At 33.8% G+C, this 113,667-nt stretch overlaps 12 protein-coding genes, 1 long non-coding RNA gene and 2 other non-coding genes across 19 annotated transcripts in view; 7 read left to right on the top strand and 8 right to left on the bottom strand.

Moving 5' to 3' along the window:
* LOC145608481 (flavin-containing monooxygenase FMO GS-OX-like 5) overlaps positions 1–175 on the bottom strand; it is a 3,945-nt gene extending 3,770 nt beyond the window's left edge. Inside the window, exon 1 of the mRNA XM_081664096.1 lies at positions 1–175. This exon is cut by the window's left edge and continues 391 nt beyond it. The gene's annotated coding sequence lies outside the window, so the exon portion shown is untranslated.
* Positions 176–299: 124 nt separating this feature from the next.
* LOC145608479 (putative E3 ubiquitin-protein ligase ARI7) lies at positions 300–12,341 on the bottom strand. 2 transcript variants are annotated; one of them, XM_081664094.1, is made up of 15 exons: positions 11,869–12,341; positions 8,247–8,371; positions 7,916–8,021; positions 7,718–7,808; positions 6,458–6,630; positions 4,874–4,978; positions 4,411–4,499; positions 4,081–4,188; positions 3,844–3,934; positions 3,655–3,744; positions 3,311–3,358; positions 2,324–2,395; positions 2,027–2,126; positions 1,799–1,937; positions 300–1,223 (listed from the first exon to the last, which is right to left on the bottom strand). In XM_081664094.1, the coding sequence occupies exons 1-15, from the start codon at positions 12,037–12,039 to the stop codon at positions 956–958; spliced, it is 1,776 nt and encodes a 591-aa protein (XP_081520220.1). In that variant the 5' UTR covers positions 12,040–12,341; the 3' UTR covers positions 300–955. The 2 variants fall into 2 exon arrangements, with proteins under 2 accessions (XP_081520220.1, XP_081520221.1); XM_081664095.1 differs by lacking the exon at positions 11,869–12,341 and adding an exon at positions 10,692–10,932.
* Positions 12,342–17,487: 5,146 nt separating this feature from the next.
* Positions 17,488–23,707, top strand: LOC145606697 (inositol transporter 1-like). The gene is made up of 6 exons (XM_081662520.1): positions 17,488–17,853; positions 19,888–19,958; positions 20,265–20,600; positions 21,176–21,283; positions 21,375–21,557; positions 22,588–23,707. The coding sequence occupies exons 1-6, from the start codon at positions 17,712–17,714 to the stop codon at positions 23,251–23,253; spliced, it is 1,506 nt and encodes a 501-aa protein (XP_081518646.1). The 5' UTR covers positions 17,488–17,711; the 3' UTR covers positions 23,254–23,707.
* A 2,674-nt stretch (positions 23,708–26,381) lies between these two features.
* LOC145606747 (inositol transporter 1-like) lies at positions 26,382–32,802 on the top strand. The gene is made up of 6 exons (XM_081662570.1): positions 26,382–26,825; positions 27,772–27,842; positions 28,842–29,177; positions 31,223–31,330; positions 31,417–31,599; positions 31,983–32,802. The coding sequence occupies exons 1-6, from the start codon at positions 26,687–26,689 to the stop codon at positions 32,643–32,645; spliced, it is 1,500 nt and encodes a 499-aa protein (XP_081518696.1). The 5' UTR covers positions 26,382–26,686; the 3' UTR covers positions 32,646–32,802.
* A 23,167-nt stretch (positions 32,803–55,969) lies between these two features.
* LOC145606639 (uncharacterized) lies at positions 55,970–57,618 on the top strand. The gene is made up of 2 exons (XM_081662447.1): positions 55,970–56,530; positions 57,197–57,618. Exons 1-2 carry the CDS (start codon positions 56,050–56,052, stop codon positions 57,274–57,276), a joined length of 561 nt encoding a protein of 186 aa, XP_081518573.1. The 5' UTR covers positions 55,970–56,049; the 3' UTR covers positions 57,277–57,618.
* On the top strand, positions 57,344–59,222 carry LOC145606640 (uncharacterized). Of its 2 annotated transcripts, none has more exons than XR_014105408.1 (3): positions 57,344–57,482; positions 57,691–57,752; positions 58,012–59,222. It is a non-coding gene; the product is annotated as an uncharacterized LOC145606640 (long non-coding RNA). The 2 variants fall into 2 exon arrangements; XR_014105407.1 differs by having other exon boundaries at positions 58,201–59,222.
* Positions 59,223–59,671: 449 nt separating this feature from the next.
* LOC145606828 (protein DETOXIFICATION 35-like) lies at positions 59,672–64,057 on the bottom strand. The gene is made up of 7 exons (XM_081662667.1): positions 63,679–64,057; positions 61,777–62,402; positions 61,541–61,597; positions 61,139–61,377; positions 60,867–60,985; positions 60,691–60,777; positions 59,672–60,229 (listed from the first exon to the last, which is right to left on the bottom strand). Exons 1-7 carry the CDS (start codon positions 63,952–63,954, stop codon positions 60,152–60,154), a joined length of 1,482 nt encoding a protein of 493 aa, XP_081518793.1. The 5' UTR covers positions 63,955–64,057; the 3' UTR covers positions 59,672–60,151.
* Positions 64,058–66,506: 2,449 nt separating this feature from the next.
* On the bottom strand, positions 66,507–70,911 carry LOC145607778 (protein DETOXIFICATION 35-like). Of its 2 annotated transcripts, none has more exons than XM_081663369.1 (7): positions 70,584–70,706; positions 68,823–69,478; positions 68,609–68,665; positions 68,207–68,445; positions 67,936–68,054; positions 67,761–67,847; positions 66,507–67,068 (listed from the first exon to the last, which is right to left on the bottom strand). In XM_081663369.1, exons 2-7 carry the CDS (start codon positions 69,440–69,442, stop codon positions 66,991–66,993), a joined length of 1,200 nt encoding a protein of 399 aa, XP_081519495.1. In that variant the 5' UTR covers positions 69,443–69,478; positions 70,584–70,706; the 3' UTR covers positions 66,507–66,990. The 2 variants fall into 2 exon arrangements, with proteins under 2 accessions (XP_081519495.1, XP_081519494.1); XM_081663368.1 differs by having other exon boundaries at positions 66,559–67,068; positions 68,823–69,448; positions 70,584–70,911.
* Positions 66,684–66,755, top strand: TRNAQ-CUG (transfer RNA glutamine (anticodon CUG)). Its single transcript has one exon. It is a non-coding gene; the product is annotated as a tRNA-Gln (tRNA).
* Positions 70,912–72,501: 1,590 nt separating the features above from the next.
* Positions 72,502–72,573, top strand: TRNAQ-CUG (transfer RNA glutamine (anticodon CUG)). Its single transcript has one exon. It is a non-coding gene; the product is annotated as a tRNA-Gln (tRNA).
* A 626-nt stretch (positions 72,574–73,199) lies between these two features.
* LOC145607684 (putative glutathione peroxidase 2) lies at positions 73,200–77,494 on the bottom strand. The gene is made up of 6 exons (XM_081663277.1): positions 77,250–77,494; positions 76,562–76,638; positions 74,676–74,737; positions 74,464–74,582; positions 73,609–73,776; positions 73,200–73,499 (listed from the first exon to the last, which is right to left on the bottom strand). The coding sequence occupies exons 1-6, from the start codon at positions 77,388–77,390 to the stop codon at positions 73,467–73,469; spliced, it is 600 nt and encodes a 199-aa protein (XP_081519403.1). The 5' UTR covers positions 77,391–77,494; the 3' UTR covers positions 73,200–73,466.
* A 1,591-nt stretch (positions 77,495–79,085) lies between these two features.
* On the top strand, positions 79,086–93,286 carry LOC145608242 (isoleucine--tRNA ligase, cytoplasmic-like). The gene is made up of 27 exons (XM_081663852.1): positions 79,086–79,762; positions 79,989–80,054; positions 80,147–80,290; positions 80,388–80,611; positions 81,859–82,024; positions 82,109–82,222; positions 82,506–82,603; positions 83,230–83,308; positions 83,405–83,563; positions 84,802–84,885; positions 85,497–85,630; positions 86,435–86,594; positions 86,717–86,800; positions 86,923–87,135; positions 87,779–87,904; positions 88,926–89,063; positions 89,186–89,289; positions 89,375–89,438; positions 90,361–90,449; positions 90,564–90,705; positions 91,397–91,460; positions 91,543–91,610; positions 91,953–92,075; positions 92,248–92,313; positions 92,633–92,744; positions 92,826–92,917; positions 93,029–93,286. Exons 1-27 carry the CDS (start codon positions 79,229–79,231, stop codon positions 93,131–93,133), a joined length of 3,552 nt encoding a protein of 1,183 aa, XP_081519978.1. The 5' UTR covers positions 79,086–79,228; the 3' UTR covers positions 93,134–93,286.
* Positions 93,287–94,835: 1,549 nt separating this feature from the next.
* On the bottom strand, positions 94,836–101,288 carry LOC145608030 (N-glycosylase/DNA lyase OGG1-like). 2 transcript variants are annotated; one of them, XM_081663635.1, is made up of 5 exons: positions 101,026–101,288; positions 99,717–100,506; positions 98,679–98,889; positions 98,272–98,388; positions 95,455–95,546 (listed from the first exon to the last, which is right to left on the bottom strand). In XM_081663635.1, exons 2-4 carry the CDS (start codon positions 100,469–100,471, stop codon positions 98,320–98,322), a joined length of 1,035 nt encoding a protein of 344 aa, XP_081519761.1. In that variant the 5' UTR covers positions 100,472–100,506; positions 101,026–101,288; the 3' UTR covers positions 95,455–95,546; positions 98,272–98,319. The 2 variants fall into 2 exon arrangements, with proteins under 2 accessions (XP_081519760.1, XP_081519761.1); XM_081663634.1 differs by lacking the exon at positions 98,272–98,388 and having other exon boundaries at positions 94,836–95,546.
* Positions 101,289–102,278: 990 nt separating this feature from the next.
* Positions 102,279–105,524, bottom strand: LOC145608031 (NADH dehydrogenase [ubiquinone] iron-sulfur protein 5-B-like). Its single transcript, XM_081663636.1, has 2 exons — positions 105,318–105,524; positions 102,279–102,549 (listed from the first exon to the last, which is right to left on the bottom strand). The coding sequence occupies exons 1-2, from the start codon at positions 105,465–105,467 to the stop codon at positions 102,448–102,450; spliced, it is 252 nt and encodes an 83-aa protein (XP_081519762.1). The 5' UTR covers positions 105,468–105,524; the 3' UTR covers positions 102,279–102,447.
* A 2,101-nt stretch (positions 105,525–107,625) lies between these two features.
* On the bottom strand, positions 107,626–110,235 carry LOC145608132 (uncharacterized). The gene is made up of 5 exons (XM_081663731.1): positions 110,034–110,235; positions 108,548–108,662; positions 108,339–108,428; positions 108,131–108,229; positions 107,626–108,014 (listed from the first exon to the last, which is right to left on the bottom strand). The coding sequence occupies exons 1-5, from the start codon at positions 110,099–110,101 to the stop codon at positions 107,913–107,915; spliced, it is 474 nt and encodes a 157-aa protein (XP_081519857.1). The 5' UTR covers positions 110,102–110,235; the 3' UTR covers positions 107,626–107,912.
* Between the last annotated feature and the right edge of the window lie 3,432 nt (positions 110,236–113,667).

The raw sequence follows: 113,667 nt of genomic DNA on the forward strand, positions 1-113,667 counted from the left end.
GTTTAATTCTTTTCTTTTGACGAGGAGACGACTATGGCGCTAATATTTAATCTATATATTTGCTTAGACAAAACACAATGACAGAGCTGCACCAGCAAAAACATTAGTTTTCACACAATTTACTTCAAATTTTTATATCAGTAAACCTTTTGCCTTCTTTTAGGCAACTCTATTAAAAGGCTAATAATAGCAGAAAATACAAACTCGATAACGTTTTCAATTTTCTCAGGAAAATATTAGAAAAAAATACGAGTACACATAAAAAACAAAGACACTTCAGCAAATTCGACTACCACGTATACAAATTATACAATCAATTATGATAAAAGATGATAAAAATGAGGACAAATATCAGAAAAGTACCAATCTAACGCCATCACTGAGCAAAAGGCATTACAGCAGAAAAAAAAATAAATAAAATAAAATAAAATAAAATAAAATAATTTAGATATTGGCCTCCCATGAATCAGCTAAGCTATTTCGATCTTCAGCTTATCTGGGATTATGAAGGCACCCACGTTCATTTTAGAATTAACCAGAAATAAGAGCAAAACAACAGCAATAGTCAGCATTGATCAACAATCCCTGAACTCAAATTTCTAGACCATTAGCCAGAAAATCGGCATAAAGCAGTATGACACGAGTCAAGGCCAACCCATGAATACACCTAAGATTTTGTATGGCTACCTGTAGAATCCCCTCTAGTTGGTTAACATTGCGCTATAATTATGATTATGATATAATAATGATGCATCTATATCCGATGGACATCATCAATAAGATACTATTTACAAGTCTCTTCAATACATGCACAAATCAAGGGGAATGCTATTTTACACATCCAACATATCCAAGACAATGTAATGCCATCGGACACAGACTGCCTATCCAAAACTCACTGCCCATCCTGTGCACCTTCAAAACGGTAATCCAGATGATAATGGATTTCTTCTCTTTACCGAGGATTACGGCACATCTGACATAGAGTGGAGGAATCAGGATTTGCATAAGTACACCGTTCACAGTTCCAATGATTGAGATCGTCTATGCTTCTGGTACCAGTACGACTACTTCGTGAGGATGAAGATTTTGCTTTTCCCCCTTTCCCTTTGGCTCCAGCATTCTTCGAGCTAACTGATGCACTGGAAGCTGCTTGAGAATCAACTTCTGATAAACCATTTTCCAATGCCCTGACTAAATTCTCAAAGTATGAACGAGTAACCCTGTAGAAATTTGAGATTATATTAATAACAATTTCAGCTTTCAGAAAGGACTGTGGAATGCATAGAATGATATAACAATAGACATAGGTCAAACATATGATACAGGTGCAGGAAACTAATAGCAGAGCAACATAATCAGAAGCAATTATTATTTCTTCCTTTACAACTCTATGGGGTGACGGAATTGCATGCTACATAGAAAGAAATAAGGACCAAGTCTCAACTAGGTACCCCTTTGGTAAACATAGAAGTAGTCTAGAATAATGACTACTTCAGACCTCTATCATACAGTCATACACTATAACTCAGTCTCACTAGTGGGATTTTTCAAGAGCAGTGTCCACTAGGCCTAATTATCTGCAAGCCGCAAAAGACATAAACATCAATGAAGGTATTCCTCTATCCTCACTAACTGCTAATATCATAGTCAACGAGCAGTTTGCAATGGCAATGCTACAAGCAATACAGATACACCAGATTAAAATGACTTTGCAATTCATGATTATATCTATGTATCAGACAAGTCTTACAGAAGTACAAATCACAACCACTACAGCCTGATGCGAGATGGTTACCTGGTCAATCCAGCCAACTTTGGCCGAAATGTTTCGAAATCTGGTTGAGTTTCAACCTCACCATCGTCATTACCAAGGAAAACTAATAATTCCTTCTCCGCACATTGATGAAGCCTCTCAAGAGCAGCCTCAGCCTCACCTACAAGTAGCAAACATTAGGTGGAGCAGTCAGTCTTTTTAATTTCCCTTGAACAGCCAGTTCCACAATGCTTTAGGGTATTGTTTTACCTTGTGAATACTCAAACAGCTGCCTCTTTGCAGTTTCATGCTCAGGTAAATAATAACCATATGCATACGTCCATTTCAGCACTCGTCTACACTCAATAATCTGCATAAAACAAAATTGTAATTAAAACAACGAACAGGAAAAAGATGCTCAGATGCATCAATCATGACCAAGGGTGACAAGAACAAGAAGCTAGCACACCAATTGTACATCTCTCCTCCTTTTCTTTCCTATCACATTGCCTCTTTACAAAAGGTGTAAAAGGTGACAGGGAATGAAGTCATTATTCCATAATTTACCTGTTGCCAGGCCTCTATAATAAACTTGAGTTGCGACTCAGGTTCCTTCAGTTTGTCACTCAACTTCTCTAACTGCAAATAATTAGAAAAACCCAATGTCAGTGCAATACTATCAGTAAAGATACTGTCCAAGATCAGAATGATTTTAACCTGACTTAAGCTCAAGCTCATTTAGAAGACTAATAGATCCAGCACACAAAAAGGTAAGGGAGAATTTAGGAGCAACAGGAGACAATGACTCGAGAGAACAGAAACCTCTGTATTACACTAGTTCAAGAAACTAAAAACATATATAATCTTATCTGCTCTTCTTAACACAATGCACTAATAATTTCTTGGCTTTAACACAAACAAGCATCTTACAGAAAGATAGTTACTAGTACATAGAACTGACAAGGAGGTTTGATGTTGAGATATTAAAAGTCAAGTAGAAATTCAATTTACCACATGTGGATGTTGAGATATTAAAAGTCAAGTAGAAATCCAATTTACCACATGTGCCAAGAATATTTTCTAATAAGCCATAAGATTTCAAACTAATCAACAAGATAATCAGACCACAAAGATGATAAAAGAATATACCTTCAGTTTTTTTTTATATAGGAACTAGGCATAGCCAGGTAACAAATCTAAGGATAGGATTATCATTGGATATTGAATAGCTACAAGAATAGATAGGCAATTCCGGCATAGTATCAAATTATGAAACAAGTTAAAACAACAGCCAAGTAATACTCTCAATGTAAGATGTATCTAGCACTACATAACAATCAGAAGTAAAGCTATACGAATTAAGCAAGAAAAACAATCCACCTATTTTAGGCTACAATCAACCTTTCAATAGTTCAGGGGGGGAAAAAAAACAAAACAAAACAAAACAAAAAAACAAAAAAGGAAAACCATAATAGAGCGCATCAGGATCACAGGATGAGGTCAAAAACAATATTGCGTAAAATAGTAAATTACAATATAAAACTAAAATCTTACATGGACAGTTTCCATTTGGTGCAAATCAGCAATAGCTTTTTGCCTTGACTGCAACAAGAAACAAACATTCACCATTTACCCACCAATCAAAGTAATTAAGTACATAAGGGCACAAAGTAATTAATCAGTCTGCCAGTTAAAATGACAGCACAGACACATATATAAACAAAAATAGAGTACCAACAAGTTCAATTTAAGAACTTTAATAAAGCTTTGTTCTTCGAAAAGTATTGCAATGCAAAACCAGAGACATACATAGGGTACTAATTATACCACATAGACATTGTTCAAATATTCACTAAGTCAGAACCAACAAATGACCAGAAGATTCTAATACTGCTTACTGTTTGGTTGCTTGCCCATCGTTCATAATAATGTGTATATCTCTCCAGAGAATTCTTTGCCATTTCCCTCCTCTTTTCAGATTCATCATACTACAGAAACATGCAGGTGTATATGGAAATATCATTAACAGTACCATAGAAATAAATATAAAATCTTATAGCCAGTCGTATATCAGCAGGCTCCATTACCAATCCCTCTTGCTTTGCAGCTTCGTAACGGTTACATGCATAGAAACCACCCGTCCTTTCGCCATGATCAGACCAAGCACCAAGGCATAGCCTGAAAGGCAACACGATTCAGTCCAATAAACAATAGAAAAATAATGATCAATCAACCTCAACCAAAAAAAAAGCATTCAAAATAAAAACAGATGTGATTCCAGCACAAATTAGTGTTTACAATATCAACACTTAATTATTCTTTACCAGCAAAACTCAAACTTGCATGGTGGGGTGCAAGACATATGCATGCATCCCTGATTCTTCTCAATTGGACGCTTGCACTTCGGACAAGGCTTTGAATTAGCCAGAATCCTGAAAATATGAAGCATGCAAACACCACATCAATAGTCAATATGTGTAAGAGATGGAATGTATATGACATTTCCACCCTACCTTGTATCTTGTTCATTTGTTGGTCAATTAAGATTATAATAAACCATACAGAAGCAATGAATGAAAAAAAATTAGAGCTCAACAATATTGTCAGAACAGCAAGCACCAGAGACATTTAAAACCACCACAAAAGAGCCATACCAATTCATATTTTCAGATTCTGCACTATTCTTCAAAATCCACTTAGCCACAGTGCTACAATCCACCGGACGATGAGCTTCTTCTGTACACTGTAAATAATAGTCGCCAAATTCAAATTCCACTAAGAGAAACTTCGATTTAGGAAAATTAATAATTCTCCAAAATATTTTTAAAGCTTACAGTTGCAATTAAATCATTAAAAAAAATATTACAATAATAAGTTACAAACGTAAACAACAGATGCTTTCCACTCATTTTTCCTCGCCAAAGCATAACCAGTTGTCTGGACAGAGGCGTAACTTGTTCAATCTTAAATGAAATAGCTCATTCAGCATGGTAGTTCATGGTAACAGCAAAAAACACAACTATTAAGAACCAGTTTTTCCTTGTAATAGAGAACAGGACATCTTCCTTTCAGAAAGGGAGGGGGTAAAAGGCTGCAAATCATTCAGCTGAAACTTACATTCCAGCAAAACGCATGCGAACATAAGCATTTAACGTCATAAACGTTGCTTCCAAGTTCAAATTCTACTGCATTCTCACAATCTGGGGCAGGGCACCACTTGGTCTGCGGGAAATGAAAAAAGACATTATAAGAGAAGAAAGTGATGGCAAAGCAAGTAACTTATATGTTTGCACATTTAGACATCTAAGGCCAAAACAGCCAAGATAAAATATTCAATTACAATTTTATAGCAACAAGCCAGTAAAACGTAGCAATGAGAGTTATATTATGAACTTGATATACATAACGAAAAAAATGAAAAGACGCAAACATTGAGAGTATGCAAAATGGATATAAATCCAATTGCGAGATAGTAAAAACACATCTGACTACATCAGAAGCATTAGCACACACTTGTAATAAAGCTCACATAAAACTTTTTCACCGACACAGTTTTCCACCTTTAATTTCTTAACTCGTTACTAAGTACGACATAAGCTCTACACCCAACAATGAAAACCTATCCACAAATAAAATGGAAACTCGCAAAGTGTAGTCATATCCAGAAAAGGAAAGTGAGAACACAATGTGTGCCTAAATAAATGTCCACACGGCCATTCAGTCAAAGACAACCATGATTTTAAAGATCTGGCTAATTGGTCGATGCATCAGTTTTCCAACTGGCAGCAAGAGATGAAGAGCAAGTAGCAAATGACCAAGGTCAGTATGTGAGATATATCAATAAAAGGTTGATGCAGCTGATACGGCCAATATAAAAATCAAACAACACCAACCATGCCATTTAGACAACAAAACAAAGAGTATGCTTCAAAGTTTAGAGCCACTTTTTTTTATCAGATCGCAACTATGATCTAAGATAATTAATCTATCCCGCTTCTCAAGTCACTGTGATGCTGAAATTTTAGTTATTTATTTCTCAGGAGAGGTCAAAGATCTTCCAAAGAACAATCTAGCCCAAAAAGGAATTTAAACAAAGAAAGAATAAAGGTGTTGGAATATGGGTCCAAATAATTAAGTGAAGGAAATAATCTAATCCTCTTAAATGCATATGTTTCAAGAATAGAATGAAAGTATCTCCCAGTTACAACTTGTGTTATAAATTAGAGAGCATTTTTGCCACTCCATTGCAAGCTCATTCCAGGATAAAACTGGATAAGTACCATAAAGTACACATAAGCATGTTCACCACCAGACGTGACATTCATGCTCATAAGGTGAGCTAAAATAACATTCTAACAAAATCCAATAGCTTCAAGCAACACGAGAAGCACTAATAGCCTATAGCCCTATACAGGAAATCAATCCATTCAACTTCAAACAAAGCAGCAAAAACAACTGCAAAAGAGTCAACAAATTATACCACAATTCAAAAAATTTACTGTAAAGTGACACAAGTCAATTGAAAGATATCAATAGATCACTATATATTACCAAATTCAAAAATCCAAACATGAACAATAATGTGTGGCACAGGTAAAAGAAATCAAAAACCTTAACACAAATCTGAGCTCTCCCCACTCTCAAGAAGAAAATTTCATAGAATATTATAACCTGTAAGATCAACATATTAAAGAAACCCACCTTTTTCTTGTCCACAATGTAAGATCTAACAAAATAACGAGAATATTTCTCCCTATCTTCATCAGATGCCAATTTGTGGATCATATCATGACCAACTGCAGCACCACAACCTGGAGCCGGACATCTAAGCAACAAGCACCCTGGGCCATCATTAATGGATGTAGTAATATAACCTGCAAAACAAATCCAATTAGATACCAACATCCTCAGCAGAAAAGATGGAGATGCATAAAGACAAGCAATAATGATGATTAAATGCGCATTGACATGTAAAAAATTAATATATGTGCATTCATACAGGAGAGGGGTTGGATTTGTGTCGCACATACAATATACTCCAGCTTTTCAATTTGGGATGTGACAAAATGACTCAGCATAAGAGTCCAATAACACGCTTTCTACTTCGCATAATTCTACCACCATGCCTTTATTGCAACCATTCACGCACAGAGTTATGTTGCATAAACTCAAGAGTAAATCAAACCATTACAAATATTTACACATTTAGACTAAAACCACCACCTATAATTTTTACTCTTAGAGAGCAGACAAACTCTACAAAATTAAAGAGTATACAGTAGCAAAGTCTTCACTGAACAATCAATGAAGCAACATCACCACAATGCCTCCAAAAGTCCGAAAAAATTCTGCTAGGGCAGGGTATAGTGGCCGGAAAAATACAACCTTATCCCTACAGTAAGAGAAAGGCTTGTTCCCAATTGACCCTAGATCCAGTAAAGCTCTGTTCTCCTCACAAAATTTCCCATATTTCAGGTCAAAAAAAATTAATATAAGTTCAAATATAAGGGTTAATAAGTTCATATTAGATAAGATAAGGGTTAACAAGATTTAATAACACCTTATATAAGATCCAATAAGGTCTGGATGTCCGATAAGATAAGGGCTAACAAATTCATATAAGTTCAGATAACATAAGTTCAAGATTAAAATGATAAGATAAAAATATCACAAGTAGATACAGGTGTGAAGAGAACACTAGCTATATTGTTTAACCATTACTGAACAGTCGCTAAGAATGCAGAATTTATAAGGCCGTAATTATGTATCTGTTATCGCCTTATAGCAAAAGAATAGTGAGAGATAGATCCCGTTGGAAATGAACATGCATTTGAAAGATTACCATGTCAGTATGATTATGCAACATATCCAAACACTAACAGAAATACATATCATTCTAAGAGAACTTATTATAATCTATTTGAAGGATGATGGATAAGGATAAACCACACTAAATCCAACCTTTCCAGCAAGTTATACAATAGGGATGACCACAAACAGCTGATTGTATCTGATCACGAGGATAGGAGTCAAAACAGATTCCACAGGTCAACTGTCAAAACAACACACAATTAGAAAAAGGTCCAATCAGTATGAGAACATAACAAGCAAAAATGAATGCAAAAATTAAGGACCCATAGTTTCAGGTGCAGAGCTCACTTCATTAGCATTCGGAAACATAACTACAGGTTTGCTAAGTAGGCCAACCGACTTTCGAATCCTATCTTCGTCAGCAAACCATTGATCATGCAACTGACTAACATTCCTGAAAAGATAATACATTATATATTATAAACATAAAACAAGGATTAAATCATTAAATTAGTAATAGTAGCTCAGCATAAGGCAGTTCTCATCAATATAGTACAGAACTACAGATATACAAACACAAATGCTATACACAAAACACAGGAATAGTAAAGCTACACAAATAAGTAACAACCGGGAAAGGAAAAAAAAACAGTATAATAGCCAACTAGGAAGTTTGTACCATTTATAATGGCAAAGCAATATGCTTGCAGCAACTCTAGAAATGGATAGAACAGCAGAAACATGTGAAATACTCTCTTCTTGGCGCTGTCGAATATCATCCTCCCTCAAGACGGTATATGTTTTCTGGAATATAATTAAAATTTTATAAGAAAACTGCAAAGGGACATTAAAAATTCATAGGAAACTGCAACAACACAAAATTTAACAACACTTCATTTTCTTTTGAACAGCCTATACTTGCACATCATAGGTCATGAACCTCTCAAGGGTCGCAACTTATAAAATCATCTGAACGTGGGCCTACAACAACCAAACATTTACTCTGTAGCTTTAAAGCCCTTAGCCTTGAACAGAAAAGAAGATGACCTCTATTCGGCAAAAATACCAAAATCAAAGTGTTTAAACATAAAGAGAACATAGCACACAAATAATTGCTAGTGGCTACTACCTAAGAATTTAAGATGCACTCGGTATGTCATCAAGATATCCCTACATCTGGAAAAAATATAGGTATCCACAAAAAAGTATAGGTACTAGTCAAGCTCAGATCTTCCACTACCACACATCCTAATCCACAGTGGCATCATTCCCCCAGACTATATAGGATTGACAGTAACAGTCTCACTACAACTTCCATCCACCAGTTGACCTAGGGATCCCCAAAGACAGTGCATGTCCCAGATTCAATCTACAATACACTTAGACATCGTTACCAAGTGCCAACCAAATCTTTTGGATACATAAAAATACATTCTCCTCAATCTAAATAGAATAAAAGTACCCATAAATGCACAAATTAGATTTAGATTTAGATCTATTCACATAAATTTAGTCAAAGGTACTCACAATATGTATTGACTTGAGGTTATAGTTCACTCGTCTGAATGTTAAAGATTAGATACGCATATTTAATACCCGTGACTTCATCAATTCATCATAACTTAAGATAAAACTATGACTATAAGCATTATTTTTACATAATGACATTATTTAGTTTCCTTTTAAATCTCCTCCCTAGATTTAGAAAACAAGTAGGGTCAATTCTCTAGCCTCAAAACAGTAAATTTAAGCCACGTTAAAAAATTTCGTAATTGGTTGTGGAGGAACCATGGATAAAACATAGTAGATGGGATAGGAAGATTATGTCATGTTGACCGTTGATTAAATTGAGATGTTGTAGTTGTTAACGTGATGATTTCATTCTAACAGATAGTTGTGGGTTACTAGGCCTAGTGCTTGTAGGATAGTTTGTGTACCTTAAAAAATCTTAATTTACAATTATTGTATTTTGTAACAATCCTATACTTTATTTTTTTTACCATTGTTCAATTTATTTTTTTTTAAAACAATCCTAGTTTTTTATTTTCTCCAACTTTTTTCGACACCAAGTCATCAACTTAACAATTCAATCTTCAAGTCATTCCTAGAGATTGGGCAAGTCGAGAAATTCAAGAGGAGTTGAGCCTTGAGCTTTACTCATCTCATCACCATCCCTTGATTGTTCAGATTGGAACTTAAAATAATTTGTAACAACGTCGCGACGAGAACTAACCAGACTAACACCCTACAAAAATCCCCTACCCACCCACAATAATTTTAATGTTTACACTTCAGATAGTGGAGGTCTCAACAAACAGTTCACAAAACCTTTCAAGTTAATGTCATAATTTCATTATTACTTCTCCCTTTTCTCTTTCCAAATTCCATCCAAGCAATCCAGTAGTTTTCTCATTCCTAAGCTCCTAACATTTACTCTTTGTTTCCTATGTCCGTTACACCCACATTCCAATTTTTAAAATACAGTAAAAACCAGCTACTTTACAATTTTTTTCACAGCCAAGTTTGAAAATGAAGATTTTAATGAGACACAAGAAGCACAATTTTTCTACAGGAGCAAAAACTTCCAGGGTTTAAAAATAAAAAATAAAAAAAGAGAGAGCAGAAAACCCTCTGCAAAGTTATAAACCATAGGAATTATTTTCACATGACAAGCTATATAGAATCCTAGTCTCTTTATATAAAAATAACACAAAGATTCAGCAAGCGACTTTTTTGTAAAAAGAAGGGAGCATAAGCAATACTCAAAGATTTTATTCCCTTTTGGTTTTCAACCTGTTCCTCTCAAGGATCCGAATACCATACAATACCCACACAGCTTCCAAGTAATGATGTTACTCCACAATACAAACAATAGCCAACAATAGGAATTGAAACTCAACAGGACCACGTCACAGGAATGGCCTATAATTAACAGCCAAAATCCAGTGGGTTTAAAATATGATAGCAGTAAAATCATGGGGACAATGACAAGAAATCAACAATCAACTCAGTTAACAATATAGCAGATGCAAGGTAAGGGTCAGTAACCATGATAGCAAAGCCAGAATCACGATATGTACAACCCAATTACGATGCCAAAAATTAAAAAAATATACCAAAGTACCAGATCATCGAAGCAAATCATTTTTCCATAGGCACCAAATCTCCATGCCTTCACCCAGCACAAGTTGCTCTTCAATCTCAACCCAATAATCTCGATTTCATGTTGTGGACAAAGACAGCCACAACCAATCCTAAGCATGGAACCGCCTTCTTTATTCCATACATAAACTGAGCTTCATAAAGATCAAAAGGCAGCCTGGGAGCCTACATTGAATCATTCTATAGAAGACGCGATTATCCCTTTAACGTTACATCTCCTAGAAAATTTTAAGAAATGTGTTCTATTTAATTCCATCAAGCAGTGAAACCTCCAGCTGCCTGTCATATTATCCGCTCAGATACTTCTTTCTCTATACAATCACAGAATCACCAATTATACCAAATTTGGCAGCGTAACTTCTGCATATCCTCATTAATTCACATAAAAGACTCCCACGTGCAACGATAATCAAATGATTTGCTTCCTCTTTAAAGCAATTTTAAAAAACTTATCATTAAGACAAACTAATCATCAACAAGTTAGCATTTCTATAATAGATTGAAGATCACTTTAAATACCATCTGCAGCATAGAATCCAAATTTATGAAAACAAACTGCATTTTCACACCACAAGATTCATGTGAAAAAACCTCCACTTTCACTCTACAAACAGAACCAAAGAATCAACCAAAAATTCATAAAAAATATCTATTTTGCCTCAAAATCATGACATACAAACCTCTACTGTAGGGTCTGTAGCATACACCAATGAATACCATCAGACAAAACCATCCAAAATCAAACACCACCCAATTCAGTCAAAACCATCCAAAATCAAACACCAATCCAATTCAGACAAAATCATCCAAAATCAAACACCAATCCAATTCAGACAAAACCATCCAAAATCAAACACCAATCCAATTCAATAACAAAATCCTCAATGTCAATTAACCAGAAAACAACTCACAAATTACAGTAGTACAGTAGCATTCCCTCAACTGAAAAATCACTCAAACCAATATCACTTATCACCCACAAATGACAAACTACATTCTTTCAATTATAAAAAAAACATTCTTAGCATCATCAAAACTATAATTCACCTACTTTTACAGCAATCCATTAAACTAAAATTTTTTTAAAAAAAAATAAAAAAAAATGAAAAATTGAAATGCAGAGAGAGAAAGAATCAAACCTCGGACCCTTCGTCACTGGCATAACCATAGCCATATCCAGCATCATCATCTTCATCCTCGCCGCCGCCGATAGAATCACCTCCATCCATATCAGAATCACCACCACTGTAATAATAATCTTCAGCAGAATCTCCATCATAAACATCATGAATCTCCTCATCAGAATCCATTGCTAAAACCCTAACTCGTTTCACTCCAATTTATCGAATTCAGCGAAAGAGAGAGAAGAACAAAGGATTCTACAATCGATTAAAGCAAATGAAAAGAGATAAATAGAGGAAATGATGAATTGATGATGATGATCAGAGAAAAAATGGGGTTTTTGATGGAAAAACCTGAGAAATTGGGGGAATTTGGCTAGGGTTTATGAAAAATGAGAGATGAAATGTAGGAAAAATGCAATTTATGTAAAGTTGGGGAAATTAGAAAGGAAAGTTTAATAAGTTAGGGCGGTGGGATGAGAGAGAATAGAAAGGACTGTGTTGTAAACTAAAGGGGAGTTTACCGGAATAGCTGGGAGGATGATGATGATGTTGGTTTCATTTCCGACTTGACAATAATTGCAACACTTTGACTGACACATGTCAATGCACGATTTTTTAATATTTCGCACTCCGTATTACGGAGTACAGAGTAGTATTTTGTATGAATCCTTTTTTTCTTACTCCGTATCTTTTTTCCTATCTCTCCCATCTCTAAAAGTTACTACAATTTCATAATCTCTAAAAATTGCTACAAGTTCATTCTCTAAAAGATACGAAGTACGAGTACAATTTAATGAAAACTTTTTATTTATACGATTATATTAGTGAAAAGTATATATAGTCAAAAGCAAGTCGAATTGTTACAAATAATCTAAAACGAGTGTAATATGAATAGTAATGAATGAGGATTATTATAATTGGGTTGTTTAAGTAAGGTTTATGGATATAATAATGTTTGTATGGTCGAGTTATGGGTGTTAAGAGTTGGATTATGGTTTGTGTTGGTTTGAACTTTGAAGGATGTTTTGAATAATTAGAGGCGGGCAGCGGCAGATGAGTTGTTTATGTGAAGCACGTGTGATGAATTTAAAGTATCACATATCTTTTATGTCTATCCCAATTAATTATCATGTATCTTTTACACAATTGTCTTTTTTCACATTACCAAAAGTTAAAGTCTCACATCTTCTCTCAAACAATTAATATTTCCTCCAACACCTTCCATTTACATTTTCTACTCCATACAGTGTAATAGAATAGATTGAGTTTATGTTTACTTCACCTTATTTTTGTTAATTCTGAAATTATTTTTTATTGGATTTAAATTATTTTTGTTTAATTGAATTTTTTTATTGGACTAAAATTATTTTTACTAATTCTCTACTATATTTTTTCTTTACCGTTATTATTGATTCTTATTTAACTAAATTTGTTTTTATAGAAGTGGAATTCTTTTTACAGAACTGAATTTTTATACAAAATATTAACTTTTTAAGATGTGAGAACAAGGTCTAACAAACAACTTGTCACATAAAAAGTAATTGTGCTAAAATCTATATTACAGTTATTTAAACAAAAGTACGATGAATATTATGTTTACAAGTCTCTACAAATTCAAATTGCTCTTTAGTCAAATCATTTTATTAAAAGAAATGTAGGATTAGCAAGCGACCTTTAAGGCCCTGTTTACTTCACCTTAAAAAAAATATTTAGTAAAAAGAATTCCAGTTCATTAAATTAAATTCAGTTCAGTAAAAAAAAGTTTAGTTCAGCAAAAATAATTTCAGTTCAGTAAAAATTAGTAAACTTAAAGAAGAAATATAATAGAAAATCAGTAAAAAAAAAAAATTCAATTTAGCAAAAAAAAATTTCAGTTCAATAAAAATTAATTTCAGTTTGGTAAAAATTATTTAAGTTCAGCAAAATTATTTTAGTTTAGTAAAAACATTTTCAGTTCAACAAAAATAAGGTAAAGTGAACGGGGTCTAAGGCCCTGTTCTCTACCTTAAAAAAACTAACATTAAATAAAAATAATTTCAGTTCAGTAAAATTCAGTTTTCTAAAAGAAGAATTATAATAGAAAATCAGTAAAAATAATTTCAGTTCAGTAAAAATAACTTAATTTCAGAAAAATAATTTCAGTTCAGTAAAAATAATTTCAGTTTAGCAAAATTAAGGTGAAGAGAACGGGCCTAACACCTCATTCGTCAACACATTAATGGCCAATAAAATTATGAAATTTACCCAAAAATAAATAAATAAATACAATTACGCCATTGAGAAAAAGTAACCCAGTGGCTGGAGTGGAACTATTTGCTTGCTGAAGCTGTCAAATTCGAGGAGAAATTAGAAGAGTTTAAAAGCATCTGTGAGCCTTTGATTGCGCAGATGCACCAGCAGGAGGATGGTTCTACTAAGGCTAGCAGTGGTTGCTCCAAGATCGATATTATAAAACTCGATTAATTAGGGACTTAGGGTTTTTGAAATCAATTTAGTTTTTTCTTGGGTTAGATTTGAAACTCGGGCAAGAATAGGATGGTGTTTGTATAGAAGTACTCAAATAGGATGAAGGGGAAGGTGGTTACAAACTTACAACTACAGTTTGGTAGTCTCGGCAAATCATGCAGAAGCTTTAGCTTGTTTAATCATAATGCTCCTGAGATTTACTTTGGCACCTTTCCTCATTAATCTAACTCTCTCAATTTGGTAAAGCCTATATACTACGGGCCAGGGAAACTTTACAGGACATTCAACTGAGGAAATTCACAGCATGGGACAACTTTTTGAGCTTTGTACGATTTGTATGGTCATGGGGCCCGAGATATAAATAAGAAACAAATGAAGGATTACTTTATTTTCTTCTTCAATAACAAACCTTTAAACTCGAGTTGACTCATCAAACAAGAGAAACTATTAATACCCGTCGTTTTGTTAATTAATGATGTTTAAATAGTGCACCAAACAATAGAAAATGTACGCAAAATATTGTCATAAAATGATGATTCAAGGTCTAGAAAACCATGTGAGTGCAATCCCCACAAGTTCATGGGTTGCACCTTATTTCATGACTCGTGTTATACTACAATTTGTTGGAAGAAAAATGTCACTTTTCATTTTAGATGAATTGGCACAAAGTTGTAATTACTTGACAATAATGGCAACTGTCCAAACACAATTACTTGGTCTACTTCTATCTGAATTTTACTTTTTTTTCTTTAAAAATAATAATGTAAATTGTGACATTGTTTTACTAATTTTGTATCCTTTGTTTTGTCCAGCAACATGGCAACATATACTTTGATAAATTGACAATAATGATACACTTATAATATTGAAAAGAAATACATAAATACAAATTATTTCTTTTAAAAATTAAATATTTTTTAAAATAATATTACCCGTAACATCACAAATTTTGTTATAGCATAAATTGATAATAATGATACACTAATAATGTTGAAAAGAAATACGGAGTACATAATGTTATAGCAGTAGTTGTTTGATTCGTCGTCCATATTAGAAAGGTTTTTATTTAACCCTTAGAGGAAACACATTCATTTTTTTTTTTCAATTTTTTTATGGTAAGAGGACAATGATCAAACTTTAACTCGCTCGGTTTTGGGTTCTATTATTTGCGGGCTAGACAATTGAGAGTAGAGGGAAGGGTAAGGGAATCTCTACCCCCAAGTACCCCCACTTGGTTAGATTCGGACGCAAGACCTCTAGGATTTGAGGTAAGAGTTTTACCAAGTGAGCAACACATTCAAATTACTCGACTATAATGTCAATACAAAATTGCCATCCGATTTGATTACTGTAATGTCAATATGAAATTGCCACTCAATTTCCAAAATACACCTCTATGAGATCAATTGCATTAATAATCTAGATTACAGAATACTCCATATCAATTTGATGAATTCTACATTTCAACATGTACATAGTTATGTACTCCCTCCGTCCCCTTTTGATAGTCTCTTGTGGGCATTTTTTACGGGAATTAATAAACACAAATAAGAATAGTTAAAGTACATTGAAAAAGTAAATTGACATTGGGTATGCAAAAAAGTAGAGAGATTAAGTAATAAAAGTACATGGGAAAACAAAATTTACATGGGAAGTATAAATTTGCACAAGTATTGTTGCAGATTGGAGGGAAGTTTGGTAAAAAATTAATATTAATGGTTGTTGGAAAGCAAATGGGGTGAACATATTGGGACTAAAATTTGCCCATAAGGGACTATCAAAAGGGGACGGAAGGAGTATTTGGTATAATACGGAATCACAAATTCTTAAATGTGGCTGGTCACACCGTGTGGCCAATCATCATATGGGTTACCTCGTTAGTGTAAAAAAGGTTACTTGGTCAGTGTTAAAGGAGTTACTTTGTCAAATATTATAATATTAATTTGTCAGTGTTACAGGGGTTATTTGGTCAGTATTACAGAAGCTACTTGGTCAATATTACAGGGGGTTACATTGTTATTTTATAAGTGATCACGTGATGTGGTCAGCCACACAAGACATGATGATACGGAATACAAGTATTAGTATAAAGTTAATCTATCTATTAACCTATACTAAAAGCAAATCCTTCCATGACACTTGTCATTACGTTATGAAAAATTTTCACGCCCTTTTCGCTTCTTTTTTTTTTCTTTTTTTTTTTTTTTTTTTTTTGTTTTTTGCAAAATCTTTAAGTAAACTATTTATGCCTTATGTATTATCTTTCAAGTTTGACAACCATATTCCATATATACTCAAATGAAATATTTCTGAATATCTTTTATATACTTTAAATTCTGTAATATTATTGTCAAAAAAATTTAACAACCGCGCATTGCACGGGATTTTAACCTAAGGAGAATGGGCCGGGCTTTTTGGGTGATAAATTTGGCTTTTTCAAAAATGCCCTTCTCAATCTTTAAAATTACCTCAAAAATGCACAACTGCTTTTGGGAAAAAAAAACATAACTACTCTTTTACGTGAAACATGGAATTAAAATATAAAGTGACAGGGGGTTTAAAGCTAACCTTTTTTTTTTTTTTTTAAGTCATATCCATGATTTAGGCCTACCCATACCTGGTGCGAATTAATTCCACTTTGAAGGAGGGGTGGATGAGATTCGAACCCGTGACCTATGTGTCACGTTGACTCTGATACCATGTTAGTGGACCATCTCAACCAAAAGTTTAAGCTAATGGTTGAGTCCCAGGAATATGTTTTATACTCTATCAACTACTATATATTTTTGTAAAAAATTTATAGTTAGGTATATAATATTTCGAAAAAAAAGGATCGAGAAGATTTCTTATATTGCACACGCAATTTTGCGTGTGTCTCTTATCTTGTATATATAACTGCACAACATTCAACACACTTATCATTTATATGCAAATAGCTTTGATAAAATATTATACATAAACTGGCATTGGACATAAACGAACATCGATAATAATTCTTCTCAAAGGCTGGCTGTACCGCGCATCGTGCGCGCTGGAATCCCTAGTTTAAGGATAAAAGGCAACACATGCGTCACATTTTGTTTCTGTTACAACAACAAAGCCTCTCTCTCCCTCCTCACACTTGTCCTCCCATCAACGTTCAATATTCATATTCACAGTAAGCTAAAACCTTACGCCTCATTCATTTTCTTCTTAAATCAATTTATTTTTTCTGGGTTTAATATTCTTAGTCTTACATTCCTACTCAGTTTTCTGGGTTTTTTCAAAATCAATTTTTTTTTAGTGTAAATATTGTAAAAATCCCTCTTTTTGTAGAATTTTTTCCTGGGTTTGAATTATTTGATCATTATCTGGGTTTTCTTGTTTAAAATTTTGAAAAAAATTGGTAAATAATGGCACTAGATTCAATTCCTGGGAGTTCAGGGTACTTAGACTCGTTTCCAGAGAGAAGAATATCATATTTTGGTAATAAATATGTGTTGGCTTTAACTCTTACTGCTGGGATTGCTGGATTACTCTTTGGTTATGATACAGGTATAAAATAAAGCCCTAATTAAGTTAAATTAATCTGTATTAGTGTATTCATGGATTATTAGTCAATTTTTTACAAAAATAATAATAATAATTAGATGAGTATACTATGATGTAAATTATTAAGTGATTTTTTTTCCTAATTTTGAGGAAGTGATGGATAAAGTCATGGGATTTATTCCTAATTTTTTTTTCAAAAATAATTAATACAGTATAAAGAATGGTTTGTTACATTAAAGATAGAGTTGGACTAGGACTAAACTTTTTACTTGTATAAAAATAATACTTCACATTAATAAAAAGCCATTACATGTTAGAGAAAATTTGAATGCAGACAATACATAGCAAGTTGATTCATGGAAAAAAAAAAAACAATTTAGTTGTGATTGTTATTAATTAGGCTTAAGTTAGAAGTATTTAGCTGAAAGCCTGAAACTCAAGATTTTTTCCATGTCTATTTGGGAAATGATTTGTTTATTTTGGCAGTGTTAATTTTTTGAGCCTAAACTGCTAGTTAATTACAGAAATATGATTTTTTTTTTAAAAAAAAATTTAATATTTTAAGGGTCAGATATAATTTTAAAAAATTAATTAATTTAATTAAATTGATAAATTCCAATGTGAGGAAAAGACAATCAGCAAGAATTTTCTATGGTGTTGGATTAGCAACTAACAACCACTTAATTCTTTTTCTATGGTATAATGTATCGAATTCTCTGTTCCTTTTAAGGTGATCCATTTGACTTTTTACAATTTTCACACTAAAATATTATATGCAACTAAGTGCCAATGTGCCCTGACATAATCTTATGTCTTTTTGGTTTTAATCATTTGCTGCTTGTTTTATTTTAATTTAATTTAATTTTGAAACTGGCCAGGATCACCTGGAAAGCATGATTGATAGTGTACAATATTATTAAACAATGTTCAGTATGTTACATGTGTTGTGCAATTAAAATACTTGTATTTAAAATGGTGGATCTTTGTAGACATGTTTGATAGGTTGTTGTTGCAACTGTTTAGCCTGTATACTGGATAAAGACTACATGGCTGCCTTGAGTTACTTGGATGATTTTTGATTTTTCAATGCTAATTGGATAAATGGTCATTTTGCACTTTAATAACTCTATTTCAAAACAAATTAGATTCCCCCCAAAAAATTGAAGTTCTTCCTTTTTGTTAATCTTGGTGTTGTTTATGTTTGTGGTAATTGGAGCATGATAAGTGGCATAATGTAGCTAGTGTATAATTCATTGATATATGAATATCGTGACCCTAAGTTGTGTAAATGTTGAAAGTTTGTAAATGCCATAGTACATTGGCAAAGCATTATCTGTCATAGAAGTATCAATCTTATCTATGGTGGACTATATATGCTGGTTGGACTCTTGGAAGATATGCATTGCAAGCTAGTCAAAATTTGTAAAAGTCGTGTACTAACTACCCATGTCCAATACATGAGATGGGGTAGCTTAAATAGGTGAGCTAAGAGTAAATAAGTCCATGAATATTGCTTTTGGTCTACTTTGGCTATCCTATTGCGATATCTTTGAACTTGGGAGTTGCAACTGAAGAGGAATTTTGATGTAATATTATTGTATTGGTGTAGACGTGTTGTAGTACTTGGGTGGCAGGTTCAGCATTTAGAATATTGCTTGTTGAAGCAGTATCTGTATTTTAAATGATTCTATAGTTGTACGGAACAGAATGCCATTTGATTCTACTTTGAAGTTCAACGTATGGTTTGAATATTGTAAGAATATGATCTAACAGTTGTCTTCTAGTCATACTTCATCCTGTCAATAGATAAAAAAGGACTAGAAAAAAGGGTGATGCTTCATTGCTGATTCTTGAACTATTGAAGTATTGATGGCTTGCAGAAATCCATTGTATCCTTGTAATTACTGTTGGCTGTTGATCTTTTGCTCTTTTCTCTCTCTCACTCTCTCTGTGATTGGTGGAACTACACAGCATTCAGAGACAGTAGCTCTGCTCTTTCAGGTGAGTTAATGTAACGCAAACTTTTCTATAATGCAGGTGTGATATCAGGTGCACTCCTCTACATAAAAGATGATTTCCAAGAGGTCAAAGAAAGCAGTTTCTTGCAGGTACAATGATCATGAACCGTGTTTATTTTTGGAATAATAAAGGATGGAAATATTAAATTGTTACATATCCTCTTTAATTCTCTATATCTTTAATAAAAAATAAAAAAAATATACTGCATTTTGAAAATAACCTTGCTATTCTGTTGTGTTGGGGCTACAACCCCGCGACGCTTCTGGGGCTCTACATTGATTCAGCTAACAGTTGCTGTGCATCTTGCTAGATTCTCTTTAAGAAAAAATGCAGCAAGAGATACAGTGTATCAGATTTAATTTCATGTTCTAATCTCACCTTGTCCTCCTTGATAGGAAACAATTGTTAGCATGGCATTGGTCGGTGCAATGATTGGATCTGCTGGTGGTGGATGGTTAAATGATGTTTACGGACGTAAAAAAGCCACTCTTCTTGCTGATTTCGTCTTTACTGCTGGGGCCATTGTCATGGGTGTTGCTCCTGATCCATTTGTTCTTATTGTTGGACGGTTCTTGGTTGGATTGGGTGTTGGGTTGGCATCAGTGTGTGCTCCGGTATATATTGCAGAAGCTTCACCTACCGAAGTAAGAGGAGGACTTGTCAGCACTAACGTGCTAATGATAACTTTCGGACAGTTCCTTTCCTACTGTGTTAATCTTGCCTTTACTCAGGTCAGATAGACTTTACCCGTCTATTTCTTTATATGCTTCATGTGCCAAAGGATCTACTTTCATAATCCTAAATTTCATTTTATATGTTTATTTGGAGTGCTTTCACGGAAAGAAAGATTTCTGGTTATGCAGTTTGGACAGTGGCAGCAGTTGAGAGAAATGGAGCCCTGCATTTCATGTTTTTCAGATTGAGAAACATCAGCTATGGAAACTCCTTTCTCTTTCTGCCTAATTTTGATGTATTGTACTGTGTTTATCACGATTTGCTTTTATTAACTAGATTTCTAATTGTTTTCTTGGATGTGGCTGATGATCTGCTAGCTTAAAAAAATTCACAAATTCCTTAGATGAATATTTTTCTATATAAATGACAGTGACTGATTATTTTTTTTGGATAGTTGGCATTAAGGTAATTTATAAAATCTGTCTGATATAATGCAGCTTAAGCTCATTTGGTGTCAAGTCTTTCTTGTTGAGTTGTGTTGGAGCTTGGACTGAAGGTTTTTTGTAAATATATAATGGCATTGTAGGAATATTTTCCACAGATTTTTTTTTTATGTGTGTTTGTTGAGCAGGTGCCTGGAACCTGGCGTTGGATGCTTGGAGTATCGGGAGTGCCTGCTGTCTTGCAGTTCATCTTTATGCTTCTTTTACCAGAATCCCCCCGCTGGCTATATATGAAGGTCAGAAGCCTATTCAAATCATCTAAGCTATTCTTGATTTCTTGCTTTAACAACTTTGAGAACATTTAGATCAATATTTGTTATTTTGCAGAAAGATAGGGAGCAGGCCGCTGAGGTTCTCTCAAAGATTTATGACCCATTTAGGCTGGAAGATGAGCTTGATCTGCTTGCTGTTGCTGCTGAGGAGGAGCGCAAACAAAAAGCTGTCAGTATTATGGATGTGTTCCGAATCAAAGAAATTCGGCTTGCATTTCTTGCTGGTGGTGGGCTTCTGGTAAGTTCATATTCAACTGTTGAAGCTTGTTGCTTCCATTGTGCATTACTTGTTCTTGTGGGCCTGTGGCTCTTGTTAGTGATTTGCCCTTGCTGACTTGTTCTTCTGTGTGTGTTAATTAAATCTACTTTCCATCTTTATGTATACTCTCTGCATTCTAAAGGATGATTTCAAAAATTTTCTAGATATATCAACTTGCTAAGATACACATACTGTAAGTTGCTTTTCTACACAGATATTAGAGTAAGATGGCTGTATTGTAAACGAACTGTAAACTACTCCATGAGGCCATGATTGATTGAGAGTCACTCTTATTGTGCTAAAGTTGCCCCTTCTATTTTTTTTATGTTATCATGACATCGATTAAAAGTCATCGTAAGAACAAGTAATTGCCATTTTTTTTCTTTTTAAATTATTTCAGTCACCCCAAGATACTTATAACGTACATGGAGCACATATGATGTAACCTTGTAGTTCTTTACAGTTTGGATAATAGCTATGGTTCCCTTAGATTTGGACTTATTATTTTGAAATAGTGTCTTGATTCAACTATGGATTTTAATTCATAAGACATTGAAGGGCATCAGTGTTGTATGCAATGTGTTCAAAAAGAAGATTAAGGGCGTAAATTTGTAATTAGAATAGGAAATAAAGATGGATACTTAACTCAAGGTTCTTAAGTAACTGAAATTTCATAGTGAACATCCTTCTTGGAACTTTGGTTGCAATATACTATGGAATACTATATGCTGGCTTGAGAACAAGGTTTGGACTGAATGTGGGTTTCCATCTTACAACGGTCAGGTATTTTTCTCTTGAAGGTTTTTTGAAGTGTCCGTCTTATCATGAGAATTTATCTCTCGTGGTACAATTAAGAGCAGCTTGAGTTTCATAAAGCCTGTTAGAGATCATTAGCTCCGCCTCCTTTCCCATGATCAGCTGGTTTTTAGCAGCATGCCAGCATTTACCGATATCTTTTAAAAGCCCTTGTGCTTCGCTGAATCAATTTTTCTACGAACTTAATGTGCAGGCATTTCAGCAGTTTTCAGGAATTAACACTGTCATGTATTACAGTCCAACTATCGTCCAAATGGCTGGCTTTAGCTCCAATCAGTTAGCCCTCCTAATATCTCTTATTGTTGCTGCCATGAATGCCGCTGGAACTGTCTTGGGTATATACTTGATCGATCATATGGGCAGGCGTTCATTGGCCCTCTCAAGCCTTGCAGGTGTTTTCGTTTCTCTCATCCTCCTCTCTGTCTCTCTCCTCCTCGGCTCATCTGACACCTCAGGGTCTATCTACTCATGGCTTGCTGTCATAGGACTTGCCCTCTACATTGCCTTCTTTGCCCCAGGAATGGGGCCTGTACCATGGGCCATCAACTCTGAGATTTATCCCCAAGCATACCGAGGTTTATGTGGTGGAATGGGAGCCACTGTGTGCTGGATCACAAACCTTATTGTTTCTGAGTCATTTCTTTCGATTGCTGATGCTATTGGAACAGGTGGTACATTCTTGATAATAGCTGGCATTGTTGTGTTGGCGTTTCTGTTTGTCTGTACCTTTGTTCCTGAGACCAGAGCCTTGACTTTTGAGGAAGTGGATCAGATGTTTAAAGAGAGGGCTTATGGAAGTAGGGAAAATTCCCAGAGCCTTCTTGAACCTGGGAACGGGTTCGAAAATCAGCAAGCCTAAGATTAATGTATGTTGGTCGGCAGTTTGTCAATTCTATTTTGCTGAAAGAAGCATTCTTATCAGACTCAAGGTAGTTGGATATGGTTGCTTATAGTTTCTGGGGATTCTGAGTTGGTGGGTTGCAAGTTATTGCTCTTGTTAGGAGGCTTCTATGCCATTTGAAGGGCTATATATGTAAATTTTTATGTGAATAAATTAATTTGTGGTATGAATAGAAATATGTTATTTATTTTTGCATCTATGCTACATATTGGTTGAGAATTAGTAATTTGTTTTGGCCATGTATCCCTCTTGCCAGCAGGTAAGGATCGATTCTCGTTGCTCTCTAGCCCTTAGGCAATTGTTATTTTGTTTAGTGGAAAATAAAGGTAGTGTTTCTTTGGTTGATTGTAAATTTTATTAGTTGGTTGACTATAAATTTTCAAGTGGATTATAAAGATTATTCTTCGTAGTATCTCTCCTTATACTGAAATTTTAGAATTTGTTATATACATTCGGATATACGGTATATTCAGGTGTACAGAATAGGCTCTCCTGAAATTTGTGGTGACTAGGTACTAATTACCCAATAGGTTCCAATTTTGAATATTTGAGAATTTGATATAACGGGTTCCTAATCTTATTACTCGAAAGCAAAATTTGTGCCGGTTGTTCTTAACAAGTTCCAATATAATATAAAGCTAATATTTTACCCCTTTAAATCTCCCGCAAACTTGCAATTAGATATATATAAAACTTCGACTAAAGTAGGGACTTAAAAGCAATTGTTTCAACTTCAATTATATTTCTCCCATTTCATATTAGTTGACACGTTTCTTTATATACATTTGTCGATAAAGCACATGATTTAAACATTAACTAGTGTGTGGCCCGAGCGATGCCCCGGGTTGCTAGTTTGTGCTTGTTGGTTTCGAGTTTAAATCTTGATGTAAACATTTTTTAGTTGCCAACTCAATCATTACATATTGGAAACAAAGGGTATAATAAAACATCAATTTACGTATCTAAGTTAATTATAATTTTGTTGGATAAAAAAACACAATTAATAAATGGCTAAGATGGTAAGTATAGATATAGATATCTACAATTATACATAGATCAGAATTAGTATAACACATTTACACTAATCTAACATGATGTCACATGTATGTTTTTAAGTATATATCACAAAATGAAGTCAACGTAAATTATTATGTGAATAATGAGAAATTCTAAGACTCTAACCGTTAGGGGTATTGTTGTAATTTTACTATGTACCATTGCAATAATAATAAAAAAATATGAAAAGGCTGAAAAAAGGACAAGACATGACATTAAAGAAATCAAAAAGGGGGAAATGACAACTCCTTCCTCAAAAAATTTCATTTCACTCCCCCTCTCTAACATTTTCAAACTTCCTCTCTCTAACATTTTCAGTTTCTCTCTAAAATTAGAGAAATATCACCGACGACTTTCGATCTTTTTCTGGCCAAGATTAAAGCGAAAGTCCATATTATTACGGCCTACAGGTAACAACTCCTCAAATCAAACTTTGGTTTCAAGATCCAATTTAATTCCAAAATTTGGCAAAAATGATTTTGGACGTTGATTTAGGGTTCTTATTAAAAAGATGTACTGATATTATCATCAATACTCTAATTACAACATTGCTATTGAGTATTGACGAATTAACAAGTTCCCTGATGGTTTTTTTTCCAATCAAAGTTTATTGTACTTGGTATCGAAAAGAATACCATCAACGACAAATAGAAAAGAAGGAATATCATCAAGGATACCATCAAGGGCTATTGGTATCTAAAACAATACCATCAAGAGATATTGGAGTATACCATCAACTTATCAAGGGCTGTTGGTATGTACAAGGATACCAGCAACAAGTTCGTTATTCCATAATTTATATTATCCAATAAATTGAAATAAAAGTTAATATACTTTGTATCTAAAAGAATACCATCAACGACCGATAAATAGAAAAAAGGAAAACCATCAAGTATCATCAAGGGCTATTGGTATTTAAAACAATACCATCAAGAATTGTTGGAGAATACCATCAACTCATCAAGGGTTGTTGCCTTGTTGGTATTTTGGTATCTAAAAGAATACCATCAAGAAGTTCGTTGTTCCATGATTTACATTATCCAACAAATCAAAATCAAAGTTATCATACCTGGTATCTAAAAGAATACCATCAACGACAAATTGAAGAAAGGAATACCATCAAAGGTTGTTGGAGAATACCATCAAGGGTTATTGATATCTAAAACAATACCATCAAGAATTGTTGGAGAATACCATCAACTAATCAAGGGTTGTTGGTATCTAAAAGAATACCATCAAGAAGTTCGTTGTACCATGATTTATATTATCCAACAAATCGAATTCAAAGTTATTATACTTGGTATCTGAAAGAATACCATCATTGACAAATAGAAAAAAGGAATACTAACAAGGATTATTGGAGAATACCATCAAGGGTTAATGGTATCTAAAACAATAGAATAAAAAATTGTTGGAGAATACCATCAACTCATCAAGGTCTATTGGTATAAAAGAATACCATCAAGAAGTTCGTTGGTATCATACAACATATCATCAACAACAAAAGATAGAACAAGAACTAACATCACCAACAGTTAGTTTCCGCCATATTTTGGCGCCAAAATTTGTCACATGTTGAGAACTTTATTTGAGGAAATAGCAAAAAAAAAAAAAAAAAAAAGAACTCAATTTGCCAGAATTTCTTTTTTGAGAAATTGATTTTTGTTCTAACATGAACATAAAATTGAAAAGGACATTTTTGGCCTTGTTAGAGTCATACATGACTCTAACGGTTAGAGTCTTAGAATTTCTCGTGAATAATGCCTAACTCACAACGTACCAGCTAAACAACAAAGCGTATAATAGGTCGTAGGTTTGAATTCCTCTCTCCTATTTGTACTTTGTAATAGCCTTTCTACGATCAAATAAGTTGTAGGTGAGCCATAAGCCCCATTTTTTATTTTTTTTTTAATTTTCAACACTATGTTGAAAAATCTTTCAACTTTTTTAATTGTTTGGTGCACAACTTGAACTTTTAATATGGAAGTAAATAGGATTAGTGAGGTGGACTGATGTCTTGAAATTCAACTAAAAAGATCACATCGGCAATAATGTTGAGCTGGCACTTTTACTACTTCTGTTTTCTTCCTTCATTCCAACTCCCATATGTTCCAGAAACACTGTTTAATTTCATATTACATCCAAAAACATTTTCTGGGTTCTTCAAATTTCCTTTCTTTATGTTATCTTTTTTCATACATTGATCAAATAACCCCAATTCAATATCTGGGTAGTCCCAAAATTGGAAATTTTCTTCTTACATTGATTTTTTGATTTCTAAGTTTCTAAATTTGGTTCAATTTTGTGAATAAAAGTTGGTAAGAATTTAGTGCAGATGTTGGATTCTATACCTGGGAGTTCTGGGTATTTACAATCATTTCCTGAAAGAAGATTTACATATTTTAGTAATAAATATGTGTTGGGTTTGACTGTTGTTGCTGGAATTGGTGGTTTGCTCTTTGGATATGATACAGGTATTTGTTCTATTTTCTTCGCCTGAATTTCTCAATTTATTGTAATTTTGTAAATTGTAATTAGTTCTAATTTCTCAATTTATGTGATTTTAGTTCTTATTTAGGTCCTGAATTAAGATTCTGAAACTGAATTTTCTAATTTTAGTTCTAATTTATCTTGATTCTACTTAAGAAACAAAGTTTGCTTGAATTCACTGAATGCATTATGAACAAATACATGTATGATCAGTATGAAAACAAGAATACAGCCAAAATGCGTTGTGAGAAAACATGACTACTATGCATTCAATTAGTATTTCCAGGTCTTGGGTTTAATCTCAAAGGGACCTAATCTCTAAATGGCTGAAATGCTGAATCCCTTAGTGGGTGTATTTTTTACGTAATTTCCAGTATACACTCGGGTGTTATATCCTACATCCTCTCACTTAACTAACCTCACACAGTCACACTCAGATACTCTCATAGTCCCATGTACATAGGCGGCATAGCATGTGAGTTTAATAATGTGAGGGTGTGTAACATCCTGATGTTTTTGATGATGAAATATGTCTGAAAGTGAATATCTTAGTGAAGCTTTTGGATATGTATGTAATTCTTATCGGATTTGCTGGTTTGGCCTTTCTTTTATACTTGTACATATATTGTTTCTTACTTGGGTTTTTAGTGGAACCAGACTTCTATAGTTAATCTGAAGTTCCAGTCCATGTAAAAAGATTATTTTTAAAAACAATTTATGAGTAGGTTAGTCTTGATTTTGTAATTTGAGTGGTGGATTTTATGTAATAGAAGATTTTTCTAAGTTTCAATTATCGGAACTACGCTCATAGTTTTAGTGTATTTTCTTAGTAATTTTCTGTTTTACTTTTACCATCATAATTAGCTTCTGCTGTTTGTCTTCATTTTCTTTTCGGAAATCATATGTTCTTAAGGAGATCTCGAATTGCAGGTGTTATATCAGGGGCACTTTTGTACATCAAGGATGATTTCGAAGAAGTCAAAAACAGCAGTTTTTTGCAGGTATGAGCTACTGTACTGTATCCTAAACTCAATGACCAGGCTTGACTTAGGTGTTCATTCCTCTTTTCCGAGTTCTTCTCAGTCTACAATAAGCTATATAGCTATTATATGTTGGATTGAGAATCAAAACAGGAGCTCCTTTTTCCTTCCAATCTAGTGTGTTGGGCAACTTATTATTCTGTAGTTTTCTTCATATAGTGCAAACGAAGGGAGAGGACAGAAAAAAAAAAAAAGGGTGGGGGTTGGGGGGGAGTGCTTATCAATCATTAACATTCTAGTCCCACAAAAGAGATTGAATTTCTCAGTACCTTTTTCCCTCTGGTGACTGAAGCTATGGATAGCTTTCCAGCCATGGGTTATAGAGAAATTTGGAACATTTTCCAATGTCAGGCTCAATAGATGAACAGAAATTAGACAGAAACACATCCCAATAGACTACGGGGGGCTTTATTATAAATTACGGAGTAACTCTTGAAAGTAGCAGTTATATGCATGGTAGAGCACCTATCTAGTTAATTCCAAAGGAGTTAGGTTTTTGATCTAAACCTTATCTTGCCATAGGTAGGAGCCTCATCAGAAACTGTGGTCAGGAATGGTATGGTAGCAGTAAGAGATTCCTAGAAGACCTTACTGGTTAATTGTGTTACTTGTCTACTGTATAAACTGGTTTTAGTTTTGGTTTCAATCCCAAAGCAATTAATATAGGTGCGGATTAAATTGGTTGAGAAATTGGTTTGCCATGCAAAGTAATCCTTGCAATATGTGGGGGTTTGTAATGATGTATTAGATAAGCTTGGACAATTTATGTTGTATTGCATTTTTTTGTTCTGTATCCATGACGTAGAATTCGAAATTTTATTTTTGTTTATCTGTCACGCTGTTATTAGGAGAGTTATTAGATTTAAATGCCCCCTTGTTTCTTGTCTGTGTCCTTGATGGTATTGGCTTAATATTTTGAAGCTTTTGTACTCACAAAACTCAAATGGCTCTTATTGGCAGGAGACAATTGTCAGCATGGCCCAAGTAGGTGCAATAATTGGAGCTGTTTTTGGCGGATGGATAAATGACACCTTTGGACGCAAGAAAGCTACATTATTAGCTGATGTTATCTTCATGGCTGGTTCGTTTGTCATGGCTGCCGCTCCAAATCCTTATGTTCTTATTTTTGGACGTTTATTAGTTGGTTTGGGTGTTGGAGTGGCTTCTGTTACTGCTCCAGTTTATATTTCAGAAGCAGCCCCTACTGAAGTAAGAGGAGGACTTGTGAGTACAAATGTGCTCATGATTACTGGTGGACAGTTTCTTTCCTACCTCGTGAACCTTGGTTTTACAGAGGTCAGTTCAATCTTGCTCTGCTATTATGCCATTAGTTCTTCTCACTATAACAAGATCCTTGGCATCCTCAATTTGTATATTCTTTTGGATGAAAGTAGTGATACCTTCATTATATCAAATATATACTGGGTACTCTTGAGTAGAATACTAGAATCCATCCTTTTCTGACAATACACTAGATTAATTTTGCATATTTTGCATTCATGACTGTGCTTGGTGATTCTTCTTTTCTAACTTAATGGAAGAAAGTGCTTAGTGAAAGGGCATTCATATATTGTATGAGAAGGTTTCTCTCTCTATATATGCTTTTATAAGTACTTTGTTGGTGGGAAGACTGTGAATTGTGAGCCTCTGAGCAGTTGGGGAAAAAGCAGCATCAAGATAGAATAGAAGGCATGTTTCCGCAATAAGGATAGTTCCTTTAGGAAGCTCTCTTTTCATTCCTGTGAGTGTGCACTATATATTCAAAATGTATTTCTGTAATGCAGGATGCTTCTTTTCTGCTGAGTTGCTTGGTGCTGTTGTATCTGTCTCTAAATTCTAGCTAGTAAAAGTTCCATAACTCTTTCAAAATTTTCAAATACACTTTTGCCTGCAATTCCAATACTTTGCATTAGATTTAATCCATTTAGACTTGTGACTATCATTAGTTTCTTTAAAATTTGTGTCTTTTGATGGTTAATCCGGTATACACCTCCTAATTGGTGACTTTGTTGATCCTTGACGTATTGGAGACTTGGAGTCTACATATCTCTGAAGCATCAGCAAGTGGAATATATCGCACTCTGCATATCTGTCATGACTAATGATTTAGTAGTTACAAGAGAAGGAACAACTGATGGAGCTTTCAACTGTTAATGTCTCCTGGAAGTCTTTGCTATCAAAATTTCTAATAGAGCTACAACTCTTAGTAAAATTGCTCTCTTCAAAAAGGGTATATCTTTTAGTAACTACTTAATTAGACAGAGTAATATAGGTTTTTCAAAGTGCATTCTCTTATATCTTGTTTTGGTATATAATCAAACATAGATTTACCCAACCTGTAGTTAAGAAATACACAAAAATATACCTAACTATCAACTGTGTGCATTAAATGACATTGGAGCGCATCTTTGGCTATAGACTCAAACCAGAGATTTGATTAATGGAAGGTTATCAAATGATATTCCACCTCTGATATCAATTAATGCAGTTTTGACTTTAGTTCACATAGTTTATATTTCTTAGTTAGGTAAGTATATGTTAGACCACCTTATAGTAAGGATGTGATTATGAATACTATTTTTTTTTTTTTTTTTTTTTTTTTAAATTATAAGTTTATAACTGTTGTTATAAATTCATGTAATTTCTTATCACTGTTTTGTTATTACTTCCTCTTACTATACAGCGTACTGTACACTAAAAAACCTTATATGCCTGTAGCTTGTAAAGAGGCATGTGTATTTCTACAGTTTCAGATTTTTTATCATGAACTTGAATATGCTAATACTACTACTTTTAAGAAAATTTCTGCAAAATTCAGAACTATCCAGAATTGTTTTGCAAAGTTCAGAAAAGTTTTGGTAAATTAGCCAATTTCAGCTGAAGTAAACACACTTTAGAACAAAATAGCTTAGTAAACTGTGTGCCTTTCTTACTTACTGTGAAGTAAAAGATGGTGATTGTATTTCGAGACAAGTTCTCTAATGGAAATAAATTCTCCATCATTATAGGGGAAAGGCTGCATTCTTGCAATCCCCCCTTAACCTGCCTTGGGCTAATTGGATGTGTTGGGTCATTTTGATTGTGTGAATAGTGTTAAATTTTTCTTGATGTTAATTTTAATTGATTTTCTTGAGTCAAATATGACATTGGTAAACAATTATCTGCATATTGTGTCATGCATAATATCTTGTAAAGCAGGCTACATATGGCTTCGTCCACCTCTTCTTGGACATTAATCTTGTTGCTTTAAGTGACGTAAATTCATGTGAAATCTCAACATCCTGTTTCTTTTGGCTTTTTAGTTTTACATGAATGTATCTGATATGTAATATTCTGATCAGGTCCCTGGAACTTGGCGATGGATGCTTGGAGTATCAGCCGTGCCAGCTATTGTGCAGTTCATTGCTATGCTCTTTTTACCAGAGTCCCCACGCTGGCTTTACCTGAAGGTCATACTTCGTGGATGAAATGCTTTGCACTCAGTCTGTGCTTGTTCTGCTAAAGACTAATGGAATCTATATATCATGCATTTCAGGGTGAGAAAGCCAAGGCTGTTGCAGTGCTTTCAAATATTTATGACCCGTTTAGGTTGGAGGATGAGGTGGATGGCCTTGCTGCTGCTACAGAGGAAGAGCTTAGTAGAAAGAAAGCCAGTATCTGGGATGTTTTTGGGAATAAAGAAAGGAGACTGGCATTTTTTGTTGGAGGTGGTCTTCAGGTAAGCCTTCACTTAGTTTCAACTTTCAAAGAACATGATGATTGAATATTGCCTATACTGGTCTTTAGCACCATCACTGTACTTGTTAGTCGAAATCTAGCCTGATACAGTGCCTTTTGCTGTGTTGGACGATGTCTTTTATACATCAGTTTACCCAGCATCCTAAGATGCTAGTATATTACATTCTGCTTGGTATCCGTGATATAAGATAAATATTATTCACTTGAAATCAAAGACAATTTTCACATCGGAACCTTTCCTCTGCCTAGCCTGTACAAACTATATTAGCATCAAAATTTATACCTTGATTAGTGAATTGTTGCCATACTATCGGTAGGTGATACACTGATTTGATCTAATATCTGTATTTGACTTCTGTGCAGGCGTGTCAGCAGTTTGTTGGTATTAACACAGTTATGTACTACAGTCCAACAATAGTACAAATGGCTGGTTTCCGCTCTAACCAACTTGCTCTCCTTCTCTCCCTCATTGTTGCGGGCCTGAATGCTGCTGGAACAGTTGTGGGTATTTACCTCATTGATCACATGGGTCGTCGCCCATTAGCCATGATGAGCTTGGCAGGCGTGTTTGCATCCCTCTTGATCTTGGCTGTTTCTTTCTTTCTTCAATCCGCTGGGGCCCTTGCTGTTGTAGGGCTTGCCCTATATATTGTTTTCTTCTCTCCTGGGATGGGACCTGTTCCCTGGACAGTGAACTCTGAGATTTACCCGCAAGCTTATCGAGGCATCTGTGGGGGTATGGCGGCTACTGTTAACTGGGTTTCCAACGTGATTGTCTCGGAGTCCTTCCTTTCTATTGCTGATGCTGCAGGTACTGGTCCTACTTTCCTTATACTTGCTGGTATCTCTCTTCTTGCCTTTGTGTTCGTAGCAGTATGCCTTCCCGAAACAAAGGGGTTGGCATTCGAGGAAGTCGAGGAAATGTGGAAAGAAAGGGCTTGGGGACATTCATCTATTAACAAAAGCCTTCTTGAAGGTGGGAACAACCCTCAGAATGATGTAAAAAATGATGAAGAGCTGTCCTAGTTTCTACCCCCCAAGTTATGTAGTTACTTAGGACATTTTTTTTTTTGGATGATTATTTTCCCGATTAATGCCTTAATTAATCCGCAAATGTATTTATCGTTTGCATGTAAAATAACTGTGATATATTGCAATAAAAATGAAGTGGTCTTGGTTGAAATGGCTTGGAAATGTCTTCTCTGTTACATGGAGGGTGGCTATGGCTCTATGCAAAATCTAAGTGTGTATGTTTTTCGTATGTCGAGGGAAGGTAGATGGAACCTCGAGTACTAGTCTATAAATGTATACTAGATTCAACAACTTGCCACAAATCACAATCACTCGACTTAAAACCTATAATTTTCACCTTGTAAGAAGTGCAGTAAAATCCTAACTCAAACTATGTGTTGAATCTCTAACTCAACATTACAACACAACTCAAATGGTTGAGCACACAACAAAGTTATTGATTAATCGAACCCGACACAAAGCAAACATGTAGCAATCCAAACTTGCTTTAGTATCTTTCACATCATACAGCTGATACATAACATTTGGAATCATATTTTGGGAAAGAAATCCATGATTTTATGAAACTAACTAAAACTAGAGTACAGTTGATTGAGAAAACTGGACCGTTGTGTTGGGCTTAAGCCCATAAAATTTGCTTCTTATATACATGTGAAGTCTTTGACAATTTTTGTTCTTTCTTGACTAAATCAATTCTTTATAGCCCTTTTTTTTTTTTTTTTTTGAATGGAATAGGGAGGGGTGCTTTCATTAGATAATAATAGTCATTCGGCACTTACAATCATCCCTTAAGAGATCTAAATTCTCAATACAAGAATTAAATACCCCTAAACTAATGACATCGCTTCTGAACTGCTCCTGCCCCTCCTGGATAATTTTAGATGTCTTTGCATCATTCTTGACGGAGCTCTGTTGATGTATAGTCGCAAAAGAGATATAACTTGATTGATCATCAAGATCTGTAAATTTGTCAGACGAATCTTCTAAATCTGTACCCCTATACCAACAGATGCGCAATTCCACAAATTTACAAGACGAATCTTCTAAATTTGTATCCTTGCACACATTAAAACCAAACAACCACCCATTTCTTTCAAAGGTTTCATTTGCGTATAAAAATATATCAATTTCAAGAATATTTTCTCTTGTGCTAAAATCCAAAATGATAACAATATAATTGTAAAATTAAATTATTTTTCAGAATTCAAAGAAAGTTTATACATTATTTGTATGTCTCAAAGATAGATATTTTAATACTCTACGACTCTTTTAGAATATTCTATCTTCACAATTGCATATTGTCAAGATTTGAAGAAACCCCTCTACTTGAAATACTTTGAAGTTTCTTAACCATAAAAACATACAATTAAATATTCAAATACAAGTTTCTGTATAATCAAACTTAAAGCTTCAAATTCAATATACATATTCATCAAATGAGACAACTTTGTTGTAAGCAATTTAGAGTTAGCAAGTGACTCAATCTCATTAGGCTTAGTCCAAGTTAGCTTGGTTCAAGCCATCTGTAAGTCACGATAAATTTAATCTGCTTTCAATCTAAATCATTTTTACATCTTATCATCAATTAAGTTTAGCTAGTGTAACTTTCAACCTAGATTAAAACCAAAGTTAAACTTTAATAAAATTCAGATTTAAACAATTCCTTTTCAATTCACAATTATAAATATTCAGAAAGTGAGGGATAGCTTAAGTGGTTAAAGTTCCCCCCTGGTTCAGGTGATCCTGAGATCGATTCTCATCACGTGGCTCTCTAAATACCAAACAATACAAATTTACAAAATATTCAAATCCGATTGAATTTATGAGCATTAGTACAAACGGCTAATTGGCTATGACTATAATAAGGCAACGTTTAAATTGTTGCAAAAATACATATAGTGTATTAATGGGTTATATAATGAAGTCAAGCAAGCAGTTACGTAGAATTATGATATATCTTATCTATTGGAAATATCGTGCACACAAACATTACTCATGTAAGATATTTTGCTTCCTCCATTATATCTTATCTTGTCGTTTTTTTATTTCTATGGTCTAAACTCCACCATTCCTTACCTAAGTCAAGCTGTCAAACTTTCAGATTAAATTGGTGTTCTTATTATACTCTACTTGAGTAGTTGTAACTCAAAACCAACTCATTATTAGATTCACAAATATAATGATGATGCTTGTACAACACTAGATTGAAAACATGAAAGTTTTGCATCGATTTTTATAAGGCGAACAACCAATGGAATATGATCATATCAGTCATGCTAAACTCCGACTAATCTGGATTTCATGTTGATACTGTTGTGCATTATCATGACTCAAACTCGATACCTCTATAGGGCATCTGTTGAATTATTACAAGAACATGGCTAATGTCGATCTTAATTACGTGAATAGACATTTGACTTAAACTCCTAACCTAATAGAGTAATAGTAGAAGCTAATACAACTATATTACTTAGATTAGCTAATAATACACATCTACTATGTAATGTGGACCATTAGGATTAATGAACTACTGTATGAAATAACAAGAATAAGGTTTCATAAATAATTGATCAATGAATCGTGGAACCCTAGGGATCATCTTAATTGCGTAGGTAATCTGTCATTAGTAACAATAATAATTATCATAGCCCCACTTCATCTGACAATCTACCATTATTACTATTCCATTAATTCTACTTATAATAGGGTCCATGAATCCTCCTTACACGTACTCATAAATTTTATGTCATGAGGTGGGGTGCATCTTGTTTTCTCATATTCATTCTCATCTAGTAATGACTAGCTTCTTCTACATTTGAAGGATGGTTGGACATAAATCACATATATGTATTCAACCTCATTTGATCCGACCTGATCCTATTTAACCGCAGCTAATTAGGAATACTATGCATTTATAAAGTCCTTTTTAATTTACCTTATTTCTACTTATATCAAATGAACTGATAACTTGACAAGTTCAGGTGCAATAATTTCAGATAAGTTAGGATCAAGATTAATAAGTTAAGATTTAATAATTTCAGATAAGTTATGTTATGATATTCAAGACTCGATTGTTCCAATGTAGCTCTGCCACAACCTCAACTTCCTCGGGAAGTGAGTAGGTAGTGTCATCAAATTGATGTTGCATTACTTAAAATCGTCAAAAAGAAGTCATAGTGCAGCCATAGATTGCCCATACAGTGATCAAGTGAAAAAAAGCTAAGGATAAAGAAAAAAAACAATTTAGAAGTAGAAGAGAAGAATTACAACACAAACACTTATTTTTAATAACCTTATCCTTTTATTGTTTGTCATATTTCACAAAATTAACTCTAGTATAAACCTTCAAGGCTGCAAATGAAACGTGTAATTAACTAATTATAAATAGATAAAGTTTTTAATTAACCTTCGTTACATTATTGATTATATTATCTAGAAATCCACCTCTTAAGAAGCATATGGAATGTTTTGTTTTTGATCGAGTCCATGAACATTATGATGGTGTAAGTCCAATGTTTTCAGCAAAGGCATGATTACAAATTCTATAGATAGACCATTGTGTACAATATGGTGGTCCCGTACAATGACGTGACATATTTATACGTAATTTTTTTGTATTATAAGTTGGTTTGATTAGTTGATTTATTAGCTTTGAATTAAAAGATTTGTTAGTGGTTAGTCGTTTGATTGTACAAATTGATATACTATATTATTATTATTAAAAGTCTTTTTAATTTACAATTTTTGCTAGATTTTCGATAATTAAGCTCTCAAGCTAGCTAGAATCTTGTCTTGTGGACAAAATACTTTTTAAATATTAGAGGATTGAATCCAAACTTTTCTCCATCTCAATTAGTTGATTCTTAATTATAAGTACTCAGTATTAGCTTAGGTTTATACAATGATCCCAATGTGTTTATGCATGTGTCACATATTAAACAAAATTGATTTTTTCCTAAGAAAAATGCTAAACGTAATCTTAAATCTTAAGGAGATAGGAGTATTAGTTTTCAAAATAAAATAATCTTAGGGCTTGTTCACATTTACTGAACTGAGATGAACTGAACTAAACTAAACTGATTGGAGCTGAACTGAACTAAATTGAATTGATTGGAGCTGAACTGAACTGAACTAAATTGAGCTTGTAGACACCCATTTGTGTCTCCCCAAAACCAAACCCAGTGATGAATACCTTTTGCGTCGAACCATAATCGAATGAGGTGAAAGTGTGAAAAGTCAAGTGTTGCGGTTAGTTTTTATTAAAATCCTTCTTTCTGTTTTCGAAAACCCACTCTATTTTATGAAAACGTCCATTCCAGTTTATTTTGGTCCATGATAAGGGTCCAATAATGGTGTAGTTGGATGGGGCTTTAAAAGACCTTTCCAACGATATATTATAAGCCCAATTCCGATGAATAATGAGGAAGTTATGGCCAAAGTACTAAAGTGGGCCCAAACCGGATTTTACCTACGACCCAATGATCATGAGGAGGGTCCAAAGGTTTAATCCTATTCCTAAACTAATTAGGATTGATTAGAATCTTCTATAAGTTTATAAAATATCTTAATTATCCTTTTTTGAAAAGATAAGATCATGGAATTTGATTTGAATATAAACTTTCCTTTTTAAAACTTTCCTAATTCTATTCGGATTTAAACTTGTTCAAAGATAGTCAGATATTATTTTCGTGCCTCATATTTTTTATCCAAATTTTATATGGTTGTATAGATCTTGAAATTATCTTTCCAATGATATATTATAATATTAATTCCGAGCTATAACGAAAAAGATATTAAAGATATACGAAACTCTATCCAAAACTGACACCCTTTCACTATTTCGGTCATATCTTTTTCTACAAAAAATTTTAATCTGATTCCAATTGCATTAGAAAGTAGACTTCAAGAGCTTTCCAACGACATATTATATGACTTATTTGGACTTCTAGATCAAAAGATATGATTAAAACAAAATCCGCAAAAAACTGTCTTGTCGCGAAACGACAGGATTGTCGCCTCACGACAGACTCTGTCGCCTGGCGACAAGGTCTATTTTCTGGCGACAGAGTGGAGTTTTATTCCTTATCAAATTCTATGATTTTCCGGACTTTTTCCTTATAAATAAGGTCCCGAACCTCTGTTTTTATTCATCAACTTTTCATCATCAACTATCAATTCTCTCAATCAACTTTCATCATGAACTTTCATCAACTCTCATCAAGAATTACTTAATTCTTAATTCTTAATCCTTTCTCTCTCTCTTTCTAAACTAGCTTTTTACTCAAAATATTCCGCATTCACAAGACTTAGAATCTCTTAGCCAAGTTCGAAGTTGCCTTCGCCCTAGACGTGAAAGGTTTAATATTTCTGAGGGTTTGGTCCAAATCTAGTCAAAACTTTATTTAATTTGATTTTGATTTTATTATTTGATTGTTCTTTATTTATTTTCATTGAAGTTTACTAACTTGTGTATTTTGTTATTAGAAAGAGGTACGAGGCTTCAAAGTATGTAATCTTATTACTCTCTTTCAATGTAGAAAGCATGTTTATTATTGATTAATTCTTAGTATCATGTTAGGATGCTTTTAATGCTTTCTAGTATCATGTTAGGATGTTATTTTATGCTTTCTAGTATCATGTTTAGGGTGCCTCTTATCTTTTCTAATATCATGTTATCATGTTAGTACCATGTTAGGTTTAAAGTTTCGATCTTTATTGTTTAGTGACATGCTAGGATTTGTTATTAATCTTATTAGTATCATACCTAGGATCTTGCTATTATTATTAAGCTTTATTATGCCTTATCATGCTATTATCATCATTATTTATTGCTTATATTATGTTGCTTGATATTATATTTTATTGTTATTGCTTGATCACACCTTTTATGATTGTTAAAGGGAATTTGTACTTGAAATCACGCTTAATAAGATAATTATTAATTTGGTTTAGGCTAATGTGATTTTAACTCAAGTGATCGCCAATAATAGATTTATTTGTGCATTAATTTCAACCAACATAGATAAACATGGTAGGTTTAATATGATGTTTGTATGTTATTCGAAAAGCGCGCATGAATACGAGCAGAATAAAGTAGAGGCCTATTTTATAGGGCGGGTCCTTTCTTTTGTAGATTGGATTCGTACCCTCATCCCCGGACCCTGTTTGGTTCAAGACCTTATGGAGTAGTTGATAGTCCTTTTGGATTGTCTTTTGGGTTTACAAGTTCCTAAAACTTGTTGGCGACTCTTTTTGCTCTTTGTCTTTCCCTTTGGAACGCCACCGTACTTTAGTGTATGATCACAGTGGGGTTCAAGTTTGGGGTTATCATAATGCTTGAAATATTCTCTACAGAGCTGAAATGAAAATTTTATGAGAGAGAGAAATTAAGAGCTGAACTGAACTGAACTGATTGCAGCTGAACTGAACTGATTGGAGCTGAACTGAACTGAAATTAAGTAAATATGAACATGTCTTAGGGAGTTATTATAATAACTCAAATTATATAATTATTGGATTACTAACCATTTATAAATGTATGATTTTGTCATTATTTTGGAACTTAATTAACATCATTTTCATCCACAATAATATATATCATCTTTATAATTAGAAGCCTTTTCAAGTTTCAACCTTATATGTAGCAAAAACCTTTATAGTTAGTACTCGTAATTTATTTTATTTATTTATTTTAACTTCCTTCTCACTAGTAGTTGTACGGGAGTAATATCCGTATACATATTACAACAATTATCATTTTCTCCTAAACTAAGGGTCTGTTCATATTTGCTGAACTGAGCTGAACTGAATTGATTGGAACTGAAATGAACTGAATTGAAATGAATATTTTATGAGAGAGGAAAATTAAGAGCTGAACTGAACTGAAATAATTGAAGTTGAACTGAACTGAACTGATTGGAGTTGAACTGAACTGAAATGAAATTAAGTAAATATGAATAGGCTCTAAAGCGAATAGGTGAATTAAGCGAAGGATAAAATATAATGTTCAATTAAATTCGACCTAATACAATACATCCATAACCAATTAGTTCACGTTTTATCGGGTTTTAATTTATATCTAGACTAAGACACCCTCAAAGTAGCAAACTTCTAGCTAGTACGTGAAACTACAAACAAACAACGTCTGAGATCTGACTTAATCATTGATCATAAACAAACAGCCAATGTGATCTAGTAATGATCCTAATCCATTGAACATGAATTGAACACCAAAAAGGTTGATCATTTATTAATAACTCCAAATGTGCACAACTTACTAAGACAAATGGACAATATCAACACACAAAAATGTGGAATCAAAAAGATAAATTAAAGGAACCATATGTGAACTACTTATCCTATACTTCTATGGTATAAATCCATGATTGAGGCCAATGCACGCATGCCAAAAAAAAATAAAAAATAAAAAATAATAATAATAAAATTGCATTCCTTATCTCTCACAGTCTCACCCATACATATCCAATATCATACTCCATTTATAAAACCAAACAAACATATAGTATGTGTAACATCTTCACTTTCTAGTGATGGAGATATTTCTTGCCACTGGTTGCTTCACAAGATTCGGCTTTCTGTTTTGCAGTTCTCTATCTGCAAACTTCGCAAGGTTCCTCGTCAGTGGGTTGCCCCTGCTCATTGGTTGGCTGCTCAGGCTCGTCGTCGACAATTGCTTAGTTGGTCCTTCTAGTTGAAGTGTGTATTTTCTTTTTTAGGACTTCTTGTCATAAAAAAAAAAAAAAAAAACATCTTCACTTTCTATGTATATCCAAATATAATACGTAAATAGTAATATTGTTCTATGTGTCAAAAAAAAGTAACATTGCTCTAGTTAAGCGCCTTTTCATATTTATTGAACTGAGCTGAACTGAACTGAATTGAACTGATTGGAGCTGAACTGAACTGAGCTGAAATGAATATTTAATGAGAGAAGAAAATTAGAAGCTGAACTGAACTGAACTGAACTAAAATTAAGTAATTATGAACCGGCCCTAAGGCTGTTATATGTTCAATTCAACTTATTTAAAAAGTTTTATGTAAAATATTAATTTATTTAAAAAACGAGCAGATCAAATCAAACTAAAAACACATTAAATACTTTTATTTATTTGTGTTTAATTATTGCTAAGAAAATCTAATAAAATTGATTAAATCAGGTGAATTAAACATAACTTAACTTCCATTTAATTTCTTCATTTTCCTGAGACTAGTGAATTGATAATTTTGGACCATGATTTTGATTTGTTTTATTCTCTTTATCTTTAATCTCAGCAATATGAACACAAGAATAATCTTTATCGAACACTCTATGATAAAATAATTTTATTATATGATTATTATATTCGAATGGAGGATTATAATAATATCATGGAAAATAGCTAGCTAGGGAAATCAAATTTGGTGCTGCAAAACTTTTGTTCATCAGCCATCACCATACCGTTATGCATGTGCATGATCACATGAAGGGGTCGTAGCTAGGCGCACTAGTTATAAATTTTGTGGCTCTAGGTCAAAACGGACAAATTTAATTGAGGCGCAATGTTTATCAACAATGCGTGTATAATAATAATAATATCAATTTGACATAATAATAAGTTACATAAAGGCACAAAAAGTTAAAGACATAAATAAAAAGTTGGGAGAATATTATGTGAAAGAGAGACTACCTATATAAAAGGTAATTTAAAATTAAAGGCAGAGAAAATAGAATTTGATTTATTGAGTAGACTAGAAATATGTACGTGCATGTACCTAAAAAGAATTCGGCTAATGATATGCCAATCAACTTGGAAAACTAATTATTATTAATAGATGTGATTGAATGAATAAAGTTGCTAAAATACACCTTTTTTTTTTTTCATTTTGTGTACTTTATTTAATTTTGGAGTTATTACTTTGTAATAGTATTACAAAATAAGACTCAAATATATATTTGTCTTTTGTACAAGTTTATATGATTGGTCAACTAGATTATATTTCCTAATCATTTTTGTTAATTTATGTGATTCTTGTGAAAATAGGATAGTCAAAATGCCGGCTTTTAATCTATTTTATGATGATACTAGACTATAGTCAAAATATAATACTCCGTATAATATGTTTGTATTTATTATAATGTGTGAATAGAAAAACTGGTTTAGTGTGAGCTAGCCGTGAGGAAATAAAGATTTAGTTGTTGAAATTCAAGTATTTTATTAGTGAAATAATACAAATTAATATTTATTAGCAGAAATTAAATCCTTTGAAAATATGTCACATGTTAAATTTTTGGATCTTTTCAATGCATTTTTTAATAAAAAATTTATATTAGTCATTTCTCACCAAATTTTAAAAAGTAGTTAGCCTCAACTATGGTCAATAATGTTACAAAATTGTCAAGTATCCCTTATGAACTATGCTACTATAATCTACAAGAGATAGTTCGTTGTGGGTGGGGAGAAGGTTGAGAGGGTGAGAAAGAGAAAAGAGTAGAGATTTTGTTGGTGATGAACAATCAATCTATCCACTGTTTGCGCTGTATAATTTTATTTTTTGTTGTTTTGAAGGGTAGAGATTTTGGTAGTGATAAGACGATCTATAAGGCATCATCTAGAATTGAATATATACTGCGTATTAATTATTCATGGGTAAAACTTTGATTGCTCCGAATTGGTTAGTTTGTTCCTACTTCCTAGTGTCAATCAAACAATTATTCAACCAAACAGAGAAGAATATTTCAATATATGCAAAATGGTCAGATTCATTTTAGAAAGTGAGGAAAAAGGATAAGAAAATCCTTACCCCTAAAGAGCTCTTGATTGATGGATTTTGATCACTACATAATCTTTAAGTAGTCAAGAGACCAAACCAAATCATCTTATTTTTTTATTTTTATTTTTGACAGACCAAACTGTCTTAAATCATTATTTCCAATGAAATATAGACACCTAAAAAAAACATCCAAAATTAATTAAATAGAAAAAACACAATATGATACCCTAATTCTAGCTAGCATTGACCTAACTCCAACTCTTTGTTTTTTGAATTAAGAGACTAACTCCAACTATAACATTAAGTAAACTTCCAAGTAAACTTCAGGATCGAATATATTATCAACGGTGGATGGACAATGCAACAATGACACATAATTGGAAGAAAAAAAAAAAAAAAAAAAATATCAGCATTCTTAATAATTAAGAATCAAATGACATACTTACTTGACAATTTTATTCATTACAATAATTTACAAATAAAAACAGCATAAAAGTAAAACACTAAATTTTTCTACACTACATACGCAAGCATGAAGAGACCAACGACCAAAGGAAGATATGACTTCACATAAACAAGCAAATAAAAGTAAAGGCTCAATTCATACACATACACGTATATATGATGTATAAAAGTTTTCCTTTCAACTTCACCAAATATATGATAATAACCTAGCTAATCTAGAAACATCTAAAATCAAACTTAAAACTATACAATATATAAATAATTAAAGTATATATTATGGTCCATTAGATTCCATATAATCCAACACCATAGTCATAGCATAATATAGCATATACTCCTAGCTAGTTGAGTTAGCACTTTCAATACATTACACACTTTGATATTTCCTCATTACTTGTCCCCAACAACTTTGGCCTACTAATTAATAATAATGTTAACAAACTCTACTAACTTCCCTTCCTAATTCTTTGAAAATTACATGTGTCATACATCAAAAACAATTGATCAAGAGATTCAAGTTAGAAGAACCAAATTCTAGGCTAACCTTAGTTGCTTGTTTGATGGGGTAACATGGGAGCAATTTGGGGTCCAATTAGCTAGGGTTGGGAATGAAAGGAGGATTCATAATGTAATTGTCATCTAGCTTGTAGACCATACCATGCTTATTATTATTAATTAGTTGTACAAGTTTTTCTTATGTATGGAATAAATAGAGATAAGGATGGGTTGCTACATACCACAAATTCTCTTTTTGTATGTCTCATACCTCCTTCACTTGATTATGTGATGATCTTTAAAGTGCAAATATTTCATTGTCGTCCCAAATTCCTAAATTCCGCCCCCAAATCCAAATAGTTTACAAATTAGCCAAAATTGCATGATTTTGTAAAATCTTTATATTGTTAAATTTATTGTTAATTAGAGTTGGTAATAACCTGGCCTACTATATATTTAATATTTGTCTCGTAAAATAAGATTTTATTAATAAAAATAAATAAATAAATAAAAATAAAAAATTGTAGGAAGGTACAAGGGTTTTTGTAGTTTGCAAATTGAATACCAATTATGGGTCTTAATACAATTTAAAGCTAAGGAAAGAAAAATTACAAAAATTGTGGGCTAATTTGTAGGTTTTATACACCCCTCTTATTTAGATTTATCTGTCTTATTATTAATCTAGATTACACTATCAACATATGACTATTGATTGCCGTATACAAACATAGAAAGCAAAACAAGTATAATATATGATTATAACTAGTTTCATTCTAATGGGAAACTAATCACAATAAGGTACTTGATAGTGTCTTCGTACCATGAATAGAGTTCGATCTCCATCCAAAGAATTTGGACATACCCTTCACTAATTAGTAATTACACTCCCCTCCAAGTTAAAATAGATAATGATGGACTTCACTGTTTATGAAGTCTACTAATTACCCAATTTAAAGAGACAAATCACCTAATTAATCTCATCTTGAAGCAAAAAGAAGTCCATTAAAACACAAAAGTCACTACTCTTAGTGACCCTAATGATGATTAACTATCTATCAACTTAGATCTCTAATAAAACACTTATGCTATGCTAATATATATAGGCATAATATTATTATGATATGGTATATATATGAAACAACATAGATAATGTTAATGTGAGGGACCCACATTAACTGGTCACCAACATGTTGTCTCGTGTTTCCCGCTCAATAATTGATCAAACGACGACAATGACTAGCCACGTGGATTGTTGGAGCTGTATTTGTCTTATTTTCTATCCACTGTATAATTTCCACGTGGCAAATTATTGACCATGACATGGGCCATCAAAAATCTTTATGATAATGATGTTACATAACACATGCATGATGATGATGATCATGTCATGTACATAACACATGCATACACATATATAAAAGGATGCATGTATGTGAATGATGTGATAGGTATGTTTGATCGGTGGGTTCGGGTATGTATATAAGAGGATGTGGTGGATGATAACTTATCTTAGCTATAAGATAAGTAACAATTTGCATATATATCCATCTAATATATAGTTGTAATTTTATTTAATTTTTATTTCATTTTTTAGTTTTGTTGTTGTATACCATTGCACCAACCTAGCTACCAATGAGTGATGAAGAGGAAGTGGATAATAATATTGCCAAATTTATAAGTGTCTTTTATTGCTTATTGGTATATTTCAGTTGTTGTGAGATTTTTTTTAGTCACAAACTTAAAAATTGACATTTTTATGAAATAACTTGTGTGGCATCCAATAAATATCTAGAATTAGGTTGTGTTGATTCTAATTTATGTGTGGAGGTATATAATTTTGTGTTCATCAACGGACAATAAATTATCAATTACTCCTCCCTCATTTACTTTTTACGCACAAAGTTTTATATGTGGCTAGCCACTTGATGTAGCTACTTCACATCAATTAACCTATACTAAAAGTGAACCAAAAGTGACACTTGTCACGATGTCATTAAAAATTTTCCCGCCTTTTTTTTAGGCTTTTTTTTATAAATTCCATTTTATGTCCTATAATAATACTTATTTCCATTTTGCTAACACATATAATCCAATCATACTCAAATTTTTTTTATATATATTATTATTTTAACATATATTTTACATACTAGGAATTTTTTAGTTACAAATATACTAACATAGATTTACGTTGTCCGCAACGTATATAGATTACTTAAATGAGAAAAATGAGTTACTTAAATAAGTGGAATTATTCTTTTATTTTTTAAACAAAATAATAGGGGTTACTAGAATAGACAAATAGGGCTCCTTATTCTAAATGACTTGATTTCACTTGTATAATAAATCTGGATTACTTTTATGGACAACATGGGGTTACTCTTATAAAAATTGAGGTTACTCATACATATGAATAAAGATTACTCTCATAAACCAATGTGGTCACACCGTGTGGCTAGCCGCATACAAGACTTATCAAATTAATATCTTAGCTTGCTTGCCTTCTTAATTTCTTATAGTTATTGATTAGGATTTCTATTAATAATTGACGGGAGATTAGTCACCGGAAGACTTGTAGGCTTGCTTAGCTTGTGTAGTCAACTGAAAAATAATTTTTTAAAGATTTTTCTTTGTTACTTTAAGTGAAATGATGATTGGTATATGCGTATTTATGGAATTGAAGAGAAAAGCTTGATGAAGTTTCCACAAACAAACAAATCAAGATTCAATTGGACGATGATTTTTTACAAAATCATGGAGTAGAATAGTTTATACATTCATAACCATACAGAAAATTTTAAAGCTCATTTGTGAATTACTTGATGTGGATTATTTAGTTTAAAAATTCACCAACAAAATTACACATAATGCTTATAAGTTAGAATATTTCAAAATAGATTCTAATAGGCATGAATAGCACATGGATAACCTAGCTCTCAGATCACGTATTAAGACATTTTTTTTAGCAGAGTAGAGCATGTGTCTCAGCAGAGCAAATTTAGCATAGTAGACCACAACGGCTCAAAAGAACAGGGTCTAGCTAACTCGCAATGGATATAGAGAAACATGTATGATACGAGTGTTCGACTTCGACTTAGCTTAACCAAACTTGTTTGTGAATTACATAGCTTGACTCGGCATATCATAACCATTGGGCCATCGTTCATGCATTTCCAGCATGTCTGCACGTGGGTGTGGTATGTTAGTTAGCTCGACATACTCACTAGGAATAAGCGTCTCTGACTGCAAAGAGATTTCATAATTCGTGAAAAGTATTGTTACCAACACTATATGTATGTGTGATTTCTAGGCTTCCAACACATGATTATTGACAATTGACTTACCCATTAATTAGGGCATTGCTTGAAAATGAATTAACCATCTACTCAAAAATTTATTAATGATCGAGGTGTTTCAATCTAAGGGTCTGTTCATTTCAGCTTAATTTCAATTCAGTTCAGTTCTTAATTTTCTACTCTCATAAACAATTCAATTCAGCTTAGTTCAGTTCAACTTAGTTCAATAAATATGAATAAGCCCTAAAGATTGTAAAGTCTATATCCCTGTACAATCTAAATTTTCAAAACGAGCATATTTAAGTGGCCATCAATTCTTCCATTTGGTCAAGCTATATGTTTCTAGTATATATTTTACATATGCTTGAAGACATAAATTTTTCAAGGAACGTGCGTGGCTTGGGCTAAGCTTGATCACTTAATTGAGCCAAAGCACATAAATTGATTTGGCATGCTATGACTCTATGAGGCACAAAGAGTACGTAGTGATGAACACGATATTAAAGAGATTGAGAAAGGCATCTGTAAAAAAGCATGACACGTTAGTTAGTTTCACGTCACAACCACAACCACGTCACGCATTTGCAACACCACAAAGATTTCAAAATTCATAAAAAAGCATGATGATCACGAACAAAATATATGTGACTAAAAACACTTCCAGCACAAAGTATATATTGATAAATGACATGCCACTTAATCTAGCCATTAATCTAAATTCAAACTTTTAATCAATAGTTTAACAGGTGTATTAATCTCAAAATGGAATCCTCCAAATTGTCCAAAAAGAAAGAAAAACCTAATAACAAGCACTTTGCATCTTATAGTTTTAGCAAGAACATTGGAGTAAAACGTACAAATTAAAAAAAGTCAAAAAGAGAGAATAAAAGGTTGGAGAATCTACGGCGGCAGCACTTAACAATAAGAAAAAGATAAGAATGAATTTGATAATATAATGCCAACTCTTAACGTATTCTCTTCAATCTTTATAATATGGTTGATTATATAATACTTATATGATATGATTAATTAATTATATAATATATGGTTGATTATATAATATGGTGGGAATAATTAAGATGCTTTATATAGCTAGGTTGGCGCAACATTGTGCAATTAATCATCATTACGATGTGCAACATTATACTATTTTGCTGGCCTTGCACTGGCTCTTTAGATTGTGCAATTTCTTTCTTTAGTTTTTGACAATTGGGAGTAACATAAACCATATATACTTATATATTTGTGTATAATAGTGGATACTTTAGCTAATTAGTTGTTTATTCTTATTAATAAATTTTATTTTATTTTATTTTTTAACACTTGTTTGAATTTTATTAAGGCATGCAACCTCTTTCTCAAGCTTTTGACAATTGGACAACAACCTTTTTTTAAAAAAAAAATTACTTTAATTAAATTAATTAATGTTTTGATTTCATATGACCAAATCTAGTCTTGCATACTTGAACTTCTCCTTTTATATTTTTCTTAGATAAAGAGTGTTATGTTTGAATAGAAGACTTTGGAAGAAAAGGAATGGAAGGACGTGTGAAAGATTTAATTTTCCTTAATAGGATGAACACAAATATTTAAAAAAAGCGGGTTTACACTATTTTATTTTATGGCAAGAAAGAAAAGGAAGATTGTCCTTCCCTAAATTGTTTCAGGTGAAAATTTGTTACCCAAGATTACTTTTCTCTCTCCTCATCCTCTTTCATTCTCTTTCCTCTATTTACCCAAGATAGATTACTTTTCTCTCTCCTCATTCTCTTTCCTCTATCTTCCTGGTAATTTTCTATCTTCTTGACATTGCTCAAAGCTTTCACTCTCTTCAATTTGATTTTATTTCTTCGGCGATTCAAGCTTTCGCTCTTTCATTTGCGATCTACCTTTATTATCCAAGTTTGTTATCTTAATTTTTTGTGTTTTTCTTTGTTTCTGTAGTTTTACTTGTAGAAATTTTGAATCGATTGATTTTATCGTTTTTTCAGTAATTTTGGATTCGTAAACACTGCAATGAAGAAGACTAATCTAATTTCTGATGTAGTTGATCGAAATGCATGTACATTTTCTCTTTTAGTATTATTTTTTTTTAATTATGTGATGTCAATCATTATTATTTTAATTTGTTTGAGTGATTGTATAGTTTTTTCATAACTATTGTTAATTTTGTGTTTTTTTTTATTTTGATACTCTGTTTTGCATATGTAGCTTAATTACTTATGTGAAAAAGGATCACTTTTGTGAAAAAAAGGTCACTTTTGTGAATTAAAAGGGTCACTTTTGTGGAAAAAAGGGTCACTTTTGCGGAAAAAAAGGGTCACTTTTCTGGAAAAAAGGGGTCACTTTTGTGAAAAAAAGGGGTCGCTTTTGTTAAAAAAAGGGTCACTTTTGTAAGAAAAAAGGGTCACTTTTTCGCAAAATGTTCGATGTACAATAAAATTATTGTAAACCGGGGGCATGCAAAAGTTATTGTAGGTTGAAAGGGTTCATTTTTTTCTTTCCCTTGTAATAAATTGAATTCTTTCAATGCAAATTTTGTAAATGTAAATGCAAGCTCACTTTTCCCCTTCCCCTTCCTCGTTCTGGAGATGCTCAAAAAACACAATACTCGATTTTAGGTGTGTTCACATGAGTTTTTGGTATGTATGGATAACATGATTGAAGGAAAATGGTTAAAAGTGATTTTCACTTATCTAAACATTACAATATAATTGAACTTATATGACTGATTGAGTAACCTCTGAAAAAGTAACCCCGGCGTGTGTGGCCAAGCAAGGCAGGCCAGATACATATAAAAATTTGTTGACTTAATTTGATCTTATATGAAGTTACCTTCATTTGAAGACCTTTTCACTTAGCCCTATCATTTTCACCTTAATTTACTAAATTGAAATTATTATATTTTTAATTGTTTTTTTACTAAATTGAAATTGAAATTATTATTACTAAATCTCAATTATATTTGTTTTTTAAAGTTATTGATTTTTACTAAACATATAATTCACTGAATTGAATTTATTTTAATTTACTAAACAATCCCTTCATTTTCAAATAATTTCATATTCGTTATCGAAATTCAAATTAAACTTGATTAATTTAAACTTAAACAAAATGCTTTATAGAGTACTTTCTATTATATATATGATTATTTTTTTAATACAATTCTACTACTTCGTACTTCGTCGTATGATTTCTTATATTATTATATATATGATTATTTTTTCTTAATACGATTCTACTACTTTGTACTTTGTAGTATGTTTTCTTAATTATATTTATATGTGCATAATATATCATTTATAAAAGGAAATTAAACCATTTATAGCAACCTTTTTGTTGAAAAAAACCTTATAAAAATTTTTTGGCACAAAGAAACCAGATTGTAAATTTTTTTTGTTGAAGACAACCTAAGCTCTCTAATCACTCAATTAACCTCTAATTTTCCCTTAATTCTTCAAATTATTCATAATTCTCACTAATCAATTTAATAATTAATTTAATTTATAAAAAAAAAACCCACTCCTCACCACCACCAGGCATCGGCCGAGCCACCCTTTCCTTCTTCCCCTCCTATGACATCAACCTCCTCTCCCGTCCCCAACCTCTGCATAGATCCCCCACCCCTATCGATCAACCTCCACCGTGAACCGACCCCCTCCCTTTCCCATTTACCCTCGCCGCGACTACCCTCCTAAACCGTAACCCAAAAATTCTACCCAATAGAGTGGCCACCATCACCGCCGCAATAGAATTGCTTAAATCTCTTCCGAAATTGAAATGCAAAGGGTTTGATGTTTGTGCGATTAATTTTGATAACTTGCCGGCAAAATTTGCGATTTGTCTGTGCGATTTCTTTCGGAAGGTAAAACTTCCGGGCGAACCGGGGTAAGGGCGACATTGGCGCCGGCACAGGGTAAGGGAAGGAGGAGGTAGACGGAAAGTGGTAGGGGTGCCGATTCTGGCCGCCGCGGCTGCTGCAGGGGAGGGGGTGGCTGAGGTGGGGTAGGTTGTTTTATGTTTTTTTAATTAATATAATTAATTAATTGAGAATTAAAGGCTAATTAGGGAAAATTAGAGGATAATTAGGGTAATTAGAGTTTTTGGTTGTCTTCAACAAAAAAATTTTATAATCTGGTTTCTTTGTGTCAAAAAAATTTTATAAGGTTTTTTCCAGCAAAGAGATGGTTGTAAATGGTTTTTTCTGACAAAATTTCCTTTATAAAATAACCAAAGGTCAAAGTTGGTTATCAAATTAGCAAAAATGAGTTTAATGGCGAGTCGGAGAGTAATAATATTAATTATCAATTCAAATGACCAAATCTTAGCCTAAGCTAATCCATTAGACCATTACCAACACTAATTAATGCCCACAATAGCAATCTAATTACGTGAAAAAGTAACAGCTGGTCCAATTCATGTCCTAATTATACACACTAATTTGAGTATTGTGTAAGCACACACGTAGGATTGATTGACTAATTAAGGATACAATTATGCTAAATTAAAAATTTGAGTAACTAGATTATGCCGTCAATGTACATTTTATTATATGGCAAATTACTTGGTAATGAAGCTAAGATCTATATCATTTAATGCACCAATCATAAATTTGTTACACATAATTAAATCCAAAGGTCTAAATAATATAATGTCGCAAGTTGTAGCATAGTTGGATGCTTACACACATGAGGTACGTTATATTCCCAAAGATACCGGATCATAAGTTTGGACATTATATTTTATATTTCAAAAATAATGTGAACCACTTATATAATTTAATACAAAATAATTATGTAAAAATAAAGTTTTATGAATTACTAATTTTAATCATGGGGCAGCTGAGCTTAATTTTGGATTAGTGTGGATAATTGTATGTATAGTTGAATTGACAGCTAGATAATTATAATTAGGGACAGTAATTGAGCTTTAATTTAGTGGTTGATGTTTGAAATAGCCCCACATTTCAAGTAAATTGTATTATTGGAGAATTGGAATTTTATGTCTTTTTGATGAGCATATTCATATATAGATGCAAAAGTCTACTTAGAATAGAAACCATGCAACATCTTACATCTTAATTTGTTGGAGTACACACTTCTAATCATGGAAACTTCTTGATTATTCTCATATAGATAATAATGTTTCGTAGAGTTCTTTTCCAAGTTAAATTTATACTAAATATTGGAGTTCACCAAAATATACGTTTAGAAGTTTAAATTATTTGTTGAGGACATATTGCATGAAAAGAAATACGAAAACTAACAGACATGAATATGAAAATACAAACAAGAGAGTATTGTACATCTATCAATACTTTTAGGCACATACAACATTGATTTTAGTAAGTAGTATATTACTTTTAGTATTATTGGATATATATATGTCTTATAAGTATTGTGTGTCCGTTAAATATCGTGTGTCAAATACATACTAGGTATATATAGATAATATAGGGTTTATATGTCTTTATTCAAATTTAACAAATGAATTACTTATTAAAATGACATTGCATATTTGCATGGATATAGATTTAAACAAATCAATTTTTTTTTTTTTTTTGACAAATAGAACAAAGAAAAAAAACAAACAAAGAAAAGAAACAAACAAACAAGCTAAAAGGACCAAAAAAGAAAATGCCGACGCCGCGCCTGAACTGCTAACCAATGAGCTGGAGAAACCCGGGAACGAGGAACCGCCTGCAGACGACAAGCCTGGAAATTATCCAAAATGTGCTGAATGTCCCGAAGCAACCAGCAGCAATCTATATTAGCAGAGGCCAAACCACACAAACAGGAAACCAAAGAAGAACAATCAGTGGAGACAGAGATACACAAGAAACCCCTGGTCAAAGCAGCCTGGAGAGCCCAAAGACAAGCCTGCAATTCCGCCTGGAAGGCAGAAGAAGCACGGCACGCTCGAGTGCCCCCACCCAGAACCCTGTCAGAACCAAAGTCACGAAGGATCCAACCAGCCCCTGCACTATTATCCAACTTATCCCAGGCGCCATCAAAAAGTAAACAGACCTCGAGGGACGACCGAGCATTACCCGCAAGCCAGCCGGAAGGAGGGAAAACCTGATGAGGGGAAGGAGAATGCGGGCGAGAGGAAGCCCAGACCGAGAAGGAAACCGCCTGCTTACTACGGAGGAACCAATCCTCCGCCAATGCAGAGATGGAGGTCGGAGAATAAACTGCATTCCGAAAGACCAGGTTATTGCGAGTCAACCAAACTGCCCAAAGAGACGAAAGAAAGAAGAGAAGACTATCCAAAGTCCGATTGGCAATTAAATCCGACACCCGTCCGGTAAACAAATCAAATTGGATACACTATGTTTCATCATGAAGCTTGAAGTGTCGTATAAGCTTATTAAACAAGCCCATAGACTACAAGTTCAATAATATTACGAATTAATCCTTTGTCAAATATACTAAATAGTCAATTTTCTACGTGTCATACTACCGGAAGCTACTTTTAAAAAAATCAATTACATATTTTGAAAGTTCTCTAAAATGTTTTAAATTCGTTTGAAACATTAGGTGATGTAAGATTAGATAAGCTAATATTTCTAAAGCTAGGCAGTTTTGTTTATACATAATCACACCGTCCTTAATGAGAACAACGTAATAAAAAGCGCACATCAAAGTCATTAGATTATTCTATCATCGCTTTCATATGATCGATATTCGAGGCAACTTAGTTTATTTTAAAACAAATACGCGTTGTATTTATATATATATATATTTTTTAACGACATGATGATCTAATTCATTCAACCTCATCCAAACTCTTTCCTTACAAGTTTAATCTACTCCACAAGAAACACTTTAGGAATCTAGAATTTTACTCAACTTGGATAAAATTCATGCAACATATGGAGCACATTATGAAACCAATATTCCTAAGAAAATACCAAATTGAAATTGTAATTATCCTCTAGAGCTATAAACTATTTCATGCACGTTATTCTTCAATTAAATTCTTGGTTAGTTGCAATTGCAATAGTATTTTTGTTCTAAACCATAGAAAAAGAACAAAAAATTTCAACTACTCATATAAGATGAACATGGATCTTGGTGTGGGACCCGTTATTTAAAATGGGCCCACATTCCCTTGTATTGGGCCATAAAAATTTTGTCTTTGCCCTTTTCACCAAGGTAAGGGTGGCTACCCCATTTACTTTCCTCCACGTATTACTATTTATTTTTATTTTTTTATTTTGCCTTTTTGCAGTTGGACAGCTGTCATTTTGTATATGAACAACAATGCCTTTCCCACATCACATGCCCATATATAAAAATGTTAAAAAATGTACTTTTTATTATTTTTATTTATTTAGATTATATGGTCACCCATGTAGCATCATCATCATCATATGTTATAGTCTTAGAGGAGACTGAACTACTGAAGTGGTCCATGTTGATTTTTGAGATGTTGTTATTTTCATATTTGATCCTTATCTTGTTTTGTGTTTTAGAGTATGCCCTTGTATACAAGGAAGGATCTTCAATGAGGTTATAAACATTAAACACCCGACCCGTGGTAAATAACTTGTTGGGTGTGTTCGGTAATACTTTTTGAGTAGTTTTTGAATAACTTAGTGGTTCGATAAAGGGCATGTCTGATTTACTGAACTGGGCTACATTTAACTGAATTGAATAGAGCTGAAATAAATCATTCATGAGAGAAGAAAATTAGGAACTAAATTGAACTGGTTGGAGCTGAACTGAACTGAATTTAAGTTGAAGAGAACAAGCCCTAACTCAAACACTATTTAATAAAAAAAAAAGAAGAATATTAGGTAATTTTATAATAAGAGTATTGTTTAGTGGTAAAAATAGCTATTATTAACAACTAAAACTATTACTTATCAGCATTTGAAAATGAAAAGCAATTGATGGTGTATATTTTCTCTCTATGGTTTTAAGGATAATATATTCAGTTAATAACTAATTTACTAAATATTCATATTTTAGTGATATATATTCATAGCTAACAATTTGTTGACAAGCATGATAGCAAATAGTTACTTACATAGGCACACAACTAGCAACTATTAGCACAACTAACAACCACTTTTACAACTATATTTTGCCGAACATGTTCATTGTGTTAAACATTTGAAAAGTTGTGTCACAAACATAACATTATTTGTACTTTAATTAGCTAAATGTTGAAGGTTCAAATATAATCCCCTACACTTTAAAATTCAAGATTCGTCACAACACTTGTATAACATTATACTCCGTATACTAAGGGCATGTCTAGTTCAGCTTAATTTCAGTTCAGTTCTGCTCTAATCAGTTTAGTTTAGTTCAATTCAATTATTAGATCCAATCAGTTCAGCTCGATCTAATCAATTCAGTTCTGTTCAGCTCCAATCAGTTCAGTTTAGTTCAGTTCAATTCAATTCAGCTCAGTTCAATAAATATGAACAGACCTCAAGTAATCAGGTAATCTACTCTTTGTAAAATTAAAAAAATAAAAAATAAAAAAAAACCAAATAAAATTTCTTTCCTCTTGTGCTAATATTATTTTACGATTATGGACAAAGATTCATCGAATGACTTAATTAATGCTACGAATTATTAGAATATATATGTGACATTTAATCATTGCTTTCCACCATATTCTTTTTCTTATTAATCATGTAAAATCATCAAACGTAGTGCGTAACCATCATTTACAAACAGAGAAATACTTCGTATTTGAAAACATTTTAAAATGATAATAATTGGAACTCGTATATTACTATATAGTCCAAATTAATATGAATGATTATTAAGGTTCAATTCGCCTTTAATAAAAAAGTATTTAGTAAAAATAATTTTAATTTAGTAAAATTAATTTAAGTTCAGTAAAAATAAGGTCGTGTTCACATTTACTTAATTTCAATTCAGTTCAGCTCTAATCAGTTCAGTTCAGTTCAGCTCTTAATTTTCCTCTCTCATAAAATATTCATTTCAGCTCAGTTTAGTTCAATTCAGCTCCAATCACTTTAGTTTGGTTCAGTTCAACTCAGTTCAGTAAATGTGAACAGACCCTAAGTTCAGTTTGGTAAAAGTAATTTATGTTCGGTAAAAATAAGGTGAAGTGAATAGTGTCTAAATAAGTTAATTCGCGTCAATTATTCCAAAACAGAGGGGGTACAAACCAGATTGTCCGGGTTGTCCCCACATAAGGGCATAACAACAAATATTAAAAAAAATAGCCGTCTAATGACCGACTTAGGGACTAAACTGCAAAAGCCCTACCTTTATAAGGCCTTCTTCTCTCACCCCATTTCTCACAATCTCACATTCACAACAGAATCAAAAAAATTGGAGAGAGAAAAAACCCAGAAAAACAATAAAGTGAAAATACCCAGAAAATCAATGGCAGCCTACAATTCCGAATCCGAATCCCAAGAAAAAACCATAATTTCCAACCAAACAACAACCCCAAATTCCGATCATCAAGAAGATGAAGAAGAGGTGATTGTATATGAACCAAAACCCAGAATCAGAAAACCCAGAAAGAGGGTTCCTCACGTTTGTTTAGAAGGATACGTTGAACCCTCAGATGACGATGATTTACCTCGAACAAAGAGCTTGACTGATGATGATCTTGATGAATTAAAGGGTTGTGTTGATTTAGGGTTTGGGTTTAGTTATGATGAAATTCCTGAACTTTGTAATACTTTACCTGCTTTGGAGCTTTGTTATTCTATGTCTCAGAAGTTTCTAGATGATCATCCTAATCAACAACAACATCATCAACAAAGTTTGAATCATGCTAATAGTACTACTGATACGGCGTCGTCTTCTGGGTCTGAAAGTTCTAGTCCTATGCCTACTTGGAAGATCTCTAGTCCTGGTGAGTTTTATTTTTTGATTTTTGATTTTTATGATCTGGGTTTGGTTTTGTCTTTGTTTTATGATCTGGGTTTTGTTTGAATTTTTCTGGGTGTTGTGAATTTTTCTGGGTTCTTGGGATCTGGATTTGATTTTGATATTTGCCTTAAGCTGTAAATTACTTGGATTAATAGTCATATAATGTGAATCAGTAATGTGACAATTAAATCTGGATATGCAGGGTGGTATTTAGAGATTTGATGTTGATTTTAATTAATTTCATGACAAATGATTACTTAATCATGTGAATATATGTGTAATTAAATAATAAGCAGATCTGATTGAGTTTCAAAAGATTATACACTTAAGAATATGAGTTTATTGAGGAAAACTTGCATTAATTATCTGGTTTCTAAGATTAAAGAATTCCATGTGTTCTGTGATCTTTGCTGACAAAATTGTTACAAGAAATAATGACTTGATAACTGTAAAGTGTGAACAAAACTAATCATTCACATTGTTAATTGCTGTAGTATATTGGATTGTGTGCTTTTATTTTTCTGAGTTGTAGATAGTTGGCATCTGTTAGGCATGAGTTGGCCACAGTATGTTCTAGTCTGTTTGTTTTTACATTTGTTCTGATTACCCATTGTGCTATGCTTAACATGTTGTCTGTTCCTTTGATTAGGTGATCATCCTGAAGATGTCAAAGCAAGGCTAAAATTTTGGGCTCAGGCCGTGGCGTGCACTGTCAAATTATGCAGCTAGATTGCAACGTCGACTGATTTTATCAGTCTAAAGACGAAAGGATGTCCTGTTTTCCCTAAAAGATGAAAAGTCTCAACTTTCATAATCAAAATGGATCGATCTTTGAATGGGAAGATGAACATGCCAGGACCGTCAAAGTTCAGAACTTTGCGACCGAATTTTGGACAAGATGGAATCAGAACCATTAGAGAAGAGGACCGTGTCAGGTCTGAGATTAATCAACTACCGATGATGGTCTGACATTTAGTGCTCGGCTTAGATTTTAGCTTGTGATTATTTGTAATGATAGATGAAATAAAAGAGATGAAAGTGGAATAAAACTTGCTTCTTTTAATCTTTAAATTGTTTTGTGCAACTGTTGTTTTGTTGTTACTTTTATTTTCATGTGCTTATTCTACTGTGATTCTTATGCAGTGTGTGTTGAGAATCACCATTGCAGCTACCTCAGCTTCTTAACTGGCCTCTGCATTGCTGAGGTAACTTCCTCCTATTGGATAATCAGTCTTGGATTATTGCCAATCCTTTCGATTATCTCTGCCTGATGGAACATACTTTTCGTTTAACCTCTAACTTGGGACTGCTTTAAGTGGTTATCTGATATGTTGAATGACAATGATGACCAAGTCTAATCTGTGAAATAATATTGTCATTTGCAAGTTGATTTTTTTGTTAATGGCAAACTATGCTGTCTCTATGTTTGTACGACTGACTTCTAACTTGTTCTCGCGTTTGAAGATGAGCACCCTTAATGACTCTTTTTGTCGGCCTTCTGCAACTTGCTTCAAAGGTTGGCATTCTCGCAGGAGGTGTCTTTATCTAACTCTCGTACTCGTATATGGTGGTGTACTAATAATTCTGTCCACATAACTTGTTTGGTGAATTGCAGATATTTTCTCAAGTTGTTCTTTGTATATGCTCTTGCAGAAGTTTACTCCGAGAGCAAGCAGTGGACATTATAGTCGGGTGATGGAGACCCGAAATGACTCTTTGCCGGTTGGTTTGTTAATTGTCTTACATGACTTTGAAGAGTCTACACCTGCACCAATTAGTATCACCTAGCACGAGTAGTTGCTAACATATCTCCTATATTTTGATGTGTTTGCTGTGTCTGTACATTCATATCATATTAGTTCTTAATCTGTTTCATGGGAAATTTGGTGTTCATTAGAATGAGCAATGAGGTACTTTCCTCAATCTTAGTCTCATACTGTCATCTTGCTACCCTTATGACCAAAAGTTGTGACCTATGGCTGGCAATGTTCAATAAATTGTTTAGAGCAAAGCCAGCCATAGCTGATAATTAACCTGAAGTGATTTAATAGTACTAACCGCTGATGCAGTCTTTTGGAGGATTTATCAGTATGTTAGTATTAATCTGCCTCTGTGGTATCTAAACGTTACGATCAAGAAGTTACAAGCTGTAAGTGGCAACATTAGAAGAGATGGTACGTGAAACACTCCATAATAACAGAAGATCGGGATCTGAATTGGTCGAATATATGGCGTGTTTAATTAATTTCTCCGAAATTAGAGAAAGTCAGCTGTGTAGATCTTGAAGAAGTTTAGTTTATGGGAGATTTGATTCAGAGATACGCTTACAGGCTGCAGAAGAAGAAAGATTCTTACTTCAAAGAGATTAGTATAACTTAGATTTTTCGTCTTAAGCTTGCGAATCTTGTCTCTGACGTATGATATCAACTTTGCATAAGAGAATATTGTGGTTTAGATTGACACATCTGAATCTTAAGTGTAAGAATTAATCATTTTGATGTCTAGTTGGCCACATGGCCTGCCTGATTAATTTGGTTAGTGCTGTTGATTAATTGGTTGTTGGCGTATTCTTTGGTACATCACCAAACTGATTATTAGGATCAGTTTTGCTTTGTCAACTTAACCTACTTAACCTACACTAATCAAATAAAATAATCTTTATTTTAGTCGGCTCATTTATAATCTTACTTTTTTAGCTAATTGTAAAGATGGTTGTGGGCTGTGTCTCATTCCGTTGCATGCCGTAGTGTGCTTAAATTGTATTGCCCTACAGGCTGCTGAAGTCCGAAGTGACTATATATACAAGTATGTATCTTGTTAAGAACTTGTTATATCAGGTGATTGCAAATAATATATGTTGGTAACAACTTATTTTATCAAGCTAAATAGGCAAATAACTAAATATCTAATGGTATATGTATTTTATTGTGTTATTATTATTAATATATATTTTTTAAAATTCATCAAAATAACGAATATGCCCTGCAGTGGAAAATGATGCCCATATCGCCTAGCCGCCTATGCGTTAGTCATGTCTTGTGGGTTGGGTGATGTTAAAAATCATTCAAAGTAACGCCATTATTAATATAATGATTAGAGAAGTAACAAGGAGTATTATTTTCTTCAACACTATGCTGCTCAATAATTTGAAACGACTTGAGGATGTGGTTGCAATTTTGTAACTACAGTAAGTTGCAATCCTTGGTTAAATTTGAGTCTATGCTGATCATATGCGGTAATATGATCAGATTCAGCGTTAAACAACGAAGTTTACGGAGTAGAATGACTGTTGTAACAAGGTTTACAAATGACAATATTTCATCAACAAGATCTTCTAACACGATCTTGCTGGGATTTTAAAGATGCAATGCCTGCAGAAGCACCCTCCAAACAATCAGAACACTTTGGAGGTTTTAAAAACGTTCAAAAAATGGAATTGGTGGTTCGATGTTGTGGTGGAAAAATCTTCATTGCCGGATTAGTTTGTTCACCTTTTCGTGAACATAAACTTCAGTGAACACATCCATTCTTCTGATATTGAGTGAAGCTTGAGTGATGCAACTCATGCAAGAACAGAAATGTTATATCACTTGAAGCAAGTCATTCATATTTCATCACCACTCTTATCTGCGTTGTTGTCCTGCCCTGCCCACTTCTGCATGCGGCTGCTTGATTCCTCCACCTGCATATCATGTAGCCGGCTCAGTCATGTCTGTCTTTGTACGACATCAACTATTACCAGCGAATCTAGAATGCTTTTGCACAATTGAAGGTGGAGTTTTATTCACATTTTCATGCACAACCTTAAACCTTTATGATGTCTTACAAAATTGCAAAATACTCAAGATGTGTGCATATGAACTCTTTCATTCATCTCTAGTGCCAATGTACGCGACAATTCTACCTTGAAATTCAATATGCCACTACCAGTGTTTGGAAAAACTAATAGCCAAATCAGAAGAACATAGCTAAAGGAAGTCCTCACACTTGGCCAAAAATACTTGCGACTATGTGAGTATGAACAGAAGAAACACAGCAATGCAACTTAAGGTGAAGTATTAAGATCTCATATCTCCAAATTATGCTGACACCAAACTTTCAGAAAAACAAGGAAAAAGTAACTGAAAATTATGTAAAACTCACCTCTTTATTCCAATTTGTTTTGTAAAGGATGAAGAGTAGAATGAATGTTTGCATGAGAGTTCCAGCTATCATTCCGCCCCAAAGGCCCTGTCATTGATAAAACCATATATCAGAATATATCCTTGATAATGAAGACCTAAGATCTTTAGCACAAATGGAAATTAAAGTGATATTACCTCTACTCCCAAGTGTGCTACATAGCCGAGAATGTATCCAAGCGGTATCCCAAAAACATAATAGCAAGCCAAGTTTATATTAGCCACAGTGGCTTGCCACCCCCCTCCAACAGCAACTCCTACAAATATGATAAGAAAATAATCATTGTATCATTTAGTACTCAAGTCCAGACTGCTCGATCAGGAGTCTGTCATGTCGATCAGTTGCACATTGGCAGAAAGGAGAAGTCACAACTTTGACAGACAGAAAATAAATTTAAGTGTAAGTCTACCTGAAATTACAGGCTGAATACTGTTAAGAACCATTGTCACACCAAGAAGCCAAGCTAGTTTAGAAACTGCTTGCTGCAATTCCTTGCTATCGGTGTAAATAATAGCAAAATGGTCTTTAGTGATGAGAATAATGACCAAGCACAAAAGCCCGATGATGATAGACTGGAAGACTGCAACAAAAACACTGTATTTGGTTGCCCTTGGATGCTGTAACCCAAGCTCATTTGATACACGAACACTAGAAGTAACAAAATTGCTTCAGAATTGATATATGAAATCATAATAACCAATTGTAGCTTCTAAGAGTGTAGGATCAAGATAGAATCCCGCTACTCCTAAAGCAAAAGAACTGAAAAGAATAGTGTCTAGCATAGTAAGTAGATTGAATTTCATGCATTTACCTTACAGCAGCATTTATACCAATGAATATCATAAATTGTAGTCCATTTATATTCGTGCTGAAACAGTGAAGAAAATTGCATTAGCAACTTATTCTCAGAAAAACAACAGCTGTTGTTAAGAATAATACTTCAGTATACATTTATCAAGGAAGATTTAGTATGATACCACAATTCGACATGCTTGCAAGTAGACAACAAACTTACAAGTCACGACTCGGAGAGGTTAAGAAACTCACCAGATAGAAAGAGAGCCTATAGTAATGACAGCATTTGGAAGGTGACCAGCAAGAAGAGTTATGCTCATCATGTACCAGATTTCAAGGCAGAGCATCACAGCAGAAGCAATTGAAAGCCTAACAAACGCCCACATCTCATTAAAAGCAGCCCAAGAGAACCCTGTCCAAGCATCCTTGCACCAACCAAACACATAAACAACTTGTGCAATTGCAGTCACCCATCTTGTGAAGTTGAAAGCTATTGCAGCCCCACGCAGACCCCAGCCCAGCACAGCAATGAATAGCCAGAGAAGCACAGCGTGTTCAATTAGAACAATAAATCCGATCCAAGCCATTACATTAACCTTGCTTTGGGCTTGGAGGAACTTCTGAGTAGGAAAATTGATAGCCAACGAGAACAATGAGGGTATAGTAAGGATGGTGAATTGTCCTGAGAGGTTGGCTACATCAGGGTCCTGTCCAAGAAACTTTAACACTGGTGCAGCAAAGATGTAAATTGGTAGGAGTATAAGACTGCTAAGCAATAGGATTATCCACGAGCGTTGCATGTAAACTCCAAGCATATGAACTTGCCCTGCACCAAAAGCTTGCCCACACAATGTCTCAAGCGCGCTCCCCATGCCAAGCTACAATTTTGAACACAATCCCCATTAAAATCTCCAAAAATTACATGCTCCCAACTGAACAAAATAATAGTGCTACATTGTTAAGTTTGTAAAAACCATTACACCAAGTGATTTTCCATCACACTAATTAACAACTCTAGGCATTTCAATTCTTTTTAACACAAGTTTTTTATGCTTGTAATTTTGTAAAGTTGTAATGTCCACATAAATATATTTTGTATCTAATAAAGTTCCAAAGTTTCTGTATTAGAATGTCTAGAAAAATAATCAGATAACACCATGGGCTGTTACTAAAAAATCATTTGAAAATAACCCTACTTAATCCAAAGTAACCAAAGAGTCCCAAACTCAAATGCGATCCATACAGAGGCCATAGACACACAAACCCACCATGACACAGATCCATTGTGACTTGAATCCAATCGGCCCACCTGATTTGTCAGCTCTAACATTACTATGACCTAATTGCAATAGCCTGGCCAGGTGAACTCACCTGGTCGGGTCCCAAAGTGCCTCTAGTGGGGTTTGATTCCACAACCTCATGGTTGTGAAATGCAAACCTTACCACTAGATCAAGCTATGTTTGATTCCTCACGACTATTACTGCTAAATTCTTTTTACAAAGCAACATGTAATGTGAGAGTTTGGCAAAAATGAGCACAAAGGACAGAGTAGGAAACTACACATGAAATAATTTCCTCAATTATTATTGGGATATTTTATTGTCTGTCTATTAAACCCATGTACTATAAACGTCCTTCTAACTTACTCTACCTACTCAAACATTGGCTTATCTATAACCATTACACACTTTGCACCCAATAAAAAATCCATCCTTTTACTTTACTAACATAAGAAATTACAAAGATTATTACGTAACTTAAAGGGAGGATGAAAAAAAAAAGCTAATATTGAAAAATGTTTGAGGATTAACTCAATCAAGAGCTTAACCTAACGACAGAGGCGGGCTACAAAAGTTAAAATTGAAAATGGTCTGGTGCAATTTTGTTAAATTGGGCCCTAAAATCATTTTACTAAATTACAAATTTTATGATAAAATTCAAATTTTATCTTTACATTGTATAAAACCGGACCACCACCCTACACATGCCCAGAACAACCCTTGCCTGACGGTTGAAACACAAGATTGATTTTTATACTTATACATCATCATCATCAAATAAAAAAATTTTAAAAACACGAATAAATAATGCAAAAAGTCAAAACGAGTAAATTATAAAAAAAACCCGAAAGAGTAATAGAGATAGAAAAAAACCATGAAGCCGAATGCAAAGGTGTTGATGACGGACATTGAAATAGAAATAGCAGAAAGCTCAAGCTCCCCAAGATGTCCAACAAATATGTTTGTAAGCGAATTTGTAGCATATTGACAAAGAATGTTAAAGACTAATGGTGAAGCTATCTTCCATAACTTCACCGTCTCTTCCTTAAACACCGCCGCCGCCTCGCTAATGCTCTTCACCTCCGCATAGTCACCGTTCTCCGCCTTCAACCTGTTACCGTCGCCGCCGTTTAGCAATGGTGTCTCCATTTCCACACACTCTACCTACTTTTTTTTTTTTTTTGTTCTCTAGATTTTTATTTATTTGTTATTATTTGATCATTTCTCTCTACTTATTGCACCTCATACTCAATTTTGTGGGGTGGCACGATGGGTTGTAATAAATATTTGATGGTGAAATGAGTACAGACGTACAGTCTATATAGATATTTTGTTTTGGCTTGAATTGGTTTGGGTATACTTAGATTTTTTTTATTTTTTTTTATTTTTTTTACTTAGATGTTTTTAGATACTCCCCACATTTTGTAAAAATCGCAACTTAAAAAAAAAAAAAAATCTCAACACTTTTCTTTTATGTTTATTTCATAATAATTGCAACACTTTTTTATTTGATAATGGTTCATTATTATTTTATTAATTATTTCTTCAACTGACCTCATTTTCACAAATATTTTATTGTTTATCGCTCCTATCAACCCCACTTACACAGTTACACTCTTTTTTAAAAAAATTATTATTTCTTTCACATACTAATTACTAACTATACTTTATATCATAAAAAATTTATCCACTTGTTTTATTTTATTGAATCCTACAAGCTAGGGGCGAAACTTTGTTTGCCACCCCCTTAAGTATGTTTAAGTTGTTGATGATAAGGGATATGATGTTTAAGGTCTTGTTTAGTTCAACTTAGGGTTTGTTCTCATTGAGTGAACTGAACTTATTAGAGTTGAACTGAACTGAACTAAACTGAAATAAAATTAATATTTTTAAGAGAAGAAAATTAGGAGCTGAACTAAACTAAACTTATTAGAATTGAATTGAACTGAAAATAACCGTACGAGAACAGACCCTTATTTGTACTTATTTCAGAAAAAAAATAGGTTCCAATAAAATCAGATTAAAAAAATAAGTGCAGATCAGATAAAAAAAATAAGTTCAGATCGAATCATCATTAAGTGCGATTTTTTATCGCTAAATATCTTTAATTTTATAACGAAAAAAATTATGAAAATTACATTTTAATAAAAAATACACATTATTACAAATCTAACAAAACCCCCCACTGGCCTGTTCTCATTGGCTAAACTTATCTGAACTGAACTGAACTGAACTGAACTGAAATGAATATTTATAAGAGAAGGAAATTAGGAGTTGAGCTGAACTGAACTTAACTAAACTGAGCTGAACTGAACTGAACTGAATTTCAACGTAAGAGAACAGGGCCTTGATATATTTTTCTCTTTATAGATAATCGTAAACATACGGTCAAAGTTTGGTCAAATCAAATAATCAGATCAGGTCTGGTTATACCAAACCAATTTAGATAAGCAATAGTGAACTAACAAGCTTTAACAATTGCATATAAAAAATTGTGGCATAGTGATTAAGTATTGTAATTTTTGAGCAAAAGGTTTCAATCCTTCCCCTTTAATTTTTTAGCCCAAGATCCGCCACTAATACAAGTCTACTTTATATTTTCTTAAACTATATGCACTCCTTACTGTTGCGATTATTACGAAACGGAGAGAGTATTTGCAATGATTTGAATGGACGTTACTCTAAGAGCTGTAAATAATTCCAGTTCAACCGAGTTTTAATTTGTTTACGCTAAGCTTAATCAAGCCTACTTTATATTTTCTTAAACTATATGCACTCCTTACTATTGTGATTATTACGAAACGGAGAGTATTTGTAATAATTTGAATGGAAGTTACTCTAAGAGCTGTAAATAATTCCAGTCCAACCGAGTTTTAATTTGTTTACGCTAAGCTTAATAACAAAATACATAATACGGGTATTAGTGTTTAAGCCAGCTCGAGCTTGAACAAGCTTTTAAAAGTTTGTTCAAGCCTGACTCGTTAAAAAATTTGGCGTGTTAGAACTTTGTTAATGGATGTGCTGTGCTCATTTGCATTATTTTAATTTAATTTCGAGCTTAAATCAAACTTGATTAAATAAATGTGTCGTTGAGAAGTAAAATGATTATATTATAATTTAAGTGTATATCCATGCATCTAATTTAATTAAAGATTTTGTTAGATTCATATATATTAATATGTATTTTTCGAATATCAATAGTATTGCATTTTTTTTCATGCTTAAAAAATTGTCTATATTAACATGTGTGCATTAACCTAGTCCAATTATTATTAAAAACGAAATAAATCTAAAAATGATCAAAGGGGAGTACCAAAAGAATTAAAAGTAGGTACATTTATTTGTTGCTTGAACATCACAAATTCACAATGTTCTACCAAAAAGCAAAGATATCAAATTGTCCACGATATGCTATTGCCTTGCGGCTCTCGTGCATTTTCTCCCTACCAACTTACCAAGTATTTTCTCTATTGATTTATTCCATTAAAAGTTTTAATACATTCCTACCATTTTCGTGGAAGGCAGTCATTTAGTTATTTCTGACAAGTAGACTAGTACTTCCAAAATGTATTAATTACGAAAGTGTAAAAAACAACATATCATAATTATAATAATAATAATAATAATAAATAAAATAATATAATAAAATAAAATAAAGTCGGAGCTACTATGACATGAGGGATAGTTCGATATCTGGAATCGATTTTCATCATCCGCCCCTGTGACTCTCTAAAAAAAAATTAACAAAATATATGAAAATTACTAATTTGCCCCATTGAACCTGAAATAGTGAAATCCACCATTTTTATGGTACACTAATTCTCACTTGTATAAGTAAATGGTGAATTGTACATTTGCCTTCAGTTTAAAAACCAATAGGTCCTATGGTCTAGTGGTCAGGACATTGGACTCTGAATCCAGTAACCCGAGTTCAAATCTCGGTAGGACCTCAACACATCAATTTTTTTTTTTTTTTTTTTAAATGTTTTATAAAAAGAGCATGTAATTTGGTCTCGGTACAAAACTTAGGAATGTTAAGTAATCAAATAAATGGTGACTTGATGTCTTGATGATTCGGCTTTATCATGAAACACTCTCTCAGCAGTGGTTTGTTCAGCCTTCGGGTTGTGGACAACATCAGCTCCAGTCGAAATCTGAAATTCTGCATCACTTGGAGTAAGTCATTCATATGTCGTCGCCCACCTTATGTGTGCTGATGTCCTGTCCACCCCATTTCTGCATGCGGCTGCTTGTTTCTTCCACCTGCATATCATACAGGAGGTAGCTCAGTCAAGTATTGTCTATTACAAATTTATGACATTAACAATCAGTCAATCACCACCCTACTAAGGATGCTTTTGCATAATTGAAGGCTGAGTTTTGTTCAGATGTAACCCTTTTATGATGTGTTTTTACAGCATACTCATCAAGAAGTGTGTGTTCGAACTCTTCCATTCATCTTAAGTATCCATGTACTCGAAGTTTGTTTAAGGTGGAATTTTGTTCAGAAGTAAACAGCCTTAGACCTTTTCTGATGTCTATTACAGGCTAACAGCATACATGCAAGAAGTGTGTATTCGAACTCTCTTTAATCCATGTCAAGTACATATGTACTCGATAGTTTCACCCCAAACTCCAATACATGTACCAATATCCAAATAATATGCATGTATACTGCTTAAACACCATGTGGAGATAAGGAGATCCAAATGACAACTTGACTCGAAAAAGTTTAATTTTGATTAATGGTTTGCGTTGATTACTACTGCCTCTAATCCTCTGTCACTCATTTCCTTAATCTCTGAGCCTGGCTCGATGTTAAATTTGAGTCAGGACATAGGGCTTAATAACAGTTGCCTGTTATATAGAGAAAATATTAAGATAACATCTCTGAATTATGACAAATCCAAGCTTTTAGAAGAAAGGAAAATATAACTGAATATGGCAAATCCAACCTCTCTACTCCAATTTGTTTTGTAAAGGATGAAAAGTAGAATGAGTGTCTGTAAGACGATTCCAGCTATCATGCCGCCCCAAATGCCCTGTAAATTGATAAACCCGTATATTAGAAACTGTGGTAGCTATAATGAAGAAATATAATCTTATGTGGAAAGGAATATAACTCAGTACCATTACTCCAAAATCTGCTACATAGCCGAGAATGTATCCAAGAGGTAGCCCAAATGCATAATAGCAAGCCAAGTTTATGTTAGCCACAGTGGCTTGCCACCCCAATCCTACAGCAACTCCTACAAATATGATAAGAAACTAATTATTGAATCATTTAGTACTCAAGTCCAGACTGCTCGATCAGTTGCACGTTGGCAGAAAGGAGAAGTCACAGATTTGACAGACAGAAGAAGCCACAAAAGCATACAAAGAAATTTAAGTGTAAGTCTACCTGAAATGACAGGCTGAACACTGTTAAGAACCATTGTCACACCAAGTAACCAGGCTAATTTAGAAACTGCTTGTTGCAATTCCTTGCTATCAGTGTAAATAACAGCAAAATAGTCTTTGGTGACGAGGATAAGGACCATGCACAAAAGCCCGATGATGAGAGACTGGAAGACTGCAACGTAAACACTGTATTTTGTTGCCCTTGGACGCTGCAACCCAAGCTCATTTGATACACGAACACTAATAGTAACAGAAAACTACTTCAGATTTGATAGATAAAATCATCATATCCACTTACAGCTTCTACGAATATGGTATCATGACAGTTTTCCAACTCCTATAACAAATGAAACGGAAAGGTCTTTGTCTAGCATAGTAAGAATTTTGATATGTATGCATGTACCTTACAGCAGCATTTATTCCAACGAATATCATCAACTGTAGTTCATTTAGATTCATGCTACAACATAAATAAGAGAATTGCATTAGCGACTTTTTTTTGCAGAAGATTTAGTATGATACCACAATTGTTCAATTTCTTAACCATGGCAATGTGACATTCTTGCAAAAAGACAATAAACTTTCAAGTCATAACTCAAAGAGGCTCGGAAACTCACCAGATAGAAAGGGAACCTATAACGATTACAGCATTTGGAAGGTGACCAGCAAGAAGTGGTAAGCTCATCACATACCAGATTTCAAGGCAAAGCATCACAGCAGAAGCAATCGAAAGCCTAACAAACGCCCACAATTCCTTAAAAGCTGCCCAAGAGAAGCCTTTCCATGCATCCTTGCACCAACCAAATACATAAACAAGTTGTGCAATTGCAGTCACCCATTCTGTGATGTTGAAAGCTGCTGCAGCCCCGCGCAGACCCCAGCCCATTACAGAAATAAAAAGCCAGAGAAGCACGGCGTGTTCTATTAGAACAATAAATCCTATCCAAGCCATAACACCAACTTTGCTTTGGGCTTGTAGGAACTTCTGAGTAGGAAAACTGATAGCCAATGAAAACACCGAGGGTAGAGTAAGGATTGTGTACTGTCCTGCAAGGTTGGCTACATCAGGGTCCTGTCCTAGAAACTTTAACACAGGTGCAGCAAAGATGTAAGTTGGTACGAGTACAAGACTGCTAAGCAATAGAATAATCCACGAGCGTTGCATGTAAATTCCAAGCATATGAACTTGCCCTGCACCAAAAGCTTGTCCACACAATGTCTCAAGCGCGCTCCCCATGCCAAGCTACAATTTTGAACAACAATATTTGATGTGCTGCAAGCAAACCAAGGAAGAACCCCAACAAATAACAAAATAATTACAGTACTATTGTAAGTTTGTAGTAACCATATATTGTGCCATATGATTTGCTATCGCCCTCATTAACAAGTTGATGCATTTCAGTACAGTTTAACAAAAGTTGTTAATGCATGTAAATATCCTAGTGATCATGAATTATTTTTGCTAAAATGTCCAAGGACAAAGTAATCAATTAACACAATCCACATAGAGACCATAGACACGAACCCACCATGAGTCCATGACTCCGATACATTGTGACTTGACATGGATCCATTATAGTCCTCACACTCGATTTGGCATCTCAATCTAATATTGCTATGGCCTAATTAGAATAGTTTAGCCCCACCAAGACTAAGGGCCTGTTCTCATTGACTGAACTCAGCTGAATTGAACTGAACTCAGCTGAACTGAAATGAAATGAAATGAAATGAATATTTTATAAGAGAAGGAAATTAGGAGCTGAGTTGAGCTGAACTGAACTGAGCTGAACTGAATTGAATTTCAACGTAAGAGAACAGACCCTAACTCAATTCTATCGTTTGTAGCCTGGCACACTAGACACACTTGATAGATTATATAGACAAATCTTGGGATTTAACCATCTACTTAATTTTTTTAAATGAATTGGATCTCTAATATGGTATCAGAGCAGAGCAAGATTGATAAGAAGCCATAGATTCAAGTCTTTTCGTGCAAGGTATAAGTAGATCTGGGTTGTATTCACATTACAAGAACCATACTTAATTGATTGAAGTGGTTCTCTAAGAATACTTATTAAGATATTGTTATAAGCTTTCAAACTTAAAATTATAATAATCATCCTAGACCTATTTTCTTACAAAGTATCTATGAACATTTAAGTTTTTTGAACATTATACCAATGGCTACAAAATTTTAATATTATTAGACTATTGGTCAATAGTGGGCAAACCAATAAATAATAGTAAAAGCATAAATAATATAATAAGTCAAAATAAAAAAATAAAAAGAAAAAAAAAGAAAAAAATACAAGTTTATCATCTTAATAAGCGATCTATGTTATAAAATTATGGAAACGAATAGGAGAAAGAGAGCAAACCATGAAACCGAATGTGAAAGTGTAAATGACGGAGACCGAAATAGAAATGGCAGAAAGCTCAAGTTCACCAAGATGTCCTACAAAAATGTTGGTAAGTGAAGTAGTGGCGTAATAACAAACAATGTTAAACACTAATGGCATAGCTATCTTCCATAACTTCACAGACTCTTCCTTAAACACCGTCGCCGCCTCGCTAATGCACTTCACCTCCGGATAATCACCGTTTTCCGCCTTCAACCTGTTACCGTTGCCGTCGTTCAGCAATGGTTTCTCCATTATTGTCTTGGCTCAGCTCTCAGCTCTCAGCACTGTTTGTTGTAGGATGACAAAATTGTTTCTTGAACCACATATTGACATAATGACATACATTATTGTGTTGGCTCGGTTAGGGTCCACTCTAAACATGTCATAACAATTGCAATTATTTATCAATCCATGTGTAACACACCAATGGTACCGTTGTAAATAATGCTAAAGTTTTAGTACGTAGTTTGTTTGAGTTAAGCTTGATAAGAGTAGGGCGGCTTAAATGTATGATGGGTGTGTCATAGCTATCTATGTTTGAAAAACTCATTCGGTTTGATTTTATGTCAAAAATTTAGTTGTTGGCAGGAGGAAATATGTAAAAAATGGTTTTAGAGGTATAAATGTGCGCACATAATTCTTAAAAGTCTATAAAAGAGACAATTTTAAACAATATATTAGTCCAAATATTATTTATAAGACTGATAGCCAAACCTTTTTTTTTTTTTTTTTTTGACAAGAGATTACCAAACTTTTTAAAGTGTTTGAGTCTGTTTGAGATGGAACGAACTTTTAATAATTTGATCAAGCTTGGTTGGTTAAGACATAAGAGTGACTTGTTCAAATTTTGTTCACGAATGTGCTTATAAGCTCATTTAAAATTTGTGTTTTGAATTTAAATTCAAGCTTGAACGAGCTAATATCATACTTGATTAAATAAATGAAACTTTGGTACTATTTAATTTTAAGATGAAAATTTAAGTTTTAATTCAAAATTTGTCAATCTTTAATTTCTATAGTAAGACCAATGTCGTCCAAGTTTTCATACATGCATATATGATAAAATAATTTATAATTTTTTTACAGATACATGTGTTAGAGATAATATCGGAAAATATATGTGTGATATATTTTCCGTATATATTATTTAAGAGAATAATATATTTAGGATATTTATGTTAAGATATTATTTTGAGAATATATCATTAGGATATATGGTATATCTTTTAGGAATATTGTTTCCTATTTTATGAGGTTAGGTTTTGTATAAATACTCAACCTATTGATGAATAATAAACAAACAATACAAAAACCATTTTATTCACTCTTGTCTATTAATTTGTCAACATGTACTCCGTACAATCAAAAGATTACTAAAGTAATTTTAAAAAATATCCAAGATTTTTTTTGTTCACGAACATCATTGAATCAAATATGATAATGCTAAAAAGTATGATAATGAAATTCGCTTGTTTATTTAACTAGCTTCAGATTATTGTTAATGCTTGTTTGTTAATTCAACGAACGAATTTTTAAATTTTATTTCATCATCAATAAATAATATCGACACAATCACATAATATTCTACTCCATTCCATTCAATCTATGGATAAACTTGAGAAGCGAGGAAATAATATAAGTATATATGAATGAAAAAAATACACTTTTTCCTTTTCTTTTACTTGCAATATTACATTAAACAACGTATATCTAGGACGTAGAAAATGTTTTCCGGAAAAAAAAAAAAAAAAAAAGACGTAGAAAATAAACGAACGAGTTTATCAGCATTCTAATCAGCATAGAAATATAAAATTAAAGAAGTTTTTAGTGTTACGGCAACTTTGCCTCACGAAGAAAATATCATTTTAAATTCTTACTACCATACACAACAAAAGGTCCTATGGTCTAGTGGTTAGGACATTGGACTCTGAATCCAGTAACCCGAGTTCAAATCTCGGTAGGACCTTAATTCAATTTTTTTTTGAACGTTTGGTTGAACTTGAACCATGTACTCTGGTTGGGACTTTCTTTATTTTGTGCTTGTAAGCTACGAGGCGTCGAGGCCGGCCTAGGTCCAGGAATGAGAGATTAGTCGAGGGGGCTTAGGGATCAGTTGATTATACAAAGGTTTGATTAGCCTCATTTTAGTCATATACAGCATAAGAAAGAATAAAATTGCCCAAGTGTTCGCATTCTAGTATAGCTCTTAAACATTATTTTTTTTCTTTAATAATCTGAAGTATGCCATGGCTTATACCTCATCCTGAGTTGCAGACAATTCATGTCGCGCTGTTGTAACAAACTAGCACATGACAATTATAGGGTGATGTTAAATCAGGTATCTATCATCCAATCAACAATTATGTCGCGCTATTTTAAAAGACTGGTGCATTGTGCATATAAGAATTCAATTATATAAAACGAACAGCAACCAATGTCCAACGGTAAAATGATGGTGGAATTCTGATATTTAGGACCTAGGATTCAGATTTGAGAGGCAGGTTTCATTGACAATCATAAGACTTCTAGTGAATAAATGGAGACTGGAACAACTTCAAAAACAGCTACTTTCTACAAAACCATAGGAGCTCGTTTATTTTACTCAATTGACAAATTTTAGCATAACTTTAACAAACTACAAGACAGAAAATGTCATCGCTTAACAATCATAGCCTAGTCTAGAGATGTATCATAGAAGCTCAGGGTATGAGTGAGAATATCAATGATTTTCAAAATCATAGTCCTATATTCCTATACAGCGTGACGTATAGACTATAGACGAAATACATAACTTGTAATAACCTGCACAATTGTAGTCATAGACAAGTCTCAGATGCTATATGCCTGATGATCCAACCACTAAGAAGATCCTAGGAGGTTTTGAATCTCACTCTGCAACAGAGAATTTAGAGGGGGAAACAGAAATCAGACGAAACAAAACCATGGAACTTCTGAAAGGACTTTTAACATCAAAGCATTTGAAAGAAGTACTGAATCAAACCTCAATTTGTAGGGGGGCGGTCACAGGAGCATATCTCTCAACAACGCTTCCTTGCCTGTCCACCAAAAATTTTGCAAAGTTCCATTTGATCTCATCTACTATTACTCCGGACTTCTTTGATTTTAAAAACTTGTAAAGTGGTGCTGCATTCTTCCCATTGACATCTATCTGTGGAGTTTCACATAAGCATACTGTAAGTTGTATATACTCCATGGAGTTTTTAAGATTCACAAGATTGCAAAATTAAACGCAACGTAAGCCCTTAAGGAGTAGGGGAGGATTGGAACTAATCAATGAGTTTCCACAGTACAAGAGCAAAAGAGATCAAACCGAGGACAAAAGTCTGCATCAAGTGCTCATCTAGGGCTTGGAGATGGTTATTTTACATGTTTCTTTTTTTACAGTTTCCAGATCACCCACAGGGCATTAATCAAGTTAATTAACCATAATAGGAGCGGCAAAAACTTTTTAAGAAAGGTGCTGGTAGCAATACAAGCTTGCACTCAAAATGGTAATCATAAGACAGTTTTCAGTCAGCATATAATATTTGAGCTACAGCATGAAGTCTCAGCAGGCATTGTCACACATTAGCAGCAATTTTCGTTCTAGTAAACTTGAGAGTTGAGACCATCTTAGATTAAAAGACAAGTCTATCTTTCAACTGTCACTAATTTTAGATGCAGATGAACATATGGCAGAAAATAAGGAAACAAACAACAATTAAAACAAGATGAGAAGTATGGCATCATCATTATTCATTAAATCTGGAAACCTCCTATGAAAAAATATATTTCCTGAATTTAATAAATTCACACACACGGATTTCATGCTTTCTGACTATGTGAAATACATTACCTTCTGAAATAAAGGGAATTCTGCTTTAAAAGAAGAGCAGACAGCTTCATTGATTTCTTCATTACTTCCTGGTTCTTGCCATCCAAACTGATTACATGGGAAGGCTAAAATTTCAAAGCCTATCACAAAGATGACAGCCACATAAACATAAAACTTAACCAATTAGATGCTGCAAGCAAAACTTTTCAAAAATTGTTGAAGAGAAAACAAACCTTGGTCCTTGTACTTCTTATACAAAATGTTCAATTCCTGATAGTTTGACTTTGTTAAACCACTGCACATGAAAACAAAGATCTCATATAAGCAAAATTCCAAAGGAAAGGACTGAGTGGAGGAAAAAAAAAACTGAAGTGTCCACATGGGACAACATCATAGTTAACAGTCTTAGCACTCTAATCAAAGGACTAAATTTTGTCATGTTGAGCTGACCCGCGAGGATCAACAATTCAAAAGGATTTAAGCCAAGGTTGTACTTCCTACAAGAACACTTCTCCAACATTGGAAATGCCTCTGGAAAGAGAGCAACAAACCAGGTTGTATGTTGTGCCGGGCCTGTTCCCAAGGCAATTACTGCGCAACTTGCTTGCAATTGGGTCTCTTGCATAACAAGTGAAGGATCACATCTAATTAATGAGGAAAGAAATCCAAAAGAAATAAACTGCTAATTTTTTATATCCTTAAGATCTCAACCATTTCATTACATAACACTTCAATATGAGATCTTTGTAAATGAATATCTCATTATCTTTGAATTTGTTAATTGAATTGTATCACATAACAATTCAATATAACACCCTTACTTTAGCCTGATTAAATATATCATAGAGCACTAACACGTCTTGCACTAGGCTTTATAAGACTAAAGCAATTTTACATACATTGCCTAACTTATGCTCCATAAAGATTGGTAGTTGCCCTCCACAATTAACAGCTTTACAAAAAAAACCAAAAAAAAAAAAAATATGTATTTACATTATGCACATCAAACCACAACCGTTTTTTAACCTCACAATTCCTGAGTTTCTACCAAAGTAACTTTAAGCTAGACTTGATAAGGTGTGGCCGTGTGGGATTCTTTATAGTTCCCATAGAACAAGAGTTCAGCCTTGACTAAGATATAGTATAGGCAAAGCAATTGGGACTTCGTCAGCATAAATTGGGTCTCATCTCATGTTTCATACTTATGCACTTACCCAATAATTTTACCACTGTAGATCAATTCAATGGTTCCTAGCACTAAATTCCTGGTTTTTGAGAAGTATGTGAATTCATACCAATTTGGTATGGTCTTTGCAAATGTATCCAATAGGGAGAAACATTTCACAGTTTACCTATTTAACACTTGAGAGAAATAAGATGGCAATGAAAAATGCAAAATACTTTCACCTAAGCAACTTAAGGATTCATAATAAACATATACAGAGTACGATCTACTTTTATTTTGGATTGACCATGCCACTCTGACTTCTGAGAACCAAAGCTGGAAGACAACAAATGATAGATGATACTCCTTTATCTCTGTACTGTTTCCCAGAAGGATGATTTAATGGCTATACAATTAAATCTATTAAATCTGACAACAGTCAAATTAAAATCCAAATCTCTTTTCCCAAATTTCTAGGAGAAGTATACACTCGTTAGTGGGTTGCAAAATGTGTCATCAAGATGATCAATGGGCAAACAAGTCTGCATAGATAGTTCTATGGAATTCCAAGAAGAGAAAAGGTACATGGTAAAGCTAGATGAACTAGGACGAATACATCAGATAAGACTTAGAGAGAAGTCCATTGCACTTGCTGGCGTTGCTGCCCATTATGGTTCATGTCCCAAACCCAAAGTACTGTAGATTCATTTCAGATGATCTCTAATGGGTAGTTCTTGTGAATCTGTAACAGGCTCTAACTTTCCTATACAGCATAAAACTACTATTCAACAAAGATAATATTTCACCGCTTTTTACAAAAGAGATAGTGCCTATAGCAACATCACTAAGGATGATCTTTGAAAACTGATGATAATGATGCAAAAAAGAATTCGGAAAACACAAATTGAATCGCACAACAATAGAGATAGGAAGGATATAGAGGGTTGTATATACCATTGAGAAGCAACATTGACAATCAGAAGAACCTTTCCCTTGTAAGTACTCAAACTCACATTTTTACCATTGATATCCTGTTAATCCACAAAAATTGAAACAAAAAATCAACGTTAATAGTGGAATCAACTTAGTTATCTTGAATTTTTCGTACTAAGGAACATCTCCATAATCAAAATTCACCTAAAAAGATTCATCCCAAGAATCACCATCAATTTATAATGTTATACTTTTGTCTCACAAAAGGCGGCATCAAAATCAAATGATCAAGGCAACAAAATTAGATAGTTTTTAATATGACACAATGTGATCAAACAATCATCCTCAAAATACAACCATAATGCCGGTTGACATATTGTCATCTAATATATTCGATTTTTCATCCAATAAGAGCAATCACCCCAAGTTATACTAATCACAAGATTCACAACTACCATTTTGCAATCAAACATAACAAATAATGTCAAATTAACAAACAATTCTTCTATACCCAAAATGTAAACTTAACCAAATCTGAAACATACACTTAATCAAAAACTTTAAAAAAAAAGTTGGGATTTTAAACTTCAGCACTGCAATTCACACACTTACAGCATAAACAACAAAAAAAAGGGGGACAAATCATAATTGTAGATAGCAATAATTAGCAAAAACAAAAACAAAGTTCAAATCGACAATTGATGATTACCTTGACAGTGAAATCATAGATAGAATTGGGTAATTCTTCAGGTGATTGTTGAGAAGATAGAGATGGGTAGATGTAAAAAAGAGTAACAGCAAAACCCAGAAAGAGGAGAGAGACCCAGTGTGTTAATTTCCCTAAAGCCATCAATTGACCTCAAAGATATGAACTTTGGTTTCTCTCTCCTCTCCTTTGATCTGGGTAGTAGAAGATTGGGTAGTTGGGCACATTGAATGATCCCCAACAATCTTCCTTGGCTTTGTTGTTCATTATCGGCTAACATCCTATGGGTAGGGGTGTAAATGTGTAATTGTGTAAATGAGTTCAATAACATCATGATCTTATAGGGGGTGAAAATAACTCAATTTTGAGGTTGGGTAAAGCTCGTTTTATCTTTGTTTGTTAAATGAATTATTCGAGTGTGAATAAAGCTCGTTTTATCTTTGTTTGTTAAATGAATTATTCGAGTGTGAATGGAGTTTTAATTTTGAAATGAAAAAATTTAAATAAAATGTTGGCATGTTTATGTTCATGAAGTAAACAAGAATAAACTTGTTTATAATTTATGACTATACTACTAGATTGATAAAAGTTGTTCACTTATTCATAATTATTCACTTTGATTAGTTGTTTTCTTTTTACGTGTACAAATATTTATATATAGCTGGCCAGATCGTGTGACCGACATTATTTGAGTTACTCGGTCAGGGGTTATTTGAGTTATTCGGTTAAGGGTTACTCGGTTAGGGGTTACTCGAGTTACACGATTAGGGGTTGCTTAAGGAGTTCGGTCAAGGGTTGCTCAGTTAGAGGTTACTTAAGGGGTTCGGTCAATGGTTATTTGAGAGTTTGGTTAGGGGTTATTCAGTCAGAAATTACTCGAGAGTTCGGTCAAGGGTTGCTTGAAGGGGTTACTCGGTCAGGGGTTACTCAAAGGGTTACTCGGTTAGGAGTAACTCGAGTAACCTCTGAACGAGTTACTCAAGTAATCCACGTAACTCAAGTAACCTCTGACTGAGTAACTTAAGTAACCCTGGCCACACGGTGTGACCATCTTTCGTGAGGTTACTCGGTTAATGTTATACGAAGTATGAGTTAGTAACACAGAGATTACTTTGTTAGTGTTGTAAGGTTTAATTTATTATTATTATTATTATTATTATTATTATTATTATTTTGAGACCAGATTTAATTTTTTAATTAAGGGTTATTAAATAAGTATACTAAAATTTAAGCCCTATTTGGTAATTAGTTGTTAGCTGGTGGTATCAACTGATTTGATTACCTGATTATATTAGATAATTTGACTAACAAGTTGTAAATAGCTAATTGTGTGCAAGTGTTTGGTAAATATATGTTATTATTAGCCAAGTGTATTTAATACTCAAAAAAACAAATTGTTCAAAAAGCTAATTGCAAAAGGCTCTTATAATGAACTCTTTTCTAAAAAAGTTTTTTGACCTCAAAAACTCTTTTAATATTTCTTAAAATGGTCAAACTTCTAATAATGCTTAATAAGCTTAAAACTTTCCACAAATCTCTTTATCAAACAAGGCCTTAATCTCTCCCTATTATAGGGGTTACTCAGTTGCCCATAATATCGCTAGGTGGGATGCTAATAAATGTGACAAACGTATTTGTATCGGTGGTTTCTCTCAAAGTCTATCGACTTTGGCGGAACTTGATTTTATTTAATACGGATTACTATGCTATTATCATACCACTAGGGCGTACCCGTGCTAAAGCACGGAATATATTAATCGTATGTTTCATTATTAGTAATTACTGCATTTTCTTACAATCGGCCATACTAATTACAGCATTAACTGAAAAAAACAAAATCCTGAAACAGTAAACCTCTCTAAATTCCCCATTTTGCATCCGTCTTCTCCAAGGCAACACTTCCCCCAAACTCAGCCACTGACCCTAGCTCCTCCGCCGCCGCACTTTCTCTCTCCTCCTCCTCCTCTTCACACCCTTCATCAATGGAGGACGTATGTGAGGGCAAAGACTTCTCCTTCCCAAAAGAAGAGGAAAAAATCCTCAAATTCTGGGACGAAATCAAAGCATTCGAAACCCAATTACAAAAAACCTCAAATTGCCCAGAATTCACCTTCTACGATGGACCCCCTTTCGCTACTGGTCTCCCCCATTACGGCCATCTTCTTGCTGGTACCATTAAAGACATCATTACCCGCTACAAATCTATGACGGGTCATCATGTGACCCGCCGATTTGGGTGGGATTGTCATGGTGTACCGGTTGAACATGAGATTGATTCAATGTTGGGGATTACGAGTCGGTCCGATGTGATTGAAATGGGGATTGATAAGTATAATGAGGAATGTAGAGGGATTGTTACTAGGTATGTTAAAGAATGGGAGGAGGTTGTGAAGAGAGCTGGGAGATGGATTGATTTTCAGAATGGGTATAAGACTATGGATTTGAATTTTATGGAGTCTATTTGGTGGGTCTTCTCTCAGTTGCATCAGAAGGGGCTTGTTTATCGAGGGTTTAAGGTATGATTTTGTTTTGTTTTTGGGTTTTTGAGTGTTGCGGAGGGGTAGTGATGTAGACGGGATTTGATTTTTGGCCTCGGGTTTTACCCCCGAGGTTTAATGAGCTATGTTGGATAATTTATGCTGGTTTTGATTGTTTTGTGATGTGGGGTTTAAGGTTTTGGTTTGAATGTGAATGGCTGTGTATGCTTTTTTGATTCAATTATGTATATGCTGTCTTTTGCAGGTTATGCCGTATAGTACTGGTCTGAAGACACCTCTATCGAATTTTGAGGCTAATTCAAACTATAAGGTTGGAGGCATTGTTAATTGCTTTAATCTGTCATAGTTGGACAAAATTGGTGTGTATGTTGTTGCTGTTATTTAATACAATAAGTTATGCAGGAAGTACCTGATCCTGAAATCCTGGTGACTTTTCCTATTGTTGATGATCCTCATAATGCGTCGCTTGTGGCATGGACTACAACTCCATGGACTCTTCCTAGTAATCTTGCATTGTGTGTCAATGCCAATTTTGTCTATGTTAAGGTGGGTTTCTTGTTCTTTTGTTGATATGGACTAGCATTTCATTCTGCCTTCCTAGAATCATGCATTGTGTGTATATATATATATATATTTTGTGCAGGTGAGGAGCAAATCTACTGGTGCTACTTATGTGGTTGCAGAGTCTCGTTTGTCACAGCTTCCTAGAGATAAAGTAAAAAACGAGAAATTACCAAATGGATCAGGCGGTGAGGCCAAGAATACTAAGTCTAAAACTAAGGGCTCCACATCTGAGAAAACTGCCCCAGAAGATAGTTCATATGAACTGTTAGAGAAAGTTCCAGGTGCATCCTTGGTGGGTCTGAAGTAAGTAACTCCTCTCTTGGTATTTTATTTTATGTGTCCTCCGTTCTTACTCAAGAATTGTTTCATTTTGTTGGTAGTTGATAATACTTCATATATTCGTGATTTTTCCTGAGATGGGTTTGGCAGCATTTAGTTGTTTTAGTTCAAATCAGCTTAAAATATCTCATGAAGTTGAATAGCTAGACAGCCTAGGCATAACATATTCCTTTAGCTATTAGCACTTATCCCTGAAAAATTTGCTAGGATATTGTTTTGAACTCTTTGGTCAAAAGATGACGGATTTGTAGAGAAGGATGATAGACTTGGTAGTTGATAATATGTTGGATTAGAAGAAAGGAGACCCTTTCAAACAAAAAGGGGCTTGGTAAATTTGTGGTAGACCATCTGTCATATATTAGCTGCACCATGGTCTCTTGTTGATGATGTCCTATGTTTACTTGAGATTAGTGACTTATAAATGGTTCCTTTTTTTTTTTTTTTTTTTTTTTTTGGGGGGGGGGGGGGGGGGAAGATGAATATACAATGGTTCTTTTGGTTTGAAAATATTGTAATCATACACTCTGTATTCATTATCTGAGCCATGATATTGTCTTGTGGAAAGAGCTGTTTATCCAAAATCAAGGGGCAGGTAAAAAATTATGGTGATTGTTCATAAAGGGATTCATTCTAGATATTTTGATATTGTTGAATCAAAGAGCACCCCATCGTTGTATGACTTGTTTCTCTCTGTGTCAAGAATTGGTTTTGAGACACGAGCCTTTTTTTTTTTTTTTTCCCCTCTTTTCCTCTCAAATGATATTGCTTATTGCAGTCCTGGTCTCCTAGATTATGATATTATTGGAGTATTGGACACTTTGGGTCCACCTCTGGAATTGAGTCATGTTCATAGAAACTTAAATGATTGTCTTGGCGTAGTTAGGGCCTTTATTGATATACTTTCAGTATGCCAAATGTTGGTCTGAAGTGTCTTTTCCATGTTCTGATAAGTGTTTTACGAGAAAATTTTGGCCTATGAGTTTCTCACGTCTGTTTTCTGTTTTTTTTTTTTTTTTTTTTTTTTTCATTTCTATTAAATAGAAATAAAGGCATCTATACTGGGAAAAAAAAAACTCTGCTTAATGCTCAAGGACAACTCAAATGTTGCGTCTCTGACTCGATCATTTTGTCTTCTCTTTTGCATACTTTTTCTCACCTTTTCTTTTGATTCTGGTTTTTAAAATTATAATGTAATGTACTAATGGTTGCAGGTACATTCCTTTGTTTGACTATTTCAAGGAGTTTTCTGAGGTGGCTTTCAAGGTTGTGGCAGACAATTATGTGACTGATGATAGTGGAACTGGAGTTGTACATTGTGCTCCAGCATTTGGAGAAGATGATTATCGTGTTTGCCTTGAAAACAAAATAATTGAACTGGTTAGCTACAAGCTCTTTTAAATATTTTTCTGGATATCTCTACATTAGTTGTCTGGCTCTGATTTTCTCACTTGGCATGTTCAGGGGCCAGACTTGATTGTAGCTGTTGATGAAGATGGGCGTTTCATCGAAAGGGTTTCTGAATTTAAAGGACTGTATGTCAAGGATGCTGATAAGGAAATTATTAATGCAGTAAAGGCAAGGATATTTGATTTTTCTCATTCCCTTTTCTCTCCCTGTAATACATGAAAAGTTTATTAAAGGAAGAAAGAGTTTTGTAGCTTGGATTGACCTTGACTTACCAACATTTTTTATGGATTTATGGGGAAACTGAAGCAGCATATTAAAATAGTTAAATTGTATTGTCAGTCCCATGTGGTGAAGTACCTCTACTGCTGGTGCTTGTTATTTTATTTTTGAAATGGCTTGTCTGTACAGATGTGGTTTTGGAATTCTCATGCTATTTTTTTTTCTTATGCAGCAACGAGGCAGGCTTCTCAAACAAGGAAGTTTTACTCACTCATATCCCTTCTGTTGGAGATCTGAAACTCCTCTGATTTATAGAGCTGTTCCCAGCTGGTATGTATATTGGGAATTCTGTACAACTTTTTTTGACTTTATGTTGAGAATTGATTGTCTAATGTTTGCTTGTGAAAATTGTAGAAAATTGATTAATTTCCTGACATTTTGCTACAATATTACAATCTATATTGGGGATTGACTTGGGCAATCAAGATATTTCATGCTCCCTCTGTGTTTTTTTAAGTAATACATTTTCCATTTCCAGCCGTGTTTTTTTAAGTGGTACATTTCCTATTTTGGCAAAACAATACATTAAAATATTATATCTATCTCCTCTCATGGTCCCCACCCAAACCCACTGCTACTTTTTTATTATATCTTTCCTCTCACATATATTACTTTTCAATAAACTATTAACCCCACTATCTTTCTTTAACAATTTTTTAATACTCCACTACCCCACTTACCTCTTATTTTATTTAAGTCAATTAAATTGCCTTAAACTATGTGCCGGTCAATATGTATCACTTAAAAAAACACGGAGGGAGTATAAAGTGTTTAGCTATCATTATGTGTCATAGAGCTGAACATGTTTGTTATTTTGATGCAAGAGCATGCTAGGTCATTTGTACTAGTTTGTGATGTTTCCTACTAACTGATGTTTTGCTAAATTTTATCTGTAGGTTTATTAGAGTGGAAAATATCAAAGACCAATTGCTTGAGAACAATAAAAAGACTTATTGGGTTCCTGATTTTGTCAAGGTTCTATTTCATTTTTATCATTATATGTTTTAACTTAGTCTTCATGTTTCTTTTTGCCATATTTAACATTCAAATTTTTGTTTTTACAAATTCTAGGAGAAACGTTTCCACAATTGGCTCGAAAATGCTAGAGATTGGGCCGTGAGTAGAAGCAGATTTTGGGGAACACCGCTGCCTATCTGGATGAGTGAGGATGGAAAAGAAATGAGAGTCATTTCTTCCATTGAAGAACTTGAAAGAGAATCAGGGGAAAAGGTTTGTCATATCCTTCACTGCTTAAGGCTAAGCTGTGCTACTTGCATCTTAAATGATTATTGTATCCGAGTATACTTAATTAGTTTTCTTAGCTATCCTGCAGTAAAGTCATAATTTGATATAAAAAAATTTGTTGATCTGGTGACTACTTTTTTCCATGGGAAGAAATGAAGAACCCAGGAAAAGACCCCCCCCCCCCCCTTTATTTTTTTCTTTTTGCTGTGATTTGTGTTAATGTAATTTACAACATGAGGTTATTGCTTTGACTAAAATTGTTATCAAAGTCTGAGTTATTTTATGTTTATGCAGTGACTTCCGTGTGTGTGTGTGTATATATATATATATATATATATATATATATATATATATATATATATATATATATACTCAGAACACTTGTCATTTCACACTTGCCAATGTATAATCTTAATTATTAATATCTTTAATTATCATCTTTACCACTTCTATTTTCCCTCGATATTTCTCTCTACTTTTTAAGCTTGCCAAAACCATAAGGGTTATACCTTGGGAATAATATATACACGTTTGTTGCAGTCTTGCAAATAAAGAGACTAAAATTTTAAAATGTATTGCTAATCATTTTTATTTAGATCTTCAACTTAAGGAAGATCTGAATTTCTGATATTCCAGATTTGTTCACGCCTCAAGGAAGATACTTATTTAAGATAGTGCTAGCTCTTTTGTGTCCTTATAGTTCTTTCAGCGTGGATAGACTAGGCATCTGAGTATTGCTGGCTTAGCATTTTGGTTCATCTTCTGAATGCTTCCTTGCTACTTGTCTAAATGGCCCCACTTCTCTTTTATCAAGAAAAAATCATTTAGGACATATGGGACTTAATTCTTGATGATCTGTTACAGATTATCGTTGTGTTTAGCATTACTAGTCAAGAATATTAAAGGTGGTTATTACGTGGCCTACCTTGCAAGAAATATTGGTTAGGGAAAGTTATAAGGGGAAATGTGAATGTCCACTGAAAGTAATGACTGAGGTAGGGAAAGGAAAATCTTGATTTCCATATCAGCTGGAGGGATTGAGGGTTTGGTTAAGTGAAAATCTGCCGTTTGCAGCATGCTGTATGTGTTATGTCTTATATCTGGTAAACATAATGGTTGAAAAATAAAGTTTGCATTTTTCTCATTTTCTCTGTTCTTATTTTTTGTTGGTTGAATTGAGTACAATTTTATGAGGTGCTTTACTAACTGTATATCTTCTACAGGTTACTGATTTGCATCGGCACTTCATTGATCACATTACTATTCCATCCAAGGATGGGAATGGTGTTCTCCGACGTATTGATGATGTAAGACATTTTAATCAGTGCATTTTATTTATGATTGATGTTATACATGGAGGTGGAATTAGATATGAAAGGGTGTGACTGTTAGACATTTGGCCACCATTTTCTTTAAGTTTTAAATTATAATATTCAGGCATCATTACTCTGTTGCCTAACTTTTGACGTATCAGTTTTAGGGATTTGTGTAAAGGACTTGAAGTACATCTATAGAGATCTTATGTAAACTAAATCTTTTGAAGTTCCAAAAAAGGAAATACAAACACAACTGTTTTATTTGTTTCTAAGATAGAAGTGCTATTATAAAAGAGTAAATTTTATTATTGTGAATAGAGAGATGCCAAGAAGTGCTATTCACAATTCATGAGTAACATGTTTGCATAAGAAGGCAATTGCATCATTGTACTTAGTTGCAGTAGCCTGACAAATTATAGTAGAAATTAATTCATCTGAAATTATTATAACATGTTAATATTGTTTGATTCAAAGGGCAGCTGTGCAGATTTTTTGCAGAGCTTACATTATTTTTTATTTTTCCATTTATTGTATAGAAAAAGGTTATGTATGGATAAGATGAGTATAAATTTGTAGTATGTTCTAACATGATTTTTTTGCAGGTTTTTGATTGCTGGTTTGAAAGTGGTGCTATGCCTTATGCATACATTCACTATCCATTTGAAAACCGTGAGCTATTCGAAAAAAATTTCCCTGGACATTTTGTGGCTGAAGGTCTGGATCAAACTCGTGGGTGGTTAGTATCTTCCTCATAATAAATACTCCTTTGTGCTGTCCTAGTTGCTTGTAGGTCTATGTATAGAAGACTATCTGTAGGATAGCCAAAATAATAATCACTGACAATATCTGCAGAATAGCCAACTTATTAGTTATTGAGTATATTTGCAGGAGAAATTTGTTTGGTGTGGTTTCGAATTTTTTAAATTAGGCACCCTATAATTGAAATATAGTTCCTCGTTTTTTTATTGCACCATTTACACTTTCATGCTTGCCTATGCACGGCTTTGCCTATCAATATCTTTAATCATAAAAGTATATATCGAGACAATTTTATAAGATCCCACATGACTATATTTTTTCTTTATAAATTACGAAAGATAGTCAAAAGAGTAATGGATAGTGTAAAATTGCAAATGGTGCATATTTTAAAAGATCCGGTGGCAATATAAAGGTCATTGGAAATTTCGCTGATGTTGTTGAAATAAGTCTTTGTCTAAAGGGGAGTTTATAAATTGTGTAAAATTGCAAACGATAAGGTCACTTTAATCTTGTTGATTTCGTCAGGGACTCAGGGTAAGTCTGTGCATCTGAGTCCTTAATCTGCTAAGGAGCATGCTTTTTTAGAGGCATTGGTGTTACTGTTGATAAATTTCACCCTTGGTGTGATTTATAATATTCAGCAGAAAATCTAAGTTTTCATAGTGGTCATACCTTATTTTATTGTTGCTCTTTCTGTCCTTATATCATGGACAGGACAATACAGAATGTGTGTGGTGTATAGCTGTTAGTTTGTTTTTATTCATTTCACTTCCATTTGTAGGTTCTATACATTGATGGTTCTCTCCACTGCATTATTTGGTAAGCCGGCTTTCCAAAATCTTATCTGCAATGGGCTTGTCCTTGCTGAAGATGGTAAGAAGATGAGTAAGAGACTCAAGAACTACCCTGCACCATCAGAAATTCTTAATGAGTATGGAGCTGTAAGTGCTCTATAATTTTCCGTTTTTTCATTTGTTCAGTCTTTTGCTGCAGCTTTCCATATGGAATCTTTAAGATTTAACAAGGCGATTTTAAGGCATGACATGGTGTACATTTTATACAGGATGCGTTGCGCTTGTATATTGTAAATTCGCCAGTTGTACGTGCAGAACCTTTACGGTTTAAAAAGGATGGTGTGTTTGGTATGGTAAGGGCTACTTACTCTATATACTTAATTATGAGAATGTCTTCCCTTAGAGTTTGTGTTTCTCTTGATATATGCTAATATTTCACTATGCTTTATTGTTGTCTGGTTTGATTGATGTGCAGATCAGAGATGTCTTCCTCCCATGGTACAATGCATATAGATTTCTTGTTCAGAATGCAAAGAGACTTGAAATTGAAGGTTTTGGAACTTTTATTCCAACTGATCGAAGCGTGCTAAAGAACTCCTCCAATGTCCTTGACCAGTGGATCAATTCGGCGACCCAACACCTGGTTCATTTTGTCCGACAAGAAATGGAGGCTTACCGATTATATACGGTTCGTAACTTGTTTCTAATTAGTTGTGTTCTTTTACATGTGAGTGCCTTATGAATGATTATACCTTTGATAAGGCACCAATCTTCCCACAGGGGTATATCCTTTTATATACAGAGCTTTCAAAGTTGTGACTGAGCCCTTTTACTGTTCTGTATTTTGATGGGCAAAATGAAATTTCTTATAACAGGTCATTATCTACGTTTGCATTGCCCGTCTTATTTGGCATTCTGATCTACATGTTTCACTAAACATTTCTAATGGAAGTTCGCATTCATCCTTTATTCTAGATTTTATTGGAACCTAGTGTAAAAAGATAGAATTTTGCTACCAAAAAATATATATAGCTCTCTTGTATTATTTTGGTGTTACTTTGTAAGGCCCTTCTCTAGGTTTTCAGTGGCTGCTGTAAGTTGTGGCGGTCTCATTTTTGTTCTGACCAAGTTGCTAGAGGATTCTTTCTCTTTGTTAAGTTAATATTATTTTGCGAACAATTCTTTTAGACCAAGGGTCTATGAGGTCCTGGCTTGTATGAGTTGTATCCCCTGTAGTGTGGCTATAATTTGAATCCTTTTTATTTTGACCTATTTAAACTACTCAAATGGATTGCTTGAAATTGTTTTTGACTTCTTTATGTCCTTTGCAGGTGGTTCCTCAACTTCTAAAATTTCTTGATGATCTGACGAATATCTATGTAAGGTTTAACCGTAAGCGGCTTAAAGGTCGCACAGGAGAGGAAGACTGCAAAATTGCACTATCCACTCTTTACCATGTATGTTACATTTCTTCACCCGAATACTGATTATCAATCCTTTATTGTATGCTGCTAATGCTAGCTTATATATACTGGTCTACAATAAACTCCTATGTTCTTAGAAGAGTGATCCTTTGAGGTTCAAGCATGCTAAAGTTTTACTTTCTCTCTCTTATGTCCATCAATTTGTATCCATAGACAGTACTATCTCTGTCCTCAACTTCACAAGTCTCACATTTTTGATATTTTTGTTTGACTGCAAATATATAGTAAACTATGTAGATAAATAATAGAAATTATACCATTAGATCATTATAAAGAATAGATATATACTTTGTATATTTATTTCTTTTGGTTTCGTGCTTATAGTAATCAAGAACTAGTAATAAGCTAGTGAATCATGGGCTCCTTTTATATTGAAACAGAGGGAGTTGTAGAGCATTTTTGTAAGAGTTGATATATGGATAAATCGTTTTGTATAGTAACGGATCTCAATATTGGCATTACATTTACCACAGCCTTAGTGCCTTGCATGAACTAGCTTTAGCAATGTATCATAATTTTCCTTGTTTGCACCATTGCATGGTAGATAGCTATAATGTAACATTTCATAAAAGGTTTAAGGATTATATATGTTGATTATTTGCTTTCTAGATATCTCATATGTTCACATTGATAATATTGCATTATTAAATGGATCCATATTCCATGTTCGATGCAACTATGAACTATCCTGGTTTCCCTTAAAATTATCTAACGGAATTAGGCCCTCTAGCTCAGGCCTACATCTGCCCAACAAGTGGTTGGCTATGAGAACATTAAACTCTTAGCCTCTTGGTCTATACTGTGAAGGTATGAGTCTATTGGCGGTTTAAAGGAGTATCTTTGAAGATCTTCTGTCACAAAGTTAACATGCTGAGTGGTGTGGAAGTCAATGACCTTTCTTAACGCATTGGAGGAGCTTCCATTATATTTCTTTGCAGCAATCTGTTAGATTAATCTCTTGAATCATATTTCTTATCTAAATTTTTGGTCATAGGTACTGCTAACTTCATGCATCGCTATGGCTCCACTGACACCATTCTTTACCGAAGTTCTTTACCAAAATTTGAGAAAAGTTAGTGATGGGGCTGAAGAGAGCATTCATTATTGCAGTATCCCTGAAGATGAAGGAAAGGTAGTCTCTTTGGCATGAACTTCAAGAAAAAAAGGAGGGGGGGAGGGGGGTGGGGGGGTTAATTTAATTTTTTAAAAGGAACCTTAACTCAGTTATGGCTCACTGTAATTTATCAATCCTAGGGAGAAGAGCGCATTGTACAAAGTGTTTCAAGGATGACGAAAATCATTGATCTTGCACGTAATATCCGTGAGCGCCACAACAAGCCCTTAAAGACACCCCTCAGGTAGTATTTGTATCTATTATGATGTTTTATTTTTACTACATCTTTCTACTTGCTCATGAGACCTGTTGGTTATTGGAGAGTACAGGGAGATGGTGGTGGTGCATCCTGACAAAGATTTTCTTGATGATATTGCTGGGAAACTAAGAGAGGTACATATATTTTAAAGGTGTATTTTGTCCATTGCTTAGATTTAATTCGATTAAGTCTGTGTATGAGAGCGAACCTTAATAGGAAAGATTGCCATCAATCAGTGAATTTAACAACCTCTTTCTTTCAAACTGCCCTACCCCTTGAAATCCTAAAAGCAATAAAGAAGAAAGATACTCTTAATTTAAACATTGCTTATTACTAGCTTCAAATCTTTCTGTCATTTTCAATACCCTTGATCATGATCTTGTCACATTTGCATGCATCTGATAGAATTTTATGCTTTTATTTCATCAAATATTAGCTTGGTTTTATTTGTTTGACCATCAAGTCATTCTCATGTAGCAGAAATTCTTGTACATGATTATTTACAAATTCCAATTAAAATTAATCTGTTGGCTATTACAATCCATAGGAATCCGATGAAAGAACATTATTTCAAATTTTGGTGTTTTGAATAAGGTATTGAGAAGGATTCAAAATTTTTTCTGAGACTTATTTCACTTTCACACAAATCAAACAGGCTATGTGTATGGTCTATCCCATCAATAAAACCTTTGTTTTTTACTCTCGTGGGCATACCTTTTTTTTTTTTTTTTGGGGGGGGGGGGGTGTAAATTGATGGTAGCACCGTGAAATTTGTGGCCCTGGCTTCTTTTAAGCTGACAGTCTGACACACTGATTTTCCATTAATCCCCTTTATCAATTTTAGATGTCCAAGAAATAGCTGTGAGCATGTGTTAAAAAGTTTAGTGCAAGAACTAATGCTCTTGGGATGGGGCTTTTTTGTAAAAACCTTTTGTTTGTGCTCTCTGGATAACTATGTGTTCTGGTATCTTTACATCTTTCTCAATTGTTAACCTTCTATCACAATGAAATTTTCTCGTCTAACTGTTTTTTTGTTTACGGGTCTGTGAATTGTAGTATGTTCTGGAAGAGCTTAACATAAGATCTCTGGTTCCCTGTGATGATCCACTGAAATATGCATCTCTTCGTGCTGAGCCTGATTTTAGGTATGCATGCTAGACAACTCTCTATCTCTCTCTGTTGAGGGGGAGGAGTTGAAGTGCTTGTTCATTTGCTCAACTTTATCTGGTTTTACTTATGATGTGTATCTGTTCTCTTAGTGTGCTTGGCAAGAGGCTTGGCAAGTCAATGGGAGTGGTTGCAAAGGAAGTCAAGGCAATGTCCCAGAAAGATATATTAGCGTTTGAGGAAGCTGGAGAAGTAACCATTGCTGGCCACTGTTTGAAGCTGGGTGACATTAAGGTTCATTTCTGCACTAAATTTTAAGTTTAAGAGTTTGCTATTTATGTATTTTTTTTAATGAAAATGTTGGATAATTTATTGTTATTTTTGTTGCTTATTTGTTGTGTGATAAAACACTGTAATGGTTAGCTTGACCTAGGAATGTAGGATGCTTTCTGTTTTCATTTAACATAAAGATCAACATTAAGAGTATATGATTTGCCTGAACTGTTATATGACCGTGTCAATCAAATTAATATCAACTTAGGGCCTGTTCACATTTACATAAGTTCAGTTCAGTTCAGCTCCAATCAGTTCAGTTCAGTTTAGCTCTAATCAGTTCAGCTCTTAATTTCCCTCTCTCATAAATTATTCATTTCAGCTCCAATCAGTTCAGTTGAGCTCAAATCAGTTCAATTCAGTTCAGCTCAGTTTAGTAAATGTGAACAGACCCTTAGAGGATACACAGTCCAAACAATCACACAGAAGTGTTTAATCTGGCAGAAATTATCTAAAATTCTGAACTCAGTGAGGATAAAGTTTTATATTACATAGATTTTTTTTTTTTTTTGTAATTCATAACCCAAAAGAAAAATGGAGCAGTCTTATCATGTAGATATGTTCTCGCATCTTATTTGTATCTCTAGAAATTACTTTGCGTTACTGAAGTCATCAAATCATTTAAATGTACTATTGTTATGTGAACTTTCAGGTTTTGAGGGATTTCAAACGTCCTGATAATACAACAGAAAAGGAAATTGATGCTGCTGGAGATGGTAATAATTATTGTAAATTAATTTGAAGGTAAACTTGTTAGTATGTTGTCAACCCATCTGATAGCTTCAACTCCCTGTGTAGGTGATGTCTTGGTTATTCTTGATTTACATCCTGACGAATCATTGTTTGAAGCTGGAGTAGCTCGTGAGGTATGTTAGTGATAATTCTTAATTTTGTGTTTCTAGCAAATGAAACATTAACTCGTAACTTCTGTCTGCTTCATTATTATACCATTCTTCTGCTAATACAAAAGGAATTTAAAGTGGTCTTGTTGTGCCAAGGTTTCATCTACAGAATATGCCATGTATTTACGAAATTAACATCCTGTTAAATGTTTTTGTCAGTGTTGACATTATAACTTATAAGTTTGCTGTTTCCTTGAAAATTAGGTCTATTTAGAGTTGAGGTTCAATTTACACGAGTATAAAAAGTGAAGCTAAAGCTGCAATAATATATCATCCTCATCAATTATTATTTTCCCAAAATCTTAGGTTGTTAATCGCATCCAAAAGTTGCGGAAAAAGGCAAGTCTTGAACCTACCGATGTTGTGGAAGTGTACTTCAGTCCATCAGACAAGGATGCACCAACCTTGAAGCAGTTTCTGAGTTCACAGGTAATAAGATCCTTATCCCTATTTATGGATTGTTAAAGCATTTATTAAGTTTTTGATTCAGTCTGGCAGCTTTGAACTTTTTTTTATTAGTATTTGACTATTTTCAATTACTGGTTTCCTAGTATTTGATATTGTGAAAATCCTCAAACGAGTATATTCTTTGTTGTGGCAGGAACAATACATAAGGGAGGCTATTGGCTCCCCGTTACTGCTTGCAGAATTCATGCCATCTTATGCTGTAAGTATTTCTGTTTATTTATTTTTGCTTAGTGAGCAGCTTTTCTTGTATGCATATTGTAGTATCTTACCTTTCTTCTAATTGATTGTTGTGTTGAGTTCCACTTTTATGTACTCCCTACGGGTTTGCTGACTTGTGCGGAGTTTTATGTGCTTGAGTTGAATTTGTTAATCCTTGTCAAGAGATCGTTTGTTTTAATAAAAAAAAAAATTTAATTGCTTGAAGCCTATATTCCTGTAGCCCTGCAATTCTATGGAAGATGTTGCAGTTCTTATCTGATTTATTTGACCATTTGCTACTTGGTTTGTACAATTTACAGGCTATTCTCACCGAAGAAACTTTTCACGGTGTATATGACATGTCGTTCACTATTAGTTTGTCAAGGCCAACATTAGTATTCAATGATGAAGCTCTACTCAGTTTATATGAAGGTTTGAGCTAGTAGATCCCATAAAAACTCACTTTTAACTGTATGTTTAGGCTTGAAGCTCACAACACATTTGCAATTACAGGAAACGCGACCTTTGCCAACGGTTTACAGGTTTACCTTAGATCAAGAGATTCTAACAAGCTGAAGTCTGAATTTAATGCCGGAAATGGCAAGGTACTATCATCTACAATATCGCTGTGTTTTACTGTAACTTAGATTTCTCTTTTTTTTTAGGAAACTGGCTTGCTTTGGTCTGATTTTCTCCGATCTTGATATTATTTTCAGATTAGGGTTGACTGCATCAAAGATCAACCACCAGTGGAAGTATTGCTGGGTCAACATGTATTCTTGAGTGTTGGAGATCATTATCTGAGCAGAAAGTCCGGGTGAAAGACAAATTTAAATCAAACTCTTTTTTTTCTTATTTATAATTTTCAATTTTGCGCACATAAATTGCTAACATCAAGATTAAGGGTTGTTTGACAAACTGTTGTCAATTTTGTAAAATTACTTAATTAATTGAAAGAAAGCAATATTCACTTACCACAGGCCTTGAATTTAATTTATGCTAGTCTTCTTGTCGTAGGCTCATAGCTACTCTAGTTTTGAATCTTTTTATTACTCGCAACAAAGGAATATTATTTGTAAGATATAATATATTCCTTTGTTGTGAGTAACAGGAACCGAAGGTAGTGTTTGGGGACTGGGTTTGTGGACTTGTGGTTGACCTATGAGCCTATGCCCATTTGTTTCCTAGACAATTGTCACACCAGCACCCCAAGACACCTATTTCCAAAGACAATTGTCACATGAAAACAACATTGCTTGCTACAATTCATTTACTCAACTCACTCCCTAAACGACACCTGCCCAACATGCATTCACTACACTTTCTCCACTTTACTTGACAAAAACAACCATTTTTCACCTCCTCAAAACAAGTTTCTTCCAAATCCTCTCCACTACTTTCAACTAAATCACCTGTTTACTCTAACAATGGAAAACATCAACTGGAATTCCGCCGTTGTCGGAAAATTCTTCGGCCCAAATCCTCCCGACAAATCCTTAGTCCAACAAATCGTTGTCTCACGATGGCTTAAAAATGGGACAATCACAGTTCACAACACTAGTAACAGTCCTTACTACATCTTTGTTTGTTCACACTCCACTGACGTAGAAGCGCTATTAGAACAACATACATCCGTCGTAGACGGTCGTATCATTACCTTCAGAAGAGGGGATCCCTCCTTTGAGACCCTTAATTTCAACATTGCAAAAATATGGATTCGTGTTTGTGACCTTCCTTTTTGTATGTTATACCCTTCTTGCGGTCGACACTTCTTGAACCTTGTTGGAATTGTGGAGAAGGTTGACAACGAAGAAGACGGCGATGGTGGTTTTCCGAAAGACGTGGAATTACGAGGTAAGGTTCATGTTGATTTGTCAAAGCCTTTGATTCCTGGTTGTTATGTTCCGTTGGATGAAGGGAAGGTGACATGGGTTCAGTTTCGATACGAGGGTGTTTTCGTGTTTTGTCAAAAATGTGGGATAGTTGGTCATAATGCTAGTGACTGTCAATTGACGAAATCCGAGGCAACAACACAAATTTATGGTCGAATACATGGTTATCAAGAAGGTGGGAGTGGGACTGTGATCCAGGATACGAATGCTCCTCTCTATTCGAATCTAATTGAAGGTCTGCCTAATCGATATCGGAATCGAAACACGAGAGTGAATCTATTGAACTTGGGATTGGGTAATGGTGGCAATGACAATCACTAGAATGGAGATGATGGTGGTCATTAGAAGTGTTAATATTATGGTTTGTTAGTTTTTATCATTAAATTTAGTAGTATGAATCGACTCACATATGAGAAGTGTGACTGTGTGAGTAATTTTGTTTAGTTGGTCTAGTATATCAATGTGTAATTTCTTAATCATCTTTCCTCTACTAGAATTTAAATCCATGTTATTATGTAAGTTAACATACTATGTATAATTCCAAAAACAAGTTTGTTCACTAGCTTCTTGAGCTAAGCTTTGTTTGTATTTGATCCATAAAAGTATGTCAAAAAGAAATAGTAGAATAAAATTCTAAGGAATGCAGAGAATATTCATTAAAATTTAAATAAATACATAAATAAACAAAGAGAAATATAAGTGCAAACTAAAATGAGATGGAAAGAGGCCTATGGAAATTCATTGTTGCCCATTTGCAGAGTCATTACCAAAATTTATAAGCGCAATCCAAACAGAGACAGAATTTCCAGAAAAGCCTCTTACTGGTGCAGAAGTGTCTGATGTCTTTGTGTAAAGAATGATTTTGCAAGAATATTTCAGGTTGAGCTACATGATTCCAATTGCTAGCAATGAAATGTCTAATAGATGCAATTGTAGAAATCTCAACAACAATATACATTACCATTTATGTAACCCACTTGCTGAACATAGCTTCCAAATCCTCGTTTTGAAGTTGAGCAATCTTGCCCCCTTCCTTGACCATGGGGGCATCAAAGTCCAGAGAAGTAACTTTAGCAGCAAGACGATTCACAACTTGCTACACAGACACACGTCTTCATTTTCGCTAAAAAACTTTTTTGTCCAACAGATTCTTCTCTTTCATATTGCAAACTTCTGATGGTATGATAGCCTTTTGCGAAGGCAACTCAGAGACAAAAAGTAGGGTTTGTGCCCAGCCAGCATATTTCCCATACCTTGTAACAAATGCTTCAGCCACACTGTTGCACAGCTTTGATGTCATACGGACACCTGCAAGCTCAGGCATAAGGTACCTTGTAGCAACCTGCCCAAACAACCGTCATCAATAGAAGCTCAACAAATAAAAAAACTTAACAAGAGAAAAAATCAAGAAATACAAGTGTTTCAACCATGGAAAGCAAACATCCCTTGATTGATGCATGCAACTTCTGCAATACTCAGGTACACCCCAACTACCCCTTACTATTTAATTTATTTACACATTCCCTTATTTGGATTTTGGAGTTCTTGAAATAAGCAAATAAACTGAGTGCGAGAGTTTTAAGAGCAAAGGAGCAGAAAATATGATTGAGTACATAGAGCTAGGTAAACCTGTGTGTATATTGGAGCTTTTAATTGATGTAATAGTAAACTGAATTCAAATTTAATCATAAATCCTTTTCCTTTAGTTATCTGCCAGGTTTTATGACTAATTAACCAACAGTGTTTGGTTTGTATAGAGCAAGTAATCAAATTCCTCAGGTGCAAAGATACCCTAAAGTCCTAAACCCTCCCCAAAGATCCAATAGGACCAAAACAACAAAGGGGAACACTTGGGGGCGGGGTCTTGGTTTATAAGGATCCAGTCACCATGCCAGATGTTAGCTCTATGCCAACCATTAAAGGCAGAAGTCATGAAAGGTGAATTACTCTGCAAAAAATACAACTGGATGGAAGAAGCAACCTCTCAGCAGGAAATGAAGATTGTTTTGTCCTCAATACGCCATCCTTCATGACAAATGCAATTATAATTTATATTTTAAATATAGAACATGTTCACAACTGGTTTATGAATGTATAGGCTGGACCCTAAGCACTATAAGCAGAGCATATCCTTCAGCTTGAGCTATCATATAACTATCTAACTGGAATAATGTATATATGCCAATACATAAGCTACATATCCATTAAACCATGGTTGTGACAAGTGACAACCGACTGAAAATTGATAAACATAGACCATATTTTAAAAAATATTTAGGAAAGAAAACTCAGCAATCAACATCAAAGGCCCCTTCAGCTTCCAAACACTCCCTCCTAATTATAAGCAGCTAATTGACGCAGACTAGCCACCCTCATGCTGCTCTAGACATGAGAATGAAAGTTCTAGTCAGCAAGGAGCCCCAAAGGCCCTCACCTATGATGCAAATCATGCAACATCACATTTGATCTGGTACTTTACCTTTCAGCATTTCAACTATCCCACTTTGTCCAATACTTGCATTCATTTGGTAAAGTATAGTAGTCAAAAGTACACACTGCTTTACATGCCTGAATAGTTTCAACAACACCATATTATCACCCACTCCCAGTACCTCTCATGAATACATACTACCTATTTATTTCTAATTTTTTAGCTCTTGCAGACCTTCACAACTCTATAGACCTTTTTATTACATACTTTGAACAATATACAACATTGATAATTATGTGGGATCTTACATAGATGTGATGATAATATTGGGACGGAGAGAAAATAAAATTAAATGGTGAGGATAAGAGATCATGTGAGTGGGTAGGTGTGCATAATAAGACTGAAACCAGATGTGATTTTCAAAAAATTAGGGGTTTTATATATATATATATATATAAGGGGAAGGTGCAACAGATCCAACACCATACCGACAAGAATTTAGGTTCGGTCCCTGGTCCTAAAAAGCCAGATTCCGGTTCCAGTAACTGTCTGGTCCGATTGTTTCTGGACCGTATGAGTAGGTTGCAAATTCTTTGATGAGTTTACTGACTGGCAAGTCTCATACTCAGTAACTCAATTACTTACTCCTTGTCCACCAGGCCACCACCCATTTTCTCACCTCACCAGTTTTTTTATTTACTTTTTCTATTTTTCTCCACCACTTGCTGACCACCAGAAATTGCCTCAGTTGCAACTCTTGTTTTTAATCACACAACATCTTTTCTAATAATTCTGAATGTATTACAACATAAACGTCCATTTCATTTTTTAAGCATGGTTATAAACACTCCTAAAATCATGACGCCAATAAGAGACAAGATTGTGCAACATAGAATAACTTGAAGATGGTGAATCTATTATACTAGTAAAAGCGGGAAGTAGGATGTACACAAGGTAAAAGTACGGATGCAAAGAGGTTCTTTCCACTATATTCAAAAAGGCGATGACTACTAGACTACTTCACAATATGGGCTCAGTTCTCCACTGATTGAAATTAGTTTTAGCGATAATAAGTAAAATTTAGCATAATTAATTATTGCTTAACAAAATTAAGTAGCAAAAATAAGTTTAGTTTAACATAATAAGCCTAAGAGAAGAGAGCCACATAGGAAGCAAATGATCATCATAGCCTAAAGCTTATAGAATAGTCTCTTTCAACTTTACAATGAGTTTTTAGTATTTGGGAAAGAAAAGGAAGGGAAGAAGGGAGAGAGAAGGAGAAGGAAAGGAAGAAACTAGCAAAAATTATGTGAATGGAAGATGTTGGTTTAGAAGGATTTCAATTCGACAGAGGAAAATAAAAGGGTAGCAAGTTAACAACCTTTCACAAGTCTCATTATGAACTATTCTTATTTCTTTGAACGTTGGAGGATTGAAAATTTTAAAAAACACCAACTTTTCAACCAATGACAACTTCTACAGCTACTCGGGAAAATGGATCAAAACTTTTTTATATTATGTATCAAAGGATACAATACTTCTATCCTCCGATGCACCTAAGGCGCACTTGAGGCACACCTAAGGCACACTTGAGGCACACATAGGAAAATTTCTTTAATTGTTTTATGTTGTGCACCTCACTTCAAAGAGGCAGAGCGAGGCACGCCTAGGCATAGCAGGACCTTCATCTCCTCATTGCCCCTTGATCTTTTTTATACATTGGTCGGAATTCAGATAAGGTCACCTGCCAACACTGATATTCCATTTCAAATAAGGTCAATCAAAGGTTTAAGTCATTTAACAATTAGGTAGGCAAAGATGCTAGAAGTATTTGGCTTAGAAAAAGCATCAGGGAGCACAAATGACACTATCACAAGAAACAGCTCCCCCCCCCCCCCCCCCCACCCTTTTACTTGGCCCAACTAATTGTTATCCAAACAAAGGAAATTGAACCTTCTATTCTTCCCCCTCCCCTTCCCTCCAAAACTTCTTTCGAACCACAATGTCAGTAAAAAAGAAGGCCATGAATTTACAGTTGTTTACCTTCCAGACATGTGTGTCAACTGGAACTGCATGATGTTGATCCAGGGAGAAGAGAGCTACACATGATGCCACCTTTGGACCCACACCGGGAAAAGTGGAGAGTTCATCTATAACTTCTTTAAGGTCCAATTCACGCAAAGAAGAAAGCCACTCAACACCACCACCAGGCTTCAATTGCAGGGCTTTTACTGTGCCAACTATATATTTTGCTCTTTTCATGCAAATCAATAATAAATGGGACGTTAAGTTACATACAATGACATGGAAAACTATGCACTCAGACAAAGGTAAGAAGAGGACACATTATTTATTAAAATGAAAAAAAAAAAAAAAAAAAAAAAAAAAGGATGCACAAAGGCGCATTGGGAATTGTATAAGAAAATCTAAAAGGCTGAAAAAGTATGAATTAAATAAAAACAGAGCGGAGGTGATGGCCAAGGCACAGAAGATCACAGGCAAGATATAACAACTTTTTTATTACCCTCACAATAAAAGTATCTATTGAGTTGTGATTGCACAAAGATAATAGAAGCTAAATATTATTATTTTCAACAAAAATTCACATCTACCTCATCCTCACAATGCCACTTAAATCGTGAGAAGCTCATGTTAATATTGCATTCACACTAAAAACAATCAAAAACCAAACAATTGAGAGAACTTAGCGCAGAGCTAATTAGCTCCTGGCAAAAAAACATAGCACCAAGACTTGCACTAATTTTTCTCCAATGTAGCAGGAGCTCAAAAGATCTCAACTCTTAAGTCTCAAACTGGTTAAGCGGCCTTTATAGTGAAATCCAACAATACAAAACCATGACATATTGACATTCCAAGCACAAAAAATCATGATATTTTGATCAATCAATTTAGTTGAGCATACGTGAAGAACTTATAAATTATACGAATAAAAGAAAGCAGAAGAATTCCTTTCTGTTTGCAAGACATTTAATCTTCACGAAAATTAAACACAAGTGATTCAAGACAAAAGACAAAGAAAGTGACAAACTAATCTAGATGAAAAATGAGGGGAAAACCAACCTATAACCAAAGCCAGCCTCCCTTAGCTCCTCTTCAGAGATCATAGCCAACCGCTCCAATGACGGAAATTGATAAAATTGGAACCCCTCAACACTCCCCAAATGATGACCTAAAGAAGAAATGTAGTCAACCATTCGAGTGATCCTTTGAATGTTATTATTAGATGAACACAAAAACTGAATGAGGCACTCCAAAGGATCCTGCCTAAGCACACGGGCACCAGTCAAATGGGGTGCTAGCTCAGAAAACCTCTTATCAGAGGCTGCAAAACTCTCCCACAAATCAGCCAGACGAATACCCATATTGAGAAAATCAAGCAAAGCTAACTTGGCATCCTCCTCCTCAGTGAAGTTGGAAATGGAACTGGTAACTGGGTGAAATTGGTAAGCGACATCACCATTTTCAAGGTGCTTCAAGGTCACCAAATGAGACTTGACAACACCAGTGTATTGGAGTGTCCCCGTTTTCTTCCACCTGAAGGTCTGTCCAGTTGGAAAAGTCAGGGGCAAAGACAGCTCTTGTTTCCCCAAATCAAGGGGCACCCATTTATCAGTATGCAAGTTTTGGATTTTGAGAATTCGAGAAAGAGATCTCCTAGGCGGTCCATTTGAAGAGTGAGACAAAGTTTCTGAGTTAAGGTTTGTTTTGGTTTTAGCAAACTGGGTGATGTCCACATTGCACAGAGTTGGGGGGGTTGAGGGAGCTGTACACTTAACAGCAGAACCAGGAGAAGAAAAGGGTCTCCTTCGCTTCATGAGTGTTGTTACAAAAGTTGTCGCGTTTCCTAAAACTGGCAATAATGGACTATAATAAGATGCTAGTTGTATCACAATTATGCAAGTCCAATGCACAAATTAACATGCTGATAATTTTATAATTGTATGGATACTACTGTGGAGTGGTTTAGAAATGTCACTAAATAAACAATTTTTGTTTATCATGATGATTAACGGGGGCTCCCTCGAGTGGCATTATGGATCGACTTTGTTAGCATTTACTATCAACTCGAGAAATTAATTGCTACAAAAAAAAAAAAAATCACAATTCTCCGTAATAATAATGGCTCATCGAGCTACAAACAGGAAACAATGAAGCACAAGAAAAGTTCCATTTAAGCATGAAATGTTTTAAGTTCCAAATTAGGAAAAATTATTCAAACTCTGACATTAATTATGACAAAGCAATGACATTATTGTTTCAAATGAACTCGTAATATTAACTGAAAACAAAATTTCTGGATTCACTAGGTCACAAGTTATTCAAATTCTCGCCAAAAAAAGAGAAGCAGAAAAAAGATTAGAATACTCACTATTGATTCCGGCGACTTCAAGTTAACCTAACCTACAAAATCGATGAAATTTCTGAAACCCAATACGAATTAACGTTAGAAGCATTCGATACCCGTTAAAGTTGAGTTTGAAAGATGAATGAACATTTGACCAACGAAAAATCGATTGGCATAAAACATTGATATCTCAGGAATTCTTCAACAATGGAGATTATTGGTTAGGGAGGAAAGAACTAGTGTTTGAGGAGAGGAAGACTAGTAGCAGAACAACTGGGAAACTGGAAAATGAATGGCTATTTTGGTCTTCATAAAATTTTTCTATTTACTGCCTTCGTTTTCAAATTATCAAATTATTTGTAAAGACTCGTGCTTTATGCCAAATTGTTTTAAGTTATTTCCAACATAATTATTTTTATTATATTTTACTCATATATTATGTCAAATTGTTGTGAATAATTTGAAACGAAGTTAATATTAGTCTTTTTAATTTTCCCTCAAAAAAAAAAAGGGTCTTTTTAATTACATTACAGCATTACTTACGTGATTTTGTATTGTTCTAGGGTTCGAGACTTCGAGAATTGGTAGTTCTTGCATTGATAATTGACGGTGTCAAAATAATTATTCCGTAAGAGAATTGAAGAACAAAAAGTTCACTTGTAGCTTCAATGGAGCTCCTGAGCGGAGGACAATAAACACCCTACCATTGAAGTTGTTAGTTGGCATTGAAGTTGTTGCTCTCCATTAACGCGTCACTTTACCTTTATTTCTAATTTATTTAAGATTAACCTTTATTTTAAAATACAATATGCTTATTACTTCGCATATTCAAATGACACACATAAACTATAAACTTACATTATTACCACAGGAAATTGTTTATCCTAATTGTTTTTGCTCAATCATTTAGCGTGGAGAAAAAAATTTGGTTTCGTTTTAGATCATATCTAGATATCAATTTTTTTGTAATCTATGACTATATGAGCATTTCCAATCCACGCTTCTTTGATGTGGTAATACGAATACCGTAATATCCAAATATTTGTAACCCTTGTTTACATATATTTCCTTATTATGGTTACCAACAACAATGTCGTGACTCTACCCTGAACAACAATGCCTAAATCTAGTTTGACAAGAAAGATACTAGCATTAAACAAAAAACAAAAAAGCATTAGAGTTAATTCTACCTAAGAAACCCTAAGTAGAATTATACCCCAAATCAAAGGTACCATAAGTGGAATTTTGCCAAATTTAAAGCACCCAAGATGAGAATGTTGCAACAACATTTGCGCTATGTTTATTTCACAAAAACCGAGCAGAACAAAAATTCTCCTCACCAATTTGCACATGATGAATTGACAAACTCGCATATAATGCAATTCCAGTCGAAATCAAATAACAGAATTTCTATTACGGAATTCCAAGATTTATGATAATAGCTCATCAGTGATGATGAGTATCACTATTGTCTTCGCCCTTGGCCTTCCTTGCAGCTGCTCTTATCTGACGCTGCTCTTCCTTGTACACCCTGTTCCTTCTTTGAAACTGCAAATTAATCAAACAAATATACTTAATTACATAGGAGCCTCAAAATAAAGTATGCCAATAATGTGCCTAACCATGTTACTGTGTTTTTGTAGCTTTAATCCTCATCACTTAAATTAAAAGTGGCAAACTGGGTTACACGATCAAATATAATTAATGTATTAGAAAAGGAGACAGCTTATATGCGTTTTATAATCTAATTAAGATGGAGTATGTGATTGGGGACAAGATGAAAGCTTCTAATGAGAGCCTCCGTCCCTAGATGTACTCTTAATTGGCAGTCTTGGCACCATCAGTGCAAACTGCATGAGCAGGGATGTTTCCACGATCTGAGCTACCAATGAGGCATTGGCAATTAGTTAAAGTGGTAACCTCAGATCATGGAAACCAGAAACAGTAAAGAAAAAAATAAATAATGATAATAATAACTTTAAAGCAAGCATATTATCAAAGGAAGCAAAAGAATTCTCCATTGGCGACCTCCAAAGCCTAGCTTTAAAAGTTACAATTTACGACATAGCTAGCATAGCCATCATGAAGATCTATTCTCTTTGTTCCTAAAAACTAATCATTTTTAGATGTGCCCAAGACATATCCCAAATTCCCATGATAACACTAGAAAATTAAATTTTAGTTGGATGAAGGAAATACAAGGAAACTACATCAAGCAGATGCCACCTTGTGTTTCATTTCTAAAAATATAATGAGCACTTAAGCCGCATGAACATATATATATCTACACATCATTTCAACAATATTACGTGTCCTTGATGAACTAGGAAGCTCAGATTTTTCACCAACAAAAGGTTGGCCGTTGGCTTATACTTCAATCAATCTCAAACATGAATAGATAACCAGATTTGGTCAGTTATCATAGACCTAGTTTGCTGCATCACTAATGATCTCGTATTCAATTTCAGAATTCCCATTCATTTCCTGCAGCTATCTTCAAGAGGAATTATAGTTCTATGATTTGTATGATGAATTCACACTCTATCATGTTGAAGTAAACCCGAAATAACAAGATATCGTCATCATCAACTAGATTTTCCTACAAACAAGTTTTTTACATTTTTTTTTCTAAAAAGAACCAAGAAAAAAATTAAATGTTGTAGAGTAAAGAGTCCAACAAACCAGCGTGGAAAAATTGTGCGCCAATCACACTGTACATCAGAAAGAGATAGACTCATAAAGACCCCCAAGACATGCATTCAAAGAGAGGCCAAGGAAACAGCTTTATCCCACAAACAAACCCAATAAGAAGCCTTACTTCCAAAGTCCTTGTCATTCCTCCCCAATTGCACACCTACTTAATAGCTAGACAAACAGAATCATCAGGGGTACGACAGGTATAACATACCACGGGTCACTTGAACTTGCTTGGATGAGTCCAATAGTTTGCTTCTACTAAAGGATTTTACATAATAGACACCTAACAATAACAAATGAGGCCACAAAAACACCTGATTACTAGGTTCAATACAGCATATTGGGGAAATTCTGTAAGTTTCTGCACCTGCATGCCGTGCTCTTATAACTGACAACTTACATGCTTCTACCAGGTGACACTATTTACCAGCAACCATCAAACCTTCAGAAATCTCAATTGTTGTGAAAAGGATCCCACCTAATACTGAGCTACTGTAACCACTTACCACAACAGATTCCTGAAAATACATAAGCCATACCTTGGCTAAGAAAATCACTTCCAAGTTCCAATATGACATTATGAGTTACTACCCCAACATTGTCATTCAGACTGTAGATAGAACCCAGTACTAATCTAAACACTAGGCTTCATAGCTTTATATATCTACTATTTATTGCTAATTTACTAATTCAGCTTGCTCAAAGAACAACCATGATAGTGTCCCGTTCTCTCTCCCCTTAATCCACTCTAATTTTCATAGCCTAAATAGACTTAAATCATATCTACGATCTCTTTCTGGGCTTTAGATAACAATTAAAAGGGTGTAATAGAAAGAGAACGGGTGTTAATTTGGCAAATGGGATTCATAATGATGTTGGCAATGTATAAGAGGGCCAACATATCCTAGAGGAGTGAAATAAGGTTCAATTTGGAAATGTTCAACAGTAAAATAAGAAATCCCAAGAGGATTAATATTAATGAAAATTCATGATACAATACATTAATAGACTACGTCTAAAACTTTCGAGTAAGATAAGACAGTCCAGCTCAAGAAAACTACGGTATTAATAACACAAATCAAGGCATTTTTCTAAAAATGCTCAATTTCCCTCAATACATAATCACAAGTTCACAACAGTAAGTTACCAATGATTTTTTGTATGGTTATTCCCAGGCCAATTGATATATCTCTACTCGTACTATATATCATTTCATATACTCCATTTAATCTCCAAGCAACTGGAATCAGAACATGCTGAAGCTTAAACTCCTTAAAAGTCAGAGACCAATCAACGAACAATCCAATTTTACAATTACAAAGCCATAACAATTTGATAAAATTGGCGATCAGAAATCAAATAGATATCCAAAAATTACAAGCAGCAATCTTTAATATTGTTAAAAGTGAAACTCAACAAATCAAACAACAACAGCAACAAAAAAATCATAGAACCAAGATCTACTACTCAAAATAAAAAGAAATAATCAGCAGACAATAATAAATTTAGGGTTTATATAAAGGGGGCAACAATGTAAGAATTGGGGAAACGCAAGATCGGAAATTGAAGAAATGGGGACGATGAAAGTGAAAATGGAAAAGAGAGAAAGTAGAAGAAACCTCTTTGGAGTGATGAAGGCATTCGAGGTAATCTTCGCGAAGGAGAGAGCAATCCTTGGGTTCACGACAACGAGACATACACTCACTGAAATCAATCCAGAAGTCGTAGCATCTTCCTTTGTTACCTGATATTCCCCAACCTGACGCCATTGAAACTTTCTCTCTCTTCAACTCGCTTTTCCGAAGGAGAACGATGAATAATTTGGTTTTGGAGGTTTCACTACACAGACCTGCCAATCTGTTCATCAACTTTGCATCGGGCTAGGCCGGGCCGGGTCGGGTCAAACCTACCATCTAAAACTTATTGTCAAAAAATATACAAGTATTTTTTTTTTCTCGTTTCCAAAAAAAAAAAACTTGTTTTTACCAAACTAATGCCCCGTTCTCTTCACTTTATTTTTGCTGAAATGAAATTATTTTTCCTGAAACAAAATTATATTTGCTGATCTTAAATTATTTTTATTGAACTTAAATTAATTGAACTGAAGTGAAATTATTTTTGCTGAACTGAAATTATTTTTACTGATTTTCTATTATAATTCTTCTTTAAGAAAACTGAATTTTACTAAACTGAAATTATATTTACTGAACTGAAATTATATTTACTGAACTATACTTAAGTTTACTGAACAGAACTTATTTTACTGAATTGAAATTATTTTTACTTAATATTATTTTTTTAAGATGAAGAAAACATGGCCTAAACCTATTTTTCCTATTCTTCCAAAAAAAAAAAAAAAAAAAAAAAAAAAAAAAAAAAAACCCTTATTTTTCCTAACAATAAAGGTATGAAAATATGATCTTAGATTGGGTTAGTTTCTCTTTTTCACTATTGCGATTTTGCCCCATATTTCATTTACTTGAAGAAAATAAAGTCTTAAATTGAGTCAATGTCTCTTAACTTTTGCAATTTTGCTCCATCTTTCATTTACTTTTATTTGATTTTAAATCGAATAGATATAAATCTATTATGCGCCATCAAAATTTAAATTTTTAATTAAACTGAGTTAGTTTCTCTTTTTTACTTTTGCGATTTTGCTCCATCTTTAATTTAATCGTATTTGATTTTAAATCAAATAGATCTATAATCTATTATGTGCCATCAAAGTTTAAATTTAAATTTTTAATTTAGTCAAGCTGTGTTTGTGATCACTACATTTTCTTTTTACTTAAGTGAAATTATTTTTGCTGAAATTAAAATATATAATTGAAATAAAATTAATTTTACTAAGGGTCTGTTCATATTTACTGAACTGAACTGATTGAAGCTGAACTGAACTGAACTGATTGGAACTGAACTGAACTGAATTGAGCTGAAATGAATATTTTATGTGAGAGGGAAATTAAGAGCTGAACTAAACTGAACTGAACTGAACTGATTTGAACTGAACTGAACTGAACTGATTGGAGCTGAACTGAACTGAACTGAACTGAAATTAAGTAAATGTGAACAGGCCCTAAGTCGTCATGAGTATAATATTTGTTTTTAATTGCTTTTACTAATTGAAACTAATTTTTACCAAACTAAACTTATACTACATATTTATTAAACTAAAATTATCATACTTAAATTATTTTTACAATACTTATTTGAATAAGGTGAAAAGAATAAGACCTCACAAGTAAAATCAATTGTTTCCTTAATTTGAATAAAGTGAAAAGAATTAGGGTTGCAAGTTATAATACTACCTCCGTTACATATTATTTACAACGATTAGACATCTTTCCTCTCTACTTTATGCCAAATCGTTGCAAATAGTATGTAACGAAGGTAGTATTTAGTATTTACCAAATGTGGAGCAATCTCAAAAGGAAATTCAAAAAACATATGCAAGATTGCAAGCACACCATCATTTGTAATTCTTTACTCACAACTAGATGCCCAAAAAGGCAAAAAACATCATTTGTTTGTATAAAGGAAACTGAAGTACAAGATTTACAACTAGTAGAACATGAAATAGAAATATAATAGATTGGTGAACTAAACATCACCAAAAGACTAAGGGCATGTTCTCATTTACTGAATTGAATTGTATATAAGAAAAGGAGATTAGAAACTGAACTGAGCTAAACTAAAATAAAATTAAACTGAAGAGAACAGACCCTAATTTGCCACGTAACAAAAGATGTGACTTGTCTTCATAGAGTGAACTAAAAATTCTAATCCCTCTCTTTCAAAAAAATAAAATAAAATAAAAATAAAAATAAATCTAATCCCTCAATTATTTTTTTTTTTTTTTTTTTTTGAGCAAAAAATGGAAAAGAACATCCCCTGCAAGCTTCAAGTTTGAAGGCATTATATAATGACTTAATGAGTCTAAATATGACATGTATCACCATGAAAATATGAAATGTGCCTACAATATCTTTGCATTAACATCAATATAAGATTTAAGTCTACGCTGGGAAAAAAAAAATACAGCAAGAGCCAAAATCAAGATACTACGGAGTAGGTTAAAATAAAAGGAGATCCAGCAACAACTAGAAGGGAATGGATACAATGGGTACAAAAATTACGTCCAGTAAAAGGTAACAGTTCTCATAATCCTTTGCTTGTGTCCTTGTCCTCAGCTACATTAAACTCCCAAACTCTTCTTACATTGCTTTTGCCTTGGGGGCCTTCTTCTTTACTTGCCGTCTTGGCATAGAGTTCTTCATGCCAATGAAGAAAAGCAAAGCGCCAAAAAGTGCCAAATTCTACAAAGAAACAGCTTACAGCAATGAGAAACACTAACTAAATTCTAAAGCAGAAAAAGAAAGCAAGCAAGTCTGATGCAGAACTATGTGCATTGTGTACATCTTTTATATCTCACCTGGGTAAATTTGACAAAGAGTTGCGCAAATTCCTTGTGATCAGCATCATAGTTGTAAAAGTCATAAAGGATAGGGGTAGCAAGAACTTGGTGCAAAATCTGTATGAAAAACATAAAATATAGTCAAGACAATCTTAAACCATTACACTATTTGGTCAGGGGCTAGAGGCTGAGCTCAAAAGAGGGACAAGAAACTATGTATACTTACGAGAAGATAAGCTCCAAAAGAGCTTCCCAATATGAAAAGAAGACTTCCAAGTCCCTTCAAGGCTATTGAGGCAGCAATTAAATGTTGCATCTATTAACATAAAAGGGAGGACAGCTTAACAACAGTGAATAAAGTATTCAAGTAATAATCAGCATGATATTACTTAATGCAATGATGGAAACACATAAAAGAGCAAAATAAATTTTCACCTCAACTGCAGGCAGTTTGAACCCAGTGTGTGATAACACATGTTTAGAGACAGCATTGAACTTTGGACGCAATGCCCTAGCCGCAGGCCCACCATCAACACCAAAGTCATTGAACCTACACAAAAAGGAAACAAAATTATAGTGTGAGAACAGCATAATGGTAATGCAGCAGGTCCACAAGCAAAATAACCACCCTTGAAGATATGGTAGTGTTGCAGATTCACACAAACATAATGGAGAAATCATAATGTACAGAGAAAGTATATGCAATTCTAAATGAAACACCCCTTTTCTTATATTAAAAATTGGTAATGCCACAAACAAACAAATAAACATAATTCAAAATCTTGGGGGTTTTCCTGGTTTTCAATTTCATCTAATCATTTGAACTTTGTGTATTGATACCCAAAAAAAGACAGTGATTGCCTAGCAAGGTAACACATAATCATAGAAAATTAAGAAAGCTTTCTTAGCTTTGCAATATATCAACACTTCAGAATTTCAGATTAGTAAGCTTTTCCCAAAACATGATCTTAAAAACGTCACATGCATTACAAAGCATATTCATGAAAAGTAGCAATAAGATTTTTAACCATGATTGTAGGTAAGCCTCCAACAGACATGGGAAAGCATGCTCTAAATAAGAGCACAATCACTATTTACAGCTGCATTAGTTTATAAATTATAACAATTTCCAAAATCACAAAGTAAAAAATAGGATATCATAAGCACAAAGTAACTAAAAAAAACATATACGAAGTAATATATATACACTCTCTTAGTTCCCAAAGTTTCTGACTCAATTGCACATCATTGATCATTAATATTTTCTAGAACATATAAAACCATATATATATACAAAGTTAAATTTTGATAATTTATATTGAGACAATGATAAGTGAAACTACGCACATCTTTTACATACATTGTAAAGTGCGGACAAATTGATTTGAAGAAAATACAATGATAACAGTGCTCACAACACAACTGCTTCTAATTCGATTAATTAAACTTCCAAGAGAATTCGCGACTAGAGAAAAGTCGACAAGAAGTCAATCTAAGAGAAGGAATCATCGAATAACGAAGATCTGAAGAGATTAAAGTCAACAATCACACATGGGAGACTGATCTAGATCTTAAATCAGATCAAATCAATCAATTACATTGTTTTATCACAAATCCAAGCTCCTCTTAGCACTGAGTTCACCTCTAAAATTGCATTCATACAAGTCGGCTAAATTTAACAGTGAACAACACAACAAAAATCATCAGATCAACCAAATTCAAAATCAGTTTACAACAATGACCTAAATTCCAAATTACATAAAACCGCACATTTCAAAATCCTCAGTACTACAACTTCATACTCAAAACCCTAAATTCAACTGCAATCCATAGATTAACTCCAAAAAAAACACAAAAAAAAATAAAAATTAATGATATAAAAACGAAAAAACAAGCAGATCTAAAAGAAAAATAAACTAACTCTTGCCAAGCAGAGAGGATGAAGACAGAAACGAAGAGTACTCTTCCAACAAAGGACATAAACGCCATTGTTATTGATTGATTGATGTTGTTTCTCTCTCTAAACAGAGGTTTCTCTCTCCTCGATCTAGCCGTAAGATAGAAGACAGAGATTCAATGGAAGGAAGGAAGGAAGGAAGTGAGAGAGAAACAAACAGTGAAATTGCCGCTTGAGATTTCAAACGCTTTTTATAAATAAAAATATTTAGTGTTTGTCACTTTTTACAAAACCATGAAAATAAAAGTAGGTGGGGAGGAGAAGGAAAGGGATGTTTGCGAGGTTGAGAGCGTGATTGTCACGTGATTTAAATAATGTGAGAGGGTGTGGGGCCTGTTGAGTGTTAACACGTCTGACGGGCCAATCGGTTTGGTTTTTTTAAATTGAAGTTGTGTGATGTGGATGCATGTGGTCGCGAGTCTTGTGGTGATATGATGAAGCGCGTTGTATGAGCTATGGAGTATCCATTATTTACGATGAATGTTTTGATGCATTTTGGTTTAAATCTTACAACTGGAACTAAGGGTTGGTTTAATTCTTTTAAGTAGTACTCTCTCCGTCCCTAAATTACATTCCTCTTTCTAATATTTATTCCTCACATAATAGAAAGAAAGAAGAATGTAATTTAGGGACGGAGGGAGTATCTAATTTTTGCTTACGGAGTTTTTGATTTGAATTGGTATCATCTTATTTTATCTGATTCGATTCGGTTTGATTTGATCTGATTTGATAATCTGATTTGACCAAATATAAGTATTAAATGTACGATATCTATATTGAAAAATATATCAAGTGAGATCTTATTGAGTTCGTAATAATATGCATCTAATTAATATGTAATTTTCATAATTTTTACATCACGAAATTAAAGATATTTAGTGTTAATTTTCGTTATCATCTTGACAATCCTGACAACCTCAATTCCTCACATCCAAATATACGAATTATACAATAATCTTCCCTTAACATACAATAGAAATACGTACCAATTATTAAAGCAAGGGTAAGAACTTCACCTAATATACAATCATACTCCATGAGTGTACGTTATTCAATTCCTTGTGCTGCCCATAGCCACTCCCCTACTAGGTGGGTGGTGCCACCTAGATGCTCATGTAGCTAGTGGTGTTGGCTCTTGATTATAAAGGCAAAATTTTGCTTGCTGCGTTAAAAAAAGGCGGAGGGCATGCAGGACTTTGCACTAGCTGAGGCTATCGTATGGGTGGAAAGTGATGTTCTTGCCATTATTCAAACTGTCAATAGTGCTAATACTTGTCGAGCTCAAGCGTTTATAGTATTTGATGATATTATATGGCTATTAAGTTTATATTACTTTATTTATTTTTCTCACGTTAAGAAAAGTAGGCAATACCATAGCCCATCTCGTTTCTTGGTGGGATACTAACGATACCTCTAAATTATTTTGTGTGAACACTATTCCCCATTACATTTTTCGTCAGTTTTGACGGATCTTAATGCAATAACAATGCTTGTTCACTTTTCCCATAAAAAGGTAACATTAAAAATAAAATCAGAAGGTTTTGTATGAGTCCGTTTCACGTGAGTCTAGTTTATAACACACTCCTTTATCACAAACCTAGGCCAGGCACAACCTAGAATCAGTCACCCACTCCTCCACGGCGGCGACGATGCTGCCATCTCCGACATACCCACTGCCATCACTCTCCCTCTTCCCCCTAAAACAACACTAAAACCAAATAAGTGCGATCGGAATCGAGAAAAGCAGATCAAACCTTGGCAATGGTAGCAGGACCAGGGTGATCGAAGAACATTGATGACCCAAATTGTAAAAAAAAAAAAGAGCAACGAAAAACAAATTATGATTTATGAAATCAAAAATTAACAATTAAAAGAAAAGAAAATGGAAAACCAAGTAATGAAAAATGATGAATTGCTTCCTAGAAAGAAGACGATTAGTCACGAATGAGTGACAACCTTTTCCACCAATATACTTTCTTTCTCTTGTTTCTCTCTCCTCTGGTGCAGGAGACTTGCGGTTGATTTCCAACTTCAAGGTCCTAGTTTAATATCTGATATTAGCAATTCAACTATTTCAATATTGTTTAATATCTGATATATATATATAACCTAATATCTGATATATATTACCTAATTTCTGACCATTATAATATAATTTCTGATTTGTATAATCTAATATTTGACCACATAATCTAATTTCTGACAATGAAAACCTATAATCTGACAATAATAAGCTAATACCTGATAAGTATAAGTTAATATCTGATCATTATTATCTATTTTCTGACACATATAACCTAATATCTGATAATTATAATCTAATATCTGACTATCATTATCTTATTTCTGTCAATTTGTATGACCGGACTCACGTGAGTCCGTTCTACACAATACTTTACCGAAATACGTACCAATCACTAAAGCATGGAGAGCCCCGGTTGATCAGTCTGTACATAAATTGCATCAAGTGGCAATTTTGTAATGTTGTACACTTTATCTATTTATTTATTTTTATTTATTTTTTTATGTACAGTGGCATCTACACCGTTACAACCACCACCATCATTATTTCCTTGTCATCTCGCTGATTAACCACGAACCACCACTATCACCTCCGAGTTCGTCTTAGCCACCATCACCATTACAACCCCATGTTCATTTTTGAAACCCATCACAACCACCACCATCTTTGTGTCTATCACCATCACAGTCCAATGTTCCACTTCGTGTCCCTCTTCTTTTTTCCCTTCTTCCTCTTATGTTCTTCCTTCCTCAACAATGACCACAACGCCACATTAACAGAAAGACACCCTACTAGCAAAGGGTGTTAATTAGGGCCATATAAACCCCTTAGGTAAAAAACTTTTTCATTCGCAAAGACATTTTGAACCGCCACAAGCGGTGGTGGCGTTGGTATGCAACTTTGCTCGCATAGAGGAAGGTGGGTTGACTAATAATGGCGGAACCATGGAATGGAGAACGGAAGAAGAAAGGGGCGAATATATAAAGATGCCCCTAATTAAATAATTGAAATGACACTAATACCCCTAATTTGAATACAAAGTTTATTGTATCAATAATCAATCAATCAATCAATAATAATAATATAATAATATATACTAAAAGACATACCAGCAATGACACGTGTCAATTTCTGGTGTGTCCTTGGTATTTTTTTTTAATAAAAATAAATAATTAGAGAATTTTATTTAAGGAAGTTATTTATAAAAAGAAAAAATTGATTTAATCAACCATATAATTGAGCAATAATATTTACCTTTCTTATATTAATATGCAATTAACTATGGAGAATAAGGAAACAAATAATCTTATTTAAGAAGATGTAGTTTTGGTAAAATATTTTCTAAGAATATTATCTTTTTTTTTTTTTTTTTTTTTTTTTTTTTTTTTACGGTAACAATATTTTCTTGATTAAATATACAATAAACATTTGTAAAATTTTCAATTCATATTTTTTTGTTTTTTCTAGAAATCACTAACACTATATAAATTGAGCAGGAATATAACTCAAATACATAAATCAACTACAATTCTTCAATTAAAAAAAATGAACTACACTCTTCATAATCAATTTTGT

This window comes from Chenopodium album, chromosome 23 (assembly GCF_948465745.1).
Source record: "Chenopodium album chromosome 23, dcCheAlbu1.1, whole genome shotgun sequence".
Classification (NCBI taxonomy): domain Eukaryota; kingdom Viridiplantae; phylum Streptophyta; class Magnoliopsida; order Caryophyllales; family Amaranthaceae; genus Chenopodium; species Chenopodium album.

Bases quoted from the DNA above. Each gene is read 5' to 3' on its own strand.
- LOC145606828 (XM_081662667.1), bottom strand. From the start codon at position 63,954: ATGGAGACACCATTGCTAAACGGCGGCGACGGTAACAGGTTGAAGGCG. The intron at 61,378-61,540 runs GTAAATGCATGA...TGTTACTTCTAG, and splicing joins GGTATAAATGCTGCTGTAAG to TGTTCGTGTATCAAATGAGC. The intron at 60,986-61,138 runs GTAGACTTACAC...TCATATTTGTAG, and splicing joins TATTCAGCCTGTAATTTCAG to GAGTTGCTGTTGGAGGGGGG.
- LOC145606697 (XM_081662520.1), top strand. From the start codon at position 17,712: ATGGCACTAGATTCAATTCCTGGGAGTTCAGGGTACTTAGACTCGTTT. The intron at 20,601-21,175 runs GTCAGATAGACT...TTTGTTGAGCAG, and splicing joins TTAATCTTGCCTTTACTCAG to GTGCCTGGAACCTGGCGTTG. The intron at 21,284-21,374 runs GTCAGAAGCCTA...GTTATTTTGCAG, and splicing joins CCCGCTGGCTATATATGAAG to AAAGATAGGGAGCAGGCCGC.
- LOC145606639 (XM_081662447.1), top strand. From the start codon at position 56,050: ATGGCAGCCTACAATTCCGAATCCGAATCCCAAGAAAAAACCATAATT. The intron at 56,531-57,196 runs GTGAGTTTTATT...TCCTTTGATTAG, and splicing joins TTGGAAGATCTCTAGTCCTG to GTGATCATCCTGAAGATGTC.
- LOC145608030 (XM_081663634.1), bottom strand. From the start codon at position 100,471: ATGAAGCGAAGGAGACCCTTTTCTTCTCCTGGTTCTGCTGTTAAGTGT. The intron at 98,890-99,716 runs GTTGGTTTTCCC...TTGCATGAAAAG, and splicing joins GAGGCTGGCTTTGGTTATAG to AGCAAAATATATAGTTGGCA. The intron at 95,547-98,678 runs GTAAACAACTGT...TTGTTTGGGCAG, and splicing joins TTGACACACATGTCTGGAAG to GTTGCTACAAGGTACCTTAT.
- LOC145608132 (XM_081663731.1), bottom strand. From the start codon at position 110,101: ATGGCGTTTATGTCCTTTGTTGGAAGAGTACTCTTCGTTTCTGTCTTC. The intron at 108,429-108,547 runs GTGAAAATTTAT...TTATGTTAATAG, and splicing joins TCAAACTGCCTGCAGTTGAG to ATGCAACATTTAATTGCTGC. The intron at 108,015-108,130 runs GTGAGATATAAA...GTTTCTTTGTAG, and splicing joins TCTTTGTCAAATTTACCCAG to AATTTGGCACTTTTTGGCGC.
- LOC145607778 (XM_081663368.1), bottom strand. From the start codon at position 70,859: ATGGAGAAACCATTGCTGAACGACGGCAACGGTAACAGGTTGAAGGCG. The intron at 68,446-68,608 runs GTACATGCATAC...TGTTACTATTAG, and splicing joins GGAATAAATGCTGCTGTAAG to TGTTCGTGTATCAAATGAGC. The intron at 67,069-67,760 runs GTTGGATTTGCC...TATGATATGCAG, and splicing joins AAACAAATTGGAGTAGAGAG to GTGGAAGAAACAAGCAGCCG.
- LOC145606747 (XM_081662570.1), top strand. From the start codon at position 26,687: ATGTTGGATTCTATACCTGGGAGTTCTGGGTATTTACAATCATTTCCT. The intron at 27,843-28,841 runs GTATGAGCTACT...TCTTATTGGCAG, and splicing joins AAAACAGCAGTTTTTTGCAG to GAGACAATTGTCAGCATGGC. The intron at 29,178-31,222 runs GTCAGTTCAATC...TATTCTGATCAG, and splicing joins TGAACCTTGGTTTTACAGAG to GTCCCTGGAACTTGGCGATG.
- LOC145607684 (XM_081663277.1), bottom strand. From the start codon at position 77,390: ATGGCTTTAGGGAAATTAACACACTGGGTCTCTCTCCTCTTTCTGGGT. The intron at 74,738-76,561 runs GTATATACAACC...TTTCATGTGCAG, and splicing joins GTCAATGTTGCTTCTCAATG to TGGTTTAACAAAGTCAAACT. The intron at 73,777-74,463 runs GTAATGTATTTC...GAAACTCCACAG, and splicing joins AATTCCCTTTATTTCAGAAG to ATAGATGTCAATGGGAAGAA.
- LOC145608479 (XM_081664094.1), bottom strand. From the start codon at position 12,039: ATGGATTCTGATGAGGAGATTCATGATGTTTATGATGGAGATTCTGCT. The intron at 8,022-8,246 runs GTACAAACTTCC...TTATCTTTTCAG, and splicing joins TTGCTTTGCCATTATAAATG to GAATGTTAGTCAGTTGCATG. The intron at 3,359-3,654 runs GTAAGCAGTATT...TTCTTGTTGCAG, and splicing joins GATGGGCAAGCAACCAAACA to TCAAGGCAAAAAGCTATTGC.
- LOC145608242 (XM_081663852.1), top strand. From the start codon at position 79,229: ATGGAGGACGTATGTGAGGGCAAAGACTTCTCCTTCCCAAAAGAAGAG. The intron at 89,439-90,360 runs GTACATATATTT...TGTGAATTGTAG, and splicing joins TTGCTGGGAAACTAAGAGAG to TATGTTCTGGAAGAGCTTAA. The intron at 92,076-92,247 runs GTAATAAGATCC...TTGTTGTGGCAG, and splicing joins AGCAGTTTCTGAGTTCACAG to GAACAATACATAAGGGAGGC.
- LOC145608031 (XM_081663636.1), bottom strand. From the start codon at position 105,467: ATGGCGTCAGGTTGGGGAATATCAGGTAACAAAGGAAGATGCTACGAC. The intron at 102,550-105,317 runs GTTTCTTCTACT...ATTAATTTGCAG, and splicing joins GCCTTCATCACTCCAAAGAG to TTTCAAAGAAGGAACAGGGT.